We start from the raw sequence: 144,179 nt of genomic DNA, 5'->3' as shown, positions 1-144,179 counted from the left end.
CTTTGATACTTGATAATCCTAAGTAAGCATTTCACCCTCATCCTTATCTTGAGATAGCTTGGTGATCTCTACCAACCAGTGCCCTGTGTCTTTATCAAAATCAAGCCTGGATTCATTTTTTTGCTTTCTTAGTTTTGGATGACTTGCCTAGACATTTACTTGCTAGGTCATCAATGGGTAGGGACAATGGTACTATACTTCACTTCTTGACTATTAAAGTCTTTAGTCATTTAGGTGTTATGGGGTTCTTTTCCAGTGTTGTGAAAGTGTTGGTCAGGGCAAGAGAATCCATGGGGATACTACCATCTTCAACTATGATTTGTTGAATTTCTGCCACGCTTAGGATGTTGTTACTAGGGATTCACTCCATTTCAAGCTGAGCTTCAAGGAAATCCAAATCTATCAATACTTATTGACCTCCTTTAGGGTTGTGTCCTCTTTGTTTCTTCCTGGTGCTCAACGAGTTACTCTTTTGATAGCTTTTGTTTTAGGTTGAACCTGAACATTGGATATGGTTGGTTCAACTTCAAGTTCATGTTTACCTGAAATAGAATCATTTACACTATGGTTAGAGGAGACAATTAATCTTTGAGGAGACTTCTTTTCTTTAGACTTCGAATATTTCTTTGATGAGTTGAGGATAATTTCTTGATCCTTCTTTTTCTTGAGACATTCCTCTTTTCTTTTAAGTATATTCATAGTTTGGGAATCTAGATCATCTTCCTCTCTCTTGCTCCAGTCTAATCTAGGGATCAAGAAATGTATAATTTGTTCACTGTACCAAGGATCTATTACTTCTTCTTTTTCATCTTCCTTTACACCACCAATGTCTAGGTCGGTCTTGAAGGTTTTCACTTAATCATAGGTCATCCTTGACCACAACCTTTTTTGACTTCAAATTCATTAGAGTAATTGCCCCAATAATGCTCCAGATGAGGGATGTGTCAGAAGGAAGATGTTGCCTTGAGATTCTCTTTGGCGAACCCTACATAGTAAAAACCTTTTCTAGAGGCATAAGGTTTAAGACATAGGTTAAAAATCCCTTCTTTTACCATCATAGCATGCTTGAGGTTTGGGAATCTATAATGACCCAATTCTATAGGAAAAAGTGTTGCATATGTCTTCTTAGTGCTTTCAGACAAGTTTTCAACAATGATCAGTTGTTTGCATATCTCCAATAGAGCAACATTGTCTAAGCAATAACAGGATAACTTAAGAGGTTCGTCATCAAAGGCACCAACTCTGAGATAGGTGAACCTAGGAAACTAGATGTAATAGAAACCATAGGTTTCAACTACCTTCATGGATTCTCCTAAAAGCCTGCAATTTTCCTTTCCCCTGAGTTGAAATACTAGCCTTCCTAAAAACACATCATTAATTCTCCTAAATTCTTGAGAGGGCTTTCTGGCTTGTAAATATTTATAGTATTGATATATTGTCATATCTTCTATCCATGGTTCATGAGGAGGACCTTCCCACTCCTTTGAAACAACCAAAATGTAAATAAGGAAAGATGACATAAAGAAAGGAGAAAAATTAGCAAAACTCAAAAGCCCTTTATGTAATCCTTTTGTTATCAAATCAGCCCAGTCAACAAACTATTCACCTCCTACAATTTTCTTAATGAAGAAATAAATCTAGTCCTCCCAGTGGAAATCATGCTTGTTCCCTTTTACCTTATTCAAGAGGAAGACTATATCAATGATTTCCTTAATAAAATGTTCAATAGTTAGAGGTTTGGGTAACCTTGAACCTCTTGTCACTAGCTTTAAAAACCAACTTTGTGCTACCATAGAGTTGTAATCTTTCTTTCTCTTTTCATACAACTGGGTAACTTCTTCAAAATTCCAGTGCTCATAAGGTTCTTTGTGAGGAATTTTCAGGGCTGATACAATAGTTACTTTGTCAATTCTTGCAAAGACTTCACTTGAAACCTTTATACACCTACTCTAAGGGTCATAGTGATTTGCACATTCTATTATTAACTCAGGACATTTCATAGTAGGAGGAAAAGTTGCAACCTCTAACAATCCACTATTGTTTAATTTCTGAGCTATGGTTCCATTTCGGGTACTTTTGGTTCTTCCTACTAGCTCTATTAAATTTACATTTACTAAAAATGTATCTCAAATTTTAGGGAGGGAACTCAACAAACATGCTTTCTCAAGTTTCAAGAGTTTTGACTAAAACAGGGTCATGTTTATTTGAAAATGAAAATAACCCACTAAATACAATTGCTTAGAATTCTTAAAGAGAAACCACAAATGGAAAATCACAGTAAAGACTAATTTGTACTCACTGATTTTGCATGCCAAATTACTCCTACAAACCCTTACCAGCTTGTTGCTTCAGACTCTAGAATAGAAAGTTTAGGATAAATAGCCAAGAAATCGATACTTAAGATGAAAATTCTAAGAAATATCATGAACATGTATGGGAATGTGAAATCACAAATATATTCATTTGAAGATTTATTTGACAAGACATTTTAGTCTTTTCAATTAAATGATCTTGTCAAATTGGCACATGATCTCATACTTGAATGACCTTAGCTTGCAATCACACTCCATTCAATGATGACTTGTACTTTAACACGTGTCTTCCAACTGTCACTATCATCATGATTTCAACATAAGAACAAAGCATTTTGTGTGGTTTCCAAAACTCTGCTCTTAAATGCTTTTGAATTGATCCCTACAGGAAAAGCGAGGCAACATTCCATCAAAAAACAAAATGTTAAAGTTTAACTTGAAGTTGGATATCTCAAGCTCAACTTCAACTTCAACTCATCACATTGATGGACTCGCCATCGGAGAAAAGGAACAAATAATGTTTTAACTTTTAAACACTCCTACACTACTTGACTAGAACTTGAACTTGAATTAAAAAAATGTAGTGAAGGTTCAACTTCAACTTCAACTTAGGGGGAAAACAAAACCAAAACACAAAAAATAAGAAGGATTATTATGAGTGTAACACAACCAATGACATATAGTTGTTATTCCATTTACCAATCTTATTTTCTATCTTCTCTTTGATCCAATCCCACATGACATAAATGTTGGGAGCAAAGGAGAAGGATATCCCAAGGTATCCTGTCTAGGGATTCTAGACCTCTAACATTCCATGAAATGTAATTGGCCATTACAAATGTATGGATTTTTTCACTAAATCCTTTAGGTTTTTAAAGATTTTAAACCATTTAGGAAAGACAACAGGAACCTACCTCTTTTCCTCTTAACAACTTGCTCACTCTTCACCTCAACATTATCTTCAAGGATCATCTCATCTACCTTTTCAATCGAACCTCTTCTGGGTCTCCTAGTCTTCTTTTGGCATTGAAAATAAATTTCTCCTCCCTGTCCTAGTCACATGGATTAGGTGGTTTATCTCTTCCTTCCAACTCCTCCATTATTCTTTGATCTTCAAATTCATCATCACTTTTACTCTAATTTAAGAGGTGATCCTTCTACAAATCTTATTTCCATCAAGAGGTATAGGTACCTTTACTCTAGCCGAGATTATCATAAGGTCAAAATTGTTAAGATTATCATCTAATTCATACATTTTCATGATGACATTTAGACCCTCACTACCATTTGGCTTGTTGATTTTCTAACTAGGGGTGCCTAGGGTTGAAGGTGGCTATGAGCTATTCAATAGGCTTTTTTCAATACCACTACTCTTGGGACCACCAGATCCTTTAAGAATTGCATCAACTTGCTTTGGTGGGGGGAGAGTTGGATGAACAAAGGACTCTTTTAGAAACTTATGACCTAAAATCTTCTTGATTATCTCATGCACAATTTTTTGTAAATTCAAAGTTTGATGGCTAGGATTCTCCTGGCGATAACTAAGAGTCTATGGGTTGGGCACAAATAATTCGATGGAAAGAGGCTCCTTGGTAAACAATGTAGGGCCTTTCTCAGTCAAGGCTTTGAAAGCCAATTATAGGGCATCCAATTCAACACAAAGATTGACAAAAAATTGTCAGTGTGTCAATATTCAAGGAGCAAAACTTATTATACTACTCTTTTACATCTTTTATGGTAGAGGTGTCATTCATAGATTGGGATTTGGGGTTACTAGATGAATGAGTACCCATATTTTTAACCTGTGAGAAGTTCTTCCTAACATGACCCTATTTTCTACAAAGGAAGCATACACTTAGCCCATCTAGGAAAGAGATAGGTAATACATGGTGGTGACCTTGAATAAGGAAAGATATATCTTTGGGAAGGAATTTACTAGGGTCAATAGCAATCAACACTCTTTCATCAATGTAAGGTAACAAAGTAGAAGCTTTATCAATACATAACACTTTGTCAAGGGGGCCTAGTGCCTGCGGAATGAGGTTCCAAAAGAAAGGTGGAATATTACCCATGGTAATCCACCACAATGAAGATAATGCTACAATTTCAACACTAACTATATCAGGCATCCAAGTTATCACATGGAAGGTGGAGTGGCCAATTTTCCAGAATTGCCTTTCGACAACACTCTTATGGGATTTTGAATCCTCAAAGAAAATTTTAAAAAACCACTTTGGATCATTTTGAGGAAGGAGAAATAGTATCCAATTTTTTTGGCCCACTTAATGTGTAACCACTCATTAAGGAATGATCTTCCAAGGATTTTCTTAAGGTCTTGAATGGCTAAAAAGATTGTAGTGTCTCTGAGACTAACAATTTCATTCTCTATGGTACTTTGTTCATTTGCAAATTAGGAACAAACACATACGAAGAGGAGGAAAAATTCTCACATGTATCTCCTCTTTGACACTCCTCATCTCCACTCCTTTGCCCCACTCACTCAAACTTGGCTCCATTTGGCAATACTTGGTCATTCCTTAGGGCTTGGACAAAGGTCTTAAAAGTCATTGTGCTCTAGGAAACTATTTTTTGCACTTGGCTATTGGGTATTTCTTGCGAAATACCACCCATTAAAGAAAGGTTCATTAATGCAACCCTCAAACATTGAAATCATAAATGTATCCAAGATAGCAAAAGGGAAATCTAGATGGCCCTCTACCTTTTAGATGGCCTCCTAGGGATAGATGTAATGATTTTATGGGGGTAGAGGTCAACTTGCAAAGCTCTAGTTGTACTTGGTTATAGTTCATACTGCAATTCTCCTCTAGCCAACTTTACTTCTCCCAACTTCATCCCAAAGTTATAAATTTTACATAGATGTCTAGATTACAATTTTTTTTTAAATAACATATTATTTCATAATTTTTATTTATTTTTATCGGTAAATGGCCGAAGCCTTGATTATAATAAATTGATAAAAATAAATACAGTAAAGTAACTTCATTCAAACTAGCACTGGTAGGAATGAACATAGAAGAAAACATCCAATCTTGCCCAGGACCTTAGCCCTTTATTATTACAAAAATAAATAGGGGCATACCCTAGTTGTTAAATGCCAGATTTTTTGAAATAGATACAGGAGGAGGGAGCAAATCCTCTTTTAAATAAAACTTTACTTCTTCTTTCACTAATTTTGGCTAAAGCATTACAAGATCTGATTAGCTAATTCAGAGCTTTAATGCTTTGGTATGTGCCTCTTCTTATCAATCTTGGTTGAATTTCTTTCCCCTTGTTATCCTGTTGCTTAGAAATACAACTTAAAGTAGATGTTAGAATTGTTAGTTAAATCAAAAGAAAACATGATTTATGGGGAGAAGGAAAATGAATGAAAAAGCTATCTAGATGAACCAGAATGGTAGATGAACACCATTTAAAGAGCTCACTTAAATTAAACTAACTAACAACATTGAAAATGAACATAACTAAAGGTATTACCATAGTGCAATGACATATCTGCGATAATATTACTAGAACACTAGAAGAGACTATCAGAGCATCTTAAATTAAGCAAAACAAATGATGACATTACTTAGCAACCAAAACCAAAATAATCATCAAATTGTAGGACTACTTTAATTATGGTTACCTCACTGGAATGCTCTATAAAGATATCTTGATTCCTTCTTTTGAAGCTATGGAAGAATAAAACATACCCCATAAACAGAGCTCCTAGCAAATAAAGTTGCTAATGATTTAACATTGGGATGTAGATTGTTGGAAATAGAGATGGAGTAACTGAGAGGGGAGGGGTGAATCAGTTACCACAAAAATTATTTCTACAGATCCTTAGATGTCTTAAAATACAGCTACTGCTGACACTTGGTAACCACACAAATAAATGTTGAAACTTGATAGATGTTCTGTTAACTTTATTAAGCATTTAAAGCGATTAACATGCATGCATAAAGAAATAACATGAACACAAGAGACACCAGATTTAATGTGGAAACCCAATTTGGGAAAAACCACCAAGTAACTAGTTACCAATTTTCACTCTTCTGAAGTGAGCCCTCTTAGGAGCCAACCCTCTTAAAGGTTACAAAACACACTGTTAGGTGTGACCCTGTTAGAGGATTTGATCACCTTGTTAGAAGTGGCCTTATGAGAGGTCTTTAAAACAATTCAACTGAATTGTCACCTTGTTAGAGGATTTACAAAATGGTTGTCAAACCAACTCTGTTAAGAGATTTTGAATCACTGTTACAATGATTAGAAAGCAACAATGAAGTGATCTGAGATATATGCAACTTATCTTTGCTGAATACATATCTCTGTTCTGCTTCATTAAATCCTCACTGATCGAATGCAACTTTGCAGCTTCATAGGGATGAAAAATTCTTCCTCAACATTCACTCATGTAATTGCTTATACATTTGCACTTTTATGCATCCACACAATTCTACATACATTGAATTCACAACTTGACCTTTCATATATACCTTACAGATTGTCAAGTCGGCTCAATTACAAGTTTACAAAAAATGAAAAACATAAATCAGTCAGCTGCACAGAACAATTAAACTTAATTATTTAGAATCATAAATTTCTTTGCTGCCTGACCCAGCTCGGTGACCACTGCTTTAAAATGGTTTCCCCGTGTTAACCAAGTGAATCTCGGTAGACACTGCAAGCCTTGCAAATTCCTTCAGAGATTGAGTTAACTCGATAAATACTAACCTTCCTTTGTTTACCAAGTGAGCTCGGTAAAAGATAACTTTTCTTCGCTTACCGAGTGAGCTCGATAAAAGATAACTTTTCTTCGCTTACTGAGTGAGTTCGGTAAAAGATAACTTTTCTTTTCTTACCGAGTGAGTTCGGTAAAAGATAACTTTTCTTTGCTTACCGAGTGAGTTCGGTAAAAGCTAATTTTCCTTTGCTTACCAAGTGAGCTCGGTAAAAGCTAACTTATTGAGTAATATTCAGGAATGCTCAGTAGTCACTATAAGTTGCTTTGCTAACCATCTGACCTCAGTAGACTCTGTCAAATGGCTGATATGACATTTGTGTAACATCAAAAACAATACGCAATTAACAATTGTATCCAACAATAGATATCATAAAGTAAAGGGATTTGAAAGTGATCAAGAAACATAACAAAATTAACAAAACTTCTTCCAACTACAAATCCCAAACTAATAAATGCCTAATGCAGATTAGTGATTTATCATTAATGGACTCACTTATGAGATTAACTCTTTAACCTAGCTGGATTAATCATATAAGGAGTTGTAAATTGATTTTCCAACTCATATACCTCTCCCAAGTTAGAAATTGCTTAGGAAGCACCAATCAAAACCATCACATAAGCTAAGAGAGAGCCCAAAATAGATTGCCAAATGCAGATACAATTAAAGAACTATTGATACAAAAACCAAAAAATGTACATAAAGAAAGCATAGGCCAATCATACTAAGCACTAAAATATACTATGTATAACTTGGAATCAAGTAGATATAATGATTAGCCTGGAATAATAACCTACTCACCATCCTCTGAGTGAGCTACTAGTAGAAGCATACTGCCACCCGGCTAAACTTAATACATTAAACTAAAAATAAGCATAACGTATACTATTCGTGTTGTATTATCTTAAGAATATACATACTATAATGTCCTTGTTGGCCCTAGATTACGCCGTTAATTAGACTTAAGAGAACAAAGCCTTTTGACCAAGAGAAGAAGCAAGAGCCCGCCAAAAATGTGAACCAGGACACAAGGTCATGGGCAAAATAGGGGAAAATCTCCACCAAACTATAGGAGAGCCAAAAATAAGGAACCCTAACAAAGTGTTTATTTCCAAAAGACAATAATTACTTCAGAGATGTCATTGGGGTTGGGGTTTTCACACTGGAAGTGTAGCAAAAATTCAAAAGAGATCTTTTCCTTGCTCAACTTCTCAATGTTGGGGGTACAAAAGTCCAGAGCATCCAAATTCTCCAATTCCACTCCTGGGTGGATGTAAGCTTTGAATAAACTTAGGTAATTGTGGAGCCATACCTTGTCATTGTTTGCCACAATCCCTCTCCATCTAAGGAGAAATCGAATGCTTGACTCCATCTTTGGCTACACCTGATTGAAACCTACAAGATCACAAATAACTAGTGAAGATCGCCTAGGAACTATGGCCAGGTCAAAACTCTTTGGGGGATGATCCATGTACATTTCAGGGAGGGGAACTCTGAGTTTTTCATCTAAGCTCATAATGGCCTCTTCCAAGCCCACACACTAGACTAGGTCAAATATATTCCAACAAAGTCTAACCATATCCCATTTGTCAGTTCTAGGTCTTGCTAAACACCCAATAAAAGTCCCTGTGATATCATTGTTTGTTCTCCATGTAAAATCATATTTGAAGAAACCTTCTCCTAGGGCACAACTCATTGCTATTCTCATCATGTCATCAACTGGTTTGAGCACAAAATTCCATCTTTTTGGCTTCACATTGCCTCAAAAAGCCATAGTCTACACTTCCAAAACATGGAAAACACAAATGAAGGTATCCATTGCAAAAGACTGTCGACAGATGAAAGTGATGAACAATGAAACAAATAAAAAGGCAAGGATCTGCATGCGAAGGGTTTAGAAAAGCTAATAAAAAGGCCCATGTCATCTAAGGCCACCTACTTCACACCACTAATATGCATTCATGACACAATAATTGAAATATGAGGGTGAGCTGAAATAGGATTAAGGGTTGAGAGTCGTTGATGATGAAACATAAGAGAGGCCTACAGATAATGATTAATCCTATAAAATCTTGGCTATAAGGTGATCAAAAGAGATAGATCTTAAAAATACTAATTTGAGGCTAACCTAAAAGAAATACCAAACAATCCTACCGTCTAGACTTAAGACTACTTGTAAAGCGAGGGCTATGATTATATAAATCAAGAGAGTGGGAAAGAATTAAAAAATGCAACAAATAAGCAAAAACACTAGTAAAAGGATACTTGAGCAAGAAACCAAGTAACCAAGACTTACTAAAGGTTGGACTAAAACATAGTCTAAGGATAATTGACAACTAGAAAGGTTTAACTAAGAACTTTATTAACTCAATAATAAGTGGTAAAATGACAAAAGGCTCTTTATAAGATTACCGATCTATGATGACCAGAGAAGTTTTACCATTAGTCCCCTCATTGCTAATTGGTCTGCATTCTTATTACCTTCCCGAAAAATGTGACAAATCTCATGAATATCTACAAACCTATCAAGAATATTGATAACTTCTTCTAATTTTGAGTTTAAGACCCAGTTATGTGTTGCTCTTTTTCTTATTTCATTTAATACGATCTGAGAATCTCCTTCAATGATGATTTTAGATAGTCCTAATTTTAGGCAGAGCTGGAGCCCTTCTTGCAAAGCTTCAAGCTTAGCTAAGTTATTAGTGGTTGGGTCAACAAATTTAGCCCTTTTGGCAATCCAATTGCCTGACTCATTGGTAATGATGCAACTGATGCATGCTAAGCCCAAATTGCCTCTAGAAGCTCTGTCAAAGTTTAACTTAGTCTATCCCTTTGGAGGGGGTGTCCATCTACAATTTTCCCTTACCTCTTTGTTCTTCTTTTTATAAATGAGTGGAGGATTAATAAGGTTAGTCCACTTCTTTCTGATGAATCCATCCCAGCTTGAGAATGATCCTTCTTCTTTCCAGGACTTCCTAAGGTGGGAATTCAACATCTTGACTATACTTGCTTCTAATTTTTAAAAAATCTCTTCTAGTTGCATTACCTGGTCCCTGAATAATCTTCTATTTCTTTCTTTTCACACCTCCCACATGAGGATAGAAGGGCAAATATTCCAAATTCTACTGTAAATACCTTTACAAATATTGGTGGGCCGGCTTTTAAGGAGATCAACTAAAGAATTTGGCATGGGGGCTTGCCAGCCCAACATGTGTCTGAGCCAGTCCCAATAATGTTGGGTATGAGGACAACTATATAAGATGTGATTTGTATCTTCACTGCTTTGTCTGCATAATACACATCCAGAGGGGATTTGTAGAATCTGTTGGTTGTGAGGATCCTATTTTGGAATGCCAACCATAAAAGAACCTAGCCTTTGGCAAACATGAAGGATACCGATAGAGTTTTAGGGGGAGTTCCACTTCATCCCATCTTTGGGAGTGAATGAGGGCTTTATATCCTTTTTTAACACTATACTTGCCATCTTTTGATGCTACCCAAATAAGATTATCATTCCTTTCTGATTGCTTGATTCTCCTACTCTTGATAATCTTTTCATATACCTTTTTTGTCATTGGTTTCATATAGTGCTTCCATTTAGAGCGTTCTTGGTTTTGTAATCACTGACCTTGCTTCCCCATAATTTGACTAATTTCTCTTTGAGAACTATAGGAATCTCCAAGCTATTTATTAAGGGATGCCCATCCCATGAGTCTTCCCAGAATAGGGCTTCATCATGCTTACCAATATCCCAGGTGAGATATTTACTAATGAGGGCTCGACATCTAACAATAAAATTCCAACTCTCTGATCCTTTTGGAAGAGTCTTCATTCTAAAAATGGAAAAGAGATCAACAGCATTGAGATACTTGTCATACATAATTTTAGCCCATTTGTTATTTCTTTCAACAAAGAGGTGTCATATCAGTTTGACCCCCAATGCTTTGTTTTGCCAATATAAGTTTTTAATGTCTAAACCTCCAGAATCCTTTGGTTTACAAATGTTTTCCCATCTTATGAGGGAAAGTTTTTTATAGTCCTCACAATCATTCCAAAGGAAGCTTCTAAGTATTGCCTCGAGCTTCTTATTGATATGCTTAGATAGAGGAAGGCAGGATAGTGGATAAATTGGGATAGCAAACATAACTGATTTAATCTTGGTGATTTTGCTAGCTTTTGAGACATTTATCTTTCCAACTACCTATCCTGGCCTCTAATCTATCCAAAATATTCTTCCATACCTTGTTGGATTTGCTAACTTTTTCTAACTCAATACCAAGGTATTTCCAGGGAAGTTCACCCCTATTGTACCCCAAGATATGACAAAGTTGCTTTTCTATTTCCAGTTTAGTATTAATAAAAAAAGATTTTAGTTTTTAATGTGTTTACTTTTTGTCCCAATGTTTCCATATATAGTTGGATGATAGACCTGATATTTAGTGCCTCTTTTGTTGTGTTGTCACTAGGTAGAATAGTGTCATCTGCAAATTGTTAATGTGTAATGCTGGGAATATTTTCTATTATAGTAATACCCTTGATATCCCCTTTGATGTAGGCCTCAAAATGTGCTCTCCCAAAGGCTTCTTCCATAATGATATATAGAAATGAGGATAGGGGGTCTTCTTGTCTAATACCTCTTGAAGTTTTGAAGAAGCCCTCGAGGGTACTATTAAAAAGAACTAAAATCTTGGTGGTTGAGATGCACTGATATATGAGGTTGATCCATTGGTGTGAAAAGCCAAAAGCTTCTAAGGTTTTGCATAAGAACCTTCAATCCACCATGTCATATGCTTTTTGGATATCTAATTTCATGAACATGCTTGCTCTTTTGTTCTTATATGCTAAATGGATTGTTTCTTGGATAATAAGTATACCATCTAGGATTGATCTACCTAGAACAATCTTCAGATATAATTTTAGGGAGGATTAATTGAAGTCTATTTGCTACAATTTTAGATAAGATTTTATAGATAGTGTTGCACAAAGTTATCAGTCTATATTCCCTTAGATTGTCAAGGTCTTCCTTTTTAGGGATCAAAGAAAGAAAGGTGTGGTTGATTTTAGATTGAAAAAACCACCATTTCTTGATGCTTTGATAGCTTTCTAGGGGTCTTCACCAATAATATCCAAGCATTTCTGATAGAAAAATGTTTGGAAACCATCTGGACCCGGAGATCTATCAGGATTCATATTGAATACCACCATCTGACTTCTTCCAAGGTGATAGGTTTGTTTAATATTTTATTATCTTCTAATGATACTACTTTAGGAATGACTTTGAGCATTTTTGATTGGGCTATTATGTTGGAATAGTCATAGTTGTTTAATGTATTCTGAAAGTGATTTACTAAAATCTTGGATATTTTAAGCGGACCCTCAGTGGTAGTACCTAGATGATTTTTAATTTTAACTATTTTACTTTTACCTCTACTATGGAGAGTGGATTTATGGAAGAATTTTGTATTATGATCTCCTTCATCTAGCCATTTCTCTCTTAACTATTGTCTCCAAAAGAATTCTTCATTAGCCAATATGTTTTCTTGTTTGGCAAGTAATTCTTTTTCTAGAAGGTAGCTATCGTTATTCATACCCTTTTTTATTACCTCTAAATTTAGCTCCTTTAGTCTTTCCTCGGTCTCTAATTTTTCTTTGAAAATATAATAGAAATGATCTTTGTTCCATTTAAGAATATTTTCTTTAAGCATTTTCATTTTTTAGACGAAGATATACATTCTAGATCCTTTGAAACTACCTTGATTCCACCAATCTTTAATGCGTTCTAGAAAATTTGAATCTAAAAACCACATTTTTTCACACTTAAAAGGGTTTCTCACTAGTTTAGAAGGTTTAGAAAATTCAATTCTAACAGGGAAATGGTCAAATCTAGCTATTGGAAGGATAGATGATTGAATGTTAACATTAATTTCACTCAATTCTCCTTTGAGGAAAAACCTATCCAATTTCTCAGAAATATACAAGAAGTCCTTCCTTTTATTGTTCCATGTGTAATTCCCATTATTAAGTGGGATGTTAATCAGATTGTTGAAATCACACCAATTTTTAAAGTCTTTAGAAGCTTGGGAGGATTGTTGAATACCTCCAAAAATTTCATTAATGTTTAGGATAGTGTTAAAGTCTCCTCCTAAAAGGATGAGATCATTTTTATGATTATTAATAAATAAACTAATTTCATCCCATAAAAGTTTTTTGTCTGTATTATAGATTGGACCATATATTTTCACTAGAATAAATTGAAGGTTGGTTTTGATGCTTTTGACTCTACTAATTAAACAATTGTTACTTGAGTTTAAAATATGTAAAGATACTTTCCTAGGGTTCCAAATAAAGCATAAACCTCTAAAAGCCCCTCTAGATTCATGTAGATTAATATTCCAGCTACCTATCTTCTTTTCTAACTTGATTCCTTCTTCCTTATTTAACTTGGTTTCCTGTAATAAAATGATTTCATATTTGAATAGTTTTAAATTTTGTTTTAATAGTCTTTCTTGCTAGGGGAATTTAAGCCCCTAGCATTCCAAGTAGTGATCTTCATGTTTCCTTGGGAAGGATCTTCCCCTTCCCTGTGATAAATAACTGACTAATCTTTTGTTTCTCTCTAGCCTGCCCATATGTTTCTTTGAGTTCCTTAAGGGATTTTCTACCTCTTTTAGATTTGATCTTGCAAAACTTAGGAGAATTTACTCCTTCCTGATTCATCTGGATGCCTAACTATTCAATATTCTTCTGTGCATTTAAGTCAGTTTCAGATTGATTGCCTTCTTTTTCTTCCATGTCTTCACTTTATAGTTCTTGTAATATTTGCTCTGCAATGCTTAGCTAGTTTTTTATAGATCTATCCTCTTAAGATGGAAGCTTCCTGAATTCATTCCCCTCAAAGTCCTCACCTTGCACTATCATTGGAACATCTTTGATCAGTTGTATAACTTCCTTGTCTATATCATCACCTTCTATCTTTAACAAATCTCTTTTTAAATCTTCATAGGTATAGTTATCTCCTAATTTTAAGACTCTATATCAAACTCTCTTTCTATGCTTCACTGCACCTATCAATATTCTCAAAGCTAAAAACTTCAATTAATTCCTCAGTTAAAGAATCCAAATTGTCTACTTCAGTCTTATTAAGGTTCAGACTTTCCAAGTCTTCATCCCAAACCGAGTCTCTATGTAGGACTTCTTGAAAATCTTGTGCTAGCGATCTTTCTATTTTACTTTGTTCACTATTCTTATCCTTATGATTACTGCCAAAGGGAGTTGAGGATTCAAATTTAGATGGTGGCATCTGCCAAAAATTGGAAAACCTGCTAATTGATTCTTTGTTGATAGTTCCAGTTTCTTTCCCATTCTTTATTATCTGATATTGTGGAGATCCCAAAACCTCTTCTGTATTCTTGACTATCCCATTTTTTGACTCTTTCCTTGCAAATAGAAGGTTATTTTCTATTTCTTCTATGTTGTTGACCCCATAATATAGTGGCTTCTTGAATTTTTGTATCTCCAATTTCTCTGATGACTCTTCCTCTTCAATTGAAGTACTTCTTTTCTTGTTCTTCTTGATTTTATTTGAATTTTTCTTGAGTTTCCTGTTGTTAATAGTAGATCCTTGTAGCCTCGTCATAACCATATCTTGTCAATTGTTTCTATTATCTGTGTTGAAATCTTTGGAGCTTTGATTTTCATAGAAAATCTATAGTTTTGAAAGAGGGCATACACCTTTGCATTCCCCAGTATTTGGTTCATCTGTATTTTCTTTACTGATACTGAATACTGTGTATTTTTCCTTAACTATGCACTGATCATTATTTATTTTATCTTCTTGCTTTACCTCTGGAGCTTTCTTCTATTATTCCTTGGGATCTAAAGAAAGGCTATGTCTAAATTCTGACATTAGATTTACCCTTGTGGGCTCGTCTATATTGGTTGTCCCTTGTTCATGAATTAGATCTAAATTCTTTGGAATGTCCTAGTGAATCTATAATAAATCCTTCTTATATGAAGAATCCCTTTGATGCTCTTTTTAATTCCTTATGTATATCATAGGGAAAGTTCTCTTAAGATCCGTAGTTATTTGCAGTGTTTTAATATAAATTTTCTATCATTGTCTAATCTTATGGTTTCTGAGATTTTGCCTTCATATCGGTGAAATTTTAGTCTATATATCGCTCTGTTAGTTATCACTTTAATTGAATCATATTCCAGATTATTTACTTTACATTTAATTAGTAGTTTGATATTATTACAAAATTGGAAGGAAGAATCCAAGCCTATCAATTCACCCATATATGATCCTATTTTCTTAATAATTTCCAAATGTAGGAGTTCTGGAGGGAGGGATTGAAGGTTAAACCAAGTTGGAATCACAAAGTCTAACATCCCTTCCTTACAATCCAGAAACCATTCAAAAAATTTCATAGCGTAACCTTTAAAAAAACAATCAGAAACATAAAGGAATTTTTTTTTGATAAATTCATCACTGCAATTAATAAGTACTAATCTATCTAAGTGGTGAGAAATACTTACCTAGTTCTTGTAGAATTCTTGTAACCAATTGGTGAAGTTGAGCAATTTGCACTTTGGACCATTCCAGTATGCAAGTATGCCAACTTTTTGGCATTCTTGCCAACAAGATTTGCTTTCATGGTTACTAATGATGAGGGTTTATCATCTGGATTGGGAGAATATGAATCAAGTGAAGATCTAGATTGCTGGTTATTGAAAGTGATTGGAATAGGAATAGGGGTTTTGCGATGGGGCAAAACATATGAACTAGGTGATGCACAGGGAGAAGACAAAAATGAGGGCTCGTTCCTCTGAGGTTGGATCTTATAAGAATGATCCACAGTACTACCAGAGAGAATCCCTATCTACTATGAAAACAACTCATTCTTGTTGTTTCCTGAGTATTTGGTGAGATTAAAGAACCTAATCTGACTATTTAGGCTAGCCATGGAGAAAATGATAGGGCATGACCTAAGAGATCCCGATGAAAAGGAGGGCCAAGGGGATTTAACATAATCAGAATGATAATTACCCTAGGGAATGCAATTTATCTTCCAATGGGCATGGAACTGAGTTGTCTAGTTATGAACCTTCATGACTCACTTACTGCCAACCCCATCCGCATTAGATATAGTTTTGCCTCCTCTTCTAACTAAGATATTCATTGGAGAAGCTGAGGAATGAACTGTAGTGCCCCTAAGTAATATAGTCTCGCTTGTTTTATGTTCAGATGATCTTACTCTTTATGCCCATTCAGGACCTCGAATGGATTCAAGATTTCTATTGAATACTTAGTGAGAGGGATGGATTTGGGAGGAAGTTACACAGATTTTTTGATTCTCCATGGCTTATGCCTCTTCTTGTCGGGGTTGCAGAATTTTGGTAATGGATTCGTCACTGCAGGTGTCTTGGAAGTAAGATCTTCCTTAGGGTTTTTGGGCTTCTTGGCAATCAATTGGTTTCTGTAAGATCGTTTTCCTTTTGTTGCATTGTTCAAATTATTCACTAAGTTACTACTTACTCTGCTTGTCATTTTCGCTCATATTATTTCATAATTATAGTATATAGAAAATATTTTTAATTTTTTTAGTAGAAATTAATAATAATAAATTCAATAAAAATATAATGATAAAATTTTTAATTGATTCAAAAAATGAAAATGTTTAAAATTTTAAATAAACTTAATTAAATGTAAATGTTTGTTTTGGATGGGTATTAGGTTGAAGTTGAGATTAATTATTATTATTTTTTGAGATTAATTTTATTTGTTAAACTCAAGTAGACTCAAACCTAAGACCTCCCACATGAGAGGTGCACAACTTATTGTTGTGTTATAGGCTATTGCTTAAATTAAAAATAGATGTTATATCTTATAAATTAGTATTAGATTAAAAAATAAAAAATAATAACATTTAAACGCCTTTATATGTAGTAAATATAATTTAAAATAAAATAATTTTAAAATGAGTAAAAAACTCTATTTGATATTTCTTCTATTTATATATACAAACACTTTTTTTATTGGTAATATATTAATTTATTATCAATATAAAAGATGATTACATCAAGTTTATGAAAACTACATATGGCTAAGGTAATACTTCATTGACTTGTTAATCTTGCCCTAATAAGATTTATTGAGACATCTATCGATACTAAGTATGCATATCTTTTAAGACAAAAGCCTACAATGCAATGGTAACTTGTGAGCCTCTCATGTGGGAGGTCTTGGGTTTGAATCTACCTTCACTTAACATATAATAAATATTAATTCCAAAAAATAATAATAATTAATCTAGGCTTCGATCGTTTACCGATCAAAAGAAAAAGTATGCATATCTTTTACAAATATTTAAGAACCTTCTATCCCCCAAATACATGTTTTAGAAGCCCACTCAGTAATGATCTTTTACATTAAAATTCATAATAGATTGACTCACCCTTGTATATCATAGATCTAATGTTTGATACTTATAAAAAACTGGCCCCATGTATGAACACAAAAAACTTATACGAAAAAGCCACAAAAAAACTTCTTATCATGTTTTAATCATAGGATCCACACAAACAAAGCTTTCCAAAAACTTTTGATTTCACACTATTATTTTGTTGGCATTATATTGTATTTGTCATTAGTGACAACACTTACTCAATTTTGAATGATTATTGAGTTCAATACTCAGTCTACAGTGTATACCGAGCATTCAATGGTTACCTTGTAGGTTCATCACTTAAGTAGTTCATACCAAGCATTCATGAAGCTACCGAGTCGGTGTGCAGCCCAACAGTATCTACCGAGCATACAGTTTTCACCGAGCTTCATAGTGTTTACCGAGTGATGGAAGCCCAATGTTTACCGAGTAATGAAAGTGGAGCATTTACTGAGTGAAAGCAAGGTAAACAAAGGATTCAGTTTTTATCGAGTGATACTATATCTACCGAGTCTCTAATGGTTACCGACTTCAGAACTACGTCAAGTGATTAGTATGGACCGAGCCTTCACTTCTACCAAATGCATGATGATGCCGAGTAATGCAGTGGATGCCGAGTATTAGAAGGTCACCGAGTCAGTTCAATGAACCCGAGTTATTTACTGTTTGGCCAACTCAGTAATATTTTGTTCACTTGTGTTTTGGCCAACCTTGCAATTGTAATTATTGGAATGGTATATATGTAATATATTATATCATTTACAATGTATGTAAGGATGTATCAAGACAAACATGTAATGCTTTGAGAAGAATGAAAGCGAATTACCAGCAAAGCAGAGTATTCATCAAGGTCTACAAGGAGTAGTAGAGATTCATCAGTCACAAGAGGTGATCAGTACTTCAAGGATCTAATTAGCAATCAAGTTGTAAGTAGATCCACTGTTTCATCCTAACAGGTGAATTAGTTTTGTAAATCCTTTAATAAGGTAGACTTAACAGTCTTTGTATAAATCTCCTAATAGAGTGCATACTTCACTGTATGTTTGTAAATCCTCTAACAAGATGGACCTAGAAATCCTTTGTGCTCCTAACAGGACAGATCACCAGAAGTGGTCAATGTAAGCCTTAACAGGCCAACTTCATACTGCAGTAATGAATTTTTGTGGGTATCATCCCCACCCTAGTTTTACTTTCTATTTGGAAGGTTTCTAGGTTACCAAAACACTGTGTACATGTGTTATGAATGTTTGATTTCTCATATATGTAGTAGATTAGATGAATGAATGGTGAATAGTATACATGGTTAAAGTGTTGAATTGTTTAAAGTTTTGAAGTTACTGATTCACCCCTCCCCTCTTAGTAACCTATCATATCTTGAATATTTCCAACAATTGGTATCAGAGCGTTTGTGGTTCTTAGGATAAAGTTTGACAACTTGAGCAAAGTTCAAGGACAATGGAGATATTTAGGCTTGACAAAGCTATTTAAAATGAAAAGCTAGATCTAGAAATGGCCATGGCTCAACTCAAAGAAGCAAAGGAGCATCTTTCTCAATCCCTGAAGAGAAGGAAGGGACTTGCAAGACAAATGAATGACCCTCAGTATGTTGAAGAAAATATTGAAGACCTTTTACCATCAAGCAGTTCAGATGAAGCTAATGTTGAAAACATACGAAAGTAGATGAGGCAAGTGAGATTGTGAGTACATCAGTCACATCAATTGCTCAATCTTCACCAGCCACCTCCTAGCTCCAAGTATCTAAAACTGAAGTGCCAAGCACTTTATCTACCGAGTTGTCTGTCACCTCTTCAGCCACCGAGTCAGCCTCCTTAGCTCCTTCATCAACAATGAGTGTACTAGTAAGTTCCACAATTTCGTTTTCATCAATTCCAATAAGTTCTACAGTTTTGTTTCCATCAACATCATTTGTATCCACTTCGACTCCAATCAGTTCAAATACTACTATGGATACTCTACCGAGTGTGATACCATTTCTGGGAAGTGTTTCAGTTTTTGATCCAGTTAGCACTTCTATTGGCATTCAATCCTCAAGTCCTATCCTACTTTTCACTGCTAGCCCTTCTATCTCCACTATTGTGTCTATTCCTAAGGTCAAACCAGTAATCACATAAGTCAAACAAAAGCATCCATTAAAACTTCTGATCACTAGAAAGGAAATTGGAGAGGACATTGACCTAGACACATAAATAATGATTCCAAAGATAGACTATGACACTGCTACCATTGAAGAGATGAGGTTAGCCAGTCAACTCATAGAGATGAAAACTACGCAAAAATAGTTAAGATAAAAAAGGAATAAGGAATATAGAATAATTGAGAATGCCAAGGATATAATTACAAATGCTATAGGTGTTGAAGTAGATTCTACTCAACACATTTTGATTTAGTTAGAAGAGGCATTACAAAAATTTAATGAAGATTCTTCTGAACAAGAGAAACTTATTGAGAAAGCTGAAAGGAAATTTGATAATAAGGTGCTAGAGCATATTGCTCAAAAGATAGCAATCAATCAAGTTGAATTGTCAACATTTTTGGGAAATTTTGAAAATTATTTTAATAATGCAGCATCACTTTTTGCCAAACTTTGTGATGTTTCTAGTTTTACTAAAGAAATAAAGGATAAGCTAAATAAGATTGACATTGATATGCAATCAAGTGCATCCAAGTTAAAGGTGGACTCCTCCTCCACAACCTCCCATCACACCAAAATCAGATATTTGGCAAATGTACAGGCAGAACTATTGAGAGAGGAAGCAAGGATCCAGTCTACAATCATAGATATCCAAAACATGATCCTTCCTATCATGGACACAATGCAGAAACATCTTGCTCATTGCAAAACATTGGTCCAAGATCAGAACTTCTCAGTGGCTGATCAGTTGATCCAATTATCAGTAGAAGTTCAAATTGCTCTCTCCACCTGTCAAATTTTGCAGTAGACTTGGGATAATACTTTTTCCACCATCCTTAAGGTATATCAAGAATTCCTATCTCACTTTGGTGCAGTCATATAAACTATATATATGTAGTCCTTTGGCATTATTGTAAAAAAGGGGGAGAGATTCAGAATAATAAGTGACGAGAGTTATCACTATAAGTGATAGGGGGAGTTAGCACTCATTAGAGTTAGCATGTGTACATAAGTATCTTTGTATATACATTGTAAGTCATCAAGAAGGTACATAGAAATGTATATGCAATAGTTCTACAAAGATCAAATTTGAAAAACCAAAATTCATTGAGTCAGGTTATGTACATATGTTTTGGCTTATAAGTGTTTTGTCGCTAATGCCAAAGGGGGAGATTGTTGGCACTATATTGTATTTTTCATTAGTGACAACACTTACTCGGTTCTGAATGATTATCGAGTTCATCACTCAGTCTATAGTGTATACCGAACATTCAATGGTTACCTTGTAAGTTCATCACTTAAGTAGTTCATACCAAGCATTCATGAAGCTACCGAGTCGGTGTGCAGCCCAGCAGTATCTACCGAGCATACAGTGTTCACCGAGCTTCATAGTGTTTACCGAGTGATGGAAGCCCAATGTTTATCGAGTAATGAAAGTGTAGTGTTTACCGAGTCAAAGCAAGGTAAACGAAGGATTTAGTTTTTATCGAGTGATACTATATCTACCGAGTCTCCAATGGTTACCGAGTTTAGAACTATGTCAAGTGATTAGTATGGACCAAGCCTTCACTTCTACCAAGTGCATGATGATGCTAGGTAATGCAGTGGACACACAGTATCAGAAGGTCACCGAGTTAGTTCAGTGAACCTGAGTTATTTACTGTTTGGCCAACTCAGTAATATTTTGTTCACTTGTGTTTTGGCCGACCTTGAAATTGTAATTATTGGATATATATGTAATATATTATATCATTTACAATGTATGTAAGGATGTATCAAGACAAACATGTAATGCTTTGAGAAGAATGAAAACGAATTAGCAGCAGAGCAAAGTATTCAGCAAGGTCTACAAGGAGCAGTAGAGATTCATCAGTCACAAGAGGTGATCAGTACTTCAAGGATCTAATTAGCAATCAAGTTGTAAGTAGATCCACTGTTTCATCCTAACAGGTGAATCCTTTTTGTAAATCCTTCAACAGGGTAGACTTAACAGTCTTTGTATACATCTCCTAATAGAGTGCATACTTCACTGTATGTTTGTAAATCCTCTAACAAAGGTGGACCTAGCAGTCCTTTGTGCTCCTAATAGGGCAGATCACCATAAGTGGTCAATGTAAGCCTTAATAGGGCAACTTCATACTGCAGTAACGAAGTTTTGTGGGTATCATCCCCACCCCAGTTTTACTTTCTATTTAGAAGGTTTTTGGGTTACCAAATCACTGTGTACATGTGTTATGAATGTTTGATTTCTCATATACGCAATAGATTAGATGAATGAATGGTGAATAGTATACATGGTTAAAGTGCTGAGTTGTTTAAAGTTTTGAGGTTACTGATTCACCCCTACCCTCTCAATAACCTATCATATCTTCAATATTTCCAGCATATTTGTCTTCATTGAAATTATGCACTCTACATTCTTACACCCTAACTCATCTTCCCCTATTTGAACGCTACCTCCATGAGACTTGTTGTGGAAACTTCACATCATTTGTTGTAATATCATTATGTTTTAGTGCAAGTTTAAGGCTTTCTCACCTTGTAAGGATCTCTAATCTATATCAATCCTTCTCACCCACCTCATAAAAGATACAACACCCAACTCTGCAACCTCCTCTATATTTTTTATTCCATATGTTATGTCAAAATCCTTGCTTGACACTGTTCATTCTAGAAAAGACTATAAACCAAGCAATAATTACTCCTTAGGAGAGGATTGTATGACCCATTTGATAATTTTAGAATCTTCTCTGAACTCTAGTTACACACCAAAATCATTAAGAGGATGTCTACATTTAGTATACCCTTCCCTTGTGCTTGGCTTCCATTAATAGCTTCTCAAACATGTCCAAGATTGATTCAATGATATTCTCAAATGACATTTTAGCAAGAGCTTCATTTTATGGTCATTGAAAGGTCCAATGAAACCCTTTAGTTGCTTCTTGGTTTTAAAGGTGAATGTCACTTTAATGATCTCTCTCTTTAACTAACCTTTTTTCCCTAACCTCAAATTTATTCACAAATTTGTGTAGACAAAAAACTCATTATGAGTTTTTTTAAGGGCCTTTGACTCGTGTGATTAACATCACACTTGAATGAGCACAAATTTGAACTCATCATTTCTTTAAAAATGTTGCATTTAATAAACACACTAGCTCAAAAGATTTGTGATCTATCATGCAGACATAATGAATGATTTTGCGTAATTTTTCAAGTTTGCATCAAATTTACACACTTATAACCAGGAACTTGCAGATTGAATGCAACCATGTCCTTAAATAGAGATTAGTTAGCTCTATGGCATTTGAAATCAACTTCAATCATTTTTTTAATGTTGATCGGTAAACACATTATTATTATTATTGTATTATGATGGGAAAAGCAACATCAATTCTAAATTTGAAATGTTACTTTTTTCAATTTGATATTTTTCAGTTAAATGTAGATGTTCAAAATCTTTGACTATGGACTCCTCAATATTATTGAGAGTGATTGCTCACTTTGTTAGTGATGCAGGAGAATCTTAGGTACTTTGACAATCTTGCATCACCAAAAAAATTCCTTTTCTTTGTTCTTATTTGTTGTGTAGAGGATGATTGATGTTGTTGATGGTTTCTCTTTCTGCACAATCAACTTCTTAATTTGGACCTATCATGTATCCTTCATTTAAGCTCATAGAGTCTATTTCTGTCATTTGTGAGAGTTATCCTTCTCGCTGTTCGAGGCATGTTGTTTGCTTGACAGTTCAAGTAACATGTAGGTTTGGCTTCGACAAGGTTTTGTGTGACACCATGGCATTCTATGCACTTAGATCATGGAGCCACTTCTTAGATCATGTGTAGATTTATTCTTGTCCTCGTAACAGTTAATTTGCTTATTTGAAAAGTCGCTAAATTCTCCTTTGAGGCAGGACCTATAATTTATAATAAATTGCTTGACATACCAACTTGTGGTCTTCCTACCTATACAAGTAGAGATCTAGTATTAGGAAAAGTATAATGAATCCAGATATAAGGATAATACAAATATTTGACTGTGTAAGCCCAAGCTCTCAAGCTCCTTGATTTTAATTGGGATTTATATGGCTAGAACCAAGTAGGCCTGATGCTTGGCATGTTGAATGAAGATATCTTATACTTGCTTCATTGATTCCTCTATAATTTCTTATGGTTTCTCCTATTTGGTGGCTTCCATGTGTAACTTTAAGTGAGGGTTATTGGGAGATGACCTCTATCTCCTCCTGCGTTGCATCAATTAGGCTATTTGCCTCCCTTTTGCCCATATATCACTAGATATGACTAAACCAAAAGCCATCAAAGAGATTTAGTTGATTAGTTATATCCCAGATGTAAATTGGGATTTTGAAAATAAGATGTTGTTCTCCTTGCACCCTCCTCTATAATGTGATCAATTCCCTTTGCAACCTACTCATTGATTCCTTTTTTTTTTTTTTTTTTCCCTCCAAAATATCCTTCTATTCCTCTGTTTCCTTTTAAATGTATTTTGAAGAGGACTATGCTACCTTGATTTAAACTTGAGTTTCTCGCAACACTCTTTTGCTACATCACTTTGCAAAAGTATATGACAAATGATTCCTTTGCAATGTCACACATTACACATTTTGTAGGGCCTACAAAAAAAATTCTTTTCCTTCTTTCCCTATTTAAAATCCTTTCCCCCACAACTTGCCAAGAAAAGGCACCCGCCTTTGGTAAGTAATCCTTATGCCAACATATATTTTTGTCCAAAAATCCTCACCATCATGTCTATCCAAAAGATGATAACCAAGTTTGATTCAACCATTTCTAGGTAAAGATCCACTCCAAATAATTTTATCCTCTTTTCTTTCTCGTCATAACTTTCATACTTTGGAATATAGATTTCATCACATCCATTTGTTTATTGAGTAGGCCTTCATTATCAATCTCCTTCCAATCCCATTCATTATTGAAGACCCCCAATTTTACTTCTAAATAGTTACTCACCTTATCTCTTAATCTTCCTAGAAGAAGCTATTTGGTCACTCATAGGTCTACATTATCTATTAGGATAGGTAATCCATCCAAAAATTTAGTTGTGTGCCCATTTTCCAATTGCCAAGAAAGATGGTTGATTATAACGTGTCTAGATAAGAGATTATAAAATTCCAAATACTCAAGCCTTTAGATGGATTGTGGATGGTGAAAATTCTCTAATCATCAACCAAATCAAGATACTTAGCCTTCATTATTTTCACCCACAATTGGTCTAGGTTTGAATATATGCTCCACACTAACTTGGCCCCTAAAGCCTCATTCATGATTTGCCAATTCCTTAAACCAACCCCTCCTTTATCTTTAGTTCTACAAATTTTATCCTATGCCAATAAAGGTAAATAATCTTGCTCATTAGACCCACTCTAAAATAATCTTCTCATTCTCTAACCTATATCGTTGATCACCTTCTCTAGAATCTTTAAACACATTATTGAATATACCAAAAATACTTATAATTGCTTTAAACATTAAAATTCTTGTAAATGTCGATAGACATTCTACAATGAAAGAAAGGGTGGAGTGAGATGATGTGAGTGTGTTAAAGTTAACTTTTATCTTTTAAGGTTAACTTTGACAACCATCTCCACGTCAAAAAATTTAAATTTTATTATAAATAGAATATACTTTTAAAAATAATTTCATTAACACCACATTAAATTTTTTTGTTAAAATTATAATATTTAGAAATATAAAAAAACTTAATTTAGTAAAAAGATAGAAATAAAAGAAATATAAATAGTTTTAAGTGCACTGAATTAAAATTTAATCATTTTGTAAAGATATTTATGAACACTTCTTTAAATAGATTTTTTAAAGATATCTATACTATTAATATTACTATTTTGAATTAAACTCATTAAAATTCTTCCTACAATAATTAACCACTTACCCTTCAAACCATCCATTCATTCAATGACAAAATCTATATTATAAACACCTAAATAATACGAAAAGTAATAATATTTAATATCGAGTTAGAAAAACTTTAATACTTTATTAAATGAAAAAAATCATTTATTATCAAGTTCAAAAAAAAAAAAATGAAGAGGAAAAATAATGGGTAAAAGAACGCTGAGCTGCGCAAGGAGCGGGATATGCGTGTTCGAAGATTTCAAATTCTGTTTAGTTCGATAATGATCGAACATATTCTTGTGTTCATCTCAAGCGGGTCTGGGAATAAAAGGCTGCATAAGTAAGGTTCAAATATAACGAATTTTTCACAAAGAAATTAGTGCTTTTGTCGTAGAAATCTCAGCATAAATAAGATTCAAAGTTTTAACCATATAATTTAAAATTTGAAGGGGTGAATTGTTTGCATGGCGATATTCAGGAAGTTCAGGTTGTAGCTATTAGAAGTTACAGCAGGTTTTCTATCCATTTCATATGAAAAACGTCGGAGATAATGTGTCCTGGGTTACCCATCTTCCATAGCAATGAGGAATCTAAGGTTCAGAAAAAAAACGTAAGATTTCCTGCTGGGCGCAGTTTTTCCGAGGGAGTCTTGGGTTCATTTGACCAGTAGCAAGGTATAATTGTCGCTCTCTATTAATTAGGGCAGAGGGAGTCGAAGGCTCGATCCTTGCAGCAATCAAGAGCGAAAGCTGTATCATACTTATCAATACGGGCATATTTCAGTTCCTGCATGCACAGACGTTCCGCTGGTTATTAATAGATTCAGGAATTCACCGCGGCCATGGCCGCAGTTCCAACGGATTTGCTCTGGAAATGTATTGTTGAAAAGCTAGTCGACTTTAAAGAAATTGAAACCCCGCTGCTTAAAGGTAAGCTTAGATTTACTGTCTGACATTTCGTTTTCTCTGTATGCAAAAATTGTTTTCATCGATGCGGGAAATAATGAAATATAGATTTTATATTTTAACAAATTTCCATGTCTATATCTTTACACATATAAAAAATTCTGTCTACAGCGATGATAATGTACATTCCAGACATAAATAGTCCTTCCTGCAGTAACCTGCACCAAAAAATTGCGCTGCGATATTTGGAAGAGATAGTGTATTCTGGAAAATTTCAAGCGCATGCTATCCCTCTAATAAAGGTTTTCATTGGATCGTCTTCGCAAGACTCAACCGATGCTGAAGACCTTCTTCTTCGAATTTGCACCGAGGTAGGGCATTTTTGTTGGGAGATGGGAGGTAGATTATTTTCGTTGGCAGGTCATTAAACGCAAGTGTGAGCCACAAATGAGAATTTTAGGATTTGATATATTTACCGGTAGTGATTATTCTAGAGTTTATTTTACTATCGAGTTTAAAGCTTTTTGGTTAGTGTTATTTTAGAAGATATCCCGAATTTGCAAAAATTCTAGGAATCTAATCTGAATTATGTGCCAGTAATGACGCTTTAAGTATTTGTGTAATTTCCTCGTTTCCTTGATTGATTATTGCTTGATTATTTGATGTGTAAACATTTACTTGGTTGTCTACTAAGCTAGCATCAAAATAAGAGTTTCTTTCACAAGAATGAATACACCAAATTCCTTTCTTCTGAGTTACTAATAAGTTGCCATTCAATCAGATTTGTTACTGCAACGAGAATTTAGCTCCACTTTATAATTCTAAAATTTTGATTCGCATCAGTCCATAAAAGTGTGCTATCCAAAGTCTATTGTAATTGATCCGAGTGTTAGTGGCTTCCTCCTTGTCTATTGCTTTTTTCTTGACTACTGACATGCTATGTTTATCTCTGCATATTCCTGGCTGACTGTATTGTATGTCTTCATTGACTGAATTAGTTGACTCCATAAATAGGCATTTATGGTAGATATTGAACTTGAATTTTGGAATTCATGGTCAGTTGCCCTAATCGATGAAATTCAAATCTTAAACTTGAATATTGTTGTATCCTTAGTAAGAAAAAATATTAATAGTTGTGGGTTCATCTAATATTCATCTATGTGACTCTTTATTTTCTATTTGTTGTCTTAATACTTTTTTTACTATTCCTTTTAATAAAACCACCTTATTCTAATTGCAGATTATTTAACTCATCGATGAAGTTTGCCGAATTGCTTACTCCCTTTCATTTATCCTGTGTATGCTTAAATTACAGTCCAGCTAACCCATATTAGATTTTCCCCATGTCTTCTCTGTTGAAATGCGGTGGAATTGCTCTTTATATTAATATTTCAGAAACTTTTGCCCAAAACTAGGTATCTTTAATCAACTTATAACTTGCATATGAAAGTAAATTGACTATGCTGAACAGTAAACACAACCACAAAATAATCAGACTCATTAGACTATATTTTGTTAACTAGGGAAACCTTGGACAAGGGAAAACCCCGGTGTGGATGGTACCCACAAAATGATCCACTAATCAAAAGTATCTTGTGAAAGATATTGACCCTACTAGGAGTTTGTTGCATCCATATAGTGTCTCGGTCCTTGTTAGAGGACTTAGGCCTTGTTACAAGCTTCAACTCTGTTAGGAGTTGTTATTACAATTTACAAATGTATGTAAGATGAGCCCACTGCCCAAACATGCAATATACAATGAAATTCTTCAATACAAAAGATAGAGACAAAAACCTCTTTACTGCTGCTGATATCTTCAATATCTGATTTAGCCTTTGCTGCTTTTTACAAAACTTGATCACAATTTGCACTGCTTTGATCATATATCGAAATTCGCATCACAAAACATAACACTTACAAGTTCGCTAATGTGTCTACATACATGTTCACTCATCTTCATATCCATTTTAAATTTTTTTAATACCATATTTCTTTAACTGTCAGCCTTCATACCTTCACACGCTTGCCAAAATACAAAATTGAATCTTGCTAACTTAGGGTTAACATCTAGGATGTCGTCTGTAATTAATTAAGTAATTATCAAACAAAATAATTCTTTAATACAAAATCCTCGATTACATATCTTTTTCTTGTTTTGTCTGCTCAACACTATCATTGTAAAACCAAAATATATCTATCCGTACTGAGTTGCGCTCTTGCACATGTCATCGCGACATACTGTCCTTCTTCTAGGTAAGTGCACACGTGCCAGAAATGCCTTTGTGAACTGAGCTGACCAAAAAGGTTCATGCGCTGACAGATGTACTTTGTGATACTTAGACAATTTTCCAAGTTTACATCCCAAAACATTATCTCCAAGATTTGCTGACTTGATCTGAGCTATATGTTGCCATAAATGGCAACATCACATCTTGTTAACACAAAAACCCTCCAAGGTAAATGTAAAATTGCGGGGATGACACTCACAAAATCTTCACTATTGCAGCAATAAAGTGCCTATTAGGGCTACAATTTGATCACTCTTGATGATCTACCTTGTGAGGGGTTTGCTTTGTTAAAAGCTTACAAGAATTTTAAAGCTACCTTGATTAAATGATTTATACATCACAATTATGTGAGCACTCTGTTAAGAGATTTACAATAGGTTTGCTAGGATCACTTTGTTAAGAGATTGCCCTGATACGCTTGTTAGAATGTAACAATACCTTGATCCTTTGGTATTCATTGAAATGCTGATAATATATCTTCTCTATCCAAACTGTAATCACCTCTTTGTGATTGATTTGCAATATCTCCTCACTACACTGTTCTGCCGTTTTACTCCTACACAATACTTAACTCACTGATTCACCTTTATCTTCACATTCTTGCATTCCTCCGCTCACAACAATGCTTTTTGGCTTGAAACCATTCTTAAATAGCCATCTTAAAAAACTTCTAATCTTGATCAACGATTAGGATTCATCCTATTTGCTGTTTAGTCTTTCCAATTTTCTGATTGGTTGATCATTGCACATAGGGATTAATGATGCGTAATCATTGTTGTAATTACCTCCTTGATTCGCTCCTGAAACATAGAAACATGTTTCCAGCTGGGCAAAAACAGTTTACATAAGTGTTTGTGCCATTCCAAACTCAAATACAAAAGCTGTATAACTCGACACATATAGCTTCTAATGCTTAGCTATGCTTGTTTCTTCATGCTGTCCCTTGGCACGAACTTCACTCGGCTTACACTGATTTAACCCTCTGAACTGCTTGGCTCATTTCTATCACTTGACAACATCTGGAATGTTTGGTGACTACTGATGTGCTTGGCAGCTATATCTGCCTCGACACACTAAACTTGTATACTTCTGCACTTTATGGCTCGGCCTATATTGTGGCTTCGTCGCTGTGTTGAGTGACCAACTCTGTGTAGTAAATGACTAAGTGTTTTGCACAAGTAGACAATATTAAGTTTGCCTTTAGGGTCAACAATCTCCCCCTTAGACATTGGTGGCAAAAACACTTATCATGCTCAAAATCTGACATAACAAAACTTAAAAACATTATAAAATTTCCCCTTAGGGTGTACTCCATACTTGTAACTTAGTCATCACATAGTGCGCTATAACTTGTATTTTTAAAACCTTTTCCAAAAATATTTTTGCGATCAACATCACCTCTTATTTACGCCATTTTCGCCTTGTACTCCTTAGAAAGAATATACATATCATTTACATTTCAAGATCTTCATACATTTCCCCCTTTTTACTTATACTTAGCAGGTTACTAGCTCAGGAGAAAACAAAGCAGCAGGGAGTGTTCCCTCTAGGGCCTTTAGCAGGGAGGAAGGCACCCGTATCCTCCCTTGTTTTTGTCACTTACGTTGAGTAGTGACATTCAATTGTGTCCTGAGGAGTATACCAAACTCTTTCAAAAATGGGTAGTGTAATCTCATAACCATAGACATTGTATCATCCCAATTGTTCTTGAGTGTCTCAAGAACCTGTATCTCATCTTTAATCTAGCTGCGAGATTCACCAAGTTATTTGCTAGAGACACTTGCTGGCTCTGCATGAGATCCTTTGCAACTTGTAGATGCCTTTGCATGACTTCCAAACGAGGTAATAATAAGGCTTGTATAGAAGTGACCTCATTTTTGGTATTACACTCCTTATGCAACAACTCTGATTGTTTTCTCTGCAGAAATCTAATATTTGAAAAATACACCGAATTGGAACTAGGATCCATGTTTAGATCAGATCCACACTTCCATAAATCCTCATCTATTTTATCCATTTTCTCTCTTATTTCCTTTGTGAATCTTGGAACATTGCATATTTTACCAAACAATGTGTTGGCACTTGTAACTATTTGCATCAAATCTGTAATAAGAGTGGAGAGCTCAGCCTTCTTAATTGCAATTTCAGTAGCAACCTTCTCCAATACTCTATTCTCAAATTTTCTTTCTAACCATTGCATAAATTTTTCTTGTGTATCAATGTCAGGATCATATAGCTTATCAACAATCTTGATCAACTGGTCAATTATGAGGGCCTTCTCATCCAAATCATCAACAACAACAGTATCAAGAAAGATATCTTTAATGTCATACAATACTTGCCTTTGTTGATGCTCTTTCCTCATCTCCTTTTGCTTGGCCTTTCTTGCTAGCAAATCACTGAGTAACATGCTTATCCTTAATGGCCTGTGGTGACTACTTCACCTTCTACTTCAATCTCTTCCATTAGAGTCTGGTGTACTAGAGCTCGGCACAGTTTGATGTTCTTGTATTGGAACTTCTAGACTTGGCTTTTGTGGCTCCTCTCTTGTCTCCTCGACCTTCTTAGGCTCTTCAACTATCTTCTTCTCCTCAGGTTTATTTTCCTGTTGAGCTGATTCATGTTTCTTGTCCTTTTCATCACAAGTTTTGAGTTCAATAGTTGACCTCTGCTGTCCTGCTTCCTTTTCTCCCTCCTGCAGAGGTCCTGAGGCATTTGGTCTAGTACCGGTAGCAGATTGATCTGTTATGTCTTCTTGACTCTTTTCATTCTTCTCACCCTCAGTATTAATATTTGTATTGCCCTTTGTGGTATCATCTTTCTGTTCTGGCTCTTGGGTGTTCTCACCTTCATTGGCCAACACACTCTGTTGCTCGGCTTAACCAACATTTACGTCACCTTGACTATCAACAGGACTAACTGAAATTATAGGAATAGTTGAGATAATAGGTTCTGAATTAACTTGTGTGATTACTTGTGTATCAATCTTAGGATAGTCCTTTACTTGTACAATCACATGGTTTTGGTTTAACAAAATTGCACGTGCTAACTTAGATTGTGGAGCTTCCTCCTTCCTTTTTGGCTCGGTCAGCATGGACTTCTTTTCTGGTTCAGCCTCAACATTTTCCTCATTTGTCAACTCTTTGAGTGGGCTGACCTCAAGTTCATCTTCAATTGTGACTGTTTCAATTTGATCTCCACCTTGTTGAATATCGTCATCATTGAAATCTTTAGTATTATCCAATTCAAGATGTTCAAGATCAACTTGCTTGGCCTCATCCTTCTTCTCATCATCAACCATAAGCCCATAAACTTTCTTCCAAATGATTTTACTCTCTTCAACTACATTTTCTATTTTACTTTTCAATATAAAAAATGCTCTCCTCTTAGGAACAAATTTACTGTTATACTTACTCATGGCTTTAGAAATTTGCTTTCTGCTAAATTCTGGCATAACATTTGCTCAAGTGCCTTTTCTAATTTGCCTTTCAGTCTTCAAGGCATACTGCCACCTTTCATCAATCCTTCCATATAACTCATTAGGTATCAAATTACCTAGCTCCAATGGTGTATACTCAGTTGTAGCCATCATATGCAAAACTGCTTCTTCAATTTTTTCTTTCTCTGCAGTGCCCAAGGTATCATACTTTATATACTTAAATCTTGCCATTCCTGCACTCCCTTTGACGTTCTCACAAAAATCATCTATGTTCTGGGGTGGCTTGTGTATTGCAATCTTGTATTGGCTTGTATCTTTTGGCTTGGTCCTTTCTTCATCATCTTCATCATCATCCTTAGGCACAACAACCTTTCTTCTTGGCTTCTTTGCATGCTTGCTTGGCTACTTTGTAGGTTTTCTTGGCTCGGCCTCCTTTGCTGAGGTATTCTTTGTCTTTGTCAATATTTTTCTTTGAGTAGGTTTAGTAGCTTTAGCTACTTCTTTCTTTGGCTCGATCACTGCTTGGTGTTGTTGGGACAAGCTTGGTGACCTTCTTGGTACTCTTGCTTGCCTGAGGCTCGGCAAGCACAATCTCTTTACCTTTTCCCTTTGCTTCCTCTTCTTCATTGCCTTCTTCTTCTTCATCATCAGTTGATAAATCTTCACCTTTTCCTTGGGTGATCTGCAATGGCGCCTCTTGCTTGACTCCACGTTCTCTCCAAACTCTCTATCATACCTTTCTCTTCTTTTCTATTTTAGGTGCATTAATTTGTACAATGATCTTCACCTTAGCAGTCTCATACCAGCCGAATGGCTTGACATCCTTTTCAATTGGCTCAACTAACAAAGCTGTAATTGTTGTAATCGCTTCATCAATGTTTATTTCACATGGTAATGGTCTCAACCATGTCATCCTAGGTATGATTGGCTAAATGCATGTCCAATTAGTATCTACTAAGAAACATACATCATTATAGTACTTATCTACTAAGGATTGAGGAATCCTTAACCTTTTCTTTATCTTTTGCTTAAACTCTTCAAACTAACCATCCATTACTTTCTCAAAATTGTCACCTAACTGATTAATGAATTCATTTATTTGTCGGGTGACAGGTTTCTTCTTGTTCCATGAAACATTGCCAATTGCAAGGAAAGAATTCTGAACATAGAAAAACATACAAACAAGCAGTGGACCAAATTTGCACATACTGTTTTTCACCTTCCTTATACTCTTAAGATTCTCGTTTAGCTGTCTTAGTTGGAGGTTGGCAAGATCATAGTTGTGATCCTTCTTCACAATCTTCCACGCAAAATCAACTGCAACACAGGGAACATTATCTGCTCGGCTAGATTGATAAAATTTATGTGCAATGACCTTTATTGCAAACTCTATTTTTGCATCCTTGATGGTGGAAATAGTCATCCCTCACTTGTTCCATACTGCTAATGTGTTTGCCTCTATCACATCCTTCCTTTGGCAGTGAATTGTCTTAACCTTGTCTATGACAGGGTATCTAGTGACTCGATGAATGATTTGCCTTGTTATCTTAACTGGTCCACCTTCCAACCATATCTTCATGTTGTGAATTTGGCTCAAATCAATCTTAATCCATTCATTTTTGAAAACCGTTGGAAAATTTAGGGCATGAGTTGACCCATTCTTGGCGATGTGTTTATGTTCTTACTCAAGTTTACCATCAACACACAACTTCTCATAAGCATTCCTCAACTCGAAATTTCAAACTTCATCAATTTTACACATGTAACAAGATCTCACATCGTGAATTAAAATGACTCTCGGCGGGATTGAGGATAGGGCACTTGATGTATCCCCTTTTACTGCAATCTTTGGACAAGCTTTGAATTTAGGTGGCTTAACAAATTCATTCCTAATCAATTGAACACTACTAACCTTTGATTTAGTTTTCTTCTAAGCTGTAGGCAAACCAGATGCCACTATGTCACTTAGGGTTTGATCTTTCAAAATTCTGCTTTACTCAGCTGTAACGCAAATCTCACAAATCACTTCAAATGCCGACAATACGCATACAAATCTCACAGAATTGCTCAACATTGCTCAAAAATCGCTCAGGCTCTATATGCTCTTGAAAACTCGAAAGCAAAGTGACCAAAATGATTGTCAAAACTTGCTAAATAGGTCGATAAATTCAAATTTAGGGCCTCATTAATATTCCATACACAACGGGTGCACGAGAGCTGTCTTGGCCAATACTGCAATGCTCAACAGTAACACTTCACAAACTTCTAGTTGGAACTCGGCCAAAACTATGACTTGATCACTTAACAATTTACTCAGCCGGTTAACACTTTTTATCCTTTAATACTGACACTCGACCATCACTAAATTTTCAACTCGGCATCAAAACATATTCACTCTTATACCACAAATCTGTCCTTATGCATCTAATATTATGCTAATTTGGACTCTTATGCATTCAATCTTAGGAATTGATGTATGATTTAGCAATTTGAAATATAGTTCTAAACATGCCTTTTTATTTAGTTTGAGGTGTTGAAATCACCTGATCCATTGGATATGGTGATCACAACTTCATTATATGTATTATTGCTTCGATCATATTTCTTCTTCTAGGTTAGATTCGTCTGACTTCTCACTTCTTCAACATTAACCTTTCCTTTTCCATTATTCTCTTCAACATTAGGTGTTGGTGCTTGGTTCCTACACTCTCTGCTTAGGTGACCGATCTTCTGACAATAAAAGCATACTGGACCAAAATTTCTCCAGTTTTGTGTCCTTCCTCCTAGATGTATCCTTTCACAATTTGCTGCAATATGTCCATATTTACCACATAATGACAATTGACCCAAGTATTGTAATCCCAATTTATTGCATTGCCTTACCTAGTTGCATTGTCTTGATCTTTGGGTGTTCAATCGTGTTTTGCATTAGATCTGCAATCTTGTGCCTTGTGATCGTACTTCTGACATACATATCAATAACCTTCAAATCTAGATGTAATTGGTGTCTTACTGGTCTTTGATCTACACTCATTTGCTTGATGTCCACACTTGTTGCAATTAAAGCAATATCCATTGAATTTTGGCTTAGGATATGACTTGCTAGTTTTGCTCCTGTAGACATTTGCTGTATGACCTGTTTTCCACAGTGATTGCAGGTAGGCTTCTTGTTCTTTGGTTTTACATTTCTTTGTTCTCCATGCTTTGATGACTCTCCTTGCTCGGTAGATAATATGAACTTGGTATAGCCTACTCTAGTAGTATCACGAGGTCTTCTTTGTGCTTTTAACTGTTCATCAATTTGTCTCATTGCCTCTCTAGATCTATTCATTCTTTCAATGATTTCCTTTCAGCTCTCAATTCATTTTTCAGTTGATTATTCTCTGATCTCAGGTTTGCAATCTTTTCCACCTTACTTGCAATTTCATGATTGACACTTAATAGTTGATTGACCATATTGAATTGATTGTGTGTAAACCTTTGTACTTAAGTGATCCTCTCATCAAGACTTGTAACCATTTCTCTTTTGTCTTCATCTGCCATTGCTTTATCTTCTTCAACCTTCTTCTTTTGTTCAGTAACTTCACATAGTCTTATTGATTGTATTTCATATTCTCTTTTCAATATTTTTACTGTTTCATTCAAGATGTTATTCTTCTCCACTAGATTTGCTATTGGTGCATCATCACTGGATCTACCTTCATCACATATGTCTTCAATTCTTTCTTCTTGGTATTGTGTGTCATTTTGCTAGATTGCCATCTTCTTCCTTCTTTTCAATGATTTCTTCAGTTCCTCCTTTGCAGCCTTAACTTGCTCAAATGCAAGTTGCAAATCAAGCTTTTGATTCTCAATCACCTTTCCCAACTTGTAGGCTTCCATCTCCAAGATCTTTGACTCTCAAGTGGTTAAACTTCTTGCTTAGAGATGTGAGCTATGATACCAATTGTTGGAAATCTAATGGGAAAGTGAGATGCTGAGAGGGGGGAGGTGAATCAGAATTTTCAAAACTTTTGTCACTTCAAACAATAAACCATACTTAACATTGTTCACCACATTATCCTTAACCATGCATCATCATCTAACAACATGTAATATAAGATCTAACATCTAATCACATGAATAACACACATAAACAAGTTATCAACACAAAACACTGGATTTGGTAATGCAGAAACCCTCCAAGGTGAAGGTAAAATTGTAGTGGGGATGACACACACAAAATCTTCACTACTGCAGCAATAAAGTGTCTGTTAGGGCTACAGTTTGATTACTTTTGATTATCTAACTTGTGAGGGGTCTGCTTTGTTAAAAGCTTACAAGCTTGTTAAGTCTACCTTGATTAAAGAATTTATACATCACAATTATGTGAGCACTTTGTTAAGAGATTTACAATAGGCTTGCTAGGACCATTCTGTGAAGAGATTCATCTGATACACTTGTTCGAATGTAACCGTACCTTGATCTTTTGGTATGCATTGAAATGCTGATAACAAATCTTCTCTATCCAAACTGTAATCACCTCTTTGTGACTGATTTGCAATATCTCTTGACTACACTGCTCGATCGCCTTACTCCTACACAACACTTTAACTCACTAATTCATCTTCAACTTCACATTCATGCATTCCTCTCACTCACAACAATGTTTTCTGGCTTGAAACCATTCTGAAATAGCCATCTTAAGAAACTTCTAGTTCTTGATCAACGATTAGGATTCATCGTTTTTGCCATTTAGTCTTTCCTATTTTTTGATTAGTTGATCATAGCACATAGGGATTAATGATTCGTAATCATAGGCGTAATTACCTCCTTGATTCTCTCCTCGAGCATAGAAACACTTTTCTATCTGGGCAAAAAACAATTTACATAAGTGTTTTTGCCATTCCAAACTCAAATACAAAAACTGTGTAACTCGACACATTTAGCTTTTGATGCTCGGCTATGCTTGTTCCTTCATGCTGTCCCTTGGCATGAACTTTGCTCAGCTTACACTGTTTTAACCCTCCAATCTGCTCGGCTCATATGTATTACTCGACAACATCTGGAATGTTCAGCGACTGCTGATGTGGTGCTAGTTATAGTCTTGGACTGATTTGATATCTTCATAAAAGTGGGAAGATCATGTACAGGTGGAGTCTTTGTTGAGAGGGCATTTCAATCATTATATGCATGCCGAGTTATACTGTGTGTATTGAAATAATGGATTGGCTTCATCATTAGGGGCTATGTAAGTTTTGTGAGATGATATTATTGCAAGATGTTGATGATCGGTTGAATGAACAATCATTCATAAGAGGTTTTATTGTTCGATGCCATCAATCATGATTGCATCTTGTGTATTCTAACTTGAATTTGTGCAAACAATTGTGATTAGATTGGCAGGTTATTCTAGAAGATCCCAGGTCTCATTTTCATTTATGGTAACATCCTTATTAACATTTTTTGTTCATATGAATGTTGGGGTGCATTTTCTATGTTTGTGTGTTGGGATCTAACTTCAAAGAGGTAAGTATTCTATGATTTTTGTATCTAACTGCAAAGAGAGTGTATCTTTACTTTGATCTCTATGATAAGTGTATCTTATGAGTTGTTATAAATCTCTTTTGTTTGCAGGGTGCAATGGGGATAGTGAGAGATTTTGCAACATTTTTTGCAGTCTTGATACTAAAGTAGTGGCACTTTATTAAAAGGGGAAGATCATATTTAGAGAGAGACTATTCAACTCTAGAAGGAGATTATGTGATAGAGGGAGGTGTCCAACCCTTTGCAAGTTTATGCAATAGTCAGTCATCTTACTATGGTGATTAAAGTTGTCTTGCTGAGAGGGAGTCTCTGTTATGAGAAAATCTCATTTAATTAATGCATTCTTCTCTGGGAGAAGTTTGAGGTGAAAGCCCTCATACCACCCTCTGCGAGTAGGTATGGTGGACCACTCTCTGCGAATAGGCATGGTGGAAATGCATTCTTCTTTGGGAGAAGTCTGAGGTGAAAGCCCTTGTTCCGTCCTCTGCGAGTAGGTACGGTGGACCACCCTCTATGAATTGGCATGGTGGAAATGTATCCTTCTTTGGGGGAAGTTTTGAGATAAAAGTCTTTGTTCTACCCTCTGGAAGCTAGCATGGTGAAAGTCATGTGTGTGACTTCATTCTATGTGCTTATGAAGTAACTATGGTGGATAATGTTATGATGAGAGTGTGACTTCATTCTATGTGCTTATGAAGTAACTATGGTGGATAATGTTATGATGAGATAACATATGTGAATTTATCATCTTTGTTTACTGCTAGGTGTGCATGCCTAAATGAGGATCTCTCTCTTGCAAAGAGGGAGTGTTGAAGTTTGTAGCTGCGATAGAGATCTTTATCTCTGATTTTATGAGATAGAAATATGTTTGTTATGACCGTTATGGTCATCTTCAGTTGAAAGAGATATATGTGATTACATTTAAGTTAATATTATGCAAAAAGACCTATGTCATATGTCATGTGAAGAGGCATGCGTATGGAAATATGAAGTGTTATATATGTGGATATATGAAGGGTCATATTTTTGGGACTCAAAGAGACATCTGTGTGAAAGATGAGGAGTCTAATTCAATCTATTTAAGTGATTGCTTGGTATATTGTAAATGAATCAAGTGAAAGCCTTCTACTCAAACATTTTATATCAATAAAAGTCATACTTTGTTGGTGTGGCTGGGTTCCTCCCTTAAATGGAAGGGTTTTCCCAGGATAAATATTTTGAGACTTTTGTGTATTGTTTTTGCTCTTTTTTGTTGTTGTTTATCTCTAATTTTTGTGCAAAACATTAACTGTATAAACATGTGTAAATAATGTGAGTATTATTAATGTAATCATTTAAAGGCAAAGATTCTATTTTCTTTTTTTTCACGTCAAAATAAGTTAAAATAAGGTCTATCGACTTTTTTAAATTTCCTTTGATTTTCAGCCTTTTACTCTATTCTTATTATTGCCAAGATTATAACAATCAGCACATGCCTTGCCACTGTGTTATTCCGCATGCAAACTTAACTCTCCTTGTCCATTCAATAGCTGAGCTTGTATCTATATTCCTTGATGATGCAATTGAGCATAGGTTCATGCACAAAACTCGTGAATTAGTGATATATAACCTACAAGTATTCTACTCATTTTTCTCTCTAGCCAACATACACAAAAGGGTGTTGCCATTAGAAGCCTCATTGGAGATCGTGATCATTGACAATGCAGGCTAGTGAATTACATTTCACAGTCTCTAGTACCAGGTTGTACTTCCTGTAATGTCTTTGTTATTTGCACAAAAAAGTTTTAGAATTTATGTTCCTATTTTATTTCACAAATTAGTAAATTGAACAAAAAACTTGTAGACGTGAGTCCATACGACTGTCATACCGTTAAATCTAGGAATCCGCAACCATTGATAATAAGATTTTGATTTCAATATTTTTTCTTCTTTTGGAGTTTATGAATCTTGATATGAAGAATCATTGGAACAATTCAAATATGCTTTTCAATATGGTGACATCAATATCATATGTTCTTTAGATTAAGGAAGTCTATCCTCAGCTGGAGATAAAAACTATCAAGTCATGTAGACATCATAATTCTTTCACTTTTTTTAAGGTTATATGGAAGCAAAAGATGACGATTTCTTTTCAACTAAGAAAATGTAGTGTAATTTGGAAGATTACATTAGAGAATCATCAAGGATAGCCAAGGATGGATGCGATGAATGGTGTTGTCCACATGAATTGGACAGAATAAGCAACCTGCAAAAAATGAAAGAATGCATTAGAGTTATAAAGAGTTTCAAACTGAAAATTTGTAATCTAGTAGTCTAGGCAGCTCATGGTGGAATTTGGGTAATGTCTTGTTTGTTAAGTTGAGCGGTGGGTGAGTGTCCTTGGAAATCCTTGCCTAGGTTGGTTAGTGGCAAGTGATCTTGCTATGATCATTAGAGGTTGTAATAACTCATAGTCGGATGGATAATGTGTTAGAAGGGTTTCACAGACTAGTTGGCTATGTAGTCGACAACTCTAACACCAAGATGCTCAGGTGGCAGGACGAGATGGTGTACACGTGCCTTATCCCGTGCTGGGTAAGGCCATTCTCAGTTTAGAATGAGTGGGGATTACACTAGGTTCATGGTTGGGAGGTTAAGCCTCTGTCAGTGTTCCTCCTCTCCTCCAAATGCCAAGACTTGTATAGAAACAAATGTGGGGGTCTACATCACTTAATATGAGAGCAAAAGATAATGTGAAATAATGAAATAAGATGTGAAAGAATGAAATAATGAAATTTGGGGGTCTCATTATTTCATTCTTTAACATCTTATTTCAGTTTCAGCTATACATCTTATGCAGTTTTCAATTTTTGTGAAATTGTAGTTATAATATTACAGTTATATATCGTTTCACTTTCATGTGTAATATATTTGGTTAATTAGTTTTGATCGTTTTCTTCTAAGGTTAAGTTATCTTTCAGTTGGTAGTAAAGGCTTATCATGAAAAGGCAGTTAATCAGTTGTTTTTATTAATTGTTTTCAAGTGAATGGGTAGCTAGCTAGCTTTTACTCAATACAATAAAGAGTATTTAAGGCTTAGATTTTTTTAGAAGTGTAAGAGTTGATATCCATCGAATGGTTAGCAGAAGAGATGATATTATATCAAGAAAGGATTGAGTCTTTTATGTTTCTCCTCAGAACATTGAGTATTTGATTTTGCATGTCGTATTGGAATAAAACTCATATCAACAAGGACTAGATAGCTCCATTAGAAGTGAAGAGTGCGTAACACTAGAAGAAGCTCTTGAAGATGAACATATATGCTCTTCATAATGGTTGGTGAAAATGTTTGTGTTTTGCTGCGATGTCAGACAATGATAAAGTTCTATAATTTGCTCTTGTATAAAATTTCTAATGTAGAGCATAATGATCTCAATATGGTCATTTCAATGTTGATGAACTAGATTATTGGGATCACAATAACACCCTGATTATCATAATAGATGATTGATGGTAGCCAATAGGAGATTCCAATCTTTGTCAAGATTTGGTGAAGAAAATGCCTTTAGTACTATTGATAGCCCCTTTGTAATCAATTTTTTAGATGACAAAGCAATAACATATTGCTTTTTACTCGTCCAACAAGCAAGGCTAGACTCAAGGTGAAAGTTGTAGCTATGTGTGGATTTGTAAACTTGCATATTGGTAGCCTAATCAAAATTTGTATATCCTACCAAGATTGTGTCTTCTCTTGTTGGATGATGTATTTCATATGCTTGGTGTTTTTGTAGAAAGAAAGGAACCGTGGAAACAATATAGGAAATATCAAGAATTAGGCTATGAGATGCCCAACAAATTGTGATGCAAGGTAGCATCGATAAGAGGTGTTGAACAATGACACACATGACTTCTATTGAAACTCTTCTTCTTTGTATTGAAGGAGGAATAGATTTAACAACTAGAGATTTGATCGCTTGGACAATTCTAAATGGATATTTTCTTTTTGGAAGTGGAGTTTTCCTCCAACTTGATCTCTAATAAAAAGGATTTGAGGCAAGCTTACAATCATCCATTTGAAATTGTTATAGAAGATCTAGGTCATTTTGGGGTTGAGCAAAAACTTTCGTTGATATTAGTTTGTGTGATCTTAGTCCCAAGGAACTAGCACAACAATTCCAAGTTAGTCATAGAGAATGTGTGATATAGTGTAGATCGTATGAAGCCAATTTGGGATGAATTTCTACTGATGCACAACATCAAAAGGAGAAGGTCATTAACTTGTCACTCAATTAATTTAAAGAGCAGGGCTAGAGTGATATTGGGTGAAATCAACAAAAAGAAGAAATGCTTCTATCTTGGAATACCAACTTTAAGCACTTGTTTGCATACTAGAGAAGAATATAAATAAATCATTGTGGTTGTTACATATATATCTCTGCTAGTAGATATTAGAAAATCACTCTTGAAGTCCATTTGATATATAGGCTAGTGGTGAGCAACTATGATGGCTAGAGTGAGGTGGGGGATGGAATTCATTTTGGCAATAGGTGCAAGGGTCCTAATAGGGTATACGACACTTGTGAGAGTCTTATTGTGATGATGTGCCTTGTATTTATTAATTATTTCATTTGTTGCATACTTCGTTTGATTTTTTTTCTATTTGAAATGGGATTAAATCCCAAGTGTTGTTCTTGATCAAGGATGAATTTGCTTCATCCATTGTTTAATCCTTTTCAACAATATGCATTGTTTCCTCACATGGTCGTCAATATGAAGCCTGAGCTTTGTATACATGAGGCATATCTAGATGGCTCCCCAATTAATATACTTGTTGCTTGTAGTGTTTAATGAGCTTAAAGTGGAAATGTAGTTTTAATAGGAACAAACTTGTGTATTGGAGAGTTACAATTGGTGGGTGTAGAGGGAGGATGAGTTTTCTGTATACTGAAATCCAAATCACTCTTTGGATGATAACCTCGTGTGGATGATGAATGTGAAGTTGCAATAATATCAGAAGGTATTTCCTCAACTTCGACACTCTGACCATGTTAGCTAAATATTTTGTAAGTCATTGTAGACACTATTTACAAAATTGACAAATTTGATGCAATATGTGAGATGAAATCTCTTCTCACCTAATGGGAGGCGCCCTTCTTATTGCCATTAAGAATCAACTAAAAGTCTGAATCTTAACAAGAAATGTAAGCTAACCTAAGATTGGTATATTACATGTATCTCTTCCTCTTTTTTGGTAAGGATTTCCATTCCTGTACAATTATTCTTTAGAACATGACAATTTCACTTATAAGCACTAGCTGGAGCAATTATACTGATAGCCTTGAAATTAACTGAAAGATAAACCCCAACGATAGCAGTGAAACTAAGAAACTTCACAAGCACAAATACTTGTGTAGTTTTCAACAATGATTTACTAATAAAGCAGCAATTTGTTACATCACAAAGACTCTTAACATGAAGCATCCTATGATATTGGATAGCAAATTACATCACAGCACAAAGACTACAATGTTGTATTTGCACAAGAGCTAATTTCTACCTTTCAACTTGAAAAACACAGTTCTTCAAGTACTGTAATAAATCAGATCAAAATATCTCTTAGACCAGTATTTCACACGTCTCCAATGAACTCAAAATTATATGATTATTATTACATAAAAACACAGCAATAGCACAAAGTTTGAGATCGAACTTGCTCTTTTTATTCACTTGAGAGGTCACTTGCACAAATAGAAATCAAATTCACATTTTTGCAAAATTCCAGCATAGTCTACTTGAATGCATAAGAGATGGATAATTACAATGAGCATCTTTCATGCATACAGGGGAGTGACTATGAGAATAATGTGGGAGCATCTAAACTAATTTTAATTTATTTAACATTGAGAGTCGTAAAATATTTTGACTTGCAGTGTGATCATATGCCATTATATTTTACGACATTGCATATAATATGTCAAAACTATTTTACTTAATGCATAGGCTACTTCCTAAAAGCACAAGAAATATAACTACGAATCTTGAGACACTTCTTGTAAATGCATATGATATGTAAAACTAAATTACATAATGCATAGGCTATTTCGTAGAAAGCCCACGAGATATAACTGAGCATCCCACGACACTTCTTCTTTGTCCTTGGCCATGAATACCTGCAACCTGTGAACGGATTCTTGCACTTTATCCAGATCTAGCACACCTATGTTTATTGCAATGGCTGTTGTCTTGATTACATAGCATAGGCTATTTCCTAGAAAGCCCACGAGATGTAACTGAGCATCCCGAGACACTTCTTCTTTGTCCTTGGCCATGAATACCTGCAACCTGCAAATGAATTCTTGCACTTTATCCAGATCTAGCACACCTGTGTTTATTGCAATGGCTGTTGTCTTGATTACATCCAAACAACGTATGATTGCCACACTGTTATCCTCTATAACAGTTAGCATTTCATCAAAGGAAAATTAATAGCTTATGAGCTTATCAATGAAAGCTAATGAAAAATGATTGGCTTCAAGTTCTTGGTGCATCAACAAACAGGATTTCAGAAATTTTAGTATCCTTGGAAAGCAGCTCTATAGCATCACTCACCAACTTGTGGGATATTTCTCCAAATTTGGCAATAACACCTTGCTTTTTTCAGCACATGGTGCAACTGGTGTTTCCACTGTTAATATTTTGATAGCTGCGAGAAATATCATTCAACAGCCATTGCATATGGAGACGTTTCATATTCTTATCGAGCTGCCTTAATAAACACAATGAACGAGTGTTATTAAGCATGTAGCTGAGGTGGATTTGATGTGCAATGTTTTATAGACTTCGCTTTCTGGTTTGTGTATACATCATTGCTGGAAATTTTTATGTCTCTCATTTACCGTTACTTCAATAACAAAGGGTCATTGTGTCATGCCCTAAATTTAACAAGGTAAAATGCAACCAACAAATTTTTTTTTTGAAAGGTGAACTAAAGATAATATGTATAGATCTATACTTGTTTGAATCGTTCTATTGAACGATGAAGTGGCTGGATATAACAAAACACGATTGCTCGGCAGTGCTAGAATGTTACTAATTCGATCATATTGATGGTCACTAGTTCAGTTCTACTAACTAGACTACAAGGTTAATCAACAACTATTTTTTATTATTCTTGTTCTCTATTATTTAGTTATGCCAAATTTGGTGGAGTTCTTGGACGTTGTTATTACAGTAAGTTCCTAATTGCTCCTGTACCATTGACTGATTGTTGACCACGTAATTATATATGTATTGTTTTATTATTATAATTATTTTAATATTCTCTAAGATCCTGTTATTGGTTATCATTGACCAGTGTCAATTGACACCCACATCGAACTTTACAAAGGTTGGTATGTTTGACCTGCATCCTAACTATCAATTAATGGGTCAAATAATTAAGGAAACTATAAGTGCTTCAAATAGAAGTTTAATTACAAGATTGCTCTCTAATTTACTCCGTACATATGGCCTTACCACTTTCTTATTATTTAAGTGATGGTTAAATGAAGGTAAATAAAAAACTTACTTAATAATTTGAATCCTATATTTATTTAATATATAATTTTCTATAGTCCCCACTAATCTTATCATTACTAAAGATCTGCATACCACTTAATGTGTCTCTTATGACGAATATCCTTTCATATATTAAATTTGTGTACATACTGAGGACGTTATATAGATTATTTATTGAAGAATTTGTTACCAAAATAATTGTTATACATGCTACACTTTTAATTATTCATTTATTTATTATTATTACTTTTATTTTATTATTTTATATTATTATTATTATTTTATTCTTATTTTATTTACTAACTATTTAAAATTAATTATCAATTTAAACCCTAGCATTTGTTCATTAAGGTCTATCACCCAAATAATAATCCTAACACTCCACTAGCACCATGCATTTATCTACTTAATTTAACCATATCATTATACTTTCTAACTACCATTTGAATTAACATTGGCCTTAACCACCAATTTATTATCACTAAACTTAACTATAATCCCAACGTCCTCGCTAGTTAATACAAAGTTTAAATGACAATCTGAATCCTTAATACCTAAGACTACCATTCTATGCTGAGACACCTAAATTACTCCTAATATTCAACCCATCAAACTATCCTTAAATCCTATCCTACTTTACCACTTCTCAAGGCAATATGACTTTATATTTCTACATTAATTAAATACCATTTTCTACAAATCAACTTGTTCCCATGACTAAAATTTATAACTAAAACAATATATTTTCCTACATATGATTTCTATCCTTATTTAACTACCTATCCTTTAATTACTAACACACACTACCCTTGCACCATAATACATAAATTAAGTAGCTCACTAAACAATCTTACCCATTCCTCCTTCAAATCAGGTGCCAAAATAATTTCTACTTATTTTACACCCCTCCATATCCTAGCAACTAATCTATCTTACTTCCTTTCCTAACATGCCACCTACCCCCCTTTATCCCTCCTAAGTCTTTCCTTTCCCCAAAATTAATCCTAACCTTCCTAGCATATCAACTCACCTTTTTCCCAAATCTGGTGCTAACTCTACATGTCACATCCCAAGTCTCTTTACTAAGGTGCCTAGGATGATGAATTTTCAAAAAAACAAATTAAGGCCCACTTTTTCCAAGGCACAATAGCATTTCTTCCAAGGTGATTTCACTTAGGGAAGAGGGATTGACTTATGTCAGTGCCCCCCACCCCCCAAACAAAATACCTTGTAACATGCGTATGGGATATAAAGGCGCTTAGAATTAGGAGTATTTTTTTATTTTTACTTGGTTAAAATTTCATTGTTTTGAATTTTATTGGTTTAGGATAGTGATGTTTTTTCCTTGAGTAGCCCATAGGAGCTTAGTTACTTACATAACCCTTGACCTGACATAGTGTTAAGCATATTTATATAATTTTAATTATATATATATATATATATATATATATATATATATATATATGTATATATATATATATATATTTTATTGGCATGATGATGACATGAAGGTCACGTGACTCATATGAGTCTCCATTTGCATTTCTAATAGAATAGATATTTGATGTTATTAAAGTTCTTATTATTTTATGTATTGGATTCCCCAAGGAATATTCTCTTATAATCTTATTGGTTTGTAATCTTGGGGAGGGCATTATTTTCTTTCCCCATACATTTTCAAAGGCCTAATATGCACCTACAGGATTGTCCCCTTATGCATACGGACTATGTATTCTTTTCAAGCTACTTTTCTTTTAATCCTAACATAGAATTTTAGTAAATATGTTAATGATGTGATGGTGTTCCTAGGAATTTATTAGTACTTTGAAATCCAAATGAACTAATTTTCTTACACATGAAATGAACTATCCAATATGATAACTTTCTTTCATTATATTAAATGCATAATGTATAAACCTACAATGCAATCACCTATGTATTGATTTAAATCAACTATATCAAAGAACATAACCACCATGAAATATTTCTACCAATTGAATTAGAAGAAGCTTTTCATTTACATGATTCTCCATTTCACATCAATTTACATAATATGAAAACTCACAATGAATATTTCCTTGCAAGTAACTATATACAATTTCTCAATCCTTACATTATTTCAACAAGATACAGTAAAAGAATATCCCTCTTTACATCACAATAAAATAACCATGAGGACTTAACACCCTAACACACTCACAATGATATGGAAGATTTGTATCCCCACACACACTTGGTTTCCAACAATGCCAAGAATAAGCCCTATTCTCTTCATAGGAATCCTCTTTCCAAAAAAAACCTGCAACACAACACAAAACTTGAAACCATGGAGGCTCACCTCCCATCCTAGGCTTCTATGAAGCCACCCACCAAGTAGGGGAAACAAGATCCAAACGGGATACACACACATACAACATATGATAAAGCATGAGAAACGTACAAAACAACACATAATACTCCCTTCCAAGGTTTACACATTGATTCACCATTGGAACCACAAGAACATTGGCTGAAGGTGGGCTCTTCCAAGAGGAGATTTGCCATGTCAGTACAACTCACACTCATTGAATTCACCATACCTCTACAAGGCTTGCAACATACATGCTTTTCTTCACAATCTTCCACCTATCACCCCCAAATTCATATTTCCACTTATCACCCCCAATCATAATATTAAGACAATGGCTTCAATAAGCCCATACTCCATGAAATTTTCCCCCTTCTCTCCAAGAGAAGAGGCTTTCTACTACATTGTTGAGCCCAACTAATCCCTTCACCCAAGGCTTCTCTTCCCTCCCAAGGGTGATTGAAGCCTTCACACCCATAATCACATTCAACATTCAAATCAAACAAAAGAAAATCAAGGAGGTAAAAGCCAAGAAATTTATATGAAACACAATACACATTCCCATTGTCACAACGCAATACCAAAATCTACAATACAAAGATTCATCCTACATTGCATGATTCCATGACACATACTCTATGCTTACAAATTAATTATGCAACCCTAAGAAGAAAGAGATATGAACATGGTTTGAATCACCAACCTTGGTCCAAGCTAAAGGCAATGATAGTTGTTGTAGAGCTCCCTTAATCTCCCTCCAAACCCTAACTGTCTCTCAACTTAGAGAGTGGGTGAACAACCCACTAATTTGACCAAGACTCTATAATAAGGCCTTCCCACTAACTATTTTATCAAAGACTCCTGGTCACTTCCTCCTACAACCTTGTCTCCTCTAAATTTGCTATATTTGACTTAGTGGGAACATGGGAGAAAACACATGTGACAACTCCAAATTCGAATTGATGGAAGAATGCATGGGTAAAGGGGCCCTCTAGGCTGTCTAGGCACTCACATGGTCAAAATTAGGTCCCTAACTTGATATACTATCATATGGGTAACTTATTTTCACCTAAAAGACACTTCGGGACCACTTAATGACCCCTCAAAACCCTAGCCAAGTCTAAATTCAAATTTCCTTTGATTGTGACTCATCCTACCCCTTGTCAAGTGGGTTCACTTCTCATTAACAAGGTAATTAGTTTTAGGATAAATTGTCACCATGATCAAAACCCTAAATGACATGTCAATTACACCCAAAATCCACAAGTGTCAAGTGACACATAAAAACACATTCCACATCACCATGACATGCTCCTAATGCATCTTTATGATTAAACATTTCCACATGCAAGCGATCTCACATTTACGAAGAAAAATACTTTCACAACGAGGCTTTTAAATCTTCCAAAGATTCGCCTTGGTTAAACTATGTTCACAAAGGTTTGGAACTTGTTCCCCCCAAGAATTTCCATGGTTCCACTTCTTGCACATTAAACTCGAGCATCAGTAGTCCAAGGAGGTCGTATAAAATACATATATCATAAATGCATATAATTTCATAATTCAAATTCAATTTCCTTCTTTAGTCATTTCAAATTGTTCGTTCGAAATGTTAAAATATCAAAATCTGCATATCATTAGTCATCATAATCAAATTAACATTTATCTGCATATCATAATCTTTTATCTGCATATCATAAATCATCATGATCAAATTAACATATATTTGCATATCATAAATCATCATAATCAAATTAATATTTATTTGCATATCATAAATCATCATAATCAAATTAACATTTCGCATCGCATTAAAATCTAATAGTATCATGTCATAAAACTGCATCCATATGTGTTCGATCATTTCATACACAATATCAAGTTCTCAGTGCATATCATAAATGTAAAACACTACTGAAGTATCAAAATCAATAGATAAAACAATCCACTGTCCATCTAAGTCTCGAATAGCTGTCAAAATATCAAAGTCTCGAATATCAAAATGTAAATAAAATATCTATTCAATGACGGGTCGGGGTGAGGCCTCACACATTGGGCTTTAAGTTTCATTGAGGATATTGTGCTTTTTGTCAATTATGATGTGGTTTATTACAGATGGAGATCACGTGGACAACAGGATACAGATCATCATGAAATGTAACTGCTGCCAAGCTTGAATCCTGCCTCTTATTGTGTCTCTTGTTCTAATCTTCAACGCAGTTTTTTTCTGGGCAGTGTCAAGCATTGGTAGATGTTAGATAGTTGTGTTTTCAAGTGTAAGGCATGTGATATCATTGTAAAGTGAACTGCTGTAATCGTGTGTGCTACATATATTACCGCGCCTGATTACAGTTTCATTCTTATTCAGACATGTGCGTGGATGATCTGTTTATGATCATTTTGGTGTGTTCTTTATTTGTTCTCAGTATCTGACAGATACAACAAGCTTAGTGTGTTTTGGGTGATGCATTAGCTGTATTATGTTGCTTGAACTGTTAAAAGGATATTCTTGTAGAGATTGTTAAGTGTTAACAATCATTGATCAGTTTTATCCAAATTTTGTGTATTCAATAAAGGAAATAGTTTCTGGTGTGGCTGGGTCCCAGGATAAATAGCCAAGTCATCTGTTCTTATGCTTCTCTGTGTTTCAGTACATTGAATTTATTCTATTATGGTTCCAAAACATATCCAGATTTTGTGTATTCAATAAAGGAAATAGTTTCTAGTGTGGCTGGGTCTGGAGGATAAATAACTGAGTCATCTGTTCTTATGCTTTTCTGTGTTTCAGTATATTGAATTTATTCTATTCTGGTTCCAAAACATCAACATCGACATCTTTAATCAAGTCTTCAACAACTTGACCTCTGTTTACCATAAGGTCTTGAAACTCAATATATGTCTCTCTGGTTTGTATCATGCAGTTCTCACAATGCACCTCCAACTTCAAATCTGAAAACTTGAGTTGAGCTTCAATTTTTTTATCAAATGTTCTGGGTAAAAGCCTCTAGAGTTCTATTCAACTTGTTCTTGACAAGTTTTGCATTGGTCAAATCTGGAGGGCTTTCTCTAGTAGTTGTGCTCCTTCCATTGACCTTTCTGCCCAGGATTCTATCACCTTAGCTTTTTCTCCAGCTTTCCCTGCCATCCTAATGGATTTTCCTAACCTAGCAAATTCGTTCTTTTAGTTAGTGGGTTGGCAATCCACCTCTAAACTAAATCAAGCTTATTTTTTCGTTTTCTGTTGATATCACAAATTTAATTTGATTGAAGTTATTTTCATATCTCTTTCCCCCTCTCTCTGTTTGTATGGATATGTGTATATATATATGTGTGTGCATGTGTATATATATTTGTTTGATCAAATTTATATTTTCCTTGTCTTTGGGATATTTGCTTGGGAAAATTCTGTATATCTCGTTTCATTCATCTTGCTCAAAGGAGTACTTGTCCAGCCCTACTTGAGCTTAACATAAATTATATCTTGTGTGCGAATTATACCTCAAAAATTTGTTGTGCCAGAACCACTACCTGTCTTTAAAGTCTCCAAGTCTCTTAGTCTTCTGGTGGCTATGTATAACAATATTCTTCAACTATTTTATTTCTATTTTTAAAGACTTGTCAGATAGTGTGAAAAAGCCCTAATTCTATGTTGATTTGTATGTTGGTAGGTTGTTTTATGCCACATAAGAGAGGTTGATGCAGATGGAGAAAGAGATTGGGAGGCTTTTGAAGATGATTTAAATCAGATTTTCAGAGGAGATGACTTATTGCCTTCATTTTTCGCCCTGAGAAATGAGCTCCTAGGGCTGTTAAAAGTATGTACTTTGTCCTTTCTTATATAGAAAATCAAATGCAGGAGCATGCAAAATTGGGTCTAAAACATTTTATATTTTCCTTTTTAAATTAAGAGGCAATTGCCAAATTTGTTATTTAATGATTTATCTTGAACTTTATCATTTCACAGGATAAGAGTTCTTATCTTTCAGCATTAGATAAATATCCAGTTGAAGTATTGAGGAAAGATTTGCTTCATTTTATTCATGAGAAGAAGACTAGATTCAGCAAACCTGTTCTTGATCAGGTAAAAGTCCAGAGGTATTGAGCCTTGCCAAGCAATTCACTACTTGAGAATGGGTTTTCTACTTAAATTCAAAGACTTATTTTTCATGTCAGGATAGTTTACAATATTCATTTATTAGTTTTCAGGTGGTTTGTGATATCACTGATGGGCGTTATGCCTGTACATCATTCCCACATACAAAGCATGCATCAGCAGGAGATGGAATCATCAAAAGTGTGTCTAGAAAGCGATCTTGCAGAGAAGCCACCTTGGAGTGTGAGAATGTAATTGCAGGTCAAAAGAAATTAAAGCGTAGTGATAAAGATCTTTCTCCATCACATTTTGAAACAATTAAAGAATGCATTGTGGCCAGATATAATGTCTTTGAAAATGATTTACAGAAGAAAAATAGTTTAGACACTCAAACAGGGAACTTGAACCAAGATCTGCAAAATAAGAATGATTGTTCAGTAGTGGGATCTAGACAAGAGATGAATTGCAATAAAGAAATACCTCAGAAATCAAGTAGCACTGAGTCAACAAATAATAGTGGTAACTGGAACTGTAGCAAAAGCTTTAATAACGATGACCATGGTTTGGAACAACAAATAAGTGAACAAGAGGAAGAAAATAATTTAGATGTTGAACGCAGAAAGGAGAATGACTTACTTGAGTCTGAGGACCTCCCAGAACCAGATCGTCTTTTACTGGGGAATGATTGCATTGGACAATGTTGTTTCAAATGTAAAGATGTAGATAGCACATCAGAGGGAAGTGTTGGCTGCCCCGTTTGTTCTTACAAAAAAACCTTTGCTGCTTACAGGACAGCCAAGAAAGAAGCACTTGAAGCCAAAAAGAGGTTACTTGCATTCATTGATAGCAAGGCAACCCAATGTAACAGACAGAACTCACAAGATAACTGCAAAAGAATTAATCAAGTGCTCCCAGACACGGGGGACACTTTGAAGGATCATATTAGTCATCCAAGTGCATCTAATTCAGCCTCTAAGAGAAAAGCACCATCTTCACGTAGCAGGAGCTCCAAAAATATTGTTCATGAAAATGAAATATCTGATGAAATTGGAACTGACCAGCAACATGTTCGGATAGATGCTCATGATGGTATGCTTGATGGAGATTTTGGAGATAGTCACCACAGGAATAGGAAAAACAGAATTCATAATAAAAATTCATCAATGAGGTGCATACAAATACAATTCACTCTAGGAAAGCTTGGGTTTTGAATATTTCATGGATTTGAATGACTTGAACATCTTTCAGTTTATGTATTTGTTGTCATCTAATATTTCTGTGTCACTTGTCTACATTGCTCATGAATTTTGGACACAATTTTCAGTCTTCCTCTAAAAGAAAACAACTGTCTTTACATAGCAGGGGCTCCAAAAGTATTGGCCATGAAAATGAAACACCTGGTGGAATTAGAAATAAACAGCAATTTATGCAGACAGATGCTCATGGTTGTAAGCTTAGTGAAGGTCCTCAAGAAAATCACTACGGGGATAGGAGAAACAGAATTCGTAATAAAAAGTCATCAATGAGGTGTGTATAAATAACAATTCATTCAGGAAAGTATGGATTTTGAATGGCTTATGTACCTTGAATTTCTGTGTTTTAACATCTTATATTGCTATGTCAGTTATCTACATTGCTCATAAATTCTTAATTTTTTTCGTCCTTAGTCCAAAATAAATGATTAACAGTTTTTATTTCTAAAGCATGCTCATCCCATTCATCATTTGTTATATCTTCAGGGAAACCTTTCCCTTACCTGGTGCACGTAGAGCCAAGTTACATTGGACAAAGGAGGAAGTAGAGATTTTAAAGGTATATTGTCTAGAAATGCAAACCTCGTTATTCCTGATTTTGGATTTTTGCTTTGGTGAATAATTTAGCACTGTGAGTTAAGGTCTAATTTTTTCTTTGCAGGAAGGTGTGAGTAAATTTCCATGTGACCACAATGGAATTCCGTGGATACGCATATTAGAGCATGGCAAAGGTGTTTTTCAGAAGTCTCGTAATGCTATTGACTTGAAGGACAAATGGCGTAATATGAAAAAAGGCAGTTCCTGAAGTATTTATATACCAAATCATCTTGCCAAATTTTTGTATCACTACCATGAAAATCATTAATTTGCTGATTCCATTTTTTATGGGATGCTTTCTTAGTTTTAATTCTTGAGCTACTACTAAGAACAATATCATCACTTCACCGAGAAAACATTGTGTGGCGTCATAGGCCTTCATGTTTAATGCTTGTATGGTACTACAAAGTAACTGTTTTGAGGGTACCTTATTGTGCAAAGTGCATGATTGAATCCGAGCCTATGGATCTGTAATGTCCCCAGTCCATTTGGAAATGGAATAGAGAGACAATGTTCTCAAAACTTCAACTATAGGTGACTTCCTCCTATAAGTTGTAAACAGTTCCTTATCTGTCTCTTGATATAGAGAAAGACTAATGTATAAAAGTTATCTGATATGATCTTCTGATCTGCTTTTAGTAAGCCCAGTTGATGATAGTGTAAATGTTTTTAATGGAAATTATCCTTACTCAAAATTATATATGCGAATCTGAACACTTTATGTAAGATAATAATGATTTGGGAATAGAGGAGGGGCAGATATCATTCTACTAGTATATTCTGCCTGTGAAAATCAGTCTAAAGATATAAGAGATAATATGTCTTATGTTGATCTCAGTATGACAAAACACAAAGATTTCTAATGAATTTCCCAAAGGTTGTCATTATGATCTGGAAGTTTATCAATTTATATTTGCTGATAAGTGTTTGTCTTGATTGTGACTCTTGATGGTATTTCTTGTATTCTTTGATCTGTTATTCACTGATTTAATTGTCTTTTATTTCTACTTGTGGTGAGACTTATCTTCGCAATTTGTGAAGTTTTGTTTTCTTTCTCTAATAGGACATGTGATGACAATAGTTTCTACTGACTGTTCTTTCCTTTTTTTTTGAATCTTCTTATCATCAGATCACTTCTGTCCTTTCTTTTTATTGCTTAATAATTGTCGTGTTCTTATCATAGCTGATCAACCATCTTAACTCAAAATCTCTCTTCTAATTAGTGATTGTTGATGATTACGTATGATAATTCACGATGGGACTTTTAGTTTGTATGCTAATTGTATTTTTTCCGTCTTCTCCCCTTCAGCTTCAAATCTTTTTTCGTTTTTCTTTTCGCACTGTCTGGTTGATTCCAAGATATACTCCTTCGGTGAGTCTAAGTCTGGTATATCTCCTTTCATTCATCTGCTATTCACTCTCTATGTTCCCTGATGCTTCGTGTATGCATGATACAGAATATATTTGTTCTTCCTGGTCATGGTGTATTGAAATGTCAGCGACATTGAGTGATGTTGCCTGTGCGAATGCTTGATGACTTATTGTCTATTTGTTATTTAATTTTTCTATATTCATCTCCCGTGAACCTTCTCTATCCCCCCTATATGATGTCTTTTCCCTTGTTGCGCCAAAGCCGTACCCTCGCTCAACAAAATTGATGCACTTAGAGATTGATGGCTTCAAATGCTTGAAATTTTTGCAAGACAATTCTTCAAATCGTGACCTTCCATTTATTCGACAGCTTGTTGGTGGAATTTACTTTTTGTTGCAGTGGAGAGCATGGCATGGAGGTGTTAATTCTGTAAGTTCGATATCATACCGATCTGATTTTACAGATTGCACTGATCTTGTATTCTTTGATCTGTTATTCACTGATTTAATTGTCTTTTATTTCTACTTGTGGTGAGACTTATCTTCGCAATTTGTGAAGTTTTGTTTTCTTTCTCTAATAGGACATGTGATGACAATAGTTTCTACTGACTGTTCTTTCCTTTTTTTTTGAATCTTCTTATCATCAGATCACTTCTGTCCTTTCTTTTTATTGCTTAATAATTGTCGTGTTCTTATCATAGCTGATCAACCATCTTAACTCAAAATCTCTCTTCTAATTAGTGATTGTTGATGATTACGTATGATAATTCACGATGGGACTTTTAGTTTGTATGCTAATTGTATTTTTTCCGTCTTCTCCCCTTCAGCTTCAAATCTTTTTTCGTTTTTCTTTTCGCACTGTCTGGTTGATTCCAAGATATACTCCTTCGGTGAGTCTAAGTCTGGTATATCTCCTTTCATTCATCTGCTATTCACTCTCTATGTTCCCTGATGCTTCGTGTATGCATGATACAGAATATATTTGTTCTTCCTGGTCATGGTGTATTGAAATGTCAGCGACATTGAGTGATGTTGCCTGTGCGAATGCTTGATGACTTATTGTCTATTTGTTATTTAATTTTTCTATATTCATCTCCCGTGAACCTTCTCTATCCCCCCTATATGATGTCTTTTCCCTTGTTGCGCCAAAGCCGTACCCTCGCTCAACAAAATTGATGCACTTAGAGATTGATGGCTTCAAATGCTTGAAATTTTTGCAAGACAATTCTTCAAATCGTGACCTTCCATTTATTCGACAGCTTGTTGGTGGAATTTACTTTTTGTTGCAGTGGAGAGCATGGCATGGAGGTGTTAATTCTGTAAGTTCGATATCATACCGATCTGATTTTACAGATTGCACTGATCATGTAATGCATTTATATCCTCATGTGGATTCACCTCTTTAATATGTCTTAGATTGTTAACCTTATCGGCAACCTTTCAAGGAGCATTTATTAATGTTTCTTTGCATGATTGTTGTTAGTATATTTACTAACAAATTATGCTAACTGGGAGACACCGATCTTGGAGTATAATAACTAAGTTATATATAAGGGCCAACCTAGGAAGAGACATGTCCTTTCTAAGGACATGCCTCTTGGGTGCACTATAAAGTAAAGTCTGCTTCTCTACATTTCTGCCTTATACGAATTATTGCAGAGTAACAACATTTTCAGAATTGAGATTATACTATTGAAGACACTTCATATAAGTCTGATATAGAAGATCATCTTCAGCAAGCAACTAAGAAGGGATTATTTTAGTCTGATTTATAGCAGAATTTGTAGAAACTTTACATGGTATCAGAGCTCTTGTAGTCAAACCTATGCCCTGCAAATTGACAATCAGACTTTATATATCTAGCAACATCCTTCTATCTTCAATGACAAGCACAATCAGACCCGAGGACATGTTTGATGGGAAAGAATGCTCCTTGGAAATTTAGAATTATGATGATTCTTGAAGACAATGATGTGAAACAGTTTGTTGATTCAACATCCAGGCAACCTAATGTTGAACCTAATAAAACTATTTGGAGTAAAGGAATCAGGAAAGCTATGTAGATCATATTAGATGGAGTGAAAAATGAAATAGTACCTATGCTAATGAAACATCAAACAACATTTCATATGATGAATGCATTATTAAATGCATGAGGTTAACAATGTGACTAGAACCCTTGCACTAAAAAGGCAATTTGATCATATATAGATAAAGAAGGGAGAATCTATAAACTCTTACTTCCTAAGGGTGGCTAGTTTAAGAGACGAACTTGCAAGTATAGGGACCATAATTGAAGACAAGGAACTAACACTTATGGCTATAGATGGGATATTATATTTATGGGAAACATTCTCACAAGGAGTAAGTGCTAGAGACAATCTTTCAAACTTTAATAGACTTCGAGGAGATTGCTTGCAAGAAGAATCTAGGAAACTTAAGAAAGGAGGAAGATTGAAAATTGAAGATGAACAACTTCATGTTCTTAATACAAATTCCTATAAAGGTAAGAAGAAGCACTTCAAGAAGAAGAAGGGCAATCAAAGAAATGACAAACCTAAGAAAGATCTATCTAAAATAAAATGCTTCATATGTGAAAAATTTGGACACTATAGATCTAATTGCCCTGAGAATACAAATCAACAAGTAAACTGTACAAACATTACTAGGAAAGAAGATAATTATGATCCTGAGAATCGTGTATTATATTCTGCACTATTAAATGAAGTATTAAGCAAAGCATGGGTAATTGATAGTGGATCATCTCAACACATTACAGGATACAAAGAGCACTGGACTCTATATCTGAAGAAGTTGATGGCGAAGTTACCATCGGTGATAATTCCGCTCATTCAGTCAAAGGAATTGCGAATTGCACCTTGAAACTGAAATTGGGTAGTTCTCTACATCTCAAAGGAGTACTCTATGTACCAGGAATAAAAAATAATCTAATCTCTGTTACAACACTTGAAGATGATGGACATAGTGTTGCATTTAGGGATGGTAAAGTAATGACTTGGTCTAAGAACTCTTCATTTAAGAAATCAAAGTTGTTTTGGTCAAAGAAAGGGATACTTAAATGAATTCAATATAGAACCTTGTCAACCTATTCAAGCCTTAATTCATGAGGTTGCTAATATAAACGAAATATGGCACAGAAGGTTAGGACATCTTAATTTGAAAACCTTATCAACTATGGGTAACTGGTTTTTACCTAAGTTGAATAAAGATCATTTAAGCATATGCAAAGGATGCGCTTTGGATAAGAACACCAAAAGTCTATTTCATGATAGCACTAGAAAAACTAACAATGTTTTGGAATTAATCCACTCAGATTTGTGGACCTATGTCTATTCCTTCTCTTGGAGGATTCTGGTAGTAGATACTTTTTATAGACGACTTCTCTAGGAAAACTTGGATTTATTTCTTAAAATGTAAAGAATCAGAAGAAATCCTTAAGAGATTTAAAGAATTCAAAACCTTAATTGAAAACTTATCAAGACACAAAATTAAAACTCAAAGGATTGATAACGGAGGGGAATATAGTTCAGATTTGTTTAGAGAGTTTTGTAAAGTAGGAATTAAGAGGGAGTATACTGTTCCTTATAACCCACAACAAAACGGGGTAGCAGAAAGGAGGAATAGAACATTTATAGAAGCAACAAGAGCTATGATATTCGATCAAAATTTAGAATATTATCTTTGGGCAAAAACCTCTTGTACTGTTGTCTATATTCAAAACAGAAGTCCTCACTCCTACCTTAGAGATAAAACTCCTAAAGAAGTCTTTACTAAGGTTAAATTTAATATAAGTCATCTTAGGATTTTTGGGTGCCCATTATATATACATGTTCCAAAAGAAAAGAGAACCAAGTTAGAACCCTCCGGGAGAAAATGTATTTTTGTCGAGTATACTGAAACATCTAAAGCATATAGGATTTTCATACTTGGTCAAAAAAACATTGAACTTAGTAGGGATGTAATATTTCAAGCAAATTTAGCATTCAAAAGAGCTCTAAGTTCTGGAGATCCCTCTTCCTTACCTAATTTTGAAGATAATACTGAATCTGAGTTTCAGAGGGAGAACATTGAAAAAATTGAAGATGAAATTCAGAATCTTAATCTTGAGGAAACCCAAAATCCAAAGAAAAGACTACTTTGGGCCATTAAGACAGCAGAGGAAGCACAGGACTTTGCTGCACCATCTGGAACCTTCAGAGAAAGCAAAAGACCCAAAAGATTTTCGAGTTATGCAATAGACATGAGTGATTTATCTAAATCAGAACCAACCATGTTTCGGATGCTATTAAACATACAACTTGGAAGGATGCTATGATTGAAGAATACCAATCCATTATTAAGAATGATGTTTGGGAAATTGTTCCAAGACTTGAAGGAAAATTTGATGTTTCTTCTAAGTGGATATTTAAAATCAAGCATGCTGCTGACGGTAGCATTGAAAAATATAAAGCCAGATTCGTAGCTAGGGGATCCTCTCAGAAAGAGGGAATTGATTATTAAGAAACCTTTTCTTCTATTGTCAGATACACCTCTGTGAGAGCAGTCCTAGCTATTGCAGCATCGAAGGGATGGGAAGTACATCAGATGGATGTAAAAACAACATTTCTGAATGGAAAAACTACAAAAGAGGTATATGTGGAGCAATCTGAAGGATTTGAAACTCATAACCCTAAGGTTTTTGTTTGCAGGCTCAAGAAAGCTCTCTATGGGATTAAACAGGTTCCAAGGGCTTGGTATGAAAGAATTGATAAGTATCTTACTAGTTTAGGATTCTTAAAGAATGAAGCTGATCCAAATCTCTATTATAAAAAGGATAAACATGATATGATAATATTGATACTATATGTTGATGATTTACTAATAATAGGTGATGATCATCTTATAGATCAATGCAAGAAAGATCTAATCAGAGAATTTGAAATGAAAGATTTAGGACTCCTTCATTACTTTCTAGGACTGAAAGTATGGCATAATTTTGATAGCATCATACTTAATTAAGGAAAGTATACATTAGACATCTTGTAGAGATTTGGAATGTATGCCTTCTCCAATGAAGACTAATCTACATAAACTTAAGGAAGCATCAACAGAATCACTTTTCATAGATTCTACTCTTCACAGACAAATGATTGTTTTATGTACTTGGTAAATACAAGATCTGAAATTTGCTATGTTGTTACTACCTTAAGTTAGTTTATGTATGAGCCAAAGGAGATTCACCTAGTTGTAGTCAAACACATCATGAGATACTTACGAGGCGCTCTTAATCTTGGGCTCAAGTATGAGAAAGTTGACTTTGACTTACATGGGTACACAGACTCAGATTTGGCTGGAAGTGTTACTGATAGGAAAAGCACTTCAGGATGTTGTTTCAGTTTAGGTTCAACAATGATATCTTGGATATGCAGAAAGTAGGCATCAGTAGCACAAAGTCCCATAGAAGCTGAATACATTGCCTCAGCAATGGCCTCTCGGGAAGCAGTTTGGATTAGAAAGTTACTTGTGGGATTATTTGGTCACCCTATGAATCTTACTATTATTCATTGTGATAATTAGAGTTCCATCAAACTTTCTGTGAATTCAGTTTTCCATGACAAGTCCAAGCATATTGAAATTCCTTACCATTATGTAAGAGATATGGTAGATAAGAATACTGTAAAATTAGAATACATTTGCACTGTAGATTAGACAACAGATGTTCTTACTAAACCTCTATTTCGAGTGAAGATAGATCACTTCAAGAAAAGACTTGGTATGGTTGACTTGTAATACATTTGTACTCTTTAATTATTAATAAATTTGAATTAAAATTATTATATTTAGGCTTTTGACTGTTATGGGCTTCACCATTTGTATTCATTATTTATGAGGTGACGATCTCTAAGATAATGAACACTTGTATAAAACACATTATGAAAGATGACGATCTCTTAGATAATGTGCTGAACAGTAGAGAACTATTGTCAGATCTAGATGAGTTCAAGATCACATTGTGATGTAGACATTTCTATGTTTATGAGTCACAACTTGGATAAAGGAAGAATTTAATCATTCTCTGGATTTTATCCCATGTTCTGGTAGATCTCAACTCAGGATCATGTTGTGATATAGGACTGCCAATACCTAGAGTCACAACTTGGATAAAAGAAGAATTCAATCATTCTCCATATTTTATCCTGTATATTGCATTCCATGCAATACTATTAGTACAAGTGATAAGTTATATCACAGGTAAAGTAATATGACTTAGTACCATGTGTTCAATGATACCACATGCTTAGAATATTCAGATAGATATAGAGTATCAATCTATGCTTATTCATCTTAATTGATGATGCTAGATATGTTATCTCTCAGTATGAATATCAAGTTAAGAGGGAGTGTTAATTCTGTAACTTCGATATCATACTGATCTGATTTTACAGATCGTACTGATCATGTAATGCATTTATATCCTCATCTGGATTCACCTCTTTAATATGTCTTAGATTGTTAACCTTATTGGCAACCTTTCAAGGAGCATTTATTAATGTTTCTTTGCATGATTGTTGTTAGTATATATACTAACAAATTATGTTAACTAGGAGATGCCGATCTTGGAGTATAATAACTAAATTATATATAAGGGCCGACCTAGGAAGAGACATGTCCTTTCTAAGGACATGCCTCTTGGGTGCATTATAAAATAAATTCTGCTGCTCTACATTCCTGCCTTATACGAATTATTGCAGAGTAAGAACATTTCCAGAATTGACATTATACCATTGAAGACACTTCATATAAGTCTGATATAGAAGATCATCTTCGGCAAGCAACTAAGAAGGGATTATTTCAGTCTGATTTATAGCAGAATTTGCAGAAACTTTATAGGAGGCAGTGGGGAAGAGATTATGTCGGCAACGAGCAGCTTCCAACCTTCTGTGTCTGACTGCTGTGGAGGGATTATGTGGGTACCAAGGATCTTCTGTGGCCGACTGCTGTGACTCGGGTAAAACTAACTGTAAAAACAAAACTAGCAGTAGATGATCATCTACTATAAAATAAACAGATTCCGTTATGCGAGGTAGAATCACATCCGTTTCATAGAGCTCCATCTCAACAGGTTGGTTTGTAACATTTGCGTTCTGTTGAACTGATGTAGCTATTTCAGTTTGTAGAAACAATTTACTGAAGCCTCTGTTTTCTTTTGATTTACGCTTTTGGAATTCTTTTAGTTGCAATAAGATTATGCAGATATCTAAAACGGTTTTTGATTTAGTCAATTGTTTTTTCCCTTTGAGAGTCCTCATGTTTCTAAACTCTTGCAGTTGTATGTTGGGATTGGAACCTGTGACAGCAATTTGTCATGCTGAGTTTTTCCTTTTACTGCTTGTTTCCTTTTGCTATAGACTTCGTATCTACCACCGTTACAAATATCCAAACTCATCTCAATTTTGAGAAGGTTAGGTATAGTGAGCCTTACACTGTCCATTTCATTGGAGTTTGCTGCATAGGACAAAAAACTTGCTTTCCGACACACCATGGCTGGATTTAGAAGGGCTTGAGATACTTCTGGCAGTGGATTACTCAGCAGCAACATTCCCGTGATTTGTAGTAGGAGTTTTCACTCATGCGTCTTTGCAATAGCTAACTCAGTCTCATATTAGATATACTTCCATTTAGTTGTCTGAAATTGCAGGCCTGATGCATATCCCATTGCACCAATTTCTGGCTTGTTTGCTTGGCTTATTGTGTTGGTATGCTTGGCTTTGTGTATTGAGAATGTATGCACAGTGTATTGCAGCTCAAAGAAACATGAAAAATTCTCATACTCCTGTATTGCCATTCTTAGGGCCTATTTCAATCACTTCAAAGGTATATTTTCTTGTTCATCATATGACTCCATGGATGGGAAGCAGATAAGTGGTCTATTAGTATGAGGCATCATTCAATCTTTTCTGGTGTCATGCATAACTAAGAGAAACTTGGACAGAGGCCTAGACCAATGCACAATCCAAGTGGGCTCTTAACGTGAGGTCCAACTTCTGTATTAGCTTCAAAAACTCCACTTTTCCAAGCCTCAACTGATCCTCATTGATTGTAGCGTTGCTCTATCTTTCAACATTTCAGTGCTCATATCTTTGACAATCTTTTCTTATTTAGTGTTTACATAAGCCTCATGCTTAGTACTTAATAACTTTCTGACTCTACTCTAATCATGCTCATCTCTCAGTTAGCATACATCTTTGTTTACCATAATAGTAATTATCATACATCTTTGTTAGCACACATCTTTGTTTTCCATTACAGCGATTATCCTCTGTATTAGATATACCTTAGTCTTTGCACCCTCTGCCATGATAACATGTCCCTATTGCTTGAATCTTATGGTCTTCAAACATCGCTGTTTTGACTGCTATAATCAATGTTCTTGCTGTTCCCTTCTGCATTAGAACAGATCTTGTATTTTTGAATAATAATGCCAAACTCAGTTCTTTATGGATCTTTTACTGTCAAAACTCTTCATACATGATTAACATCTCACTGTGTTCATCTTCATATTGCTCGTATCTGATCGTTGCCTTTTTTAAGGTATTCTTCTGATTGAATGTTACAAGACATTTACCCTCATCAATCTTCTCAAATTCCAAGTCCTCAGATGAATCTCTTAATCTATAATGCCCAAGCTTAGAGGCTGCACGCTACATTACCTTTTTTAAGGTATTCTTCTGATTGAATGTTACAAGACATTCACCGTCATCAATCTTCTCAAATTCCAAGTCCTTAGATGAATCTCTTAATCTATAATGCCCAAGCTTAGAGGCTGCACACTACCTCACTGTTTTTACTGTTTTATGCACAACATGGCTGCACTTGGCAATCATACATGATACCATTTTTGAGAACTTTTTCCTTTATCACACTGTCTATGACTGCTCTGCAACATGATATCCTTGCCATGAATCATTGTGAAATAAGCATTCTGTACTATGATTTCTGTTCTAAACTCTTACTTGGTCTGCTCATATCTGATCATGCATAAAACACTACTATATTTTGATCTTATTGTGCTGCTCATTTACAATGAACACTGTTTAGTGCTTTGCACATCATCTCTTTATCTCTGTTTGAAGAAGCCATTATAACAGCAAAAATCTACCTTCTCCATTCATTCATCACCGATTTTATTAATATCAGTGCTTTTTCCACAGCACAATATCTTTACCTCATTGACTACATCTCTTTTGACTGTCATTCTAATCTCCTGGTCTCCATTTTCTGCACTTATTGGATATCTATTTTTAACATGTCGTCACTGTGCTTCAATGATATTGATTGCCTTTGTTGCGTTTTCTGTTTCTGTGTCCTTGCTGTCCATGTCTTCACAGTTTCATTATTGTTGTTCTTGCTTTGATCCTCTGTTCATAACATCAAGTATGTACTCTCTATTCTTTTTCGACTGTCTTATTATTTTTTAAATGATAGAAGTATACTGATTAGGCTTCTGAAGGACTTCCCAACCTGTGTTTGATGAGTAGCTGATATAGGTGTAGGCATAAGAAATATCTGAACCATGGGGGACAAAATATAAGAGAGGTTTCTCGTGAGCTAAGAAAAGCTTAGAAATAATCTTCCTATACGATGCTGATTTTTTCTCTTCTTGTTTGTTATAATTCAGCCTTCATATTGGAGCTAAAGTTATCATTTCTCTTGTATCATCCAGAGGATGGTGTACACAATAAAAAAGGATTAATGTCCCCTGCAAGAAAGTGAGGGGATAGCAATTATTCTGCAGATAAACCAATACAAAAAGGAAACTGCCACCCAAAAGAAAGGCCTACAGTCTTGCTGAAATCTGTTATGGTGTTTTACACAGATAGCTGTAAGTTAAAATGAAAGTACTTTAATTATAGAAGTTAACATTGTTCTTTTCAAAATATAAAACCTTATAAGCACCAAATTGCCTTTTCCCATGTGTTTCCTCTTTAGGAATCTAAATTTGAGAAATTTACCCCTTCTCTTGAACCTCATGCAATAGCTATTATAAATCTCTTCACATAGCATATGCTAACTCTTAAAATGAATTTGTCAAAAAGGCTACAGAGACATTCAAGCAAATATAATTCTCAGGTGTAAAGCAAAATTCTGCTAACATTTTCCACCATGTTCTTTCCTTTATTGGAAAAATGGGAGCTTTGGAATAGAGTTTGGGCATTGAAGAACAGAAAAAGTTTCTCACATATTGTAGTTACAAACATAGTTGGAAAACTCGCCAAATGCAAAAACTCGCCAAGCCCCCCAAAAGTTTAATCGGGAAAAACTCGGCGATTTAAAAAAAAAACTCGGGAAAAATTTGGAAACCTAAAAAACCGCTGAAATATAATTAAAAATACATTTATTTTGCAAAATTTAATGAGAAGATGCATCTAATAAGTTAATTAAAGACAATACAAAAGAAAGAAACAAAGTTTAGATATATATAAATGCATAATGCGTACAAAATTGCATTCTCATGCAGAATGCTCATGGTAGGAAGTAAAATAGTAAATTACTAAATAGTTTCAATCTGTCAAACTAGAAGTAAATACTAAAAGTCTAAATACATCAATACAATGTGACAATGCCAATCACATCTTCCTCTTTCCACTTGCACTAGCAGGAAAGCGAGGGGGTCTAGTCCTAGAAGAAGTGCCCCGCACTGGGATAGGGCGTGAGCTGCGTGACTGTGAACTCTGTGGTTGTGCCCCCTCGCTCGACGTTCCTACTGACTGGCTCGACATCCTAGAAGAGGATGCATCTCCACCTAATGGTAATGTCTGATCCTCGCCTGAATCATCATCATCCTCGTCCTCATCCTCAATGTCATCCATAGTGAATTGAAAATCAGTGTCAACCTCCCCCTCCATGGCCTGCCTCTCCAAATCAGCGATCTCATCTGGTGTAAAAAATGGACTTGGCTCCTGTGCTGTCCAATCAGAATAAGGATCTATCTCATCTAGATCAAGCGGACCAGGTAGTTCTAAGAGCTGTGACTTTTTTATGCGCAACTTAAGATTATAGTGCACATAAACAAGGTTATTAAGCCGTTTTTGAGTCATTCTGTTTCTTTTCTTTGTATGGATGGACTCAAATAAGCTCCAATTGTGCTCACAATGGGATGAGCTACAAGGTTGGGATAGGACTCTGAGAGCAAATTTCCTTAAATTGGGGGTATTGCCACCCCAACTTGCCCACCAAGCATCTGCAAAACAAAATTTAAAAAGTTGTAAATCAATAAAAAACAAAATCAGAAGCACAACTTATCAATTAGCAAAAGTTTTAAAGTTTGACGCTTTACCTGGTGCTTGAGTAGATCTTGCTCTCTTTGCTAGCATAGAAGAGAACAAAGGACCCCTTGATTCCACATAGATTTGTTGTTCGGTCACAATAAGGTCTCTCTCCTCTTCACTTGATATCATTCTCTAAATGCATTTAGAGAGACCTTCCATGACCTCTCCATTAGGATCTGAGTAGGAATCATCAGCCCTAAAACAAATAGAAAATGATATCAAGTCTTACTACACAACCTTAAAAAGTAAAGTAAAATAAAGACTTATTAAAATCCCAACTTCAAGGACAATCAATTATCATAGTACCTGAATTTGGGATTGAGGAAGTAGCCTGCTGCATGAATAGGTTGGTGGAGCATATTGTTCCACCTCCTATCAATTATTTCCCAAATGGGGTCAAATCTGAGACTGTCCCCGTGATAGTAATTTCTAACAGCCTCTTTCGCCCTATCCATGGCCTCATAAAGACCTCCCATTGGGGATTGCTGCCCATCACATGTGCACAAGACTAGAACCAGGGGCAGAGACATCTACATTTGAAATTCGAAAAATACAAATTAGTTAATAACATAGTAAGTTATGAATTGAAAATGAAACTTGAATAAACTAAAAATATAATGAAGTTACCTCCACAATCTCCTTAGCCTTTGCAAAAAAGCTATCATCAAAGACTATTCGTGCCACAGCTTCTCCTTCGGGCTTCTTTGAGTAAGGTGAAGCAACCCAATCAGCACACACAAACATTTGCTTCAAAGCCAATATGTGGTCAAGAATACTTTGCAACGTCAAGAAGACCGTTGCAAACCTTGTCATAGCAGGTCTCATCAAATCTTTGCCTTTAGTGGCTTTTCTCATCAAACTGAGAACCCATGGGTGATTATAGATATATTTCGTGACTCGCCTAACATCTTCCACAACTGGACTCACCCAATCAAGTTTTCCTATGTCCTCCAAAAGAAGGTCAAGGACATGTGCTGCACAAGGTGACCAAAAAAGTGTGGGATGCCTCTCTTGGAGGATTCTACCTAAAAGATTAGCAAAAAATCAATAATCCGTAACAAACTTTTCATATTTAGTATTTACAAATTACATCAAATCTAAATTGAATAATACCATAGCATTACATTCATGATTCATATTGATTCAAATATAAAAAATTAAATCTACCTGCTGCCACATATGCTGCTGCATTATCTGTGATTATTTGCACCACATTCTCTATTCCCACCTCCATGACAACATTCTCCAACATTAAAGCCAATGTGGCTGCATTTTTCACTTTGTTGGAGGCATCGACAAATTTCCAAAACACCACATCATCTTTGCAAGCAATCAAGAAGTTAATAATGGTTCTACTTCTTCCATCTGTCCACCTATCAGATAAAATGGTTCAGCCATACTTCTTTCACTGTTTCTTTTGGTCTTCTATCAACAATCTTGCCCTACCAACCGCTTTGTCAAGCAACCTACAAAATTTAAGTGTAATATTAAACAAAGTGTAAGTGTTAGTAAAAAATTAGGAAATAAGTTACAACAATTAAGATTTAAAATATAACAATGAACTAAAGTGAATCTCAATTATTTACAATTACTAAATAGTAAAATACTAACCTTCCACTCATATCCTTGTGATTAGGCGGCTTGTACCCTTTGCCTGATATTGTCATTGCATTCACCATATTGACCCAATAGGGACTATCAGCGGCATTCATTGAGATATTGTTGAAAAACCAAAAATCAGCGGCTGCAATATTAGTTTGCTCATGCACCTCCTTAAACTATGCAGTGCCCTCTAATGATGGTTGTGCTCCAGGTGTGTTCCTGGGCACAAAATAACCACCTATCCCTGATGGGGATCCGGATGGTGATGATGAAGTAGGAGATGTAGAAGAAGTGGAACCGGTAAAAGAGAAATTTTGTTTGCGGATCCGTGGGCCACGAAGAGATCCTGGTATGTTCTCAAGTGCTTCTTCTTCCTCTTGCATATCAAAAGGAGCTCCTTCAGATTCAGCTATGGCTGCCCTCATAGATAATTTTGCCCTCTCCCTATTCAATTTTTTCTCTTCAGCAGCTGCAAGTAGGGCATGGATGAATCTTTTTTCTTCATCAGTTACCTTGAGACAAGGATTTGAGTCATGTTTCTTTATGCCTGCAAGGTGGTATTTGAGGCGGTTTATGCCTCCAGAAATAATTCTCTCACAGGGAATGCATATCACCTTCCCAATATCATTTGGACTTGGAGCTTCATAGGCATACCGCCATGCCTTATCTCTTGCATTTTTAGGCCGAGTGCCTATATATCCAAATGGGCATGGTGTTTGTGGCCACTCTTCTTGCGGGTTTGTCATGTTTTCTTAATGCTTGTCTGCTGCCCTACACATAAATAATTAAATTTGTAGAAAAACGAATAAACAAAGTTAGAACTTAGAGTTAAAACTTAGAAGCTAGAAGTTTAGAACAACTAGCCACTAGGGTTTCAACTTTCAAATGATTTGAAATCATTTACAAACAACAACAAAAACAATAAAAGCTTTGCTTAAAACTATAAAAAGTTTTCAAACAATGATAAGATGAACATACCTGGAAAGAAATTTCTCTTCTAAATTCGGTTAGAATCCTCCAAAATCCACTCCAATCTGCCTTTAATCACTTGCAATCAGCTAAAACCTTCTTTGCTCCACACAAATGAAAGAAACAATGCAAAAAACAATGCAAATTTGACCTATTTAGGCATCTGGTCGCGGGTTCCCTGAACCGCGAGTTTTTTTACATAACTCGTCGAGTTTTTGACTAAAACTCGTCGATTACTCGGCGAGTTTTTGGACTCACGCCGAGTTTTTTGGCAGGCGAGTTTTTGGGCGATTTACTCGCCGTCCCAAAACACTCGGCGAGTCTTCCATCTATGGTTACAAACGCCCTGGTACATGTATTCAAAATATAGAAGCATAAACAATATACATGAATTGTTTGATATAATTCCTAAAAGAAGTGATCAGATTTTACAAACTTACAAAATACATGCAAGTGGAAGGTTTAAAGCCATAGTCGATATCCATTATTGGTGTCTTCCCTTCCTGTGCCAAAATGAGAGCTTTAAGAACAATCATGAATATCCAATGGAATATTAATGTCAATAATAGATCAAAACTTAACCATTTTTTTTAATTGTGTTTGTTTATGGCTTTCAGAAATTGAATAACATTCTTGCCAGATTAATTAGCCAATAGGGTATTATAAGTGGGGATTTCACTTGAAACCTGTCTGACGCTGAAAACTTCTTACCATTTGATACTCAAAACTGCTAGCTCTTTTATGATTTTTTTGATATGGGAGATTCTGACAGTTATTATGATACGGAAGATAATATTGATGATATTTCTAGTGATTGTATTGCAGTCCTCTGACTCTGTAGGCGGCGTATCAATGCAAGATCGTAGCTCTAACACACATCACAGACGCGCAGTGCCAGAATGGGGCTGTGTTTGCTGTTGGCTTCTCCAGCTAATGAGTTGTGATATTCTAATCAAATCAAGTGTAATACTTCAGTCAAATCAAATCAAATCAAATCTCCAATCATATAAAAATGTAACTCACAATCAATATTTTCTGTAAATTTTTTATTTCCAGATCAAGAATCAAATATTGTTAGATTTACTCTGGCACATTATAAATAGATTGAAGCAGTATTCATTTAAAATATATTATTTCTTCCATTCCTCTACTTGGGTAGCTTTCACCTTTTTCCATTCCTTCTCTCTCTGGATGTAGTCCATAGCCACCACCCACTCAAGGCCCCTCTCTTAGTTGACACCCTCTCGCTTCTATTTTGTTTCCAACGGTTTTATGACCTCTCTCATCAATGTGTTTTGGGGTTGTATTTCACTCCCCATGGATTCTTTTCTACTCTCTGTTCTATTTCACTTCCCATAGATCTTGAGCTCCTAGATGTGTCATATAATCTTCTCACAGGAAACTTTCCTTTGGAATGTTCAGTTATTTATTTATTTATCAAACCACCAATTATCTGGGCTGTTCCATGAATTAACATTTTATCATGCTCAAATCCTAATGAGCTCAGTAGCTGTGGCAAGCCTTTAAGACATTGATTTGTTTTTCAATAACTTGTTAGGGTTACTTCCAACATATTTGGGAAAGCATCTAAACTTGTCATACAATCATTTCTCAGGACCAATCCCTTGTTCTGGAGCATATAAGCAGCAAAATCTCACATCATTTTTTAGGGAATTGCCAGCTGTGTGGGAAGTGGCTGGGTTTGCAGGATTGTCCTCATGGGATGCATCATGATGATATGTTGAGAAAAAACATTGTCTTGGTCGCTACAATTGGCACTATCTTCACACTATGTTGCATTTTGGGGGCATTTTACATTTTCCATAGAAGAGTCTGCAATAGTGTCTTTTCTATTTCATGTTAGGGCCCATACAAATATACTTGGAATCTTTGCATTCCCTTATCTTCTTCCATATACTTTTTTGCAATGATCGCGAGTTTGGATAGGTTAATGCTTCTTTGTGTGTTAAGGTTTTGAAGAAGGTCCGAATCTGATTTTTCTCTACCCATTTCTTCTAAGGCTTATGTTCCTTCTCTTCGTGGAGTGCAGGGACCAGAGGAGAGCTTTGAAAAGGGTAGCAGAGAAAAGGAGACAAACTTCCTCCAACAATAGATGATAATGGAGTCAAGTCCCCACATTTCTATCATCTTTTTGGACATAATCCAAGAAATGGGTAAAATCCATAAAATGAGAAAAAAAAAATAATTTCTCTTTGCATCTTTGGACAACCTTGTTATCAAAAGGTCAATCTCAATGGATGCCCTTTTTGAGTGGGAGGATTTCTCTAAATTAGCGAGGAAAGATTGTCCATGCCCACCTATGGATGTGATATTACTTTTTTATTTGACTTCATTAATAGAAGCATTTTTAAAAATAAAATCACTATGAATTATACTTAGAATTATGTGAGTGACAAAAAATACAACCATGTATCCTTAACTTCACTGATGCTCTTTATTATTACATATTGCCTCATCAATCTATTGTTGTTCTACATCTTCTGTCAAAGTTATGCCTGCCTAGGATTCATTTTACAACCTTCTTGATTCTCTTCTTCCTTTCATACTATAAAAACTCTAACAAACGTTGTCAAATATTTTCTTCTTTCCAAGAGTTGGATATTTTTGTACACTTAGATGCTAGAACTCATGTTCTCACTTGATCTTATTTTGGGTCCTAATTACCATTCCATCAATCGACTTCTAAATCCAAGTATTCATAATGTAATATCTAATATCTTACTCTTGCATTCCCACAAATTTGGAGGCCTTGCTCCTCTACAATTCCTTGATTTATAACCCTTGGTGATTCTCTCATGAAAATGTATGTAATGGGTAAGATATGTGTATGCAATGAAATATAAGTCTAGAAACATGAAGTTAAACTACACATTCAACAAACAAACCAAATACAACATATATTATTAGCTAAAGAAAGCAATCAAAATGAAATACAAGCCAAAGCAAGCCCTCCAAAAGCCTTCTTGATGTTTGGATGCGTCCGATGGATGATATGTGTGCTCAAAGGATGCTCAAGCTTCAAGATGGTTTCAACAATGGAGATGAGTGATGGATTTAAGTGTGTGAAAATGGGCGTAATAATGGTAATATGATAGTATTGAGCTCTCAAATTAGCATTATACGTTTGCATATGAAGGTGGATCAAAATGGAGTGAAGTGTCCAATTTGTAGGCCAAGGGGTAGTGAAATGAAGGGCCAAGATGCAAGGTTGAGAAAAGGTGAGGGAGGGCTAAGATGTGAGGAGAGGGAAGCACATGGATTGTGCTTTCTTGCAACCAATGAGGTGACGATACTTGTCAAGATGGGAGTGAGTGTGAGGAGAGTGAGTGTATCTAGCCAGGATGCCCCATTGTTGGACCTATATGGTGATGGTTACAACTTTATGCAAGCAGTGGCATAGTGTGACACCTACATTTCATTTCTTGATTTGGGAGATGACAATTTCTTTGGAGGATGTGTATTGCATCTTTAGATTACTAGTGCGGGGGACCACAATGTTGGCTACAAGGGATATGATGCCTGAGAAGGCAGTGTAGACACTTATGGGATCAAGGGTCCCATTTCAAATTAAATAGGGCTAGTTCACTCTTGATCAACATATGGATGCGATGCCACAACAGAGACAAATCTACTTCTGTGTGCGGACTGGTGTTTGGATACCTTACCCTTGACACAAGTGGGATCAATGTCACTTAGTTTGATTCTGACTATTGTAGGGATCATGGATGTAGGCATCCTAGTAGCATGGGGAGCCCTAATGTTAGCAAAGTTATATAGAGATTTACATCAGATTGTCTACCACAGACATGGGAGGTGAAGGAGCATTGGATTTTCTACCTTGTTGCAAGTTTGGGCCTGAGAGCATTTTGTTGTGTTAAGGATGGTAAGGTGACAAGATAGGTTGGCAGACCAGCCTGTGGTTTATAGTTGGGGAGTGCTATTGATGTACGAGCACACAAATGACGTGGACTACTAGTGACTTGCATTAGATGATGTTAGAGCAGTTACTATAAGGCCTTACATGGGTCTCGATCAATGGGCAGAGGATCAAGTGCAGTTGCACTACACTATCTTGACATGCTTCATCTTTGGACACAAGGACTACATTGTAGAGAAGTATCACCCAAATTGGGTAATGCAACAATTTGGGTGGTTATAGGGAATTCCAGCAAAGCTGGTTTGGTATTAGAGAGTGACTAGAGAGGTAGTGTCTTTATTTAGGAAACCTTTGCAGAGGGATGGTTTTTAGCACCATTGCTTGACTTATCGCTAGTTGACTGGAATTAGCATGGGGGAGCAATAGACGTGGGCTTGACATAGGAGTATTGTGACTAGTACTAGAGGCACAGGGAAGTTGGGAGGGCACATGTACCCTGAGTTACAATGAGATCTTGGGAGGTAGCACAAGCTTCCAGGCATGGGGGGTTACTGGCAAGGGGATAGAGGTAGAGAGATGCTATGGTTTAGGAGCAACCTAGACAACAATCATGGCAAGTGACAGAGGAGAGGGGGAGAGGAGGGAGAGGGGGAGGGAGGAGTAGGGTAGGAAGGATGACAACGGGCCCCAATAGATGGATGTGGACACAAGAAAGGGTCCATAGGCACCACCAGATACACAGGTACCTGCGGGAGGAGGCTCTTCTGCTGGTGGGGAGGATAGGGGACTGGCAGTGCTGTTAGCACCTCTCTGACAAACTCATGAGGCCACGAGTCCCCTACTACAAGACACAAAGGGAGAGAGGTCAATATCAGTATGAGAGAGATTAGTTCTAGATAGAGTGAGACACATTGCAGAGATAGTTTGGCCGTTTACAAATTGTTAGGGATGGGCTTTGGTTGGAGCTGGATAGATAGAAGGGGAGGCATAATCGATAAAATGAATGGAATGCATAATTTAGACAACCTAATTGAATGAATGAATGTGAAGAAGATATTAATTAAATGCAAACTAAATAAATACTTACCTAAATTAAAGATTATGAAATTGACCTTAGTGATAAATACAAGTGATATGAAACTATACGATGAAGGATATAATGATATGACAATGATTGACACTAATGCATATTCTTAATATTATGAATGTAATTAATGGACCCTAGTGTGAGAATGTAACTAAGATGATATGCAATGAACTAATGAATGATTCTACTTATGTAATTAATGTGATTGAAATGCAATGAATGTAACTTACGATGAAGATTTATTAACATGAACACTAATGATAATGATAATGCAACTAAAGAAGAATGCAATTTATACAAAACTATATGATGAATTGTGCCAATGATAATGCAATGGGAAATGGATAATGAATACAACTAACATGATAAATGCAACTAAAATGAATATGCATGAGAAATGATATGTAAGTTAAAAATGAGAGTACCATGAATAAATGTTAATGACACTTATTTATAACTTTAAAATGAACACTAAGGATAATGAAGCTAAATGCAATGACATGCTAATGTACGTAATACGAGTAAATGATCATACAAGTTATATGGGGTTGAATGCAATGAAAAATGGAAATGAGAAAGCACAACATATCAATGGTCATTTCTTCCCTCGCTTTTAGGAGGGGGTAGACCGTTTTCCCAACTCTAATCATGGGTTAAGGGATTAGGCTTTTGTGGAGGGATGATGGGGGGTTTTGGCTTTATAGGATAGTGATTGCGGGGTGAAGGGGGTCATAAACTTTGGATGCTTTTGGGATTGTAGGTCGATGTAGGATAGCTGATTGTAGGACCAATTTTGATGGGATGCTTTGGGATTAACCATTCTGTTGAATTTGTGGGATTTTTTGAAAGCATACACTTTTTTGTTTCCTTTTGGAATGATGGGATGGAATCCTTTGAACCATGAGTGTCGATTAACTTGAGGAGTACTGCGATGTAGTTGAGCTCTTAGTTTGATATATAAATATTGGGGACCCCCAAGGTTACCAAGAACATCAAGGCCTTGTTGTCAACATTGCATAGGACTTTCTCAAAACAAACACACAAGGATTGCCCCAACATCACATGTGAATCCTCAAAGAATCAGAGTGGAAATGATCATGGCAACTTTGAAATCAAGAACACAATATGAAATCCAACATCAAAAGAAAGAGTAAATCCATGAAAAATAACCTTTTTGCCAAAGAGATAGATAGGATTGGCTATTAATGGGCCAATGTCGGACATGAGGAAGGATGCATCCTCCAATGACCTATTGGTAGCATTTGGAACTATGATAAGATTGACAAGTGAAAACCTTTAAGACAACACTTCCTAAGACAAAGGGTCTCATACAAGGACTTTCTAAAGCACTTGGTTGGAAAAACAACAAGTTCTGATCAGACATGAAATGACAAAAAATTAGGATACATACACTAGGACCAACTGAAGACTGATTGCAGTGGGATATATATAATTGCGAGGATATTTACAAAAGACTACACTGTACAAAAAATTTGTATGATAAGATAGCGAATTTGATTTGATGTGATACAATTTTTGAAAAGCTCAGGATGAGGTGACAATGAAAGCCAAATGATATAGTACACCAGATTAAATACATCTAAAATTGATTATGATACAACATGAAACTGCCATCATATAGTACACTGTTCTGATTTATTTTTTCCAAGCTCAGGAATTGGGATAATAGTATGCGTGTTTCTGTTGTGTGATGCTAGAATACCATGAGAGAATAGGTGAGTGAATGAGTGGATGCTATGGGATTTGGAGGGATGAGACACTAATAGATAGAGTGGGTTCGAGTACACATGGTGCTTATTGCTATGTTTCACCAAAGTACCTATCCAAGCACTTGACTTGCCAAGTTTTCATAGTTGGACACATATTTCTCTTTTCTTTTTTAATATTTTGATTTTTTTGTTATCACCAAGTGCCTGAATTGCCAGGTTTTCACCATGATGATGATTTTTCAAGACATTTTAAGATTCTTTTTTTGCTTTTTTTAGGACTATCATGGTATATTGAGTAGCTTAGGCGTATAACTTCTTGAGGTGAATGATATTTGTGGGATCATTAAGAGGTTTTCCTTCTAAAGTTGATAACTGACATGCTCGTGAGCCAAAGGATATCATGACAACATAGGGGCTAGCCAGGCTCAAATTTTCCCTTCTTTTCTCGATATGTTTGAACCTTCGTATTTTCTTTAACACCATGTCACCCACTTGAAAGTGTCAGGGATGAACCTTTTTGCCGAAATTTCTCTTGATTTAGTTATGATATATCATGAGGTGGTCATAAGTTTGTTGCCTTTGTTCATGAAGTAAATCCAGCTGGGTGAGTCTAGCAACTTTGTAGTCTTCATCAGGTATTTTCCCTTGCAAAGATATGCACAATGAGGAGAGTTCAACCTTGATAGGGAGGACTGCTTTTGCACCATAGACCAGGGAGTATGGATTTGTGTCCATGGATGTGTGAAATGAAGTGTGTTAGGCCCATAAGGCAGGGTTGATTTATAAATACCAATCAACCTAGAATCATTAATTACCTTTTTGAGGATTTTGAGTAGGGTTTTGTTTGTTGCCTTAGCCTAACCATTAGCTTTTGGAAAGTATGGGCTGGAAAATAGATGGTGGATGCGGAGGGAGGAACACAACTCTTCCATGTTAAGATTCTCAAAGTTACCTCCATGGTTTGTGAAGATAGTGGCAGGGATACTAAAGTGACAAACAATGTGGCAGAGAATGTACTTGGATACTTGAACTCTAGTGGCATTGACAAGTAGAATTGCTTCAACCCACTTTATGAAATACTCAATAATTGTGATAATCCATTTTTGTCCTTTTGAGGATAAAGGTGTGATAACCCCAACGAGGTCAAATCCCCAACATGAAAATGGCCATGGGGGTGCAATGAGTTGTAAATCTTGTGTTAGAGAATGCATCGGGTTTAGATATTGCTAGCATAATAAGCATTTTTTGACAAAATAACATGCGTCATGTTCTATGGTAGGCCAGTAATACCCAACTCTTAGTAGCTACCTAGCTAAGACTATACCACTTATGTGAGAACCACAAAGTATGTTGTGTACCTCATTTAGGGCCATTACAACCTTATTTTGGTCTAAACCTAGAGAGAGTACCATGATAACCTCAACGATATAGGGTGTTTGCTACAATAGTGTGGCGGGACTCTATGTGAATAAGGTTCTGGCACTGGGTTTGTGTGAAGTGGGGGGATATGATATTTCCTTTTAGGTAAGCATGAATCTCATGGTACCATGGGAATTAGGGACCAACAAGAAAAAATACTAATGTTGAATCATCATTCTCATATGCAGGTGCATGTAACTGCTCGAATAAGAATTTGTATTGTGAAGTTTCCCGAGGAATTTACAGGAGCGAGCTGATAGTGGCCATTGCATCTGCAACCTTGTTCTATTGTAATGACACTTGTGTGAACTAGAATTTGATGAAGCACTTTTTTATTTGATCAACCAATTCCTTATATGGCAACAACTTGTTGTCCTTTGTTTGGTGTTCATCGAGGACCTGCTTGATAATTTTCCATATCACTGAAAACCTGTATCTTTATTATGTTCCATTAAATTTCCATTTTTAGTCCTATGATAGGGCCTTGTATTGTGATATGTTGTTAGTGCACTGGGATCCTAACTTCAAGGATTTAGGGATGCAGTCGCCTTAAGGTTACTATTCGAACTAATGGTGTGCCCAAAAAACAAAGCCCACGACTTCTTAGTAAAAATACAATAAAAAAGAGTTGTTCGTTAGTTTCAATTATACAAGGAACAATAAACAATTTGTCACCCATTAGATGAATGCCATGACCCATCAACAAGATTTTTAAGGAGAAAAATCCATCTAAAGAAGACTACATTATTCTCTACGTGTCAGTGCCAAAATGAATCAAAGATAAAGTGTCATTTAGTGTTCAACCAATTAAAGCCCCATGCTTGCTTGATCCTAGCAATAATGTTCCCATCATGTTTCAACATGTTATAGATTTTCTTACTAGAGAAATCACCCAATCTACTATCATCTGTCCATTTTAATTGATCAATCATTTTCTACGAAATCATAGTCTTACCAGGAAAGAACAAATCCATTACTTTGTATATAAGAGTAAAATATTTCTTTTGAGAATTAGGGATATTATACTTATTTCCGAGTTCTTCCCAAGTGCCCATACACTTGTCAAACAATATATCTTGAATGAGGGAAATACTAGAATTATGCCATCTTTTTGCAAAGAAACATTGAGTTAATGCAAGAGGTTTTCTAGTTATATAGATGGCCCACTAGATAGAGTTGTCTAGCACAACATATGATAATGTTCTACCAACAACATTCTTTAAGTCTATAAATGGTTGTGACACCATGCCTTCCAGATAGTAGAAAATACATTAGAGCCGAAGACTTTAATTTCAAAATCTCTAAACATAATATCTATAAAGGTTTATTTTTCCATTGCTTACCTTTCTTAATTGATAATAAGGTCAAATTGTTTCTAATCAAAACTTTGTAGGGTTCATTTCCATTTAAGGTCTTGATGATCTATTTGGAGGCTAGGGTTATGCCTTGCATTTTGATATCCCTTACATCTAATCCCCCAACTTTGTTCGGTGAACAACATCATTCCCATTTTACACGTCTCTTCCTATTACTTAAGCCATCACACCACAAGACATCTCTTAAGATTTTCCCCAACTTGTTGGTTTGATTATTAGATAGAAGCCAAGAAGAATCATAATAGACAACATGAGAAGAAAGTTCCTTTTGTACAACCTGTGCTCTCCTAATAAAGGATAGTGAATGTGTTTCCCATTTTTATGTGTTTTTTTTTTCAATCTTTTTGTAGATCCAAGTTGACATGTCTTTTAAAGAAGGATTGCTAGCAAAAGGAATCCCCAAATATCTTACAATATTGTTAGGAATACCATTTCCACCCCTATCTTTAACCCATGGAGGAGGGGAATTAGATCAAACCAACATGGTGGATTTTCTTGGAGCACCTTTGGCACCAAAGATGAATAGAACACTTGAAGTCTAATAAGAAAATTGTAAAATTTGCTTTCATTCAATTCCAAAAACATAGAAGTATTTATCTTTAAATTATTCAATCAAAAACTCTTCTTTATAAGGAAGTGTAATATTTGTGGCAGGGGGCCCAATCTCTAGCCTTTTAAGAACATATGATAAAGCATCAATAACAATTACAAATAGGGAGGGTGCCAAGGGTCATCCTTATCTAATGAATCTGCTAAGAGGGATAGGATTAGATAACTCTCAATTAACCTCAATAATAATAGAGGAGTAAAATCTAAAATAATGTTTACCCAATTGCAAAAATAAGGTGGGAACCCAAAATCCTTCAATATATTAATAAAAAACTATCATTCTATTATGTCCTAAGACTTTTCAAAGTCAAGAAAAATTATGGAGACATTTTTGTCATCCATATTTTCCCAATGTATTGCCTCCCAACTTGTGATGAGATTATCAAGAATGTATATTCTTTTAATGAAGCCAGTTTGGGTTAAAGAAATAATTTCATTGAATAGAATATATATTCTCCTAGCAAAAACTTTTGCAATGATCTTATATGAGATATTTAACAAAGTAATTGGTCTCTAATTTTGAACTTGAGTTGTATCGACATTTTTAGGTATAAGCTTAATCACTCCTTGCTAACTCTCTCTCCTAAAGAACCAATATCAAAGTCAGTCATAAAATTCTAACCATTTACAAGAAATACATTCTTTGTTAGCCTTATAGAAATTTGCTAGTATTTTATATAGACTAAGATATTTTCCATTGGCCAAAGATCCAATAGCATCATCAATTTCTTTGAGGTCAATCTTTTATTATAGGGCAATGAGTTGGTCCTTATTCACTCTATTGGGGATAAGAATGATGCATTGGTCCATAGTCAATTGGTTTTTCATATTGTATTATAAGGAAAATATTTTTATTTATAAAACTATCTGAAATTATTCATAATTTCAACAATGTTACTAGTATACCCATTCTCTTCCTAAATACTTTTAGTCTCTTATTTGTTATGCTTAGCTCTGATAAGGTTAAAAAATTACTTAGTCCATCTATCACCTTCTTTAATCCACCTAGCTTTGGACTAAATTCTCAGCATTTGGATTTTTCTTAATTGGGCTTTAGCATGAATAAGCTCCTTTCCCAAAATTTGATCATTCCCGTTTTTGTGAAGATTTTTCCCAGTAGAGTTGAACTTTTTTTGATAGAGTTTTTCCTCATTATTTCTATCAATGTCTTCTTTCATTCCAATGATTTGAAACATTTGTTTCATAGTCTCCACCAACTAATTCCATTTGTCCCTCAAAGAATTACAATTATTACATAATTTAGAGAGATAAGTGACATTTTTAATATCCTCCAATGAGTCTTCATTATGCAACAAGAGAGTATTTAGCTTAAACAAAATTTTCCCTCTACCTCTCTTGTTTTGATAGTTCAAGTCATTAAAAATAATGTGAGCATAGATGGGAGAGTTATCAAATATGTTGGTTGGTGAAACCATAGTTGGATTATTCTAAGGAGAGTGAGAAAAACCAAGCATGGAGGGGTTCACAAAGATCTTGACCAGTCTTCAATAGATTCTATTCTTATTAGCTTGGTTGTCACACCATGTATTATTGTGTTAATTTTTCATCCTTTTTAAGGAATAAAAAATATTATTTTTTCTCTTCATTTTATTCCAAAATAAGAATCCATTCCCTTTCCATTCATTACATTTGTACTTTTACCCAATGGTTATCTCCTAAAATTGCACCCTTACCAAGTTATGGAAAACTTTATGTTTTGAAGAAACATACGAACATCTCAAAATATGTAGGATAGTTATGGTTGAGATGAAGCTTTGGATAAGGTTGATAATTTAAAAATTGCAAAAATAAAGGTGAAGGACTAAAAGTTTGAGGATTGCATTGTTATGACAACACAACGAAACTCCAAAAATAAATTAACTTGGATACTGTCTGGATATAACCTAATTTGCATATCAACACTTTACAAGAAGGTAGGTTTCAAATAAATCTAAAAGGAAAGCTTCTCTCATAATCAATAACTAAAACACTTTTCACGACCTATAACCTATGCAAGATATAAACTATTTGTTCATAGATATTGAGAATGAGACATAAACTCAAGGATTCAAATAAAAAAACACAAAATTAACATGAATCACCAATTGGTATACCATGAAAAGCTAAGAAATAGGTACCAAAACTATCTTTATTGCACTTCAATGGTGAAATTGAAGTAATTCCTAGATGAGTTTTAGAAAATATGACAAGAAACTACACAAGGACTTCAAAATATCACTGTAGATAGAAAATCACATATGATTGAACAATCCAAAAATGAGATATCAAAACTCATTAAGTATATATCTCTCAACCAACTTTGGTTGAATTTAAGAAAATAGGATCAAATTCATCCACTTAAACCCCATGAAATAAAGTTAAAACTATGGAAAAATTCATACCAAGTCATAACCAACTTGATGACACATCAAAACCACTACTAAAAAGGCTCCAACAATCAATATTAACTCCTCCAAATATTCAAAATTGAGCTCCTAAATCCCCTCATAATCCCTAGATACCTTCCTATGAAAAAGTATCTTCCATCCATCCTTATATCTCCATTAGACTTGTTCAAATGTACATGGAAGAAAATAATTCTACCTCTCCTCTTGGATATACATGATATGAAGGAAAAAGACTCATGAAATAACTTGTATATTTGAATCAATCTCTCTAGAGCACATGCCTTTTATTTTTCATCCAAACAAAATCTTCACACAGGTGTTTTATAAGGACAATAATATAGTAAATATTTTAAAATTGAAGTGTGCAAAAAGAAAATGTTAGTCAAACTCGTTGTTTTCAATCAGGATTACCCTTGTAGTGAGATGCAAAATTTAGCTATCTAGTTGGAATGTGGAACACTCTCAGGATGTGGATAATCTCTCATATTGAAAGGTTAGTTCCTTATTAGAATCACCTAACTAAATTTGGATGCGAACATAGATAGAAGGATGTACTCACAATAAGAATACTTAAAACTCACAACTTAATAAAACAAACCCTACAAAAATGACTCTATGAAAGGTCTTGATATTCTAATATTTGAAGAGGAAAATATGAATATTTTCTCAAATTCAAATTCAAAAAATAAGACGCAATCATAAATATACACTATGAGATATCTTATAATGTATTAAACACTTAAGAATATTGATCAAACAAAAGTAAAAACCACAATATCTAAATCAAATATCTCACAATCAAAACTTGAACATGGAAAAATGACCAAAAAGGAATTAGTCTCTACATATAAATAATTAGGAAATCTACTAGATTCTAGTATGCCCCATACGATTCACCAGAATTTGCAATGTGCAAAATCTAGCCAAAAGAGAGAACCCCGATATTGAGGCAGAAAATATAATATATAGGAGAGTAACCATGACAGGTCAGATAGAAGGGAAAAAAGAAGAAGAAAGAGGAGTCAAACTATGAAAAACATGCAGTTGACTACTTAGAAATTCCTCCTAACTCAAATTGCATGTGTGTGACCCTAAACAATGATGTTGAACAACCTCATATCTATCTTGGATCATGAAAATCCTCATGAACTCAGATGTATGAACAAATCCATGAAAAGTAGGAGCCCAACTCTTAGTAACTGAGGTCTAACTAATTTTAAAGGCCTCTCAACTCAATTGCAACTGAAAACAAACTCTAGATAGCCTCAAATTTCTCAAAAAATACACAAGAAAATCCACTAAATGCCGAAGAAATGAAAAACCCCTCCTGGGGTATATTTGCACATGTGAGATAAATAAAGTTCCTTCCAACCATTTGTAAAACTTCATGTTAAATGTATATTTGAACATTATATATTTGTACGAAGAATAATTAACAATTCCTATTTTTTTTCTAATACATGCTTCTGGTGAAAGGAAAGTACTTAATGAATTTTACAATGTAAAATATGTGATGTAAATTTAGTAACAAACTACTTTCACACATAAAGCATTAAATATAAGAGAAAGAGGGGCCTCCAAACATAACTCTCAATATAATCAAAGTTAGATCAGTAAAACCCAAATGGATGAAGAGATTCCAATTCTAAACCTAGATTATATCAAAGAAGTACACAATAAAGCCCTCTTTCATCCAATGTAAATTGATTTAAAATGTGCAGTGTGAATGTAAATTAAACGATTTGATTTAATGACAAGAGTAAGATAGATCTAGGTGCTAAATATATGTAATTACCCCAATGAATATATGAAAATAGGTCTAGGCTAAAAGATGAATTTTTTATGAAGGAATTACTTTTAAATACATAAGAGAAGATTCCTTTGACTCCAAATGTAATGGATCTAAAACTATGACTATAATTCCAATTGTGGATTTGCGATACAACAGAAAACCATTAATTTTTTTTTTTTTTTAGACCTCCAGGAATAGGTTGACAAGGTGGAAAAAGTGTTCAAAAAATTGAGTAGATCATGATGGACATATTCCAAGGAAACTCTAACCAAATCGACCTATCCTCTCCATAAAGGTTTTGGCGAGTAGTTTTCAGATCTGTGGTCACAATTTTGATATCTTGCTCCTACACATATGAAAATTGGTTTTGTTTGTTGGTAGAGGGCTTGCCTTAAATAATCCCTCAATTGAGGAATCAATCTTGAAATTATTTATAATTTAAAACATGAAAGGAAGAAAGATACATGTAAATATTCATCTTTCTTGAAAAAGCCCTTGTTAATAAGGGTCTGTAATGTCTGCATGTTGTACATGTTGAATGTGTAATGAAGGATACATGAAATCTCCACAAATGAAATGGATCTACCAACATCACATCATGGATCCATGCACGTAAATGTACATTGATGAAGAATATGATGAACACCACAATGCATATATCCTCCCTTGATGGCCAAGAAAATGCTAGATCTTGGATAGAAAATTCCCGCAAAGGATCCTTTAACCTTGGATACTTAAAATGAATTAGAAAATTTTATTGCTTGAGTGCTAGTAATTTTGCATGCATATGACTATAATTCTAAAAATGATTTTCCTAAGCTTCATTTTATACTAGTTTTCAGGCATAAAAACAAAGTAAGCTGATAGGGTGACCCAATTTACGAATTTACAACCCCAAGACAAAATAGCCCTGAGACATAAATTCCCTAGGGAGTAGGTTGAACTGGGTTAATATATTCCATGGTTGACTTAAATAGGGCTAAGCTTGAGGTCTCAAAAACTATGAAGATAAAAATGAAAGAATTGGGACTAAATGGGAGAAAGAATTGATTAATCACAAATTTGTCCATGGTCCATTGAGTCACAAAAAGGTGGGAGATAAAATTTCTTAAATAATGGGATCTTCCATTTTAAGATAGTAAATTGAGTTACCTCCTACTCATGGTAAAGTAGATCAAAAGAAAAGGTTGGTATTATCATGGCTTAAGGAAGTAAAGAAACATTCAAGCCCCTAATAGAATTGAGTCTTCACCATATCCAAAGCCATAATAAGAGAGATATCACTAATAAGAGAACAAAGAGAGAAAAGGGTGTAGTCAAATCACCCAATAAGGTTTTTGTTCCTTATTGTAAAGTACATGAGAAATGTGCATTGCAAAAAAAGATGGGTTTGAATGGTCTAGCAAGTGTGTATGGCACACTAGTCATCCCATAAAAGAAGAATATAATGATCTAGAAAATGTATGTGGCATGCTAGTTAATCCATAAAAATATTCATCCTCAAGGGAACTCTATATTCTAGAAGAAGAAGAAAAATGGCCTAGGCATAAGGACATGTGTGCCATTAAGGGATCAAAAACATGATCAAGAGTTTTTGATTGTCAATAGTCCAAAGAAGGATTAGAAAAGAAATGAGGAAGCCTCCTTGATTGTTAGTTATCCAAAGAGGGATCAAAATCAAGGATAGACCCTCCCAGAGTATTAGTAATCTAAAGAGGAATCCAAAAGAAACAAAGAGGATGAATCTACCTAAAGTATTAATAGTTTGACAAAGGAATCGAAACTATCAAAGTGCATGTGTGCACACATGAGGGGAGTGTATGCCCATACACTAAACCAATTATAAATAGCTTAATGGAAGGAATAGCCTTAACAAATGTGTATATGCATCCACTAGAAATGTCTTCATTATGAAATACCCCCAAGAGAGGGCACTTTGAGGGAAATAAAGACATAACAAAAAAGAGAGCACAAAAGGGATCCATTAACTTTGGGGCCAGTGTGATCATATGTAATATTATATCAAGTATGCATTATCATCATTCTCTAAAGGAAGTATAATTGCAAAACAATGGAGGAAAATGAAATGAGAGATACAAAGAAGACTATTTTTGGGATGGTGATACAAAGAACCAAAAGAATCGGTGCTACCATATTACAAACACCTAAGTAGACTTAAAAAAGGGCACATGTATGAAAAATAGAACATATACAACATAAAATGTAACAAAATAAAATGTAACAACATAAAATGTAACAACATATAGAAGAAGAGAGATACACATATAAGAATGTGTACATCATTTTCAATTAATTTATCATCTTGTACCAATAGAGAAACATGAATCATTTAAAGAAATCTAGACAAAACATATAACAAAGAACACAAAACAAACATACAAAGACTACCATGCTAGAGAAGTATACTTCAAGAATCCCACCTACTCCCCCCCTAACCCACACCACTTCTTGGTCTATATCATTATGGAAAGGTGGGGAAGTCGCGATAGGAACAACATCTAACACAATAGGGACCACAATCAGATCCAAGGAAGGACTCTAGTTGGATTCATTCCACTTGATACTAGAATTAAGCTTTAATTATTTATAAAGAATGTTAAGAAAATCATAATCCATATCAATATTTTCATAGTCACCATCACTAGCATGTGCATTATCATTAGAATCAATGATATTATCATCAAGAGTATCTTCTTGGTCAAGAAAAATAGAATGTAAGACATGAATAGAATCATCATGTTTATCCATTTGAATGTTATTATTATGATTAACTTCATTCAAGGGCTCAAACATGGGTTGATCAAAGAAAGGAAAAGATTGAGAAGAGGGTGTGGTTTGGGAAGAAAAAGCATTGATATTTTCTTGATAGTTCTTGCAACACTTGTGATAATTTTTATTACGAATGGTTTTACAAGATAAAATTGAAGGATTAGGATCAACTAACATAGATTACGAAGAGGAGAAAATTGTTGGTTGAGAAATGTTATGTAGAAGAATAGGTGGAGTATGTAATATGGATGCATGAGGATTAAATTTTGGAAGGATAAGCTCAATAATCTTATCTACCACATATAATTGAGAGGATCAATAAAGATGGTCAAGATGATTAGGTGGGTTTTGAGAGAGAGATTACCAATAGAAGTCTATTACAACACAATCTTGAGGATGTGAGTGTTTATAAAGATAATGGTTAATGGTGAAAAATTTTCTATTATGGGGAAATATAATGCATTTATAAATAGGAGAAGCTACATATTTCATGGAAGAGATCCACATAATACCAAATTTAAGTTAAAATTGATCAAAGTAGGAATGGCAACAAATATAGTATGCACAACCTTATTGAAAATGGTCACAGGGTAGATTGGTAGAATCTTATAGGTGATAAAGGAAGCCATTACATGTTTAAATCCAAATATCATATGTATCATAGGTGTCCTTATGCAATCATGTATTAAAAATATGATCTACATTGATAACATTCACAAAAGAATAGACATCAATAAAAAAACCATGAGAATGTTAGAGTGAGGTTGTCATTGCACCAAAAGACCAATCTATCAATGCCCAATACAACCACTCAAATTATAGTATAAAGAAGGTGGTTAAGCCCTTGTTATGAATCCCAAGGGGAATGTTGGACATTTTTCCAAAAATCTCCCCCTTAGTGTTTCCTGAGGGTCTAAGGATTTGAATCTATGACCAAGCTCTGATGCCACTTGTTAGAGTGGGGTTGCCATTGCATTGACAAAAGACTGCAACCACTCAACTTATAGTACACAAGAGATAGTTAAGCCCTTGTCACGAATCTTGAGGGTAGTGCTTAACATTTTTCCAATAGAGAAAGGATACACACAACCCTAATAGTAACATAAAGAGGACCATCAAGTGCTTTAACCATCTCAAAATTATCAAAGGAGATAGGAAGTAAAAGTTTAGGTTTGGGCTAAGGTGAAATCAAGGGTTGAGGTTCAAAATGATTAACCACATGATTGGCTTCTTTCTTCTCCTCATTGTAAGTGATATTAGTAACATAAAGAGAACGTTGATTAATGCTGTTTGCTAAATGTGAGGGTAAAGGGTAAGTGTAAATTTACAAATTCTAATTAGAAGGAGCAATATATTTATTCATACTATTAACCTCAACATCTATAGATATAACATTGGAATCAATAGGGTCTTGAATAAAATTCTTCAAAGAATAAGACTTTTTGGGTATTATGACCACATTGGGGATGGTATTGACAAAAATGATTTTTGATCCAATGAATTAGTTTTTAAATTTAGTATCAATCATATGGATAGGAGAAAGTTTAATAATGTTAGAATTAATAAACTTTGACATCACCACATGTAAAGGTTCAAATAAATTAGTGTATTTGTGATTATGATGATTTACAGAGGAAAAAGTAGTTCTACCTTTAGATGTGGTAGAAAATTGATCATGTACTATGTTGGTAGCTACAATTATGGTGAGGTATTGAGAGGGGCAAGAGAAGTGGGTGAATCAGAATCACAAGTATTTCACTTCTCAACACCTTTTTTTTACAGATAGTTAGCTTTGTGTGCTAAAATGTTGACACACTTCTATGAGTCGTTATATCCAAGATTGTTCAAGAATGAGATCTCAAATGGTGACTCATAGCTCTCTATTCATGGAGTGCAAGGGTTTGTAATGGAGGTCCTTAGTTTGAGCTAGCTTGTACCCATGTAAGTACACCATAAAATGAGAGATTCAAAGAGGAAAAGTAAGAGTGCTAGTCTCCATGATCATCAAATATGCATGCAAATGAAGGTGCAAGATCTATATGATAACAATGCAAAGCAATGAAAAAAAGGAAATCTAATCTATGAAAGGAAATAACAATGCAAGATTAAGCTATGAAAGAAAATATGACTCTAAGCTGATATGAAAATGCAAGGATGAAGCATGATGATGGAAGCCATGGATGCATGAGAGAAGAAGACAAGAAGAGAGAAGTTGCAATGAAGCTCCAATGTCCAAACCCTAAGGCTCAAACTCCTCCAAAATTGCTTTCCAAACCTACAACATAACAATACTATAACAACTAACATCTATCTAAATGAGAAGGAGAGGGCTCCTTATAAAGGAAAGTGTGGAGGTGGGAGGCTTCTCACAAGAACAATGTGGGATAAATCCTTAAAAAGGAAAGTAAGAGGAAAAAGCCCACCACTTGAGTTATGTGAGGAAAAAGCCCACCACTTGAGATATGTGCAAAAAAAAGGAATCTTTATAAGATTTTATTTGATTTATTTCCTTTTTTCATCAAAAAGAGAGCTTTAAGTGGGGATTCATTTATTTAATTAAAAGATAATTTTTTTAAAAATTAAATAGGATAAGATTATTTAATTAAAAGAGATATTTTAATTAAATAAGATAAAACTTTTAATTAAAAGAGAGATTTTATTTTAATTAAATAAGATTACTTTATTTATTTAAAAGAATTTTTTTAATAAATTAAATAAGATAAGATTATTTAATAAAAAGAGAGATTTTCTTTTAATTAAATAAGATTATTTTATTTATTTAAAATGATTTTTTCTTTTAATTTAAAAAGATAAGATTATTTAATAAAAAGAGATATTTTAATTAAATAAGATAAAAGTATTTAATTAAAAGAGAGATTTTCTTTTATTTATTTAAAAGGGATGTTTTCTTTAAATTAAATAAGATTATTGATGAAATGATCAAACCTTAGGAAATATTAAAATAATTAGATTAATTGCAATTTGATCAAGGAAAATGATTTGAATTGATCTAATAAAATATTGTGATGCATTGATTCAAGAAATTGATAAATTGATTTAGGAAATTGATAAATTGAAGAATTGGGGCCCATAGTCTTAGTGACCATTTTAGGATGCATACAGGCTTAAGTATTTAATCGTTAGTTTTATTCATATTCTTCTCAATATATCGATAGTTAATGATTTCCAAATAAAAAGCTAAAACTAACATTCAAACTATAAACTTAAAACTCATATCACATTGATTTTTGTATCGCAGAAAACCCTTGGTTAGAGGGAAAAAGTGCGGTGTGGATGATAGTCACAACTCATCACTATAGTAACAAAGTGCTTGATTAAGAGCTTTACAATAACACCATCTTCTGAATGACTACACTCAGTTAAAAGTGTCTAATACCTTGCTAAGAGTATCAAAAGTCCTATTAAAGACTACTTTTTAAAGAGATTTAATCACACTTGTACAATGTTCACTTGATTAAAGGATTTACATAATGAGTTAAAAATAGAACTACAAAGTCCTGCTAAAGACCACCTTGTAAAAGGACTTCAAAATCTTTCTAATTAATTGATTATGAAAACAACAACAAGAGTTTGACCTATATTTTCCCTTTGTCTACTTGATAGATCTGTTACTTCAAAATCTTCTCCTTTCGATAACATGTTGTTCGTACTCTTCACCAATAGCTCTTCACTCATGCTATTTCCAATAACTTCTCTTACCACCATTATCACTCACTCGTCTCTCTTCTCTTCTCTTCTCTTCTCTTCTCTCTCTTCCTTACTATTTTACCTTTGTAACCTAATTAGGGTTTCTAGAATATTTTATAGAATCTTCTTGATCATTCCTTTAATTTCACAACTTCTCTGATACATTGTTTTATTGTGTCCATGATAATACATTTGACTTTGATAACATTTTTCTTACTAAAAAATGTCTTACAACATATTATAAAGTTTTGACCAACAATGACAACATTAAAAATCATGCCAATCTGGCTCTAAGATTTTGTCCAAATTAACAATCTCCCCCTTTGGCATTGGTGGAAAAGCTATATAATGTATGATTCATATTTTCTAATTGCTTGCTTGCTCTCCCTTTTGGGATTCAAAATTGAAACCTTGATTTTAAGTACTATTGATAAAATCAAACACCCCACCAAGAAAAAATGCCTAGGCGACATCCATAGGTATCTAGGCATCTATGCCAAAGAGAGAGAGAACTAACGGCATAGAGCAATAAGATGACATCAAAACCATAGTTTGGAGCATAGTGGAGGATGACATCAAGGAAATATGAAGCCGCAGGTAGAGAAGAACATGGGTAAAAGGGGCAAAGCATAGAGCAGAGGCATATCTTTGAAAAATGTTTAATTCCACATTCATGCTGAGGTGGGTAATGTTGTCTTTTAAATACAAAAGCATGCATATTGTAGGTGTCCCCAATGCTACAAAAAACCCATTATCGTGTGATCAAAAAGAAGAAAGCTATCATGAGATCATGAAACTAAATGAGGAAGGTTGCGATCCTAAGATCTATCGAGAGATTTTGAGGTAGCGAAAAAGGTGCTCTGATATTACGATGGTGCCGTGAGTTCGGGGAGGTCAAAAATGTGTTGTGCAATGCTATGATCAGTTGCCAAATTGTGGGTGAGCAAATAAAGAGGCCTGACCTTATGCCAAATTGTGAGATCAGCGATTGAATTTGAGAGCCCTACGATGCTACGAAAAATGAAGAGCTCATCGTAATATCATAGAAGGGGAAGTTTGTGGAAAGAAAAATTCATTACTATGATATTATGGAAATGGATATATTCCAAAGTTTCAAATATTTCAAATGTATAGTATGATGTGGGGCCTACCCAGGTACAATCAATGAATCAGAGGTGGACATGTAGCATCAGAGGAGAAGGGCGCAGTCAAATTTTTTTGACCTGTCGCATGGCCATCTATCATATGGTCGGGAGAGCCAACATAAAGTGCTCTGACCTTAAGATTCCATTGTGAGATCGTGACCAAAGATGTATGGTGATGCAATCTTATGACCATGTCATGAGATCGAGGAAGGTAGGAGCAAGAGCTTCGATATTACGATCAGTCATAAGATCAGAGGAATGATGAGGGCCTACGATCTTACAAAAATTGTAAGATCATAGAGTGATGATTTCATCGTAGCATTGGGTTGCCTATGATCATGAAGTTAAATGTGGAGGTGTGCGATGCTCCGAAGTCTGGCGTATGGTTAGGAAAGTCAAATTTGCAGGTGGAGATGCTACAATAGGCCCATGTCATAGGTTTGTAAAACACAAGGTTCTATCCATGAGATACTACAATAATGAGGTTTTCATGTGATTAGGAAAGCCAAATTCATGGAATAAGATATCAATAAAATGATGAGTTTGTGGACTTGTGGTAAGGTCGGGGGAGGAAAATTTGAGGCATACAATCTTACAAGAAGGTAAGATCCATTGTCATAAGATTGTAAAAGAAAAATTTATAAGGTAAGATGCTACAGGATAAAAAATTGAAATATGTTATGCATGTATGATGTGGGACTGCTTGAGCATTTCAACCAATGGAGGATGGACATGTGACACTATTTGATTTGGGGGCAAATGGAAATGGACAAAATAAAGTTTTTAATCAGATTTTTCTAATCTAAATGCACCAAAATTTTCAAAGTTGAAAAATTTAAATGAGTTTTAAAGTTTTATATGGTTCAACTATATAAATTTTTAAAAAATTTTCAATCTTATACTTTATTTATAGCCTAGGAGCCAGATTTTCATTTCAGTCTTAGGAGCATCATTTTTGTCCAAAATATGCAGTATAATATACTGTTGGAATCAACAAAGAACAAACTCTCCATTTTTTTGCAGTTAGATTTTGTGTAGGAGTTGACCATGAGTGGCTATAGGTAGATTTGTAATTTTTGGGCCTTCTTAGTGAAATGGGCTAGAATTGAAAACACAGTTACAAGAGTGGTAAAAATACAAGGTAAATGGTCTATTGGGATAGTTTTGAGGATATTATGCTATTCTAGTATAATTTGGCTCCAATTTTTAGTTTTGAGAATATTATGTTTTTAGATGTGATGAATTTTAGGAATTGAAGTTGGAGTCATGATTCAATGGTTTTCATCATTTAGTAGAGATATTTACAAGTTTGTTACAAAATAATGATGAAAACTACATCAGATAAGATGGGTAGAAAGATGAAAGAGGTTTTGCAACTGCAAGGGATTGAATTTCAAGTGGACACATGTCATCTTCAGATTAGATCTAGGAATTCACTCCTTGTCTATATCATCTTCTTTCTCATCCATTTTAGGGGGTCGAAAAATATTGGAAATTCTAGAATGAAAACATTTAGTAGAATTGGCTCTGGAATTGATGAAGTTTGAATGGACAGATCTGGGATGTGCTGGTTCCAGACCATGAAGCTTTGCTTTGGTTGTGATACCTCCTTCCCATCCCATTAGTTTCTCATTTCAACCATTTTCTCTCTTGTATGAAAACATATGTTATTGTACAATCTATTTTATTAGGTATCTTTTGAGTCAATTTTATGCATTTTCATGCATTATTTCAAGGAAATCAATACAAAGAACAAGTGTTGTGTTTCATGTTAAATCTTGTCTCCTTTCTTAGTGATGTGTAATGTTTTATGATCTTTGAACAAAGAGCCTAGATCATAGTTGCAGTCCCTTAAGGTTGTATGTTGTTTCATTGTTGCTTGTAATTCAAGGAATTATGTAAATGCTTCAAGGAAATCAATAGGGTTGCAGGTTTATTGAGGAGGATATCAAGTAAGAATGAGATTTAGATTGAACATTGATATCCAATTTACAAGGTAAATGGATAGATCGGGAGTCTTGGCATAGGATATGTGTCTAGGATATCCAAAATGCATAAGAGAGATTTATGAATTTTCCCAATGGATTAGGCATTGATCAGCTACAGGATCATTAGCTTGTTGTCTATACTTGGTTTTCATCTACTTTCCCCACTCATGTAAAATCAAATCAAATTCAAATCATCTTTATATTTTATGTTGAAGAGCTATAATAGAATGCCCTCACTCAACTTGTGAATTTCATAGATCTATATTTAGCTGTTATAGATCTGTGTTATTGCATGAGTTATTAGGAGATATAAGGGTTAAATCTACTTAATATATTCATGAATATGTTTTTGCATTGGTACCATATTAATTGAATCTAAGGTCCAGTTGCCTAGGTTTTGCAAAGCCTGAAGTAGAAGAAGGGTCAAGCCTTATAGTTGGCCTGATGTTTGAAATGATATGTCAAAGATGGGAGTTAGCTGCCCCTAGATGTACCATATTCTCATCAGGGTAATTTGAAACCTGTAACGTTTCAAAACACCAACACTCCCTATTCTTCATACTCATATTATCCTCGATACATTACCCACTTTTCTTTACCAAAATTCTCATTACTTGACTTCACATTACTTTTTGAATACCATGACTTCACATTACTTGTTGAATACCAAACTTCTCCCCCTTTTAAAACAATGCCAAAGGCATAAAAAAATTGATTTAACCTTTACTTGTTGGCTCTATGTACTTCATTGTGCTTCCTATATTAATCATTATAGTGTCCCATTTGTCTTATAAACTTGATATAATTGTAATGTGACCTTTTACCTTTATGATTTGTTTGAGAGTATTTGCACTTGTTGTAGTTGATAATTCATCTAAGAATACACATGTCAACTCCATTTGGTGTTGCACAAGATTCATGTAGAATGATAACTTGTAAGAATCATTATCTATATTTTTAGTCACCAACAAAACTGTCTGCATATCTTTTAGTTCTTTTGCTATTATATTCTTCATGTTTCTCTATTTCTCCAATAGTAACTCAACAAATTTAGCTGTAACGTCCTTATTGGTTCCTTGTTGTAGCTTTGTACTCAATTCCTCCTTGACAATTTGATCATTCTCTATTATTTCTAGAAATTTTTGTAACTATTTTCAACTTCCCAACTTCTTATTGATATTAATCTTTGGTAGAAAATGAGATAGTTTGCTCAATATTCTCTTGACTATCTCTGTTCTTTGTTTATCTTCCATCTTACTTAACAATTCTACTCTTTCTTGTAATCTCTTTTCATATAGCTTCCTATCTTCATGATGCAACTCTACACAGGGTCTCTTCAATATCTCAAACTTAGGTCTACTATTGATTTCTTCCTCTTTATTCTCATCTTCTCTTTTCCTCTTTCTTGTGAATTCTATAACCTATGTCATGTCTTGCAACATATTTGCAGTTCACACTTCCAAACATTCACTCTCATCTTGCACATTTTTCAATTTGTCTTCTTGTTCCCGTTCTATAGTTCTTTTTTTGATAATAGTAGACTTATCAAATTCAATAGTTGTTTCAATCCTTTGTTTTGCATTTTCTTCTCCAAATGTCTCTCTCTCCTTTCATTCATTTCTTTCACTTTTTTATTCACATCTTCAAGTTCTTCTAATTCTATTTTAGATTCTATGCTTTATATGATTTCATGTTCACTTTATAAGTCTACTATGCTATCTTCACTAGTAAGATCAACGTGCTCACTCAGTTTCTTATTTAGATAATAAATTGTTTATGTTTGTAGGGATTCTTTAGTGGTAGTGTCCTTGATATTACATATTATATTCCACATTCTGTTACTATCATTTTCAACATCTTTAATCATACTTGCAAGACAAGAGTGCTTCTTGCATCTTTAATCATACCCACAAGAAATAGACATGTTGTTGGATATTATATTTCTTCAACTGATACATCTGGTTTTATTAAGTATAATATTCTATCTCTACTTTCTCTTTCCAATTGGTTTGCATTATTCCACTTGACTAAAATTCTATCATATATCTTGATAGGAATTTGTTTCTTTATCCTGCTTAGAAAATATGAAAAATTCTACATAGCATACATTAAAATTCCTCTAATACCGATTTTTCTTCCTCACTTCATTTACTACATTCATAGTTTGAGATGGTTCCAATGCTTCCATACTTTTCATTCCTTGTGCCATATCTTCAATAGTGCTTACCAATTTCTTTATAGGTTGTCTCTCAATTATTTGTGATTGTGTCTTCTTCTTCTATACACTTCATTATGATCTCCCTACAATTTGACTCATTGTTCTTCTTGATACTTGTGTTATTGAAGATCTTGTTTGTCTCATTTATTTGTGTTCTGCAATATGTTCTATTTCTTTATCTTTGCATATGTAGATGGTATGTTGATAGTCTTCTTCCTACTAATTCCTTCTCCTTTAGACTTCTTTTCTTCCATAATAATTTTCCTGTAATTCTCCTCATTTTCTTTGTCCTTTTGTTTGGCCAATAGTTGCTTGATTATTGATTCAAGCTCATCATTTGATACTTCATAACCAAATGATATTACCCTTATCAATCTAGGTTCTACAACTTTCACTATACAAGAATGTGTACTTGCTAGAAAATATGTCCTTTTTATATTTTTCATTGTTTGAGTTGGAATATGGTTTCTTTTGTTCATTTTCTCTTATATTCCTTTAAAATGAAACCACATTAAGCTGTTGAAATTTCTTCCTAGTGTCTCAATAAATCAATCCATCTAGTGTACAATTGGTTCACTAGCTAACCAGTTTGCAACTCCTATTTTGGGAAAGTACTTTTGCACATAAAAATATATACTAACCAAAAAGTGTCTGCACCTTAATTCTTATTTTTTGATCTTTTGTATATTAATCATTAGTTGTCCCCTCAATGTTTCACTCAATTTTTTTTTTCTTTTCTTTTGATAATAGTTTCATAAGGCACTTGTATGGCTCCTCCATGTATCTTGTGTGAGGCCTCACCCTAACCCATCATAGCTTAACTGATACATTTATTTTGATACAGTATGATTCAATATTTTTGAGACAGTATTCGATGGACTATACATTGATCAATATTATTTATGTCATGTGATGATTAATTATAATTATTTTTGGTGTTATATATATATATATATATATATATATATATATATATATATATATATATATATATATACATACATGCATTATGATGGTTTATTTCAATTAGTTAATTTGAATTGATGAACAAGTCAAGTATTTCAATTATGCAAATTAATTATATTTAACTAATGAGCAGAAAGGGAAAAGTTTATTGAAATGAGATTCTAAGAATGTTCTAGTCAAATTTGATTATGCATATTTAAATATATGTGTGTGTGTGTGTGTGTGTGTGTGAGAGAGAGAGAGAGAGAGAGAGAGAGAGAGAGAGAGAGAGAGAGAGAGAGAGAGAGAGAGAGAGAGAGATTTTTCTCAAACTACTAATATTTAAATTTAGTGTATAGGAAAGTTTACCATGGAATTAATTGGAGAATCAATAATAGACCCTATGTGTAAACTATAAAACTAAGGTTGAATCTAATGAAGAGATTTGAACCTTGTTTTCAAGTGATTGGATTAATAATTGTAATTTGAATGTATGTATTAGATTATTTCATTTTGTATTTAGTGACATGTCAAATGTTTATGTAATGTGATTTTTATAGTGTCACTTGGCACTTGTATTGTGTATGTGTAAAATGACATGTCAGATAAGGTTTGGCAATGTGACCAACCTTAAATTCACTTAATTAGGAGCCTGATTAAATCCTCCTTGGTTAGAGATAATTGTGAAGTCCCACCAGTAAGGATTTTTTAATTCAAAAATTTGAGTCACTTTTAGAGGAAAAAAAGTGGCCCTAGGAGTCAAATTTAGTAGAATCTAAATTCCTAAGTGGTAGAGGTATGAGTTGGGGACCTTTTTAACACCACTAGAAGCCCCAAGTAGCTTTAGGGACACTAAAATTTCTATTTTTCATATGTTGCAAAAATCAAGTGACCTTATGACATTTTCCAAATCCACACTCTTTCCCAAGTCTTTCATTAATGATGAGGGATATGGATGATGGCCAAAGGACTTAGAGTCAACTCAAGAGTTATTTATTGTAGGTGGGTTGGATTTAGAGGCCTTTTTAGAGGCCCTTAGATAAGTTAGTGGGTGTTAAACCTCTCTCTATCTTTAGAGAAATTAGGTTTTGTAATTGGAACAACAAAGGGATTAGACTCTTTTCAAACTTCCTTTTTCTATAACAAATTGTGAATGTTGTTGTTCTTCCTTTCCATGGATGTTTGTTTCATGCTTACAATAGATTAGCATGTTTTTGAAGTTTCTTGCATTCTTGAATTTCATGTATTATGGTATTGTGTTGTGAGGGATGGGAATTTGGTATTGTTTTCAATCTTGTTCTTGTTTTCTTCTTTGAATTTTCTCAAGCGATTTTTAATGGGATTGATTGAATTACTCACCCTTGGATAGGTAAGAAGTGGCCATGTGTGGGTGAAGGGGTTAGTTGTGACTCCATGGAAGTGTATAGTCTCTTCTCATGGAGAAGAGGGAAAAATTCAAGGTTTATGGGCCCTTGTTTTCCAATGCATGTTGATCTTGTTTGGTGGAGATAAGGAGAATATGAGTATGGAACATGTGTGTAAATTTGAGACTTGGAGAGACATGTTATTGCATGTTTTAAATGATATCTCCTTCATAGATGTTCCATCTTCACCCATTTGTCATGGGTTCATAGGTGAAACTCATTTGTGAAAAATCCTTGGTTGGGTGTTTGATGTATACTTCATATGTTGTAGTTTGAATATGATTGTGACCTGATTAGTTGTTGTTTCTCCTAGCTTGGTGGGCGGCCTCCTTGAGGCCTAGGTTGGGAGGTGAGATCTCCATGGTTTGTAATTTATATTTGTAGATTTTGATGGATTCAAAGGATGGGGAATCTTAGAATTGATCCCTTGATGGTGCTCTTAGGTCACATTGTGTTGGAGACTTCTCCATTTGACATTCACCTTCTTGTTGGATTGTTGTACTCATGCATTGAAGGAAAGGAGGATAGTTTCATTGTGATGTATGAAATGAATTAAAAGTTGTATTTTCATATTCATTAATAGAAATGGAAGTTAATTATATGAGGAAATATGCACTGTATTGTTGTATCATTTCAATATTTCTTCCATTGTAATTCTCATCTTTAAATAGAAATTAAAGATATAGTTGTTTAAATGTTGATTTGCATCATACTAAAAATTCATCTCATTGTAACTTGTATCAATGATGAAAAAATGAAAGGATTTTATTTTTAAGTATGTTCATAAATTTTCAATATGAGATGAATTTCAAATTTAATTAGGAATATTGTCCTTGGATTAATCTCCACTTGAAAATGATACATTGTATAACATTCAACCTTAATTGATCTAGTAGATTCAATAGATGAAATAATCATTTAATAAACCCATATAAGACACATGCATTCTACATTAATAAGCCTTACCTTAATTTAATTGAAAAATAAAATCACATGCATTATCAAGTAATTTGAGTATAAGCAAATTTACCCTTGTGCATAATGAACTTTTGCATTTTCATTCTAAATGAGACCCTACAGGTCTAAAATTTGTATGGGAGGAAATTAAATTCATCCCATACAAGTTCCCTTACAAAGTCAATATAAAAATACTTTTTATTAATCTACTTGTGCAAATCTTCAACCATCTAATATTAGCCTTCAAAAAGGAAATATAAAACTATTAAAAAAGAAAATGAGAAAATCCTCTTTTAAGACAACTTTGTTTTCAATAAGAAACATTAAACAAGTGGGATGTGTGGGATGTGACCATGTGGGGCCCAAACCCTACACAAACCCTCTCCTTGGTAATGTCATGTTGGTCTATGGTGGTAAAGCCAAACTCATTAATAAAAACTAAGTGAAACCCTTTAATTCCTTACCTTCCCCCCCTCAAAACTCCACCCAGTTAATCCCTTATGTCTCACACATTATCCCAAGTGTACTCCTTGAGGGATTATGATGACCTATGTCAGGGAGGGTTGACAACATAGGAAAGTGTGTGGAAACTTGGGGAAATTCCCACCTAGGATAGGGAAAGGGTAGATGCCAAGTGGCCAAGTGGGAGAAGGGTATAGATAGGGATTAGGGGTAGTTTAGGGTAGGTGTTTAGTAATTAGTGATTTCTTAAATATGATTAGTGTATTTTAGTTGTTTTTAGTAATTAGGTATTAAAGGATTTATTTATTAGTTGTAAAGTGGGTTTTATTTAAATAGTATGAATCAAGGTTGTTAGCATGGGTGTAGTTTAGATATTTTATTAGGTGGTCAATTATGTTATTTAGTAGATTTAAATATGATTAATATTTAAGTAGGTTGTTGTGGAGAAATTGATTAATTGTGTATTGTCTTTGATGTTATATTAGATGTTATATCATTACCAGTCAATATATGCCGAGCTCACTCAGGAATTGAAGACAGTCTCTATCGAGTTCACTTGGGAGACAAAGGAAAGTTTGCAAAAGTTGAGTGTTAACCAAGCTCACTCAATTAATGAAGGAAATTTTGGATGGAACCAGTGTTAATCAAGCTCACTTGGTTACCAAAGGAACTTTGTAAATATGCAGTATTGATTGAGTTCACTTGGTTAACACAGGAAAACCATTTCTAAGTTAGTGTCTACTGAGCAAGGTTAGCTAACGAAGGATTTCATTGTTTTGGAATATTGAGTTCAATTGAATTATTTTTTGGTTCTAGCTGACTAAGAAGATGAATATTCATTATTTTATTATTGTAAGTTATATTCTAGCCAACTTGACAATGTGAAAGATATAAATATAAGGTCAAGTTGAGGATAAGAAAATGGAGAATGCATGAAAGATAAATGAAGATTTAATGATGCTAAGAGGAAGAAAATTGGAATTATAAACAAAATATCCTTGTGGAGCTAAAATGATTCATTCAATCAAGAAGGATCAATTATATAAGCCAGAATTGAGATCTGTAACTCAGCAATTTAGTTGTATCTAAAATTAGGTCATCTCATTGTTACTCTCTAACCATTGTAGCAGTGATCTAAATCTCTTAATAGAATTGGCTTAATAGATATTTGTAAATCCTCTAACAAGGTAGCATTTCTATTGAATCGTCTAAAGACATCTAACAAGGCCACTCCTAATAGGGTGATTAAATCCTCTAATAGGGTCACACCTAACAGTATGTTTTGTAACCTTTAATAGGGTTGGCTCCTAATAGGGATTGCTTCAGAAGAGTAAAAATTAGTAACTAGTTGCAATTGGTGGTTTTTCCCAAATTGGGTTTCCACATTAAATCTTGGTGTCAACTATGTTCATACTATTTCTCTTATATGTTTGCAACTAAGTTAAAGTAATAGTAATCTTAGATAACATCTTAAGATTTACATGTTAAGTCTTTGTTGACAATTTTGAGTGTTTACTAAGTTACAACATTTTTCTATGTGTTTGCCAAGCATCAACAGAGTTTAGTTTTTAGAGTTTATTTTGTATTGACATCTAAGGGATCTAGGATTTATTTTAGTGGTAACTGATTCCCCCCTCCCCTCTCAGTTACTCCTCTTATATTTCTAATAATTGGTATAAGAGCTTTTGGTGCTTACAAAGAAGGTTTCAAGGACCTAAGCTAAAGATCAAGATGTATTATAGAAGAGAGATTCCCAAGTTGAACCATGAAAAATTTGCATCATGACAAGGACTTATGAGGTTACATCTAGCAACTATCAGTGATTTAGGTTGTAAGTATCTTGATGTTGAATACAAGACTCTGCTAGAACATTATCAGTTGAAGATAGTGTTGAAAAGAAAAATCATAACATCATGATGATTGACATTTCATTTGCTCTTAGTTATGCTAAATTCAATGAAGTCAAAGGCTGTACTACAAATCATAGTATGTGGATCAAACTAAAAGCCATCTATGGAGGAGATGATAGTAAGAAGAGCCAAAGAAAAAAAGTCTCAGAGGACAATTTGATTAGATGAAGATGAAAATATTACAAAATATGTTGAAAGAATCAAAGCAAGTGTGAGTGCAATCAAATCATTTGGAGGAGACATTGATGACAAAATAGTTATAAGCAAGGTACTCAGAACCCTTCTTCCTCTCTATGCAATTAAAGTGTCTGCTATTCAAGAGATGAGATGTGATCCAAATAGAAATATAACTTTGGAATCTCTAGTTGGAAGATTGATAGCTTTTGAGTTGAATAACTATGATAACTATGTTCCTAGTTCCAAAGGCATTGAGTTTGCATTTGAAGCCAAACTTTCACTCGAAAGAGGAAAGAAATCAAAGAACAATCAACCAGGAAGTGAAGAAGAAGAAGAAAGTTTAGACAATGATCTTGAAGTTGTTGAAGCCCTAGTTGCAAGAAAATATTTCAAAGGTAGAGGAAAGTACAAAGGTAAGATTCCTCTAATCTACTTTTCTTGTGAAGAAGTTGGTCACATTGCTACTAGGTGTCCAAATAGAGAAAACAAGGATGAAAAGAAAAGTAATAAATACAAAGGCAAGAAGGAATTCAAAAACTACAAGGACTACAAGGACAAAGGTAATAAATCTTGTTTTATGGCCAAAGATTCTAATAACAATGAAGATGAAATGGTATATATTGCTATAAAAGATGAATTTGATTATGAAGGAGTTAAGATGACACTTACCTCTCATGTTAGAAAAAATGATACATGGATTATTGACTATTGCTGCTCACATCATATGATTGGAGACAAAATAAAGTTTGAACACATGGAATATTATGATGGTGGTAGTGTGAGATTTGGAAACAATGAACCTTGTTGCATAAAAGGAAAAGGATTTAGACCAATGTACTTACATGTGATAATGCTTATTGCGTTGAAGGACTAAAACATAATCTATTGAGTGTGGCATAGTTGAATAACATTGGATTCAAGGTAGAATTTATGAATGAGAAGGCTAAACTATTATAAGGAAAAGGAAATCTTGGATTTGGAAAATAAACAAAAGCTAACCTATTCTATCTAGATCTCAGTGAAAATTTAGTTTTATTGCCCATGTAGAAGAAAAATATTTATGAAACACAAGATTATGTCATGTGAACTTTGATAATCTAGTTAAGATAAGCAAAAATAGAAGAGTAAGAGGTATTCCTAGCTTAAGGAAACTTGATATGGGTCTATGCAAAAACTGTCAAATTGGTAAGATGGGAAATATTAGTTTCAAAAGAAAGAATTATCATTTTGAAGAAGTCTTAGAACTTGTGCATACAGACTTATGTGGACCTATTAGAATAGAGAGTTATAGTGGAGATAATTTTTTTATTCTTTTTGTTGATGACTACTCTAGAATGATGACTGCGATGTATCTGAAAGAAAAATTTGAAGCTTTTCAAAAATTCAAGTGGTATCTTGCAGGAGTTAATTTTTTTTTGGAAAGAAGTTAAAATGTTTGAGATCAGATAGAGGTAGTGAATTCATCTCCAATGAATTCAATGAATTCTACTCCAATGAATTCAATGAATTCTACATTGAAAAAGGAATTAAAAGACAAGTATCAGCCCCTAGTACACCTCATCAAAATGGTATAGCTGAAAGAGGAACAGATCCATCATGGATTGTGCAAGAACACTAATGATAGAAAAGAATGTTGCAATCAAATATTGGAAAGAAGAAATCAGTACTGCAATACATACCTTGAATAGAGTACAGCTAAAGAAAGACTCAAATCAAACTCCTTATGAACTATGGTATGACTATAAACCTAATGTAAGTTACTTGAAAGTATTTGGCAACAAATGTTATAACTTGAAAGAATCTAGAAAACATAAATTTGATGTCAAAGGTAATGAAGGCATATTCCTAGGACACTCTTGTAGAAGCAAAGCATACAAATGTTTTAATTTGTCTAATCATAAATCATAGAAAGTGCACATGTGAGAATTGATGAGTTTGTAGAAAAGAGTGAAGAAGAAAGCAACAAAGAGCTTGCGAATTATAGAAGATTCATTTACTATGAACCTAATACCCTAGCAAATCTATTTGAAATAAAGGAGGCTTTAGCTCTCAAGTCCCCAAAATATCCAACAGCTACTGAGTTATACATAGTGGAACCTAAGTCATAGCCTTAAGGACTTGAGTCACAGTCAGAGGCTATCGAGCTAGTGTAGATTGAGTCTAATGGACTTGAATTATAGACAGTGGGACCCAAGATTAATACTGAAGTTCATGAAGAAATCAATGAAACAAATTCCAAATCTAAATAACCTATGTTAGCAAGATATGTTAGAAGGCATCATGCACCTAATCAGATCATTGGAGACAAGTCAGATGGAACAATGACAAGAAACAAATTGAAAGGTACATGTTTACTTGCTGAATTTGAACCTAGAAATAATAAAGATGCTTTGGATAATGAAAGTTGGATTGAAGCAATGAATGAAGAAATAGAACAAATAGAGAAGAACAAAACTTGGACTCTTGTTCCTAGACCTAAGGATAAAAATGTAATTTGAACAAAATGGGTATTCAAAAATAAGCTAAATGAAGATGGAGAAGTTTCTAGAAACAAAGCAGGGTTAGTATGTAAAGGCTATTCTCAAGAAGAAGGAATTGATTATGGTGCAAATTTTGCTCCTGTTGCAAGATTAGAAGGTGTTGTAACTTTACTAGCATATGTAGCCCATAAAGGATTTAAAGTTTATCAAATGAATGTAAAATTTGCATTTTTGAATGGAATTCTTGATGAGTTCTACATTAAGAAATCTGAAGGTTTTATAGATCCTAGCAAAAGAGATATGGTCTGCAAATTACACAAGGCATTATACAGTCTCAAGCAAGCTCTCAGAGCTTGGTATGAAAGCCTCCATAACTACTTAATACAATTTTTTTTTTCAAAGAACAAATGATAATAATAGTTTGTATATCAAAGGACCAGATAAGAAGATTGTGTTGATAGGAATATTTGTTGATGATACTCTATTCATAGGAAATGATGACTTGTGCAAGGTATTTTTAGAAGAAATGAGTAAAGAATTTGAAATGTCTATGTTTGGAGAAATAAAATTCTTTGTTGGATTGCATATCCAATAGAAGAAAGATGGTATCTACATTACGCAATCTAAATATATGAAGGAGATACTAAAGAAATTTGGAATGGAAGATTCAAGATTAGTTGGAACCCCTATATCTACTGGATATAAGATTTCCAAAAATGACAATTCCAAGGAAGTAGATTAGACCACATATAGATCAAAGATTGGAAAATTGTAGTATGTAGTGAATACAAGGCCTAATATTGCATTAGCAATCTGTATGGTGGCAAGATTCTCAACAAATACCAAAGAAAATCACATGATAGCAATCAAAATAATCATGAGATATCTGAAAGGTACTGAAGAATATGGTTTATGGTACAAAATAGGAGGCAATTTGGATTTAAAAGTATTTATAGATGTTGATTGGGCAAGAAGTATTGATGATAGAAAAAACACTAGTGGTGGAGCATTCTTTCTTGATAAAAGACTAGTGTCTTGGGCAAGCAAGAAACAAAATTGTATCTCTCAGTCCATAGCAGAGGCAGAATATGTGGCAGTAGTAGTTAATTGTTCTAATATTGTTTGGTTCAAACAACTGTAGTAATTAAAGTAAATAGATAAGTAGTAATTTAAAATGGGATAGGTATGTATGGTTATTATCTTTTAGATATTTAATTTAGTTATAAGCAGTGCTTAGGAGATTGAAATTAATTTTGGGCATAGTCTTATTAAGATGTATTCAATAGTAAGTGTTTTAGATAAGAAAGTGTTGCTAGTTTTTCCTTAAATTTTATTTCCTATTTCATATAGATCTGAACTAATTTGTTGGTGTGTTTTTTTCCTTATTTTTGGGCATAACATCTTGTCAATTTTCTCAACCTAATTAATATTGTACCCTATTACCAAAGAAGAAAATCTTACGCCTTTGTCTTTCATTGTTCTTACATCAAACATATTCTGATCTTGTCTATACTTGACCAATCCATCAATCTGAATTTTAGGGTCCAATTCTTTCACACACTTACTATCATTTTGTGTTAATCATGTGATAATACTTATAATATCCTTTGCAATTTCCACTTTTCCATTTTCCAACCATAAGATATTCTCTTGCATTCTACTCAGTACAGTCTTGATCCATTCTTCATCAAGAGTCCTTGGTAGATGAATTTTATGTACCGGTATGAACTTATCATTCTATTGTTCCTAAGTCTTGAATAATTCTTCATATACTAGTTCAATACCCTCATCTCCAAACTCAATTTTATTGCATTGAAGATATTCAATTACATCCTCAGTTAGTAGTAATCCTTATGATATTCTTGTTAATTGTCCTACTCCATCTAGGCCTTTTTATTTCAAAAAACATATGCTATACTCTAACTCTTATTCATCAAATCTTAGTATCAACATGTATCTGACTTCTATATTACTCTCAAATTTTTATCATTTTGCTAAGCCGCTTGATTATTTTTCAATTATGCACAATTACTTTTTCTTAGATATGAAATTTTTGAGAGGTGTTATCCTTATAACATACATATTCAAATGGTCATTGTACCAAAAACATTAAATTCCAACCGATAATAACTAATTTTCCTTTTATCAATTTCACAAATATTTTCACTTTACTAATAAGTAAAATATACCTATAATCATCCTTTTATTTTTCCTTTTCAAGACTTTGTGAATAATCAATTATAGTTTTGTATCCCAAGTATGTGTTTACTTGATTAGTTTATAGATGAAGTTCCTATGTCATTTGACAATGTTTCCTTGGTTGTAGTAGTTTCCTTACCTTTTCTTACCAGTATTCTTTGCATCTCATTCCTTACTTGTTCTTTGTCTATAGTTCCTTTTTCTTTTTTGGTCTAATTACTTCTATATTGTACTGATACTAGAAGTTGTAGGTGGAGCATCCATATGGTGAATAAAAGTAACATGACGTTTTTAAATCTCCAAGGATGTGATATTCCTGATCTTCATTCAAAATTTCTATGTCCCTTTCCTCCATATTGATATCAATTCAAAAGTTAGGTTCAAAAGTCCTTTGGATAATATTCAGTCCTTTTTTTTGTCGGTACTCTTAATTTTCGTGAATCTACCTTATGAAAATATTGATCACATTCATAATAGTAGCCAATTAAACTCCTTCCTATAGTCTTGCCATTTGTTTCTCTCCTAAATTCACAATATTTGTGTCCATACTTGTTGTAGTTGTAATAGTGACCATTGAAATGTATCTTTCTTGCACTTATTTATTGTTTGTACTTACATGTATTCTCTGTATGATTATTCTTTCCACAATAGTGACAAATAGTATGATAGTTATTTCTTCCCATATCTTCCTCCTTTGTCTTTGAATTATCATAATTCAATGACTTTCCTTTCTCTTTTGAAACATTTCTAATAGGGATCTTGTCAACAAGTTGTTGCTTCTTTTTCTTCATGAATAGTCAATCCAATTCTAGTGTGCTTTCTTCAAATTTGGTAAGTCTGATATTCACTTCCTTTTCAACTTTCAATTTATTACTCAGATAATTGTTCTTCTTTTTAGATCTCTCATTTTCATTCCGAAGAGTTTGACTTCTCTCACTGATTTTTTTGATTAAGTCGTTTCAAGCTTGAAGCTCATTTCATTGTCTCTTTATAACTAGGTCCTTTCTAGTCATCATCTCTAGGGCATCCGAATACCTTGATTCAATAGCACTTTTCTCATTTTCAAGAGTTTCCACTTTTTTTAGTAGTTCAATCAATCTAATAGCTTCAACTTCTTGGTCCTTTTTTATTAAACTAATTCTATCCATTATTTCTTTATTCTTTCCACGTAGTTCATCATTCTTCTCCAAGAGCTCTCTTATTACAACATCAACTTCTTCAATATTAACACTTTCTTTTGATAGTTTATCCAGATCATCCAATATAATTTGTAGTTTTTTAGTGAGCTCCTTCCATTTTGCAAATGAGTCTCTCAATTTGTCTTATAATTCAAAAGTCTATTCGTTTTCTTCTCGCAAGGCTTCTTCCAACCCTCTTTGATATTTGTAACTAGTTATTGTACCAAAATCACTCAAGTTGTTAAACTTTCTTTCAAGAACCAAAAGCTCTGATACCAATTGTTGGTAGGTGCAAGTAATGAGGGGGATGGGGGTGAATTAGTACCATAAGTATTTCACTTCTAAACACTTTTTTTAACTGATAATCTACTTAAGCATTTAACTGATAGTGTTATTCTAAGTATATTGGTAGTTCATGATTTCCCAACAATAACATAAGGCAAACATTTAAACCATAAAATTGAAACTCATAACATGTAGACATGGTATAATAGAAAACCATTGGTTAGAGGGAAAAAGTGTGGTGGGGATGATAGCCACAAAAAATCACTATAGTGAGAAGGTGCTTGATTAAGAGCTTTAGAAAAATGTCATCTTCTGAGTGACTACAGTCTATTAAAAGTGTCTAATAACCTATTAAGAGTATCCAAATTCCTATTATAGATTACTCTATTAAGAGATTTAATCCCAATTGTATAGTGTTCATCCAATTAAAGGATTTACATAATGAGTTCAAAATAGAACTATAAAGTTCTGCTAAAGACCACCTTGTAAAAGGATTTCACAATCTTGCTGATTAATTGACTAAGGAAAAAGAAGAAGAGATTGACCTATTTTCCTTTCCTCTACTTGATAGGTCAGTTACTTCAAACTCTTCTCCTTCCAATAACTTCTTGTTCTTACTCTTCACTGATAGCTATTCGCTCATGCTATTTTTGATAACTTCTTCTCTTTCCAATAGAATCACTCACTCCTCTCTCTCTTCTCTTCTATTTCTTCCTTACTATTTTCTCTTTCTAACCTAATTAGTGTTTCTAGAATCTTTCATAGACTTCCCTTAATCATTCCTTTCATTTCACACCGATAGATCTTAACTTCTTCGATACGCTATCATGTTATGTCGATGATATATTTGACTCTGATAACATTTTTCTTACTTAAAAACATCTTACATCTTGTTAGAAAGTTTTGAAAAGAACTGACAATATTAATAGTCATACCAACATGTTGTAGGATTTTTTCCAAAGTAACATACTATGTTTCTTGTCTTGTTGATTTTGATATAGCTTGTAGGTTTGGAAAATATCTTTTGATGAATGGTAACATTACTTTTATCAATAGTAACACGAGCTATTAGAGTGGTACTCCCACGATGGCTCACTTGTAGTTGATAATGGTGAAGCACTACATAGATATGTGAGGAGGAGGTGTACTTAGTATGGAGATTCTTATCTCTACTATATTTTTGCAAATTAGGAATAAAAATACATTGAATATCATTATAAGACACATGATAAGATATTTTAGGTAAATATCTTTTAATTTTCACTAACTTTTTCTTTAACATCATGTTTATAATACATCAAATTAGTTAAAGAAATTTGAGGATAAATGTTGTATTCAAATTGTTGATTGAAGGTATTAGAAAGTATTTGAAAGGAATAAATATAATAAGGGGATAAAGAGGAATACAATTGCAAATATTTTTCCCTATACCATCGCAAATATTTGTCCCTAAGGGTGTGCCTGAAAAAATTATCCATAGGCCTATAGGTGTGATAAAAATCACTACGTATAGTTTGGAAAGTCCCAACATGAATCACATGATCACCCTTACCATTATCAATATCAAGATGAGATATCTCAATGTTGTGGGATAAAAAAGTGAAGGATGTGTTGGGTCACTTGGAGATTATTCCTTCTTGAAACCTAAAGAATATCATGATTATGTTCTTAACATGGAAAGTGTTTCATACTTAAGAGATTAGAGTAAGAATTCTCCTTCAAAACAAATGACAATTGAAAGTTTCTCTACTTTGAAGGTCTCAAAACAAAAATTTGCAAAATTAAGAAATTTTGCATTGGTGCAAAGAAAAAATGAAAGGGTGGTGAAACTATTGGAAATAAAAAATGGAAAATTTAAACTCTGAGGAGGGTGGGGGGTGAATCAACAATTCAAAACTTTAACCATAAAACATTCACCACACATCCATCTCACAATTTAACATATAAACTAAAATAGCTAACTACACATGTCCATCTATAGCATGAAACAAATAACACATAACACAATAAATTTGTTACCAAGAAACCCTCTAATGAGAAGATAAAAATGGGGTGGGGATGAGACCCACAAATCTTCACTACTATAGCTGTAAAGTGTAGCCAATTATGGTTACAAGAAGTTTGACCATAGACTATGATCTATCCTATGAGGATCTGCCCTATTAAAGGCTTACAAAGATTATTAGGTCCCATCCTATTAAAGGATTTCAACACCTTGCTAAAAGTGTGCCTTGTTAGAGGGCTTAAACTTACAATAAATCAAACACTTAGTTAAGAGATTTACACAAGTCTGTTAAGACTACTCTATTAGGAGATTTACTCTACATCACCTATTAAAATGATTTTGCACCATGATCCTTTAGTTATCACTCTGTTGCTAGATACCATATCTTCTCTTTCTAGATAAATCCTTGATCCTTCTGATCATATGTCTCCTTTGTCCTCTCTTTTCTCTCCTTTGTTCTCTCTAACTAAATTTGTAATTTAGATCATTTTCACAACCTCCATAGCCACCATGAATGCTCTCTTTGCACTTAGCATTCATCTCCTTTTGTAGGTTCATACATTACAAAATCCTTAGGGTTTTCCTCCTTCAGTAAACATAGGTGGGCTAGGGTTAGCTAAGAATCAATGGCTAAGGTTGATTCATATTACCATGTAGAACATCCCTCAATTTGATTTATTGTATGTATTCAATAGAGATTCATAATATACCTCCATACATATCTTCTAGAATCATAAAAAAATTGTTAAGTTGGCCCAAATATGGTTTACATAGAATTTTGTACAATTAGAAACAACTATGTCCAAAACTGTTCACTTGGCATCTAAAGAATCTGATGCTCGACCATCACTACATTCTCAATGTTGTAACTAAACTTCCAAATGGCTCAACATACATTGTTTACTCAGCTCCTAAATCATTTGGCATGTATAATTTTCTTAGCTCATTAGTGACTTTGCACATACTAGGTATATTACTTGACATGTATTGTCTGACCACTGATGCTCAATATGCTTTGATCACTCGGCTCACACTGATTGCTTGGATCACTTTGATCACTCAACTTGGACTATAATACTAATAGATAATGACTAAGTGTTTTGTCACTACCTTGTCAAAACCAATCTAAAATTAACAATCTCCCCCTTTGACATGAGTGGCGAAAACATGTTGTCATGCACATACAATCCTTATTATGAGCATAACTTAGACAATATATATCTGTGACTTAGCTTTGCATAAAAAATTTAAAAACTTCAAAATTTTGCAAAATGGATGATATTTTGTCATACGTTATTTCTCCATTACCCCCCTAAGTAAATATTTCCTTTCTATATCTAAATCTGACACTCCTGCTGAGTAGATTTGTTGTTTCCTATTTTTGCATTATTACTCCCCCTTTTTCAAAACTTCATAATCCCTTTATCAATGAAAAATTCATAATCCCCCTTTTTTGACACTTATGTCATGGGTTGTGCACTGATAGTATGTTTATCTAAAAATGATTTATAGATCTCCATTATGATCTTCAGGATTGTATCCCAATTGTTGCATGCTACCTCTAGAGATTGATACTAAATATCTAGCTGGGCAAGAAGGTTAACTAAGCCATCATGAGTAGAAAGTTGGTTATTTTTCTTCATCAATGTACCAACATAGGCTAGTTCCTTGTGCAATGCTTCCATGTGTGGTGTCAACATGGATTGAATACTAATCTAGGTAGTGTTGAGCTGTGGTTTTGCATGATGCTTAACACTAGGAATCCTTTTGAACTCCTATCTTGAAAAGTTAATTTGGGATCAAATCAAAGGTTTAGCGAAATCTTGTGACCTACTAGAATTTTCTCAGTAGAAGATAAATGAGAGTGTTCATGAGGAGGCCTTTGCGGGTTCAACCAATTTTGGATAAGATGAACAATCTACTTGCTATCTCAAAATTAACCACAAAAGAAGTATGTTTTTTTGGTATTTTCTATTTTTAAATTAATGCAATCTAATAATGCAACTATATGAATTCCTAATTTAACCAAGGGTTAGAAAATAAAATAACAAAGATAAGGTAACAAGAAGTTTAAACAAATGACTTGAAAACTAAATCCCTAATGGACATAAGCCATGAAAAAAACAAGTCTGCAAGTTAAGCCTTTGAAAAGATTGGTAGGTAACCAATGAAAATAGGAGCAATGCTTCCTTAATTCCATTGATGCAATTCCTGATGAGAATTTAGTAACTATAAGAGGTTTCACTTCTCATTAGATTCAAATTTCATGGAAAGTGTGATCATGCAAGACAAAAAGCTATGCAGGAAAAATAGAGTGATCTCTTCTCCAACTAAGTACATCAACAAAATTCATAAACACATGGCAAACACCAGAATTAAAAGAACAAAAAATCAAATCAACAATATAGAACCATTGGCTCCATTACATTCCATGAACATACATTCACAAAATATAACACATTCAAGCAAGAATAATTACACTCTGAATGAGAGTGCCAATAGCATATATTATTACATCAAAATAACGATGGCTTGGAATACATATTTAATTCCTCAATTTATAGGAAATATTATCCTCAATTTGTGTTGAGAGTGAGAGATCTCTTCATGCAAATATATGCTTCTAAACTAATAAAACAAATCTATTTATGTACAAACTGACACTCTAATTGGTGCTAAGTAGGAATCCATCCTTGTTTATATCATTTAATGGGTGCATGAGCCTTTACATCTCTTAAAATAAAGAAAGCAATTAGATCATGTAAGAGTCTCCAAAGATGCCAAAAATAGAAGGTCAACCTTCTCTAGATGTTTGTAGGAGTTAAACTATTGTCAGAATGCATTTTTGATGCATGGAAAGCTCTAAATTTAGAATTGACCGTTAACCATCAATGCACCTCTAAAGAAGCACATCTTTGGAGAAGTGCACATTGCGTACCTTGTGCACCTTGGGAGAAGCACACCTTGTGCACCTTTAGAGAATTTGTGCAAGGTGCTCAATTCACCAAAAAATCAAAGTTCTCTATTTTAAAAATAGTTCTTGGGTATTTCTCAAATGGGGTTTTAGATCACTTTTGTGTACTTACTTTGATCCTTTTAATGATTTATACCCTCTTTATAGAAAAAAAATTTCATAGACTTAAACTCTTTCTTGTTCTTCAATCTAAAATCCCAAGGTACCTATGTTGAATCTTGTCATTAATAGTTGCATAAGATGAGGATCCTATTCTGGTTCATGTGTCCAGCCTCTGTATCTTTGATCTTTAATGTAAATTTCTTGATTCTTTCTTCTCTCTCAGTTAGAGACCAAGTGATCTAAATTATCTATAATGATCAAACTTTTTTCATTCTTTTTTATGAGTTTTTCTAGGTCTTTTTAACTAGCTTTTTCGAAGGTCCTCTGCTCAAAATTTCAAGTTGAAACTTTTGTCAGTCCCTAAAATTGGGTAGCTAAAGGATTATTGTTTTAGGGACTAAAACAATATTTTTAGGTCTTCTTTCCAATGATGTAAATGGTTTTTAATTCCAAGTTCTAGGTCAAAAGTTATGACATTGACAAGTTAAGGATGCCTTTTTATCTACACCAAGAAGCAAATAGTAGTTCAAAAAGTTAAAAATAAAACCCTAAACAAACCCTAGATGCTAATAAACCTACCTCAAAATGCATAAAAACTATTAAAAAATACTTAAAAACCCTATTTTCAGCTTTGATATGTAGTTTTTGGCACACCTTGTGCACCTTGAGGGTGCGCTAGGTGCACCTTTCCTAAGTAAAACCAAAAAACTAAGGGTGCACACATGTGCAGCTTGTGGGGTGTGCATGTGTGCACCCTTAAATTTGTGCATAATGTTCTAAGTAATTGAAATAGGGTGCATATAACCACACTTAGTTTGTTTAAATTTCTTGAAAGGTGCGCATGTGTACACCTTGGATAGGTGCACACATGCACAGCTTTCACTTAGCTTTTTAGGTAAGTGCACATCTCCAAAGGGAGATAAGGGTGCACATAAACATTTAGTGCACTTGTGCACCATAGGTAGGTGCACATGTGTGCTAAGTACACATGTGCACTCTTAAGCACATAAACACTCTCTTTTCCCAAACTTTCCCCATTCTGACAGCTAGATTTTCTCAGTTAGAAAACAAAGGCAAGACCCAGAGTCTAGATGGAGCTCTAAAATGACCCAGGCCCTGGACTAGGGTTCTGGAAAACAAACATTTTACTAGGGGGTCCCCATTTCTAAGAGAAATGGGGCATGCATTTGTGAAACCACAATAGGTAGTGTGAATGTTTGTATCTTGTGCTTTCAAGTCGGTAAGAGTACCTTGAGTGGATAATAATCTCTGAAAATGAGCTTGGTTTTGACCAAGATATAACTTAAGAGTAGTACTTGTAGTTTGTGAATCTCCTTACAGTTAGTCAATATCCTTCCTAAACATCCTATGTGAAAAGATTCACATCACATAACTTGGTGTAGATAGAGAAAATATTCTCTAACACCACCTTCACACTCTCCATTTTGGTTGCTAAATCAACCTATCTTAGTGCAATAACACTAGATATCTTCTCAAGTACCTTAGTGTGAAAATTTCTTTTAGACTATTTTATAAGTTTAACATTTGTGTCCAAGTATTCATCCTTTATTTTGTTAACAATGGTGACAAGTTGTTCGATGATTGGCTCATCTTCATTAATCTTAGGGAGACTGAAAGAATCATAAAATATGTATTTTACCTCATGCAATACTTTTTTTTTCTTATACTCCCTTCTCATCATTTCCTGTGTCTTCTTTCACTACAGAGCTTCCTATAGAATGCTCATGTCTTTAATTGTGATTGTTTCTAGATCAAACTTGGGAAAACCAATCACCTCATCTAAAGTTACATCCACAAAAGATGTGTTATCTATGCTCCTTGATGTATTAACACTTGGCCTTGATATTTGCAAAGGTGTAGCATGTGTGCTCAGCCTCTAAAGATCCTAAATACTTGGAGGAGTAACAAAATTTGGTAGGGTAACTAAGGTCTATATGGAAATTTGTTCCTCAAGTGCAGTAGTAACCTTCAACTCTTTAGTCATATCAATTTTTACTCTCTTTCTACTGTACTTCACCTTGTATTTGTGGAGTAGGTACATGACTTGCTTCCTGACCTTTATGAACTTTAGTTCCATCTTTCTCAATTGTCAATATTGTTGGCATACCTGAACTATGTAGGCTAGGCACTGGTGTATCTAATTGTTGAGCCTTGACCTCTTTAATATGAAATATAATTGTGAGCATTACAGATCATCTCTATTGTAACTATTGTCTATTCAAGGTGTACACTTTCATCTACTTTTAAATCCTATTCTTGCTTCTCCTTTTCTTTTTTAGATTGAGGAGGGACATTAGATGTTTCTTTTTGATGTTCCCTTGTAGCTGTAGGTTCTTCCTTCTCAATCTCATTAGCTCTCACCAATATAGGATTATTACACAATTGTGCCACCATGGTGGAATCCTTCAATATCTTCTTCAAATCTTCCTCAGTTAAAGGATTGATGTTTTGTGTTGAATTATTAGAAAAGTCCTTGATTATGATCACTGATTCCTATTGACTCTCTTGTGTTACATGTGGTGGACTGTTACTCAACACTTGTGCATCTTGTTTCTCATCCTTAGCTTTGGCCTCTTTTAAAGTTTCCTTAGCCACTTCCACATTAGCCTCTTTGATTGGAACTTTAGTATCTTGTAAATATTTATTTGCATCACCTTCCTCAAGTTCCTTTTTTCCTTCATCTACCTTCCTTTCAACTGTCATGGTAGGTATCCCATAGATAGTCTTCCAAAGCAATGTGCTTTGTGTTACCACTTCTTCTACATTGTTCCTCAAAATCTTTACAGCTCTATGTTTAGGGGAAAATCTCCCCTTATATTTTTTCATGGCTTTAGCCATCATCTTCTTATTCAAAGTAGGCATCACTCAATCTAGCTAATCCTCTCTTATTTGTCATTTTGTGGTCAAGCTAAATTGCCACTTTTGGTCAACTTGATCATATAGAATCTTAGACAATGAGTTGGAAAATTATAGTGGAGTGGATTTGAATGTATCCATCATATCATATATGGTTTCTTCAATCTTATTTTTATCTTCACTCCCTAGCTTATCAAAATTTACATGTGTGAACCCAGACAAATATGCATTTGTAACAATATTTTCACACAAATTGTCCAAATTAGAGGAGGGATTATGGATTACCACTTTGAATTGGCTTATGTCACTTGACTCTATTTTCTCCTCATCTAAATTTGGTTTAGGCTCTAACTTCTTCTTCAATATTTTTTATGTTTTCTTAACAAGCTCACTCGGCTCTACTATGTCAGATATCCTCTTGCTTGTAGGCTTTGCAACTTATTTTTGTTGAATAGTGGTTTCCCTTGTGCTAGACATAGTAGTAGGTACTACAGGGTTCTACTATGGCTTCTTTGTAGGCTTCTCAATTTTCTCCACTATTTGTTCTTTTGCCTTACTTTTTTTCTTAGCTCATTGAGGTGCTTCCTCAACTTCTTCTCCCTCGAAACCTTCTACATATTCTTCTTGATCTAAAGGGGCTCAGCCTTGTTCTTCCTCTTCATCTTCTTCATCTTCTTCCTCATATCCTTCACCAAATCTTTCTTTCAACTTTTTCACAAGTTTGTTCTTCTTCTTAAGAACAATAGCTATTTTCAAGTCTAGATTGTGATCCTTTATTTGGCTTCCTCATAGTTACCAAATGAGGTGGCACTCTTGTTAATATCTTCTACTAATAGAGCTATTATAGCTATAGAGGCCTCATATACATTTATCTCATATGGCAAGGGCTTTAGCCATCTGACCCTAGGTATAGTTGCTTGCACATATGTGTGGTCGACATCCACTAAGAAATATACATCATCATAATATTTCTCCACAAGTGATACAACGATCCTTAACCTCTTTTTCATGGATTTCTTAAAATCCTCAAAGTAACTTGTCATCACTGAATCAAAGTTATCATCTAACTGCTTTATGAATTTTGAAATCTGCACCGTAATAGACCTATTGGTCTTCCAAGAAATTGTGTCAATGGTAGGAAATGTGTTATGCACATAGAACACTATGCAGAACAACAAAGAGCCAATTTTTTATGATGCACTCTTTTTTCTCCTTATGGCCTCTAAGTTTTTTGATAGTTGTTGTAGTTGCAACTTGGCAAGGTCATAAGAATGGTCCCTCTTTACTATCTTGTAGCCCAAATCAACAACCATACATGAAACACTGTTCATTTGGCTAGACTAAAAGATCCCGTGAACAATCATTCTCAATACAAAGGAAATTAAGAGATTTGATATTGTGTTAATAGACATTCCTCTCTTGTTCCATACTGCACCTATATTCTTAATCACCTCCTTCACATCACTTTGCATGCTCTTAGGTCAATCAAGTGTAGGGTACCCTTATACTTGGCTTATGATCCTCTTTGTGAACTTAAATTAGTCCACTTTCACCCTAAATATAGTTATCATGTATGTAGCTTAGAACAATTCATATCCACTCAGTCTTAAATACTTGAGGAAAATCTAGGGCACAGTTCAACCCTTTTTGTTCTACAATTTTGTATTCTTCCCTCAAGACTCCATTATCACATAGTTTATTTTAGGAATCTCTTAGCTCCATGTCACCTACTTCTCCTATCTTTCCTATGTAGCAACATGTAACATCTTGAATCATGAAATTTTTTGGTGGTATGATCGATAACGCACCAAATGGGGCTCCTTTGTATGCTATCTTAGGTATTTCTTAGAAAAGTGGTTGTCTTAAATCATTACCAATCAATTAAACATTAGAAATGTCCTTTCCCTCTTTTCTAACATTCATAAAGGAGCTGGCTTCCATATTGACTACTTAGGGTTTATGAAAAAATAAAACAACATAACTCAGAAATAGTTAAATACCTTTCAATCTGATGGACTCTATCTAGTAGCAGTCAAATCTAGTTTGTAAATCCTAGAATCTCCTTTTTTAATTCACCTTTGTGCTTTTCATTCTCTCTTCAATCGCCGATGAATGCAAATGAGTCAAAAATTGACTATATAACCCTTCATATTCGGTAATAAATGCTTAGTGCTTACTCAACTGTAAGCTTGGATATCCACTCACTTAGCTTACATGATTTATAATATGCTTGGCTAACATAGCGATCTCAACCAATACTAATCACAATTCCATCACTCGACAATAATTGTGAAACTTTCCATGCTCAACAACAACATAGAAAACTAACAAAACTATAGATTTATTCTAGGTTCTAACCAACATATTGCATCTTAATTCATGCATATATAATATTTTTAGATCTTAGATTCTTGGAACTAATGTATAATATAACTTTTGAAATATTACTCCCACACATACCTCTTGATTTCCTAGGTGGGGGTGATGTGATCACCCAATCCATTCGATGAAGTGACCTCATCTCAACTTGATATGCTACAATCTTCCTTCTTCTTCCATGTCTTATTCATCTACACTTTGACCCTCTCAACATTGATCTTTTCTTTCCCTTTATTATTTCCATTACTTGGTGCTAGTGACCTAGTTGGATAGTTTCTGCTAACATGACTAGTCTTGAGGCAACTAAAGCATGTAGTCTTATCCAACCATCTATTGTAGTTGCCTCTAAAATATGTTCTAATATGATTCTTAGGAACATTTCCATACTCTTGAAAATAGTGAAAAATATACCTTGTATTATAATCCAATCATAAGATTTTCCATTTTGTTGTATCTTTGTGTACTTGTTTGATTTCCACTTGGCATTAGATCTGCATTTATATGCTTTATGTCCATACTTCTGATAATTATGCTTTGATATCCTTCAAATATCTAAGTCCTTCAAATCTCTAACTACTCATGGTCATGGTCCTACATTCATGTGCCTGATGTCCTTTCTTGTTGAACTTATGATAGTAACCCTTGAATTTCTACTTAGGGTTCTAATTTGCATTGTTGCTCCTGCAAACATTTTCTGTATGACCTATCTTTCCACAATTATGACAAGTGGGTTTGTAGTTCTTACATTTTTTGTTTCTTTGTTCACCACTTTTAGATGATTCTCCTTCCTTAGTACTGGTGTACCCCAATCCAACAATATGATTGCTAGATCTTGGAGATCTCACCAGTTTCTCAAAGTATTTGATCACTTGACTAGGTTTGTTGAAAATTTCAAAAAATTCCTTTTTTTCTCTCAGTTCATTCCTTAGTTGATCATTCTATAACTTTAGGGTTGTGATCCTAATGTCTTTTCCATTCAATTCATGGTTTGTAATCATCAATTGATTTATTGTATCTAATTGCATGTTAGAAATTTTTTGTACATCTGATGTCTTCTCTTCTAGTCTATTGGTTAGTGTTCTTTGGTCATCTTCAATCATGAATTTGTCTTCCTCAGCTTTCTTTTTCTATTTGATCACCTCACATACTAATATTGATTGGCCTTCTTGTTCTATCTTGAGATTTCTGACCTCTTTAGTTAGGGCATTATTCTTTTCCATTAGATATGCAACTACTGCATCAAACTCATGTGATTTTCCATTCTCAAACAATTCAATAGTTTCTTCCTCTTGGTAATTAGTGTGATTTAGATCAATATCTAGTTCCTTTCTTCTCTTCAATGAATGCTACAGTTCATCTCTTACTTCATTGAGTTGGTGTAGGGAAAGCTATACTTCAATCTTCTAGTTCTCAATAACCTTTCCCAACTTGTAGACTCCCATCTTTAAGATCTTTCTTGAATGTTGTAAATATTTCCTTTCTAGAGAACTCAACTCTAATACCATTTTTTGGAAATAACAATGGGAAAGTAAACTCTGAGAGGTGGGAGGGTGGGGGGTTGAATTAGCACTTCAAAACTTTAATCATAAAACATTCACCACACACCCATCTCACGATTTATCATGTAAATTGAAATAACTAACTACACATGTTCATCCATAGCATGAAACAAATAACACATAACACAATAAATTTGTTAGCCTAAAACCCTCCAATGAGAAGGTAAAAATGGGGTGGGGATGACACCCACAAATCTTCACTACTAGAGCTATAAAGTGTAGCCAATTATGGTTACAAGAAGTTTGACCATAAACTATGATCTACCCTATGAATATTTTTCCCTATTAAAGGATCAAAAATATTTTTAGGTTTCACCAGTTAAAAGATTTCAATACCCTACTAAAAGTGTGCCTTGTTAGAGGACTTAAACTTACAATAAAGCAAGCACTCGGTTAAAAGATTTACACAAGTCTGTTAAGATTACTCTATTAGGATATTTAATTTGCATCACCTATTAAAATGATTCAACACCATGATCCTTCAATTAGCACTCTATTGCTAGATGTTAGATGTTCTCTTTCTTGATAAATTGTTGATCCTTTTGATCAGATATGTCTCCTCTGTCCTCTCTTTGCTTTCCTTTTCTCTCTCTAATTGATTCTGTAATTCATATCATTTTCACAACCTCCATAGCCACCATGAATACTCTCTCTACAATTAGCATTCATCTCCTTTTGTGAATTCACACATTACAAACTCCTTAGAGTTTTCCTCTTTAAGTAAATATAGGTGGGCTAGGGTTAGGTAAGAATCAATGACTAAGGTTGATCCATATTACTGCTTAGAACATCCTTAAATTTTATTGGTTGCATGTAATGCATATAGATTTGTAATATACCTCCATAAATATCTTCTAGAATCATAAAAAAATCATTGAGTCAGTCCAAAAATGGTTTACATATAATTTTGTTCCATTACAAATAACTATGTCCAAAACTATTCTCTCAACATCTGAAGACTTTGATGCTTGACCATTGCTACATTGTCAATGTAGTATCTCGCCTTTCAAATGGATTGGCATACACTATTTACTCAGCTCCTAAATCACTTGGCATAGATAGTCTTCTCAGCTCATGAGTGACTCGACACATACTAGGTATATTACTTGACATGTATTATCTGACCGTTGATGCTCGACATGCTTTGTTCACTTGGCTTACACTAATTTCTCGGCTCACTTTGATCACTTGACTTGCACTATAATAATGATAGATAATGAGTAAGTGTTTTGTTACTTCCTTGTCAAAACCAATTTGGGATTTAAAAAATAACAATTTTTTTATAATGCACGAGTACTAGATAAAGGGACTACATGATAGCATTTTTTTAAATCTATTTTGTAGGAAGCATAAAGAAGGATTGTAAAGTAGCATTTTTTTTCATTTCATGGGATATTCATAAAGGAGTTGTGATTTGGTTTTTTTTTGTTATTTTTCATTAAAAATATTAAAATTAGGGAAATGAAAAAAATGAACATTAATTAAAAGCTGGTTGATTAGATAGTTGAAGAGTAGTGACAAGATTTTGCACATTTAGAATGTCTCGAAAGATTGTTAAATTTAAATGAGAATTTATTGGAATTGATTATAAAGAAGAAGAAGTAATCTTGCTCAAAGTGCCAAACACCTTGAAAGTGGAGCTGATCAAATTTGTAAAGTAGAGTGAACGAAGCTAACCGAGAAGATATGAGCTTGCACACCTCAAACTAGTAAGTAAACCTTTTTTGAGCCTATAATATCTTGAAATTTTGAAATAACTAAGAAGAAGTAAGTAAATATTAATAAAAATGTCACTAAAGGAGATGAATGCATAAGGAAAAATCCCAAAACACACACTTCTAAACTTATTACTAGGGTCTTTGGATATGGGCACATAGAGTATATTTTTCAATGAATGGAAGGAGTGTAGGGACTCACAAATTTAAATTCCTAGGAGGTCTTTATTCTAATTCTTCTAAGTGAACAAAAATGAGAAGGAATCTAGGTGTAACCCTTGGTGGTTAGATTTAGGGGAAATTATCGTCACACAAGCTTGAGAAGAGATCACTCGATTGTGTCTACATAGCTTTTTGTCTCACACGAGTGAATTTTCCATGGCCTTGCAATTTGATGAAGAGTGAAACATCATTCAATTTGTTAAAGATTCTCACTGATGATTGCAATCATCCAAGACAACTTTTTGCCCAAAGCATTTATTCTCAAAATCAGAGCAGAAATGTTGGCCTTTACAATAATATCAACAATGAGAATAATATATATATATACTCACTAGTTTCAATGTTCTAGATCACAACTCACATTTATCTATGGGTCAGTGCTAGCTATAGTTTAATTGGTCAAGATTAAGAAAAAAAAAGGAACATGCAAATAGAAACACATAATACATTATTAATCTCATGGAAACTTGACTAGGGTAAAAATGACGGTGTGAGTCAATCCTCACAAAGCTTACACTCTTATGAAGTGCACATGGTCAATAACTTATCCTTATTAGAATATTACAAAGAAACTATTAGATACTACCTCGTTAAGGGATTTTTATAAGATCTGTTATAGTCTTTCCCTATTAGAGTAGCTTGGTTAAAGGACTTTGAGCACAAATTATTGTGACACCTTATTAGGAGATTTATACAAAGAACCTATTAGGGTCCACCCTAGTGAAATTTACTATTGTAAAGGAAAGTAAGCAACAAGGAATGATCTAACAAATAACTACCATACTTATCTTGAAATAAATCCTCCTTCAACTCTATTGATATTTATCTGGAACTATTCTCAATCTTGTCTTGGCTCCACAACTTGACACCTTGATCACTTGTGTACTTGGTTCTCCTTGTTCTTTCACATGAAAACCTTGTGTTGTTCAAGCTTTCTATCTTCTCCTCAACATGTTAACTCTTTGAAGGAAACTTTTATCTTATCATTCTCCTTCACTCCTTGAGATTCCACTTATCTCATCTCTTCTAGGTCTTTGGCTAATCACTCAACAATCTAAACTTCCCTCATTTTACTCTACCTCCTTTTATACTTTCTTCCAACTTCACTATGAAGCCCTAACCTACAAATTCAATATTTGACTTCTCACCCCTACTACTAGCTCAAATTTCCAAGTGTGTTGTTCTTATTAGATGTAGCATGTTTGTACAAGAGTCATAAGTTCCATGTGTCTTCAATGAATTTATATTGTTGGAAATAATTAAAATTTTAATTCTTTAAATAGTTCCTTGATCTGTTCCCCTATCATGATTAAATGTGATATTGAGTGCACTCTTACCCTCTACATGACTAGGAAATCAAAAGTTTCTTGCTCCATTCTATTCTTTCTAACTTTGAAAAACCAACTTAATGGTTTATCATATTTCACTTCTACTTTATGTTCTTCTACTTACGTGGACTTCACCTAGCATACTTCATCTAAGTAGAATACCTATGTAATTGTCTCAATTAGGTCCACAAATATTCTCTTCTTTAATCACCCTTGTGTACTAGAGTCACACATCAGTGTACTTTTCCCATCATTTCTCTTTATCAGTCCTTCTTCCCTTGTATGTGCTAACATCAATAACAACACATTTTATAACAAAGTCTACTAGCCTATCAATTAGTCAGTCTTCAAGACACTTAGGCTAAAAATATCCACCTTTAACATTGATCCAAATACTTAATCATTTAGAACTTTCTATTTTTGTGCATTTCTTTCCTTCTTTTAGCATCTCCCCCTAAGATCTACATGCTTTTACAATTCTTCTACTCTTCTCTTATTTGAGTCTTGTTCTCTTCACTCACTTCTCCCCTGAGATAGTGCATCTACATACTTTGACCATTCTTTTTCTCTTCTCTTCTTTTTGTCTTGTGCTCTTTGCACACTTTTTCTATCCAACTTCATTTGTTCCTATGCCATCCCTTTATTATTTTTCCTTTGCTTCTCTCAACTTCTCCCCCTTTCATAGAAATGCCAAAGGTAGCCATCTTTTCTTATCAATTAGTTTCTTGACTAACCCCCCTATGAAGTAGTCCCTTTATCTCATCAATACACCTTTAGAATCCTTCATTTATTGATTACTACCTATCTATTCTAAGTATAGTATGGATAAGACCCCTAACATTTCTCTTAGATACTTGAAAGCATCCTTCTAAAGAGAATTTATAAAGATGGAAGCTAGTTGTTCATTAGTTAGTATATATTCCAAGCCGGCCTCTTTTCTTGCACTTGTTTCCTTAAAGAATAGTACTTGATAGATATGTACTTTTTCTTTGAGTGCATAACTAGGTTTTTAAATATATTGATTACACTAGTGTTATTGTAGTTGATAACTAATGGATACCCCATTTTCTCTTGAATCCCTTTAAGTAGTTGTTTGATCCAAACAACTTGAGTGAAATTCATTATTGCAACAACATATTCTACTTCAACCTTTGACTATGATATAGAGTTTTGCCTCTTACTGGTCCATACAATTAGTCTTCCTCCAAGAAAGAATGCAACACTAGTTGTGCTATTTATATAATCTATGTTCCATGATCAATCAACGTTAGTGAAGATTCTAAGATCAAAGTTACCTTTTGTGAGGATACCATAGATTATAGTATTTAGTACCCTTTAGATACTTTAAGATCCTCTTTAGAGTTACCATGTCTCATTCCTTTGGTTTGGTAAAAAATTTTGCCACTAGCTCAAGTGTGTGTGTTATGTTTGGTCTATTATGCACAATATACAACAATTTACCAATGATGGATTGGTAAAGAATTTAATTTAATTCAAGGATTTCATCTTCCTTTGATATCTTGAAACTGGTCACCATTAGAGTACCTACCAATTTTTCTTCCTCCATACCGAATGTCTTCAATATTTCCTTCATAGATTTTGTCTTCCATTTGAAGATCCCTCTTTTTAACTGGGGCACTTAAAGTCCAATGAAGAACTTGATTTCTCTGATCATGGACATTTTGATCTCCTTCTTCATGCGTATTTAGCAAAATCAACACTTAGCTTATCATCTCCTCCAATGATGATATCATTCACAAAGATTTGTAAAATCAACAAGCTTATTTTTGTTTCTTTCTTGATGTACATATTATAATTGTCACTAGTTCTTATAAATCTAGTATTTATCATGTGTGAGTGTGGCCTCTTATACCATGGTCTTAGTGCCTATTTCAGTCCATACCAAGATTTTTTCAATCTACATACTTGGTTATTTCCCTATTCATTCTCAATCCCCTTGTGTTGCCCAATGTAAACTTCCTCTTCTATAACTCTAATAGACTTCACATCCATCTAATATACTTTGAAGTTCTTGGACACTATAAATTCTAGTATCTTGACTCCTTCGAATATGGATACTAGTACAAAGGTTTCTCTTTAATATAGGCCTTCCTCTTGTGCATAGCCTTTGCAAACAAGCCCGACATTGTTTCTAACTACCTCTCCATCTTCATTGGTCTTATTTAAGAATACTCGGTTTTTACCAATGACATTCTTGTCATTTGGTCAAGTGACCAAGATCCACATATCATGCTTTACTATATGATCAATTTTTTCCTCTATGTCCCTTCTCAAGTCTTCATCTTTTAGAGCTTCCCTACAACTTTGGGCTCCATGTGTGAGAGTAGATGCACACATAATGGTCTTATTTCTCCTAGTTATCACTCCAATATCCTTGTCATCAATGATCTAGTCTATGAAGTGGTGCCTCCTTACATACTTTGTTAGCACCATTTCTCCTTTGGTGCCTCTTCTCATTGATCTTCATGTTGAGATTCTTCTACTTGTGTTAGTACAACTTCTTGACAAGTTCTACCTCTACTGGTACTCTCTCCATTGTATCACTTAGTAGGATGTACTCAAACTTCTTACAATATTCCAATTCTTTCTTATTGTATTCCTCATTCTTCTCTAAGAATCCATCCACCCTTACATTGGCATATTCCACAATCTTGTTTTTCCAAAGATTCAAACACTAGTAAGCTTTTTTCTTGATAGAGTATCCTAGAAAAATACCCTTATATTCATCTCTCTTGATGTAGCTTTCACTTCTGAATACCTTAAAGTAACTAATAGATGATGTGTGACTAGACCATAGTTTATAGGGAGTCTTCCTTTTTCCCTTCTTCACCTATACCCCATTCAAGGTGTACACTATTGTTATTACAACCTCTCTCTAATATACGTGTGTTATTTTGGATCATTAATATTCTAGCACAATCTAGGATGGTTTTGTTTCTTCTCTTGACAACACCTTTTTGCTAAGGTGACCTGGGAGATGACATTTTCTATCTAATTTCATGCTCTTCATAGTAGCTTTCAAATTCTTATGAGGTGAACGCACCTCCAATTGTGGCGTCCACACCACACACCCCATTCCTTAATACGAATGGGGACCCCCTTACTTTTTTCGATTCCTGGACTCATAGTTTGGGAGTCAGGAGAAGAAAGTTTTGTTAGAGTTAGAATTTTAGAGTAAAAAAAAAAAAAAAAAAATTACAAAAAAAAAGAAAAAACATTTTAAAAAAAAATTACACAAAAAAAAGAAAAATAAAAAAAATAAAAAATAAATATATATAATGAAAAATTTTGTGCCGCACATGGAGGTGTGCCATGCATGCGCACCCTCCATGGAGGCACCACGCGCCACCAATGGAGGCACGCCACGTGCGTGCCCTCCATGGCATGCCATGTGCACCCCCCATGGAGGCGTGTTGCACTGTGCTCCTCATGAAAGGTGTCGTGCGTGCCCCCCTAGTGCGTGCACCCAAATAAATAAAATAAAAGGTAAAAAAGGTATCTTGAACTTGTCGGGGTCATAACTTTTGACTCATACCTTAGAATTCAGAACTGCTTACACTGTTAGAAAGAAGAATTGAAGATCTAATTTTAATCCCTAAAATAGTGAGCCTTCGACTACCCAGTTTTAGGGACCAATGAAAGTTTCAACTTGAAATTTTGAGTAGAAGAACTCCAAAAAAGCCATTTAAAAATGCTTAGAAAAATTTGCGAAAAAATATGAAAAATTTTCAAACATTTGATCATCTAGATCACTTGGTTTCTTGTTGGGAAGGATAGGGTAGTTAGAGAGAACACAAAGGTTGAAGATACAAAGGTTGGACAAATGAAGTGGAATAGGTTCCTCATCTTATGCAGCTATTAATGGCAAGATTCAACACAGGTGCCTTAGGATTTTAGATCAAAGAAGTAGAAGGAGTTCATGTTTATGAAAGTGATTGGCTATAAAGAGGGTATAAATCATCAAAAATAGGAAAATAATGTATACAAGAAGTGATCTAAAACCCTATCTAAGCAAAACCCCAAAATTGTTTTCAAAATTAAGAACTTTGATTTTTTTTGGTGAATCAAGCTCCGTAGGTATGCAAGTCCACAGATCTGCAGGTACATAGGTCTATAGCTCTACGTTTTTGAGATCCACCAGTCTGTAGCTTTGCAATTCAAAGGTGCACCAACAGTTGACTACTAGTTCCAAAAATAGCACTTTCCATGCATCAGGAGCACATTTTGATGGCAAGTTAACTCTGACACACATCAAATGAAGGGCTAGTTTCCATTTTTGATGTCTCCATGCACTTCCACTTCAACTGATGGCCTCCTCATACTTTTTCTCTCACTTCTTTTTTTTTGAGATGTAGAGGGCTCATGCATCTAATTAATGAATAAAATATGAATGGAGTCCCTCTAAGCACCAGTTAGATTGTTAGTTTGTATATATGTAGTTTGTTTAAATGTTTCAAAAGAATTTTATTGCATCAAGGTATCTCTCACTCTCAACACAAATTGAGGAGATTATTTCTTATAAATACCCCATTGTAAAATGTAAGAAGGGTCACCATTATTATGCAATAAAATTATGCTTTTGGTGCTAGCATTCAGAGTGTAGTTATTCTTGCCTGAATGTGTCATTGTTTTGTGGATTTTATTCATGAGATTATGATTGAGCCAAGGGTTTATTGTGTTGTTTCTGGATGTGCGATCTTTTAGTTTTGGTGTTTGCTACAGATATATGAATTCTTCCAACATAACAAGCTTGAGAAGAGATCACTCGATTGTGTCTACATAGCTTTTTGTCCCACACGAGTGCATTTTCCATGGCCTTGCAATTTGATGAAGAGTGAAAAATCATTCAATTTGTTAAAGATTCTCACTGATGATTGCAATCATCCAAGACAACTTTTTTCCCAAAGCATTTATTCTCAAAATCAGAGCAGAAATGTTGGCCTTTACAATAATATCAACAATGAGAATAATAGTTTCAGAGGTATGAGACTAAGCAAAAATGGATATGGGTACAATGATGTTTTAGATCAGCCTCCCCAAATCATAGAGAAACAACCTTTGCAATTTAGTGCTATGATGTTTGAATCATATGATAAATCTACAAGAGGACTAAATGATGAAGATGGTCAAGAGGAGTTTGTGTTCCCATTCAATAAAGAAATTATTCCAAGTGCTGATGTCGCAATAAGTGTGGATATGGCAAGAAATTTTGGCGGTGTGGAAAATTTTGAAGTTCCAAAACTCCATGAAGTTGCAAAAGGTGATGGAAATGCAGAAGATCCTAAGGTTGGTGATATTTTTGAATCACAAAGTCATCAAGAAGAAGACACCAATTCTTCCTGCTATGATATTGATTCCCCATTAGATAATGATAAGCTGCCTCCTTCAAAGCAAGATATGTCATTAGAAGAGATGGATAGAGTGTTCAATTTGGTCTCAAGCTTGACTGAGGAAATGTCTATTTGCAGGTATTCTACACATATATCAAAGCATGCAATAACCAAGTCATGTAGAATCCATCCATTTGGGTTCCATTTAGAAGAAAGCTTTCTTGATTTCTTGTTAGCTTGGGAGATCACAATGGAGGGAAAGTATGATTTTGAACAAGCTTTTGTGGGATATGAGGCAAAAAAAATCTTGGTCAATGATATTGATGAATATTGTAATTTGAAAGGAAGGCCGGTGATTGATTTTTCTAGTCGAAAGGAACCTAAAGTGTTTCCATGTACGAATGGAGTTGTGAACCATGACATAAGACCACCAGAAGGAGAAGTTACAATGTGTGAGTGTACCCCTATGGTGCAGGACTCACTGGATTAGGTGATATCTTTCCATCATCCCTCTCAGTTTGATGATTTTCAATTTGAATATGATGCTAAAGGTAAGAGAACTTGTTTGTGGATTAATCATGGCCATAAAGAGTTATCACAACTTTTGATTTTGTTTGATTGGTGCTTCGAATTTGAACCAAGATGGTCCAAACTTTATTTTTCTAAGTACAAAGATAAGTTAGCATTTTTGAGAACTATATGGGGTAGTTGATTACTATTGAACATAATGAGAAATCTACTGATAGCTACCCCACATTCTTATTATTCAAGTTTTTCTATAAATAAGGTTTTTTTTTTTTTTTTTTCTCTTAGTCTTTTTAGTCTTTCTAGTTAGGTGTTGCATGTTTGCTTTCAGTAGTGGGTTTATTTTAAAGTTCTGTCAGTCCTTGGGGGAAAGGTGTACTTGATATTTTCTCTTAAGATTTCACTAACCACTTTTTGGTTCTAGTTTCAGGAAGAGGCATTTCTTTGTCAAAATATTTGGATGACTCTATGTCTTATACCAACCAAGCAACTGACATTTCTTGTGGAAATAGGGGAGTTTCAGTCTGGAAATTAGAAGCCTAGACCAACAAGTTCTCAACACTTTGCAAAATTTAAAGATTTGATTGTTTTAGGTACTGTTGAATTGAAGTCAAAAGTGATGAGGGATGATCCAAACTTCAACTGGTTCAAACAGGAGGGGTCTCCTCGAAAGGTTGCTAAGATCATTGTTTGGTGTGAGAGTTTCCTAAAAGGTTCTAAAAGAGGAACGCAATGAATGTTCATAAGAGATCAAATCCAAGAAATGACACCGATATTTTGACTACATAGTCTAAGTGTAGTTAGGATACAGAATAAAAAAGAAAAAAAATAAGAAAAGAAAAAAAGAAAAGAAAGAAAAGACGGTGTTAAGTTTGAAGGATTCTAAAGATCTGAAATGGCTAAAGATACATTGCAAAATAAAGTCTCTTGTATTCAAAAGTATTGTTCCATCAAAAGTAACGTGTTTAATGACGTGGAGCAATTATGAAAAAGGCTAAAAATTAAAAGAACATGGCATCTCGCTAAGAGCCCTCAAACTGATTCTCTCATCTGGTTAATTGATTGATTAAAAGCCTCTGTGGAGATTTCGAATGAATGAGCTTGGAGGAGTGGAAGATTGTTTCAAGTTATCAGAAAACTTTGATTGACTACATCTTGACATGTCAAAGGGAATGAATACACAATGCACACACTGAGTTTGAAAGTTTTGACTTTTGAGATTTTGATTGCAAAGTCATTCAAAAGACGCTCGAGATGTTCAAAGTTTGGTTGGTGTTTGACACATGTTGGAGGAATGTTTTCTAATGAAGAAATGCCTTGGTCATTTCTTCCTTTTTTCGGGGCTATTTGTTGTGGTGTCCACAACACATGCCCCATTCCTTACTAGGAATGGGGACCCCCTTACTTTTTTTGACTCCCAAACTCACAGTTTGGGAGTCAGGAGAAGAAAGTTTTCTTAGAGTTAAAAAAAAAAAAATAACAAAAAAAGGAGAAAAAACATTAAAAAAAAAAACACAAAAAATAAAAATAAAAAAAAATAAAAAAGAATATATATAATAAAAAATTTTGCACCGCACATGGAGGCACTACGTGCGCTGTCCATGGAGGCACTGCCTACCACCAATGGAGGCACGTTGCACACGTGCCCTCCATGGAGACGCCATGCGTGCACCCTCCATGGAGGTGTTGCGTGCCTCTCATGGAGGCGTTGTGCACGCACCCTCCATGGAGCTGTTGCAGGCCTCTCATGGAGGCATTGCGTGTGCGCCCTCCATGACACGCCGCGCATGTCCCCCATGGAGGCACGCCGCGCCATGCCCCTCATGAAAGGTGTTGCACGTGACCCCTAGTGTGTGCACCCAAATAAATAAAATAAAAGGTAAATAAGGTATCTTGAACTTGTCGGGGTCATAACTTTTGACTCAGACCTTAGAATTTAGAACTGCTTACATCGTTGGAAAGAAGAACTCAAGATCTAATTTTAGTCCCTAAAATAGTGAGCCTTCAACTATCTAGTTTTAGGGACTTATGAAAGTTTCAACTTGAAATTTTGAGCAAAAGACCTCCAGAAAAGCCATTAAAAAATGCCTAGAAAAATTTGCAAAAAAATATGAAAAAGTTTCAAACATTTGATCATCTAGATCACTTAGTTTCTTGCTGAGAAGGATAGGGTAGTTGGAGAGAAGACAAAGGTCGAAGATACAGAGGTTGGACACATGAAGTGGAATAGGTTCCTCATCTTATGCAACTATTAATGGCAAGATTCAACATAGGTGCCTTAGGATTTTAGATCGAAGAAGTAGGAGTTCATGTTTATGAAAGTGATTGGCTATAAAGAGGGTATAAATAATCAAAAATAGGAAAAGAATGTATACAAAAAGTGATCTAAAACCCCATCTGAGCAAAACCCAAAAATCATTTTCAAAATTAAAAACTTTGATTTTTTTTTGGTGAATCAAGCTTCGCAGGTACGCAAGTCTACAGATCCACAGATCTGTAGGTATGTAGGTCCATAGCTCTGCATTTTTGAGGTCCGTCAATTTGTAGCTCCACAATTCAGAGGTGCATTGATAGTTGACTGCCAGTTCCAAAAATAACACTTTCCATGCATCAGGAGTGCATTTTGATGGCAAGTTAACTTTGACACACATCAAGTGAAGGGCCAGTTTCCATTTTTGATGCCTCCATGCACTTCCACTTCGATTAATGGCCTCCTCCTACTTTCTCTCTCACTTCTTCTTTGTTTTTGACATGTAGAGGGCTCATGCATCCAATTAATGAATAAAATATGGATGGAGTCCCTCTAAGCACCAGTTAGATTGTCAGTTTTTATATATTTAGTTTGTCTAAATGTTTCAAAAGCATTTTATTGCATCAAGATATCTCTCACTCTCAACACAAATTGAGGAGATGATTTCTTATAAATACCCCATTGTAAAATGTAAGAAGGGCGGCCGTTATTATGCAATAAAATTATGTTTTTTGTGCTAGCATTCAGAGTGTAGTTATTCTTGTCTAAATGTGTCATTGTTTTGTGGATTTTATTCATGAGATTGTGATTGAGCCAAAGGTTTATTGCATTGTTTCTGGATGTGCGATCTTTTAGTTCTAGTGTTTTCTACAGATATATGAATTTTGCTGACGTAACGAGGTTGAGAAGAGATCACCCAATTGTGTCTACATAGCTTTTTGTCTCGCATGAGTGCACTTTCCATGGCCTTGCAATTTGATGAAGAGTGAAACATCATTCGATTTGTTAAAGATTCTCACAGACGATTGCATCAGTGGATTCTAGGAAGCGTTGCTCCTATTTTCATTAGTTCCCTACCAGTTTCTTCGAAGGTTTAACTCTCAATGTGTTGTGTCCTATAGCTTATGTCCATTTAGGAATTTCAATTTCAAGTCATTTGATTTCATGTTATTTGCTTTCAGTTTTGTTATTTTCTTTGCTAAACCCTTGTTAGAGTAGGACCTCACAGTAGTTGCATTGTTAGAGTTGCATGCATTGAAAAATAGAAAAATATTGTTCTTTTGGTGTGATATTTTGAGATAGCAAACATATTTTACTTCAATTCCAAGATAAAAGAGTTTTTAGAACCAGCAAAGGCCTCCTTGTGAACACTCACATTTATCTTCTACAGAGCGGATTTTGGTACATCACAAGACAAATATTGAACCTTGGAGTAGATCCTTAAAAATATGTTCTTTTCAAGAGAGGAATCATGCAATGGATTCCTACTGATGACCTCATGCAAAATTAACACCCAACACCTCCCTAGTTTGATCTTAAAACCTTCAATGCTATACTACTTTCCCTTTCCACTTTTCCTTGTACACTTTGAACATGTGGAAGGCTCTTGAATTTTCTTCCAAATAAAAAATCCACATAATTTTAAGAAAATCATCAATTAAAAAAAAAGCATCTATCACCATATACACTCTTCATCCTCATGGGACCACACAAGTTAATATGAACTAGGTCTAGTGTATGTTTAGAAGTAAGCAACTTACTACAGAAACTTGAACTTTCCAAATTTCCTAGTTGATAATCTTTACACATAATTTTTTTAGTTTTAGTTATAGGAGGTAGACCCCTTACATTTTTTCCTTCCTACTTTGACAATGCTTTCAAAACTTACATGACATAACAAACTATTATCATTTCTAGCTACCATACACGTATTACTAGAAATATTAAGGTAAGTTTACCTCTTCTTTTTTCTCCCATAGTTAATGACTTGCCTACCTTGTCAAATATTCTACAAGACCCTTTGTTAGATGATAAATTATAACCTTTTTCCATCAAATGGACCACCCTCAATAGGTTATATTTTAATCTTTCCACTAGATATACGTCTTGACAAGTAGTGTATTCATTTAGGGCTACAATACCATTATCTATTAGTGTGCATGGTGTGTTGTTTCCAAAATTCACCATTCCTCCATTGTAATCCTTGACCTTGTGGAAATTTCTCCTATCACCACACATTTGGTGTGAGAAACCACTACCTATTATCCATTTCTTGTGGATAATAGTACTAGTTATTAGGGCTCTCTTTGTTCTTCTTATATGATAGAATAAAGGATACTTTATCCTCATCCTTATCATCATCACTTATTGACTATTCATCAGTCACTCCTTTAGAAATACAACATCACCTCTTCTCCTCATCTTTTGAGTTTGACCACTTCTTGCTAGTTCCTTTCCAGTTGTTGTTCTCATTTCTTACTAGTTTTGGAGATTTGGAAGAATAATTTCCTTCCTTCTTGCAATTAAATCATTTGAAAGGAATCTTACCCTTCTAATTTCCATTTGACCTAACCATTCTTTTTTCTAATAGAGTCTCTATCTCTTTTGAGTTCAACTTCTTCAACATACAGGCCCTCCAAATTATCTCATGTACCTGGATGTTTGTTCCTCTGCTCTTTCTATTATAGTCACAGTTGGTGCAATAAAGGATTTGAATGTAGTTTTAACTTTGGGTGGTTGACTATTGTCAAGGTTGCTAAGCTTAAATGCAGTGAACTTGTCTATCAAGGCATCAAGTGATACCTCCATCTTTTCTATTATTCTTAGCTCTTGAATAGATAACACTCTTATGGCATATTGTCTAATGGATGGCATGATGTCATTCAACCACTTGTGATAGGCTTTAATCTCTTCAAATTCTTGCATCCTCATATTTTCAAAATTTCCTCTCAAAATTTCATCTTTAGCCCTCATGGAATGCTTGTCATCATCACAAACTAATTTTTACTTCCACATCTTGTATGCTATCTCCAATTCCTCTACATCTTTGTACTCAAAGTAAGACAAGGTTCTCACTAGAGAATCCATTATGGTTGTATGCATCGCCTTCTCCTTCAATTGGTCAATACTGATTTAATGATATGGTTCAATATATTTGATCTCTACATGGGTCCAATAAGAATCTCCAAGAGTCTTTAGATGCAAATACATCTTTTTGTACCATGAACTATAGTTTTTCTTGAAAAAAATTGGTGCATCTCTTTTAAACATATTTATCTTTTTGTTGAGCTACTAAAATCTTGTCTTCTAAGGACCTATTCTATGATACTAATTGTTGGTCCTAAAAAAAGTTAGTATACTAAGAGGGGGCTGAATGAACATACTCACTAGCTTCAACTTTTTACTCTAGACCACAATACTTGTGTACAGGTTAGTGCTAGCTATAAATTAATTTTCCAGGATCAAGAAAAAATAAGGATCATGCAAATAAAAACACATAAAACAATATTTATCTCATGGAAACCTAGGTATGGTAAAAACCATGGTGTGCGAGTCATCCTCACAAAGCTTGCACTGTTCTAAAGTTCACCTATTCAAGATCTTATCCCTAATAAAATGTTACAAAGACACTGTTAGATGCCACCTAGTTAAGGAATTTTTATAAGATCTATTAAAGTCTTTCCCTATTAGGAGCATCTTGGTTAAATGACTTTAAACACAAGTTAATGTTTCACCTTCTTAGGGAATTTATAAAAAGAACCTATTAGGGTCCATCATCAATGGCATTTTCTATTGTAAAGGTAAGTAAACAATAGGAAATGATCTAACTGATAGCTAATATACTTATCTTGAAATAGATCCTTCTCTATCTCTATTGATTTGTCTAGAACTATGCTCTACCTTATCTTGGCCCCACAACATCAAACCTTGATCAGTTGTATGCTTGGATCTCCTTTCTCTTGTAGATGATAACCTTGTGGCTTTTTGGGATTATTAGCTTCTCCTTATCATGATAACTCTTTCAAGGAAACCTTTCTCTTATCACTCTCCTTCACTTGTTGGGAATCCACTTAGCTCAACTCTTTTGGCTCTTTGGATAATCACTCAAAAATATAACCTTTCCTCCTTTAACTCTACCTCCTTTTATACTTTCTTCTAGCTTTTCTTGGAAGCCCTAATCTAAAAATTCAAAATTTAAATTCTCACCCCTACTACTAGCTTGAATTTCTATTACAGTAGCGCATTGCTCTTGTTAGATGCAACATGTTCATACAAGAGTCACAAGTGTCATGTGTCTTTGATGACTTTCTATTATTAGAAATATTTCAAATTTGAGTTCTTTTGATAGTTTCTCAATCCATTCCATCATCACCATTAAATATGATATTGGGTTCACTCTTTTCCTCTACATGAATAGGCATTCATTTTTTTCTTGCACCATACTATTCTTGCTGACTTATAGGAAAAACCAACTTATTGGTCTATCATCTTTCCCTTTTACTTTGTACCCTTTTACATATGTAGACTTCACTTAGCATTATTCATATAAGTGGATCACGTCTATCACCACCTCAGTTGGACCCACTCATCTTCTCTTTTGTAATCACTCTTGTAAACTAGAGTCACACATCAGTGTTCTTTGTTGGTCATTTCTCTCTATTGGTCTTGGTTCCTTCATATTTGTTGACATCAATGACAACACCTTTGATGAATAAGTCTATTAGTTAGTCTTCAAGACACTTAGGTGAATAATTGGAAGGTATACGAAGAGGATCAGAGTAGATGGTGGGAAAAAAATTATATGAAGGAGATGAAGAAGGTATAGAAGGAGAAGGAATACTCATAGGATGTGTAGGATTATCAAGACCAAAACTTAGAGTATTAGAGACTTGTGTAGAATTCATCATGAGAGGTGACACACAAGTGGGAGTACTAAGAATGGAAGTATAAATAGGAATAAAAGGTTAAATGTTTGTGGAAAAATGAATGTATCCTAACTCTTGAGAACATTCCATAAAAGACTTGGGATGAGTATTAATAAGGTGAGATATACTACACAAAATAGAAATTTTGTTATTTTCATGAGTAATAAACTTCTTAATAGCCTCAATAGTTGTAAAACTATCAAGAATTTGATTCTCTTGCACATGCCAATTTTCTAACTTATTAACTTGGGAAGGAGGAACTCTTGAGGTTTCACCTTAATCATGGTAAGAGTGAGAAGAGTTATTCTCCATGATAGGATTGAGATCTCCAACAAAAATGTTAGTATCATCATGGTATTAGGAAGGAAAGAGGAAACATGATAAAAAGATTCCATGAGAGTACAACTTATCCTAACAATAATTCTATAGGTTGGAATTAATGCAATAAATCTCATAAAAGGGGAGACCCCAAAAGGAAAAACTAATGAGATCTAAATTCAATAGAGATCTAAAAAATATTAATGTAACAATGAGCATAAAAAGATAGAGATATCTAACTTTACAAGACAACCAAATATAACTCTACAAGTCAAATAAAGGAGGGAATGAAAAAATAAGCGATCTAACTCCAAAATAAAAAAATGAGATATGCATTTGGTTCACCAAAAAATTTAGTTGGTGAAATAAATGGATGGGGAAAATAAATTTAATAATGTAAACAAGCAAGATAAATTCATTAACCAACCATTTATACGCTACATCAGTCAATACATGAGAAAGATGGGCTTCCAAACATAACTCTTAATATAACCCATGTAGTATAACTTTCAATGTGCAATGTGAATATAAATTGAATCAACTAATTTAATGATAAGAGTGAAGTGGATCTAGGTACTAAATGTATGCAACCAACCTAATTAAAATAGGAAAATAGGTCTATGCTAAAAGAAAAAAGAAAGGATTAAGAACTTACTTTGAAATCTATAAGAAGATTCCTTTTTGCTCTAAAAATCATAGATCTAAAATAATGACTCTACATCAAATTGTTGATATGAGATTAGAACAAAAAATCTACAAAACTCTATTTTTTTAAAGACCTCTAGGAACATATCAACCTAAAGAAAAGTTCCTAGAAGTTTTCTGAAGTAATAGACACATTCCTTGGAAACACATTCCTTGGAAACAATAGAAAAATTGAATTTGGTTCTCCATAAGTCTTTCGTTGAGTAGTTATTATATATGTAGTCTCAATTTTGATATCCTGCTCACGCATACAAGAAAAAATGGTTTTCTTTGTTGGGGGAGGCCTTCTCTTGGTCAAACCCTAGATTGAGGAATCAACATTGAAATGGAATAAAACTTAAAGTGTGAAAGGAAGTTAGACAACTATAAATATTTACCTTTCATTGATAAAAACCTTGTTAATAAGGATCTTGCAAGCTTGTATGTTGTAGATGTTGAATTTGCAAAAAATGTAGGAAATCTCCAAAAATTCAATGAATTTGCATAAAACATACCATGGAGGCATGGATGAAAATATGCATCAAATAAGAAGAATTTGGATTCCTTAATGGAGATCTCCTCTCTTAGTTCCAAACAAATGTTATAATTCTTTAGAATAACCGAGAGCGGGAGGGGGGGGGGGGGGTGAATTAGTTATTCAAGGTCCAATGCAACTTTTTCTACAAATCCTTAATGGCGCATAACTGCAATTATCATGCATGCAATTGAACATTTAAACAACTACGAAAAGTAAACATGCATCACATCATAATACTGAGAATTTGATAACCCAGAAACCCTCCAGGAATAAGAAGGTAAAACTGGAGTGGGGATGATACCCACAAAATAACTGTGCAATTGATCTCAACCACTTCTAATGGTTTGCCCTGTTAAAGGCCTACCCTGTTAAAGGCTACAACACATTGTTAAATGTGACCTTGTTAGAGGATTTCACCATACTGTTAGGAATGGGCCTGGTTAAAGGACTTTGGAACATTCACTTGGAATGTCACCTTGTTAAAGGATTTACAACATTGCTATTAAACCAACCTAAGTCCATAGGATTTATTTTAACTGTTACAATTGCTAGAGAGTAACAATAATGGCTTTTGATCTGATACAACTTACAACATATCTTACAGATTACAGATCACACTTCAGTTCAATCCTTTGCTTGGCTTTAATCACTATAGCTCTGTCAGTTGTCATCTCAAGCTTGGTCATCTTGAGTCTTCTTACTCATCATACCAATGCAATCATATCTATGGTCACCTATCAAAGTAGAGTATCTGTGCTCTCTTCCACCTTAGCACCTTCTTCAGTAGTCCATGCTTTCATGCTTGACCCCCTTCCTTTTGCTTCGTGACCTTATGACTCATTAAATAGAATTCTGGAATACCTTTCCTGCTTGATTCTCCCTCTCCAACTTTAGGGTTTCAATAGATTAGGTAAGATATAACGTATCTATCCCATATCTTGCTCTTATCTAGAAACTTCATCTACAATCTAATTATATTCGTGAAAAGAAAAAAAAGTTTTACATAGTGCTCTATGTCACCAGCTCATCATTCTTATCTTCTATCTAATTCACAAAATTCTAGATAACTACCATGTTGGCTTAGATCTGGCGAATCTTCAATTTTCAAAATAATGCAGCAACTCAACATTATTGATTTACTAATGCTTGGCACCTGAAGAAATTCTATGAAACTCGGTTCTTATAATTCACTTGCTACTTTAATATCACTTGGCACTTATATCCTGCTTGGCACTTGAAAACTTACTCGACACCTATTATCTTTTCTGCTACTCGGCACCTGATCTTCACTCGGCACCTAAAGATTGCTCGGCACTTGAAGATCACTCAACACACACTAAGTTGAACTTTTCTCAGCTTCAAGTAAGAATCTGTTTGGCACTAACTAGCTTGCTCGACTCTTTCTAATAAACTTAGTTAGGCTTTACAAATGACTTAGCTAGACCTTACATCTTTGATGTGTTTTAGTGTGCCCATTCTCTGTGTCTGACATCAATGCACTATTTCATCAATGGATTATCTGATCCTTATACTTCATTACAACATCATAATTTCAACCTTTCTCTAGGTACTCTAGTTACATCTTATTGATTGCCACCTCGTTGTCAATCAACCAACTTATAGTATTTGGATCACTAAAGCAATTGTCATTCCTGCGAGTAGCAAGTTTGACATCAATGAAAAAATAATGATTGAAAACATTCTTTACCAGTTCCATTACTCTTCATTCATGAGCTTTTCAATCATTTCCAACAACAAATTGGTAGATCTCAAAGAGAAAATGCTCACAAAGGTCCTTGAATCATGAATTCTTGAAATATATTAGAAAAAATATTTTCTTGAGTTCTCATGTTTACATAGTGATTCATTGTGATTGATATGATGGATTGTGGATGTTATTAGATGTGAAAATGATGTGCGTAGGATTATTTTTATACTTTTTTTGTGCACAAAAATAAACAAAGTTGATAGGTTCACTCAATTTTAAAATTTGAATCCTTAAGATAATACTAGCCCCAAGATTCAAAGTCCCTAGATAATAGGTTAACTTGGGTCATCCTATTATAGATTAGGTAAACTTTGGATGAAATATTCTAGGGTTATCCTAAGAAGAGGTAGCTCTGAGGTCTCAAAAATTGTGCTGAGAAAATGCAAGATGCAGGAGTGAATGTGAGAAATAGTAGTTTGAGCAAAGATCCATCTATGGTCCATAATATTACTACATGGTATGATCTAATAGGTCTTAAATAATAGGTAATTCTATTTTAAGATGGTACATTTTCTTAGGACTCTCATAAAATAAATTTTCTTAATCACCTTAGGAGCTTGACCAAGTAACCATGTGGGCATAAACATATACACCACCTCCTCATCATCCTTGGCCTACTCCTCACAATATTGGTACAAACTTCAAGATACCTCATCTAGAACATCTAGCAAGCATCTCAAAAAATATCTCGCATAGTTGATAGTGGACAATCACTCCCTCATAAACATAGATGCATGTAAATGTTAGAGGTTGATGTCTAACTCTACAAGGATGAGTGATGGGAAGGAGATTCCATGCTCAAATTCATAAAAGTATTACTCTGGATGATAACATTGTACTATATTAGAATACTAAATGATACAAGTTGTGATACAACTAATAAAGAACACTTGGAACACACTCAAATATATGTGGTTGTATAATTATGTAGACAAATATGAACCCTTGTCCTCTCTTATCTAGTACTAGAAATTCGTTGATCAAACTAGCCAAAACAACAAGAACTGCATCATACACTAACATGTCTTGCCAGGGTATGTTATCATTTTTTATAGTGTCACATTTTAACACCCATCTTCATATTGCACCATTATACACTTGATCATAATATACAAGATCCCCAACTATCTGGATCCTCAAAATATAATAAATGTCCTCCAACATGATCATAATTTCTCTACACGGTAGATGAAATGTGTCATAGTCTAAGTGTAAATACTTGAATATAGTTATAAGTAAACCCAAGTTCATCCAAAGCTAGGACATATAAAGTAGGAATTTGAGACCACATCAAGTTATGATGTGTTGATCCAATAGAGACAATTGTTTAATTAACTCAAATGACCAAGGGTATAGACCTCTAACATAGAGCTTACACCCTCAAACCTATTTTTTAATAAAGATACATAAATTAGTTGACATCATCTAGGTGGTTATTAAAAATTAATCTATTTTTATCCTATTAGCTACTCTCTCATCGTGAGCTCATCATTTTCCCCACTCTAGATCTTGAGAATTGAAAACATCAACATATCAACATATCTAATTCATAATTTAAACATTACTAAAATAATACTAACTTCAAGCTTGTTTGAAAACACAATTGACTGGCTTGATTGAGTTTTCCAATTAAATATATAATCAAATTGCCCCTTTATCAATGTACAAGCATAAGAAATAGGCAAAAAAAGAAAAAAGATGACAAAAGTGCAAAAAATAATGCTAAGTGATACTTCACAACCTAACATGCAATATTTCATTCTTAAGCATTATTTAACACATTACTCCATACTATTTTACACTTGGTACATTCTAATTAGTTTATATATATATATGAATTGAAACATGGTTACACATTAATTGACTTCTACTAATGCATTACATGATATAAAGGGTTTCAAAGTTTCCAAGAAAAATCAAATGCACAAATTTATAATTGGTTAAGCACTAGAACATGATAGGTGCTACAAGATTGTTTTGTATGTGTTTGAACACTTAGCCTAGGTGTTATAACTTTGTTAGGTATTGTTTGATCCCTACCTATGCATTATTTTGAAATTAGGGTTGCAAGTATACATGCCATTTTGTGTATTAGAGAATCATTTTTTAATAATATTGGCACCAAATAAATTCCCTAGGTGATAAAATAATTTGCATATATGTTACAACACTAGAATTTTCATGAAGTTAAAAAAATAATGTGCAAGTAAAAACATGAAATCTAACTAGAATTTGAAAAAAAGAAATTACAAGGAGGCTTTAAATGACTTACTAGAAGTCCATAGTGAGGTTGATGTTGAAATCACCAACTTCTCTCAAGTCTATGCTATCAAATATGTATGACCATCATGAAAATGAGGAAAAAGATTAGAGCTTAGAAGAGTGAAAAAGAAAAGTCAAATGTGAAGATAGAAATTGAAAAAGGGTTTTTGAGCCTTTTAAACCACTTCGTGACCTAATGGGGAATTTTTATCATGTTGTTTTACCCCTATGCACTTATTAATTATTATTTTTTAAACTAGGGACAACATGTATGACTTTTATCTTCTTCATCATAAAAAATGTTATCAAATGAAAAGAACATTTTTTCAAAAAAAAAAATTTGAAAATTTGAAAAATTGGAAAAGCATAATCTTTTATTGCAAATTTTCATTTTGCAAGGTGTATGGTATTAATATAATAACAAGATATATCACAATTGAGAAAATTATAATAAATTTTATAAATTGGACATCAAACATGGAATTTTCAAAATCATCAATGGTCCATTTAAATTAGTTTGACCAACCAATCATGTGTTGTATTGAGGTTTTATCACTGAATCATGAAAACTAAGAATCACTTGTCAATTAGATCGTTCATCAAGTTTGAATTGGGAAATTAGTGAATCAAACATTAAATATTCTTTGAACTAGCATGCTTCACACATTAATTCAAAGAGATACATTCATAAACACCCTAGATTGAATTGTTCAAATCAAGTCAAATCAATCAATTGAATATTTAACCTTTAATTAATTATAAACCAAAGTCAATTGGATTTGATAAATTGAAAGATTAAACAATTATGCAATTGATTTAATTAATTGTATAGTTTCATTAAATAATTAATGCAAATTTAACCCATTCAAGGGGTACACATGGATAAATCAAGTCAATTCATTCAATTATTTAATTATTTTATTCCTCACCCACCATATGCTACAAATCAATATCAACCAATGGGAAATGATATTTTGACTCACATGGATCATTAAAAACTTTGCCATCTCCATCATCCATTTCACCTTTGCAATCTTGACCATTAATCTTGTCACCATGCACAAATATTTGAAACATACCCAATCTTCTTGTACCAACATTTAAAAACATTTATTGAACCCTCATCTAACCTTGGTAAACTTAACTCTACCCCCTATATTTCTACCAATTTTTCATAATTTATCTATCACTTATTTATTTGATTTTATCCTATGGTATAGCCACCTTCTCCTAAGTATTTTTATTTAATTGAAAGTAATTGTCCCCTTTTAATTAAATAAAATCGCCAAAGTACCTTTATTTCTATGTGTGCACATGGAAAGGCACTTTCCTATTTTAAGAATAAAAAGAAAAGCATTTTTTCTACACATGAGGGGCATGCTTTTCTATGTGAGAGAAACCTTTATTTTTAAAATAACTCTTATTCTCCTCCACACATATTTTTCCTCTTAGACACCACCATTGATTTTTCTTAGGTGAGATTATTGTGCACAAAGTCATCATGGGATTCAATCTCCATGCTTGATTTTTCCTCTTAATCTCTACTATCCATTTCTCTTTAAAAGGAGGCTCTCTCCTCACTCTCTCATCATTTACACTCATGTTATCATTACATTGTAATATTTCTTAAAGTTTTGGAGTACTTGCAGAATTTGGAGCATTCTTACTTACATTAGGTCATTCTTGCATTCTTAGTTTAGTCTTCATTTTAATTTCATCATGACATACTTTCTAGCTAGGATTTCCTTTATGCACTTGCTTAAATCACATAGCTTAACTAGGAGTATTTATAATCCTTTCATTCTTGTTAGCTTAAGCTTGTATTTGCATATCTTAGCTTAGATCTTCCATCTCTCATTTAGCTTTCACTTGCATTTCATTCCCTTAAATCTTGGATATTGACATTCTTTCCTTTACTCTTTAAATCTTCTATTCTATGGTATACCTTGCAAGGGTTTCTTAATTAGGTTCATTTGAGAGCCACAATCTCAAAGCTCTTGCACATAATAGATAGGAAGATAAAGGATTCCTCTTGATATGCTCTTTATCATAGATATTCTTGAGTATAATGGTCTATAGAAGTGTTTCCACATTTTATGCACATAGTTTTGATGCCCACCTTAGGGTTACACTCTTTTGTTTAGCTCCATTCTCTTAGTTTTAATTAATACTTGCAAGTTTAGATTTTTTTTTTGTAGCTAAAAGTGTTGTATGATACTTTTTGTATTGTCATATTATACTTTCTGTATTGTGATACAATACTTTTCTAGTTTTTTTTGTTGTATTGGTTCTTGCATTCTATCATACTCCCTTCTACAAACTATCATACTAGTTTAGTATAGAGTGTCATACTAGGCCAAAATATTTCCTGACTTCACTATGGTATATCATACGCTACTTTATCAACTATAAGTATTGTCCAACCTATTTTTTTTGCACATTCCAACTTTAGGATTTCACTTTTCATCTTTCAAGCTTTCATTTTTGGTTTTCTAGTTTTCTAAAAGGCTTCTAATAGTAGTTTCATAGGGTTATTTTGAGTCTTTTATGCCTAGTTGATGCCCTAACCTTGGTTTTGTAGGTACCTTTTTATTTCTTATATTACTAAAGTAGAAAAAAATACAAAAAGGGCTACTAAAATTTGTTGCAAGGCTTCCCAAGCACATCTTTTTTGTGTGTCTTCATTTCATTTCAAGTGCTTGCATCTACTAGTTGTTTCATTTTCATAGGCACATAAAACCCATTAGTACGGTTCCTTTATTGATAGGAGAGTATACTATTTTCCCTTAAGGAAAATAAAAAATATTAATGCATCATTGTATTAAGAAAGTGGGTGGCATATTCCACACTTTAGTGGTCTTAATTAACTTTCTTGGCATGTTTGGGGGAAGCATTAGGGAATAGGAGAGTATGCTCTTCACCTTATTCGTTAATAAAAAATCTTGACCTCCTTAGCATGGATCTATTTTGTTCAATCTCCTAGCAATATTTACTCCTTTAGAGGGTGTGCTATTTCTGTAAAGATACCAATAAGAACAACCCAAAGTGGGAATAGGTAAAACCTAGCTAATTTGACCCACTATAATCACAAATCCCTTGAAAAAGGTGAAAGCCTTAGGTGAAATAATAATTGACTTCACTTAGTGAAATTACTTGTGGGATTATGACCATGAGGAAATAATTAGGTGTGTATGCTTACGGTACTCTTGTAGCTGTGAGACCTTTGTACCATATTAGGTGCAAGAGGGGTGTTATAAATGAAGCTACCCTATTTTGCCACTTAATATCTTGGTGCAAGGATTGATCCTAGTGGACTACCTAGATCACCCCAAGATTTATAGCTACCATATGTATTCCTTTAGATGTGGGTAACCCATCTATACCAAATCCAATATATATGGTGTGTAACC

At 34.2% G+C, this 144,179-nt stretch overlaps 3 protein-coding genes across 4 annotated transcripts; 1 reads left to right on the top strand and 2 right to left on the bottom strand.

Annotated features, from left to right (window-relative positions):
• Nucleotides 1–25,736: 25,736 nt before the first annotated feature.
• On the top strand, nucleotides 25,737–54,144 carry LOC149538953 (uncharacterized). Of its 2 annotated transcripts, none has more exons than XM_089800338.1 (9): nucleotides 25,737–25,885; nucleotides 26,024–26,474; nucleotides 26,622–26,821; nucleotides 51,255–51,401; nucleotides 51,551–51,667; nucleotides 51,793–52,847; nucleotides 53,042–53,206; nucleotides 53,419–53,491; nucleotides 53,594–54,144. In XM_089800338.1, the coding sequence occupies exons 2-9, from the start codon at nucleotides 26,387–26,389 to the stop codon at nucleotides 53,735–53,737; spliced, it is 1,989 nt and encodes a 662-aa protein (XP_089656464.1). In that variant the 5' UTR covers nucleotides 25,737–25,885; nucleotides 26,024–26,386; the 3' UTR covers nucleotides 53,738–54,144. The 2 variants fall into 2 exon arrangements, with proteins under 2 accessions (XP_089656464.1, XP_089656463.1); XM_089800337.1 differs by having other exon boundaries at nucleotides 51,551–51,681; nucleotides 51,786–52,847.
• A 7,592-nt stretch (nucleotides 54,145–61,736) lies between these two features.
• LOC149538952 (uncharacterized) lies at nucleotides 61,737–66,359 on the bottom strand. Its single transcript, XM_089802506.1, has 3 exons — nucleotides 66,239–66,359; nucleotides 65,633–66,142; nucleotides 61,737–62,248 (listed from the first exon to the last, which is right to left on the bottom strand). The coding sequence occupies exons 1-3, from the start codon at nucleotides 66,357–66,359 to the stop codon at nucleotides 61,737–61,739; spliced, it is 1,143 nt and encodes a 380-aa protein (XP_089658632.1).
• An 82-nt stretch (nucleotides 66,360–66,441) lies between these two features.
• On the bottom strand, nucleotides 66,442–125,572 carry LOC149538951 (uncharacterized). The gene is made up of 4 exons (XM_089802505.1): nucleotides 125,493–125,572; nucleotides 67,398–67,603; nucleotides 66,858–67,255; nucleotides 66,442–66,760 (listed from the first exon to the last, which is right to left on the bottom strand). The coding sequence occupies exons 1-4, from the start codon at nucleotides 125,570–125,572 to the stop codon at nucleotides 66,521–66,523; spliced, it is 924 nt and encodes a 307-aa protein (XP_089658631.1). The 3' UTR covers nucleotides 66,442–66,520.
• Between the last annotated feature and the right edge of the window lie 18,607 nt (nucleotides 125,573–144,179).

This window comes from Cupressus sempervirens, chromosome 9 (assembly GCF_028749045.1).
Source record: "Cupressus sempervirens isolate cs-2001-9-10 chromosome 9, ASM2874904v1, whole genome shotgun sequence".
Taxonomy (NCBI): domain Eukaryota; kingdom Viridiplantae; phylum Streptophyta; class Pinopsida; order Cupressales; family Cupressaceae; genus Cupressus; species Cupressus sempervirens.
The sequence above is the reverse complement of the archived record's forward strand: the minus strand, read 5'-3'. Positions and strand labels throughout refer to the sequence as shown.

Coding starts and splice junctions, on each gene's coding strand:
- LOC149538953 (XM_089800337.1), top strand. CDS start 26,387: ATGGCCGCAGTTCCAACGGATTTGCTCTGGAAATGTATTGTTGAAAAG. Junction 26,822..51,254: donor TTCTTCGAATTTGCACCGAG/GTAGGGCATTTT, acceptor GTATGTTGGTAG/GTTGTTTTATGCCACATAAG. Junction 51,682..51,785: donor GATCAGGTAAAAGTCCAGAG/GTATTGAGCCTT, acceptor TTCATTTATTAG/TTTTCAGGTGGTTTGTGATA.
- LOC149538952 (XM_089802506.1), bottom strand. CDS start 66,359: ATGATATCAAGTGAAGAGGAGAGAGACCTTATTGTGACCGAACAACAA. Junction 66,143..66,238: donor AAGATCTACTCAAGCACCAG/GTAAAGCGTCAA, acceptor TTTGTTTTGCAG/ATGCTTGGTGGGCAAGTTGG. Junction 62,249..65,632: donor CGAGGGGGCACAACCACAGA/GTTCACAGTCAC, acceptor TTGCTGTCACAG/GTTCCAATCCCAACATACAA.
- LOC149538951 (XM_089802505.1), bottom strand. CDS start 125,572: ATGGGGGGTGCACATGGCATGCCATGGAGGGCACGCACGTGGCGTGCC. Junction 67,604..125,492: donor GCGTGGTGCCTCCATGGAGG/GTGCGCATGCAT, acceptor TTTATCTGATAG/GTGGACAGATGGAAGAAGTA. Junction 66,761..66,857: donor AGGCTAAGGAGATTGTGGAG/GTAACTTCATTA, acceptor TTTCAAATGTAG/ATGTCTCTGCCCCTGGTTCT.